This window comes from Malus domestica, chromosome 15 (genome assembly GCF_042453785.1).
Source record: "Malus domestica chromosome 15, GDT2T_hap1".
NCBI classification, from domain to species: Eukaryota; Viridiplantae; Streptophyta; class Magnoliopsida; order Rosales; family Rosaceae; genus Malus; species Malus domestica.
In genome coordinates, this window is record NC_091675.1 from 23,313,367 (window position 1) to 23,457,545 (window position 144,179).

The following is a 144,179-nucleotide window of genomic DNA, read 5'->3' on the forward strand; positions in this document are numbered from 1 at the left end:
TCCTTAGGCAAACCAGCTAAACCAACAATCATTAAGTCATTATCAGACACAGACTCTTCAGCATCAATGAATTGATCTCTTATATTTTTCAGTTTCAACAGGTACTTATCAATAGTATTAGTACATTTCTTAATAGTGTGTAATTTAGTCTTTAAGTGCTTAACTCTAGACTTGGAAACAGATGCATATTAATCAACAAGATTAGACCATGTCTCATTTGCAATTCTACATCCAAGAACATACTCTATTGCCTCATCAGTCAAAGTGGCAAGTAATAAACTCAAAAGAGCCATATTTGTGGTTTCTCACTCAGTGTAAGTAACAATTACTTCTTTTGTTTCCATGTTTCTGGATTAATAACAAATCTCGGTGGACACACAGTTGTGCCATCAAAATACCCAAACAGCTTCTGTCCTTCAAGAACAAATTGAAACTGAAATGCCCATTTGGCAAAATTATCATCTCTTAGTTTTATAGTTAACATTCCCAACAAATTTTCAACTTTAAATGGAGAAGCCATTTCTATCAAGTCAATGTATATAAAGAAAGTATGGAAAAATCAGCAAGAATCACAAACCACCTAAGGAGAATAACACTCCACAATAGAAATATCTTCCTAGAAAGAATGACACTTTCGAAATCTTCTCATAGATTGACACTTTTGAAATCTTGAAGGAGATTGATACTCTTGACCTTGAACAACCAAAATTGAACTATTTCTTAAGAAAGAATGACACTTTATTAGTCCAGAAAGATTGATACTTTCTTGAAAGATGTATACATTGATTTAACAGAATGTAACATATGCTTCAACAAAGATCCCAAATTGCTGAATAAAGAAAACTATTTGAACACACTCACAGATTGCATATTTCAACAAACCCATAACATAGGTAAAAGTTACAAATCACCTGATTGTTCATCACCATTTTGATCACCAATTCTTCAGGAAAACAACCCCAAGTACAAATCCAATCTTCAATATTCACAGCTCCATAGACGCAAAAATCAGAAATCCCCAAATGTAGAAGCGGAAATCGAGTACACTAAGTACTTTTAGAAGATCACCAGAGTAGTGGAAGATCACCAGAATCGATGGCAACAAGCCAAGGAATGTGATGATACCATATTAACAGTAGCAAAACAAAGAAAGCTTTGCAGAAAATCGAAGAACATCAATGGAAGAAGAGAGAGAATTGTATTTCTTAGGGAGTTTTAACGAAAAGCCTGCGGTACTGTTCACTTTAATGAAAAACCACATTTTTACATTAAAAAGTCAAACTTGGTATTATTCACTTTACCCTTTATTTTGTCCTTATCGTTAAAACTCAAAGTTTTCAAGCAATTTTCATTAGTTTTCCTTATTTCTTAAGAGAGAAATTATTACACAATGATACACCTTATGACACCAATTACATCCACTATATATCCTCCAATACACTCTCAATTACACTAATAACTCTCTAACTAATTTCATCCAATGTAACTAACTCACTCAACTAACAATTGCCACATGGCATTTCTGTTATTACTGTTATTAACGTGGCTTGAGCTCATTTAAGTGTACCGCATGCTTGGCGTGACTCATACTATAATATTAATGTATTAATATCATAATATAGCTTGACATGGTAGATATGGACTGGGCATCTAATAAACTATTATTTTATTGACATGGCATGATCATAAATCGACATATTCTTTATTTCATAATTTATGCATGGATGAACCCAAAACCCGACTATGGCCGAATAGCAACTCGTATGTAAACAAACACATTTCAAGCAGAACTCAAAGCAATAATAGCGCTGATCCTCTTACCTACATAGCCATTCTTGTAGATCTGGGCGTTGAAACACGATTGGACTTGTAAGTGACATTTTTTGACCCCAACACCGTTTAAATCGTTGTTTATTTATATTATAACACATAATTAGGAACATATATTCAAAAACTTTTCCGACATTAGGCTGTAATAAATTTGATATGACCCAAATGTTGCACTGGTATTTTAAAATAAAACTTAGGTCTAGATCTTCACTAAGTTTAGGTTGTTGAGTAAAGAGCTAATGTTATTTTCAAATTTGTACTTTAGTCAAGGGCTCAGTATAACAACTTAATTACCGACTGAAAAGAGAGAGAACCTCAAAATTTTCACCAAAAGGACCTAGTCTTTTTGACCCAAAAAACACAACTCATGGCTCAAACGCTCTTTTGACCATAATGGCAGTGGTGTTTTCCATGTGTAGTCCATAAACTTGAACACTCACAGGTTAAATTGATAACAATATCACTGATATATGAAACCTAATAACACATGGCATGCGTACGTATGTACTACAAGCAACAAACCATTTTTGGTTCTGGTGCCAATATACTTAGGCCTGGTTTGGTACTGAGGTGATTATGAAAAATGCTGGTATAAAAAAAAGCTTTGGTAAACATTTAGCTTCAGCTTTTTTTCACAATTTTGGGTGAAAAAAGCCAAAAACAAGAAGCTGCAAAATCCAGCTTTAAAAAACCGGCTTTTTCACATCTATTTTACATAATAGTTTACCAAATATTATAATACTGTTTTTTTTTTTCAAAAGCACTTTTACAAAAAAATTTACCAAATACTTTACAACTTTATTTTACAACCGTTTATTCTCACAACACAATAGAATCAGTTTTTTTTTCAAAGCACAACAATATCAAACCAACGCAAGTACAGCATATGGATATAAGGCCTACTGTTATGTCCAGCAGTATGTCGATATGGGTTTAAAATTTGAACTGAATTTCTTTATAATATGAAATTCCTAAAAATCGACGTACAATTAAGTACAAGACTAACGCCAAAATGTCAAGTACATAATTTTCATCCCATAAAGTAGCCTTTATTGTACTTGAGATTAGCCTTAAAATTAGTTGTAGCTGTATTTCTCTACTACGTCAAATCAAACACATCCACTAGCTAGTACTGTAACGCAATGTCACTGTCAAAAGTTGCAATTTGAAATGAAATATATAAAAGATGGCGGATGATATCTTTTTCTAGGAAAAAAAATAGCGATACTCTGTAGTTGCGATGTGAATGAATATAATTATATTCAAGTAATGTATAGAAGGTTGCAATCTATGATAGATAAGTTAGGAATTAGAAACTAAAGCATGTATGTATCAGCATACACTGTCGGCAGGAAGTCTTGTATCAAATTATGCACATTTTTAGTTCAATAGTTTCAGATGAAACGGTGATTTTTTTATTAATCAAGTTTTGACTTATGACTTGTTTGGACTTCTACATGTTTAGAGTTGACATATAATATACAATAATTAATCATATAAAAAAAAGATTCTGCTAGGAAAATCACACTACATTGATATATTATTTGATATGGTAAGTGATGTGGATATATCATGCTAATTAAAGAGTTTATTTCATTAGATGTTAGTTGTATACATGCATAACTTGCTACGCGCTACACCATATAATATGCTAAATAATGTAAATATGTGGTCTCACTAGCATTACTCTATAGAAAATGATTCATTGCATATATATGCGCACCCTCGCTATATATACACCACTGGCGAGATGATTACAACACAATATTAAATCAGTGTTCCCAAATGATCATATGATTTAAGTATAAGGATAATACTTGCATTTCCTCTCTTGGGGATGCACATATTCCTCTATTTTCGAATATCATACAAAAAATCATTTGACGAGCACCCGTACAAAAAATCATTTCTATCGGAGATCATTTAGTCATTCAAATATATAGAACACATCGATGGTATAGGTACTAAGTAGTATATTCATGATGTACCGTCCATTTATTTGATGATGTTGATGCACAAAATGAGCGGGGACTTTGGTACAACAGAAAGTGTTAAGTTTGTGACCTTCGCTAGATTGCTCCGATCACTAGTGTGGATAACTATGTAAATGGATAGGGACAGGGAAGCAGATACAAGATGTACGTGGTTCACCTAGATTGGCTACGTCCACGAAGTAGAGGAGTTCTCATTAATTGTGAAGGGTTTACACAAGTACATACGTTCAAGCTCTCCTTTTGTAAGTACTAGTGAATGGTGAGGGAAGCTCCTCGGTTGGGGACTTGCAAGATCCAAGCCGTTGAGTAATCACGAAACTTCTAAGTACCGAAGTGTGGTATCGTCTTCACTTGCCTTATCTGCCTCATAAGTAGATGTGACATCTTCTCTGGAAGTACTCTTCCTCCATCCAGGGGGTATATTTAACCGGTGGAGATTCACAAGGTAATGTATCAATTTCACTTGAAGCTTACTTGTAGTTTCAGGCTCGGTCAGGTGCGATACAAACCATGTAGTAGGAGTCCCCCAAGTCGCCGAGCTAAGAGATTTGCCGAATGAGGTAACAGACAAGGTAAGCAATCAGACTTCCAAGCAAGCAACCTGGATCGGAGGTTCGACTTCGGCTCCCGGTTCATTGTTCTCCCTCTCCTTGTGTCGTAAACAACAACAAGGATAAGGAGAAGCAAATGGAGAAGAGATGATATGAGATACTTTTGCTTTTGAAGAAGTAACTTTCCACAGGCTTATTCTTGAACTAGGCTGTAGGGTTTTCTGGTTTCCTCCAGTATAAGGCTGACTCAAGAATTTAAGGGTCAAAACAAGTCCATCAAATTAAGAGTGCGTTCGACCTTGATGATATGTGATACTTTTGTTGTTGACGAAGTAATATATGAATCGACACGTGTTCTATTGTGCTTGTCTCCACATGTTTCCTTATATCCTTTTCACTTGCCCTATCTGTTTCTCAGACAGATGTGGTATCTTTTCTGAAAGCATAAGATGTTGAAGATGAGTACTCAAGAGCAATGCCAGGTAAGTAATCAGGCAAAGGGTTCCAGGCAGTCAGTTCCTGACTAAAAGCTTGATTCCAAGTGCTGACTGATTGCTCTCTTTCTTCTTGTCTTGCAGGTAAAAACAAGGGCAAATGAAAAGATAGGGAAAAAACATGATATAAGATACTCTTACTTTTGATCCTGATGATATGAGATACTCTTGCTCTAGTGTGGCTGGTTTGCATAGGTATTATTGGGGGGGAAGAAAGCTGAGTATTTAGAGAGGCTTCGTTGGGAATGCCCTCTCAGATATGAAGAAGGGTTGAGCATTTTTGTAGGTCTGCCTGTCCGTGGAGGATGGAAGTCAACATATATAGGAGTCTCCCTAACAACAAGTAGTAATACTATTCATTTACCCTTCTTGGTCGTAGCAATGTAGTTGGAGCTGCAAGCTTCACGTGTTTTAACTTTGTCAGAGCACTTTGAAAAAGTGGTATGTGGTATCTGGAAAGCTGATGTTGCGTGTGAAGATTGTAGATAAGCTTTATCTAAGGAAATCTGGCTCTCGAAGTTCGGAGAGCGATGCCTCTTCGATTTTCAAACAAGCAATCCTGTCGGGGATCTGGCTCTCGAGATTCAGAAAATGGTGCCTCTTCGATTTTTGAGAAAGTAATCCTGTTGGGAGTCTGGCTCTTGAGATTCGGAGGGCGGTGCTGCTTCAATTTTTGAGAAAGCAATCATGTTGAGAGTCTGGTTCTTGAGATTCGAAAAGCTGTGCCTCTTCGATTTTTGAGCAAGTAATCCTGTTAGGAGTCTGGCTCTCGAGATTCGGAGAGCGGTGCATCTTCGATATTTTAGCAAGCAATCTTGTTGGGAGTGTTTTCTCGAATATGAGTAAAGGTTGGGCATTTTTGCCAGTCTGCCTTGCCACGGAGCACGAAGGTTGACACACATAGGGACTTTTCAGTTATCAAGTAGTGGTGCTGTTCCTTTACCCTTGTGGGTAATAGTAAGGTAGCTAAACCTTCAAAATTTATGTGTCTAAACTTTGTCAGAGATCTTTGGCAAAGTTGTATGTGGTACCCGATGAGCTGATGCTGCGTGTGAAGAGTGGTGCCTCTTCGAAATCTGAAGAGTGGTGCCTCTTCGATTTTTGAACCAACGGCCCTGTTGCCCTTTCTTTTATAAGGGCACCAATTGTGTGCAAGAAGTACATTCAGAGAGTTATTGCTTGTAGGAATTTTTCCCTTATTTTTTTACTTAAGAGATTTATTGCACCTCATTTCTTTTTCATCATTTCTGAGAATGTCTGGCCCATTCGATTGTCGTTTTGACTTGAACTTTGGTGAAGAGGCAGCCATGCCTTCTCAAGACAAGATATGGCGCCCATCCTTTTTATCCCCTACTGGTCTTCTTACTGTTGGGGACTCTGTGATGAAGAATGATATGACCGCTGCGGTGGTGGCTAGGAACCTTCTCACTCCTAAAGATAACAGACTACTTTCCAAACGGTCTGATGAGTTTCCTGTTAAGGATTCTCTGGCTCTCAGTGTTCAGTGTGCAGGTTCTGTGTCTAATATGGCCCAGCGCTTATTTGCTCGAACCCGCCAAGTTGAATCATTGGCGGCTGAAGTGATAAGTCTCAAACAGGAGATCAGAGGGCTCAAGCATAAGAATAAACAGTTGCACAGGCTCGCACATGACTATGCTACAAACATGAAAAGGAAGCTTGACCAGCTGCAGGAATCTGATGGTCAGATTTTACTTGATCATCAGAGGTTTGTGGGTTTGTTCCAAAGGCATTTATTGCCTTCGTCTTCTGAGGCTATACCGCGAAATGAAGCTCCAAATGATCAACATTCGGTGCCTCCTCCTTCTGGGGTTCTGCCTAGTACTGAGGCTCCGAATAATCACCCTTTGGTGCCTCTTCTTTCTAGGGCTCTGCCGACTGCTGAGACTTCTCATGAGCAACCTTTGTGAAGGCCTCCCTCTTATTTGTTTATTTTGATTGATGTATATGTACATATTTGTAACTTATCGGAGATATCAATAAACAAACTTTGCTTCATTTCAACGTATTATGTTAAATACACCAAGGCCTTCTTCACTAAGTTCTTTGAATTTTTTCTTTTGTTGAAACTTGTATGTTGAAGCTTTGAGAGTGACGCATGTATGTTGAGGTAGTGCTCCCTTAATTTCCCAAATGAGGAAAACTTCTTGGTTGGAGACTTGAAAAATCCAAGTCATTGAGTGGTCGTGAGACTTCCGAGTATCAAGGTGCAGTAGCATATGGTAGGAGTCCCCCAAGTCTCCGGTCGAGGGACTTGACGAATGAGGCATTTCCTTTCTAAGTGGTAGCCTAAAACTCATTCTTCATATATATTTGTTATGAAAGTTATTAGGCTCAAAGAAAATGAGGCCTAGGCAATATTTTTTTTTTTTGAATTTTTTTGAATTTTTTTTTTTTTTTGAATTTTTTTTTCAAATTTTTTTTCAAATTTTCAAATTTTCGAATTTTCGAAAAATATATATATATATATATATTTAAGCTTTGTAGGTGAAATTTTGGTGTTGAAGCTTTGTAGGTGAAACTTTAAGGTTAAAGTTTTGTTGGGTATCATGAATTGATTTTGCTTCACACTATCTTGATCAAGATAGTGTGAAGCTTTTGTAGGTGAAGCTTTTGTGTTGAAGCTTTGTAGGTGAAGCTTTTGTGGGTGAAGCTTTTGTGGTGGGTGAAGCTTTTGTTGGTGAAGCTTTTATGGGTGAAGCTTTTGTAGGTGAAGCTTTTGTGATGGGTGAAGCTTTTGTTGGTGAAGCTTTTATGGGTGAAGCTTTTGTAGGTGAAGTTTTTGTGGTGGGTGAAGCTTTTGTGGGTGAAGCTTTTATGGGTGAAGCTTTTGTAGGTGAAGCTTTTGTGATGGGTGAAGTTGTTGTGGGTGAAGCTCTTGTTGGTGAAGCTTTTATGGGTGAAGCTTTTGTAGGTGAAGTTTTTGTGGTGGGTGAAGCTTTTGTGGTGGGTGAAGCTTTTGTGGGTGAAGCTTTTGTTGGTGAAGCTTTTATGGGTGAAGCTTTTGTGGGTGAAGTTTTTGTGTTGAAGCTTTGTAGGTGAAGCTTTTGTAGGTGAAGCTTTGGAGTTGAAGCTTTTGTTGGGTACCATGAATTGATTTTGCTTCACACTATCTTGATCAAGATAGTGTGAAGCTTTTGAGAATTTGTAGTTGTCCTCCATTGATGAAGCTTTTGTAGGTGAAGCTATTTTGGGTGAAGCTTTTGTAGGTGAAGCTTTGGAGTTGAAGCTTTGTAGGTGAAGTTTTGGAGTTGAAGCTTTTGTTGGGTACCATGAATTGATTTTGCTTCACACTATATTGATCAAGATAGTGTGAAGCTTAGTGTGAAGCTTTTGAGAATTTGTAGTTGTCCTCCATTAATGAAGCTTTTGTTGGTGAAGCTTTTGTTGGGTGAAGCTATTGTGGGTGAAGTTTTTGTAGGTGAAGCTTTGGAGTTGAAGCTTTGTAGGTGAAGCTTTGGAGTTGAAGCTTTGTAGGTGAAGCTTTGGAGTTGAAGCTGCTTTTGAGAATTTGTAGTTGTCCTCCATTGATGAAGCTTTTGTTGGTGAAGCTTTTATGGGTGAAGCTTTTGTGGGTGAAGCTATTGTAGGTGAAGCTTTTGTAGGTGAAACTTTGGAGTTGAAGCTTTGTAGGTGAAACTTTGGAGTTGAAGCTTTGTAGGTGAAGCTTTGAAGTTGAAGCTTTTGTTGAGTACCATGAATTGATTTTGCTTCACACTATCTTGATTTTGCTTTGTTGAATTTCCTTTTTTTTTTGGGGGGGGGGGAACTAAAAATTTGAAAATGTGGGAGAGACAACATATACAAATTTTGCTTCCACACTGTTGAGCAAGAGATTGTGATGCAAGCCACACCTTGTAGTAGTCAAAGGTTTGGATGAACCATATAAATTGAATTTGCTTCGAACAGTCTTGAATTTGCTTCGAATGTTTGAGAATTGTAGTTGCCCTCCATTGATGAAGCTTTTGTTGGCACCATAAATTGGTTTTGCTTCACACTGTCTTGATCAAGAGTGTGTGAAACTTTTGAAAATTGTGGTTGCCCTCCATTGATGAAGCTCTTGTTGGCACCATAAATTGGTTTTGCTTCACACTGTTTTGATTAAGAGTGTGTGAAGCTTTTGAGAATTGTGGTTGAACTCATTTGATAAAGTTTTTGTTGGCACCATAAATTGGTTTTGCTTCACATTGTTTTGATCAAGAGTGTGTGAAGCTTTTGAGAATTATGGTTGCCCTCCATTGATGAAGCTCTTGTTGGCACCATAAATTGGTTTTGCTTCACACTGTCTTGATCAAGAATGTGTGAAGCTTTTGAGAATTGTGGTTGAACTCCTTTGATGAAGCTTTTGTTGGCACCATAAATTGGTTTTGCTTCACATTGTCTTGATCAAGAGTGTGTGAAGCTTTTGCGAATTGTGGTTGAACTTCTTTGATGAAGCTTTTGTTGGTACCATAAATTGGTTTTGCTTCACACTGTCTTGATCAAGAGTGTGTGAAGCTTTTGAGAATTATGGTTGAACTCCTTTGATGAAGCTCTTGTTGGCACCATAATTTGGTTTTGCTTCACACTGTCTTGATCAAGAGTGTGTGAAGCTTTTGAGAATTGTGGTTGAACTCCTTTGATGAAGCTTTTGTTGGCACCATAAATTGGTTTTGCTTTACACTGTCTTGATCAAGAGTGTGTGAAGCTTTCGAGAATTGTGGTTGCCCTCCATTGATGAAGCTCTTGTTGACACCATAAATTGGTTTTGCTTCACACTGTCTTAATCAAGAGTGTGTGAAGCTTTTGAGAATTGTGGTTGCTCTCCATTGATGAAGCTCTTGTTGGCACCATAAATTGGTTTTGCTTCACACCGTCTTCATCGAGAATGTGTGAAACTTTCTACGAGTTGTAGTGTTTGCATTATTACAAAGGAGAAATGTCTGAAGCAAATGCAAGAGGGCTAAATAGCTTGATCTTCGTATGCCATGCACTGAAGTTGTTGTTGGCTTGCAATAAGACTTTGTTGATGACTATAACTCTTGTTGGGCATAAGTTCTCCCCTAGTTGAGTTGTAAAACTTGAGGGTTTTTTATTATTTGTGAATGCTAGGAGTTCACATGTACAAGTTGTACCACTCATTTTCTGGTTGGTGGAATGAATAGTGAGTTGCTTTCATCACTTTGTTGGTGGTACGAAGGTGAGTTTCTTCATCACCTTTCATCACATTTCATCACCTGGTTGGTGGCACGGAGACGAGTTTCTTCTTCACCTGGTTGGTGGCATGAGTGGTAAGTTGCCAAATGATATAAGAGTACGGGTTGTACATTTCATTACCTGGTTAGTGGCACGAAGATGAGTTCCTTCTTCACCTGGTTGGTAGCATGAGTGGCAAGTTGCCAAATGATATTAGAGTACGGGTTGTATATTTCATCACCTGGTTGGTGGCATGAAGGACAGTACGGGTTGTATATTTCATCACCTGGTTAGTGGCACGAAGATGAGTTCCTTCTTCACCTGGTTGGTAGCATAAGTGGCAAGTTGCCAAATGATATTGGAGTACGGGTTGTACATTTCATCACCTGGTTGGTGGCATGAAGAAGAGTACGGGTTGTACATTTCATCACCTGGTTGGTGGCATGAAGATGAGTTTCTTCTTCACCTGGTTGGTGGCATGAGTGTCAAGTTGCCAAATGATATTAGAGTTCAGGTTGTACATTTCATCACCTGGTTGGTGGTATGAAGGAGAGTACGGGTTGTACATTTCATCACCTGGTTGGTGGCACGAAGATGAGTTCATTCTTCACCTGGTTGGTGACATGAGTGGTAAGTTGCCCAATGATATTAGAGTACGGGTTGTACTTTTCATCACCTGGTTGGTGGCATGAAGGAGAGTACGGGTTGTACATTTCATCACCTGGTTAGTGGCATGAACATGAGTTCCTTCTTCACCTGGCTGGTGGTATGAATGGCAAGTTGCCAAATGATGTTAGAGTACAGGTTATACATTTCATCACCTGGTTGGTGGCATAAAGATGAATTTCTTCTTCACCTGGTTGGTGGCATGAGTGGCAAGTTGCCAAATGATATTAGAGTACGGGTTGTACATTTCATCATCTGGTTGGTGGCATGAAGGAAAGTACGGGTTGTACATTTCATCACCTGGTTGGTCGCATGAAGATGAGTTCCTTCTTCATAGTTCATCACCTGGTTGGTGAGAATAAGGGCAAGGTGTCGTGGCACATTGTAGCAAGTGTCGAAGACACAAAGTATGTTGAACCATTTCGAATCACAGTTGGCTTATGCATGGATGTGTTGGAATGTATGATGTTTATGTATGAATGTGTTGGAATGTATGATGTTTATGTTGATTGATATGAGTGATGCTTATGAATGTTTTGCTATGCATGAAGGGATCCATGCTTTTGATATGTGAACCATGTTGGTTGCAACACTTAGTATCACATACTTTGTGTCAAAGTACGCATGTTAAAACTCTGAGTTAGAGTCTAAGGGTAGGTCAATGTAGACCAAGTGTTCCAGTGCTAGGAACACAAAAGACTCAGAAGAAGTTGTCTGAATTCCCTTTTCTTTAAATATTTTCCGAATGGCTTGTGTGACAAAAGATCTCAAGCGGTTGAGAGTCAAAACATTTGTAATGTGTATGCCTTCTTATAATAGCATTTCCTTCAGTACCTAGTCCTTTACTTTGAAAGAGTGAGGTTTGGCCCTATAGTCATAATAGTTGACGGTACGTTCACCCCTGGTTGTCTTGATATGAACTTTTATTCCTCTTGTTGTAATGGGCTTGTTGAGAGTAAAAATCCTTCCTCTTACCAAAAGACAGATACGTTTGGTGACTTAGCGAGTAGCTAAATGAGGCAGGAGATGATGCAATAGGTGTCTGAATGGCCAATATCTCCTTACTTGGTAGAACTTGACTTCCACTTCCCACTTGTTGATAGGGGTTAACCATATGGGGGTTCCCTTGGTATGTCCTTGCTTCGTCGGATGCGTGGTTGTAAGCATGTGCCATCACCTCAGAGTAAATCTTCCAGGTGTTGGCATTGATCATGTACTTGAAGAAACAATCACGTAGGCCTGCCGTGAAGGCCTTGAGGGTTGTCTTATCATCTGCCTTAATGCAGCGAGAATATTCATGGCTGAAGCGACCGGCATACTCTCGTAGTGATTCGTCTGGCTTCTGGCGAATAGTGTACAAGTCATCTGCAGAATGTAAGCGATCGATCTGGAAGATGTGTTGAGAGATAAACAGTTTCCTCAGTTCCTCAAATGAGTCTACTGTCTCATGTGGAAGACGGCAATACCAGTTTAGAGCTCCGCCAGAGAGGGTGGAGGGGAAGAGAAGACATCGCTCTTGGTCGGTGTGCATCCGATATGCCATGGTGGACTCAAAGAGGTTAAGGTGTTCAATTGGGTCTTCCCTTCCAGTATAGAGTTGTAAACCAAGCTTTTGTTTTGTCTTCGTTTGAATGGGGGTGCCGAGGATCCTTCTTGTGAGAGGGCCAGGCCTGGGTTGGTTCCATTCAGGTATCTCGACCTGACGTTCAGCCTTCAGCTTGTTTACTTCCCCAATGAGCTGTAGGACAAGGGGTACCTGAGTGGAGTCATGTACCACTGGAATTTTCTTTCGTAATTCTCCATCGCCTCTTGGAAGTAGGAAAGTTTGAGCAATGGCGTGTGGTTTTTTCTTGAACTCGCCGTACTGACTTCTAGGGTGAGTCTGTCAGAATATCTTAGAGTCCCCTGTACCTTCATGTTCTTCTGGACCTGTCGTTCCTTCCCTAGATTGGCAGCTGGCCTAGGTCGTGGGAGGGGATCGAGTCTTTCAGAAACCCTTAGGTCATTGATCTTCGAGCATATGTGGAGAGGATTCTCTCGACGTTGCTTTAAGAAGTCTTGGCAGTCACGATAAACGGCTTTCGATCCTTCCAACCCTTCTGCAAGGAGGTGTCTTCCTTAACTTCTTCTGCTTTGGATCGAAGCATCTGGGTTGAGAGAAGTCTCATGTTGATCAATGTTTTGATGATTAGCTCGCTCCTCATCTGGGATACTTATGTCGAAGGGAGGTGACCCTCCGTATTGGGGGGCACCCGGATGATGGTTGATGTCCACAGGGGCAACGAGCTCGCATGTTTGAGTACACCTAGTTTCGTGGAGCGCCTCAAAGAGTTTCTCATACTGCTCCTGGATGACCTCATTCTTCATTGTTATCTTGTTGTTCTGAGCTTCTAGCTCATCGACTTTAGCTTGAAGAACAACCCTCTTTCCTTCATTCTTTCGTTGCTTCGCACTAGGTGCAAGAGGGGTGTCATTCTGTGTGCTGTGGCTTCCTTCGCTCCCCATGTTAGAGAGGGATACCTGGTCAAAAGAGAGTGTACAAATGATGGAAACCAGCTTGGCAAAGCTGAAGAAAGTGGGAATAAGTGTTGTTCCCACAGACGACGCCAAATGTTGATGCACAAAATCAGCGGGGACTTTGGTACAACAGAAAGTGTTAAGTTTGTGACCTTCGCTAGATTGGTCCAATCACCAGTGTGGATAAGTATGTAAATGGATAGGGACAGGGAAGCAGATACAAGATGTACGTGGTTCACCCAGATTGGCTACGTTCACGGAGTAGGGGAGTTCTCATTAATTGTGAAGGTTTACACAAGTACATAGGTTCAAACTCTCCTTTTGTGAGTACTAGTGAATGATTTAGTACAAATGACATTCGGAAATATTATGAGAGAATGATCTCTATTTATAGAAGAGAGTTTCTAGTTTCATTCTGACATTGACACGTGTCGTGTTGTGATTGTCTTCTGATGTTGACACGTGTCACGCTATGATTGGCTTCTGATGTCGACACGTGTCACGTTGTGATTGGCCTCCTGGTTGGAGGGAAACTCTTCTGGGTCCTTGACGGTATAACGTTGACCGATGCTCAGTAGTTTCAGGATTGATCAAGTGTGGTACAAACAGATGTGTTTGAATGATTAAAGAATCTCGAATTTAAATGAAGTTTTGTAGGAGTAATCTTCAAATGAAGATTAATAAATTAAACGGTTCCAATTATTGATTTTATTCGGTTAAGATACAATATTGGCAAATAAAGGGATGTGCATCCTGACAATGGGAGATGCAAGTATTATCCAAGTAGAATTACAATCGTCAGATTTCTTAATGTGATGAAAAATCCCATTTAAAATGACCAGACACATTGATCAAACTTTCTTAGTTTATCATGGTGCCGAACAATAAATATGTGAATGTAGAGAGTTGTTGCCCATCCTCTCATATAAAGTTTCATTTTAGAGCCAGTCAAAAACAATCAATCTGAATCACACTGCTCACCTTGCGTTAAGTATATATCAAGATATTGCAATAATTTAACACATGAATTATGGCTAGACAGGCTAGTTAATGTGATCGACAAATTAAATCTTGCAATAAAAAAATTAGAAAATATGAGTAACGCAAATTCTGAACTTTCACATTTGTTTGTTACATTATACATATTGATGTGTAAGGTCCGAATGATCAACTTTGTAATTAGTTGTTATAATCAATAGGTCTATTCATTTTTGTACATAGAGAAGGACTACCCTTTTTGTACCTAGAGAAGGACAACATAGAAAAAAAGGCTTCGCATTCTCCAAGTGGTTGATCTTAGTGTGCCAGCCGCTGCTTCATTTCGTATAATGATAACACTTTCCCTTTCTTCGCGCTCCGCCCCCCTGTATAGTAAGGGGAATTTAGGTTGCACGACTTTTTCTTATTGATCTATTTTCTCTGACTTGACTCAGCTTGACCTACTTGACTCAGCAATTAGAGTATCGCTTTCATACGGCAAAAGCCATTAGTTCGAATCTAATAGTAGGTAAAACCAGCCGAAACCCCTGTTTTTGCCAGCATGACAGCAATGAGTCAACTAAATGAACAAAGCATCGGTTGCTTCTACTTGTGGCCTTCTTCAATCGCCTTACTTAGCACGTTGTTAAGAATGAATCTCACATTGATGGGAGGAGGGACCTTGCATGGGCTTATAAGAGATTAGGCTACTCCCCATATGGCCAATAGGTTTTACGGTGGAACCTTAACTTTCTTCATGGTATCAGGGTAGGTTGTCCCACTTGTGAAGCCAAACAGCCACACGCGCTCCACGTCACCTGCTGTGTTGTTCACATGTTAAGCTTGAAAATTTGCTACACGTGAGAGGCGTGTTAAGAATGAATCTCACATTGATGGGATGAGGGGCCTTGCATAGGTTTATAAGAAGTCGGACTACTTCCCATATTGCTAATAATTTTAAAGTGGAACCCCAACTTTCTTTGTGGTAATGATCACCTATGTAAGTGATGAATATATACACACACACACACACACACACACACACACACACACACACATATATACATACACATATATATGCAGGCCCTTTAACAAGAGGGATCCCCATTTTTTAAAAAAAATGGGGACACCCTCTTGACCGTTGAATTGGCTTTAATGAAATTATGTGGTTGAGATTAAATCACAAGCCACACAATCTCAACCACACAATTTCATTAAAGTCAAATCCAAAGGTCAAGAGGGTGTTCCCATTTTTTAAGAAAAATGGGGATCCCTCTTGTTAAAGGATACCATATATATATATATATACACACACACATACACACATGATGGTGAACTTGTGGGTATATATGTTTTAGAGAGAATGTGCTTTAAGAGAAAATGCACACACATCATATAAATGGTCTCTTTATAATTAAGTAGCTCCAAGGTTTAATTGGAGAAGCTGGTAGAGTGTAGTTGGAGGAGCTCTGTCAAACGATGCTGGCTTTTCTCCATCATGTAAACCAATATTAGGTGCTTGATGTTATCTGGTTAGAGTGTGCTTGTTGTGGGAAATTTTTAGGTTGTTGCTTGAAATGAAATCGAAACAAAGCTAACCAGCTAAAGCCAAACAAAAAATGTATATTTCTCTTGCACAAGGCATTAGTTACTAATCATTCGCTTATTATGAAGATAATATAGTAATATTTCTTATTTTACAAACGGGCTGGCTAGCTTGTAACTTAATATATTTTTTATAGGGTAAAAGACTGTTTACTACACTCATGTTTCATGGTTTTCAACATTTAGTACATCAAGTTTTTTTCGTCTCAGATTCATACCTAAAGTGTAAATTTTGGGACAGTCTCATACATCCGTTAGTCAAACTGTTAAGTCTCCCGTTAACTGTGACGTGGCGCACTGACTGGGCACCACGTGTCATTCACGTTTTTTTTTCTTTTCTTTTCTTCTTCTTCCTCTGACTGCAACTTCTTTTTTTCTTCCTCCTTCTCCTTCTTCCTTCTTCCTTCCCCTTCCTCCCCTTCTTCCTTCTTCTTCCTTCTCCTTCTTCTTCTTCTTCCTCCGAATCTAGGGAATTTTTTTTTTTTCTTCTCCTTCTTCCTTCTTCCTTCCTTCCTCTTCTTCTTCTTCTTCTTCCTTCGAATCTGCCCAGATTCAGTTTTTTTTTTTCTTCTTCCTCCTTCTTCCTTCCTCTTCTACCTCTTCTTCTTCCTCCGAATCTGCCCAGATTCAGTTTCTTTTTTTTTCTTCTTTCTTCTTTCTTCTTCTTCCTCTTCTTCCTCCGATTGCAACTTTTTTTTTCTTCCTCCTTCTCCTTCTTCCTTCCTCCTTCTTCCTTCCCCTTTTTCCTTCTTCTTCTTACCCCGAATCTAGGGAAGATGAAGAGCTTTTTTTTTTTTTTTTTTGAGGAAGAAGGAGAAGGAGGAAGGAAAAAAAAAGTTGCAGTCGGAGGAAAAAGAAGAAGAAAAAAAAAGAAAAAAAAACTGAATCTGGTCAGAAGAAGAAGAAGAAAATTCCCCAGATTCGGAGGAAGAAGAAGAAGAAGAAGAAGGAGAAGGAAGAAGAAGGAAGAAGGGGAAGAAGGGGAAGGAGGAAGGAGGAAGGAAGGAGGAGGAAGAAAAAAAAAAGTTGCAGTCGGAGGAAGAAGAAGAAGGAAGAAGAAAGAAGAAGGAAAGAAAAAAAAAGAAAAAAAAACGTGGATAACACGTGGCGCCCAGTCAGTGAGCTACGTCACAGTTAACGGGAAACTTAACAGTTTGACTAACGGATGTATGAGATTGTCCCAAAATTTACACTTTAGGTATGAATCTGAGACGAAAAAAAACTTGATGTATTAAATGTTGAAAACCACGAAACATGAGGATGGTAAATAGTTTTTTACCCTTTTTTTATATATAACACTAAACTATTTTGAGGAGTGCAAGGATTAATCATGTACGCGCAAGTAAAAAAATGTGAAAGGACAAGTCCCACATCAGGCAAACTCTAACCAGATAACATAAGGAGTTGAGCCACTCTCCATATTGCTAATTGGTTTTTATGGAGAAACCTCAACTTCCTTCATAGTATCAGAGCACATGTTGACCCACGTATGAAGCTCAATGGCCACATGTTCTCCACATAACCCAATTTGGGTTGTCCAGGTGTTTCACTTGAAATTTCACCCCAAGTGAGATGGCGTGTGAGAATGTGAATAGAAATAGTCCCACATCCTTGACCTTGCAAGGGTTTATAAGGAGTTGAACCATTCCTTATGTTGCTAATTGATTTTATGATAAAACCTTAACTTCCATCAAAATCATCTTGGCTATTCCTATTTTGTAAGTTCCACAAATATATATGGAATTAGCTTCACAATTTAATCAATTTCCAATAATTTTTTAATTCAATGGTTGTTGTCGACCTAAAGTTTATAATTGATGTTGTAATGTTTTACAGTCGAATAATTGATATTATTGTAGGTTCAAATATAATCAAAGCCATGTCATAATATAATCGAAGTTATGTCACAAAATTAGACAAACATATCTCATAAGTTGTGGCGAATTCTAAATTCTCTGCATGCACTCGCTTAGGAATATCCGTAACGCATGAGATGCTTTTTCTTATGTTATGTAGCTAATGGTGATCACAAGATTCTTGCTATTCGTACTTGGAATTCTTCCTTTTTCTTTTCAATTGTCAACAAACTCTTTTACGATTCAGTGTGGTTGTTGGGTGGCTTAGAGGGTTTGCGGTTGAGATTGTTTTTCATGTAAAACAAAATCAAAGCCAAAAATAAAGCCAGAACCATAACCACCCAAGCCTTAACCTTCCACAACCACCTACGCAAAGGGGTGGCTTCTATTCTCTCTCGTCTTCCTCTTTACCCTTTACCACATGAACGTGAACTTAAAAGAACAAAGCAAAGAGAGGACAAAAGTGGTGTTTTTAGGTATGGCAACCGGCAAGTTGCATGCAACTAAAACATAAACATCTAGGATTTAAAATGATATGTAAGTATATATTAAAGTACATGTACACGTGCATAGCCGACTTTGGCACGTGACTTGATGAATAATTGGGGTCTTTTTCTATTGATGAGGAAGTAGGGCTAGGGTATCAACTAATGTATACAATATATCAAGTGTGTGAGGGACTAGGTGGGTGAGGGAAGGTGGATTCACGTGACATCACCCCAAGAGACGACAGGTGGGAGAAGAATCTAGTTGGGATGTCAATTATCAATCCGGTTCGCAGTTGGAAAAGAACATTTTAATTTTCTACTTAATGAGTGTTAAGTAAAAGTAGTATAAATTTTGGTAGTAAGAAATTCAGAGAACATTTCCGACGTTTTCCATTGTTTTGATTTAAATACAAGCTACTTGCATTTGAAGGAACAAGAAACAAGTTTTAGTGGATGAAACTAAATTAATACAATTAAAAACGTCCAAAAACTAGAGAGAAATTGTTTAAGCCGATTAAAATGACAATCTAAATAATTGATCAAGTAGCTTAAAATATCCCAACTTTGAAGTTCTCAAATATTTTGGACTAATTAATCCAATCAAACTAAAACTTCTGTGTTCCCTGAGTTTAATTTATGAACTTTGTTTGAGAGTTGATATGACTTTTTTTTTTCAATGAAAATTTAAAATTATCAAAATCTAATGAGTAAAAACACTCTCAAATAAGCCTTCCGAAAGTATCTCTTTAGATTTTGTACTTGTACAACTTAAAAACAACGGATGAGGATCCTCTTTGGTCTTCTTTGTAAGAATCCTAAGAATCCTCACATCCTATTCATTTATCGTACATCGTGCGGTCAGTTTTTGTTAGGTACTGTTTATGTTTAATTTTAAATAAAAAATTTAAAATGATTTCTAATCACACAATATACGATGAACGAATAGAATGTAAGGATCCCTAAGATCCTCACAAAGAGAATCCGGATGAAATACAACAACTTTGATTTCAAAATCTATGTACTTCTAGCTGCTTCATTTTATTGCCAAAATGAAGTCCAATGAATGCAGGCTGTACATCTTATTTATAAAAATAAAAAAATAAAAAATAAAATCGTGATAAGTGCAGTGTTTCAAAAATAAAATTTAGCTAGCTATGGTACTAGCTTTGGCGCTCTTGGGCCTGAGTGTAGGTACGTATCTGTCTAGGTTAAAGTTTACTTATCACTTTGAGCATGAAATGACTAAGCATATGCATGAAAAATCATTGGGAACAGAACTCCCAGGATAAAGGAAACAAAGATTTTGGATTTGGGATTGTAATAAGGATTTGGTCAGTAAATAGATATGTTACCCGAAATACACACGTTTTGGATGGCAACATCAGACGAAAAGCATCCTCACATCACATGATAAATTGAAACCGCATGCTTTGCTGAGTTGCTACCGAAAGAAATCCATAACTTATTGCTTTTGGCACCAACATGCAAACGTCTTCAAAATGATCCTGTAAAACATCTCTCTATCAAACAGTTTTAGTTTTTTTTTCACTAAATACATGCCAAAAGAAGGTCACCACATATAGGACCCCAAAAAAAAATATTCTATGGAGTTGTTTATTGAATCTGGAAGTTGTAAAGAAAATTATTGTAGCTATTTATTTTTGTCTCTAATTTACTGAAGGCATCCCCTTGCTTAAGACTCATTACTGTTGTAATAATATTTATTATATGGTTGTTCACTTTTATGTTAATATGTAATATGTAATTAGTAAATACCTTTTTTATATATAAATTCTAAGCCTATAAATAAGCACTTTAATGAGAAGGAAGACACCTAGATTTTCTCCTCCGAATCACTCTTTCTTTTATCTCTATTATCTCTTATTCTCTTTGTCTATATATTTTTTTTCTAATACACATTACCAACACACTCTTTTTCTTTTTCTTTTTTTTTTTTTTTTTTGAGCTAGAGCCATCACGTGATTTAGAGTTTTCTTATACTCAACCATTGGACTTTACCATGTTCTAAGTTCTAAGTTGTTCGTTCTTCTTTCATACAAATTTTTTTTTTTTAAGTGTTTATATAACATTTGAGATTTTACAGCACTTTCATATTGGAAAAGAAAAACATGTATCTTGCATAAAAGTAAACTTTTATGCCAATTTGTTTGTTTTTGGATGTATGCATGTTATAGTTTGATTCGATTTGAGGATTGTAGGCTGCAAACTCTTGGATAACTCTAATGCAGTGAGTCAGCCAATTTGTGCACCTCTACTTGTTGATTTCCGTTTGTTGCAGTTAGCAATCTTTTCTTGTTTAATGTACAAATGGAACCTATTCTTTCACAATACATGAGTTTGTATCTTTTTTTTTTTCTTTTTTTTCGTTTTCTTTCTACCGTATTACTGCATGGGCATGGCATAATCGGTTAGCATAAAGAAATCAATTGTTTTTATTGCTATCCAATTGCTCAATCATATGAACCATATACCGATGCCAATATTGTGTTCTTTTAAATTTCTAGTCATAATCGTCAGAATTCAGTTTTCATTGCGATCAGTTTAGTGTTTGACATCATGCATCTTAATACACCTAATTAATATGAATTTTATTTTTCAATTTGCGGATTGTACGTGTCATTTACGCATTCTTCTATACAAATTGCTTCATCGAAATTGTATTATTTTGCTTCTTTATATTGCCTCCATCAATATATACAATTCATGTGCAACTAAAGGGATTTTTTTGTTGTTGCCATTTCTCTTCCATTATAATGTGCTTATATAATACAAGAGACCAGGACCAGAGAAGCTTATTGATACTCGATTCGGCCTTCGGTCCGCTGATCTATAATTTTTTTATCTGATGATGATACTATTGAACTAAACATGGTAAATACTAATATTAAACTAAACATGGTAAATACCAAAAATATATATGACAATATTTAGGAATTTCTTATATATTCATTAATCTCTAAAGTGGAGTATATATAGGAGTTACAATTGGTATTACATATGTACTTCACCAATGTGGGACAATAAACTACTATTTACACTCTAACTAATATATAACTCACAACAGATACGAGGGCTTGTAGTCCCATTTATATAAGAGGCAAAATTCATATTCAAGCAATTGGAAGCATCTCTCATTGCATCTATAATCATGATGGAAACCTTTAGTATTTTTTTTCGACGTTCATGAAAAATTATTTTTGTCCCTTTTCTAGGGAATGAACTTGTACATCCCAGATGACATATTATTGGAATGAATCGGAACCTAGAGTTTATTGATGCAAAAAAATTGAGGGCCTAAAGTTCCTCGAGTTTGAATTGTATAACCAAACCCAACGAAATTTTTTGTGAATGTACTTACGCTATTCCACTGCAGCATACAAACAAAAAATTTGATGTATTTACAAAAGTCTTGATTTAAGACAAATGAAAAATGGTTAAGACAAATTGACATTTCTCCCATGAACTTTGAATTTGGTGGATATCACCCACTTTGAGATTCAGACTTGTTATTTGATACAAATGGAAAACCATTTTATTCCATTATTAGTGGTTGAGTTTATCTCCTACCTTGAGTTTACACGCAATTAGTGGTTGAGTTATCTCCCAATAGCTTGACTCTTCATTTTTATTTTATTTAGCATTTTTATTATGGTGTTTTCAGTTTTGTTTATTTCGATTTTCTTATGCGACTGTAAATTTGCTAATTGAATTTATTATTATATCGAATTTGTATATCGTTCAATTTATTTTTTCAAAGAAGCTCCAACATTTTCTTATGAAATGTATTGCACAATCATGGAAGTAATGTACACTAGTTATGAACCAGAAGTTCAATACCAAATAATGGCATGATTAACATGGCAATTCATGATCCACAATGATGTGTCAGATAATTACAAATCTGTAAGGACGTATTTTGAAGCCTCAGCATAGTGCATTGTGCACATTCTTGCAAGGATTGCTCACACGAAAAATTGGTCATTAGACCATCTAAGCAAAAATTGACCTTGGATCCCCATTTTCTTCTTGAGAATTTAAAAGTGTATTTATGAGCTTAATCAACATCTAATGGTGGACTACTTGACCAATGACCTAGATGTATCTACAAGACGATCATAATATTATTCGATTGCTATTATAAGCGTAATTCCTAGTTTTGTAGGTTATTTCATGCCATTTGGGATTACTTTTGAGCACAAAATTTTTCATGGCTTACCACAAGCTTGCATCTTGATCACATGCATCATCATGATCATTTCGGTTGACGTTTATGTTCCAACCAACAAGTAATTGTGTACACACACAAGATGGTACAATTCATAAAAATTGGTGACACACCCCGACCCGGAATGTCCACTTGGACTCCAAATCGAGCTATGATGGCTGACACTGGGAGGGTGACGAAGCCATAAAATGTAGTGATGTGGAAAATATGAGTAAATGTAAATCTAAAAGTGACTAAATGCAAGAGTGTACATGTGAATGGGATTGAACCCAATTCACACATGATGTCAGAGCATAAGTAAAATACAGTAAAAGTAGGATAAGGATTATACCATCAAAGGTAATCTCTTATACCAAGATTTTCCAAGAATCCTCATCGATGCGAGAGCTTAGCTACTAAAACCTGGAGGGGCGAAAAATAAGATTGAGTGGGCCTAAAAATAAAGCTTTGTAAAACCTTTTCGAAAACATAATAACCCCTCGCCATAAAACAAGTAGAGTTTCCAAATATAACATACTACGTATAGTATGAAAACACTTACCGCAAAATAGCAATATTTCAGAAGTACAATAAATCATAATATTTAACCTATAAAACATGTAACAGTCGGTAATCATAATATCTCACATAAACGAACATATAATATCGGGTGCTCATTGACATATGCTAACACACGAGTTCATGCAAAGTTATTCTGACATGAACAAGACTAGGTGTAATAATGATGCTTTACTACTACACTCACGTGAAGACTTGCGCTATGTGCATCACATACGAGTCCTAATTGCCTATAGCAATCTAGGACATGACTGGCACCTACAATGGATCTAAAGTGAGCGTACGGTGCGATGTGAACATACACGTGAAGCCTGGCCCTGACCCGAGTGAGTACTGACACCAGTGTAACACATGATGAGCAGATAATGCAAATACAATCATGCAATAGTAAATTGATAATTCATGTCGACATAATACTATTTAATAAAATATTAATCATGACCATAATTAAATAAAGCATTCTTGAGCATCCCGTATGATTTAGGATAATTTCGTAAATTCCGTCATTTCACTAATTCTGTAAACGTTAGTCTAATCTAGGTATACATAGAAAATTCTTTATTAACTATATAAATGGAAACTAAATAAATATATAATATTTAAAAGCAAAGACCCACTCACAGTTACTTGCAATGTCACATCTTTCAAGCTAGGAAAACTGGAGTCTCCAATAGTAATCACACCTAAGTATAATATTGGTACTCATTAGGAAAACGGAGTCTCCAATAGTAATCACACCTAAGTACATTTGGAAAACGGAGAGCGACTTTAGAATCAGAGCGTCGAAATATGCTAAGAGGTCTCCGGCAAAATTTATAAAAAGTCAACGGTCAACCAAAAAGTCAATTGAGCTGCTAAAGCGGTTAACTACGTTAAGACTTTGAAATTTCACTAAATGGGTGTCAAAAATGGACTTGAGGCATCAAATTAACCTAGGAGAGTTTCCTAGAAAATTTCAAAAAAATCAATAAAAGTCAACGAACGATCAACAGTTAACTTTAACGGAATATTCCAAGGGAATTCCCTCCAAAATCTGAAATGGATCTTAGTCGAATCCGGATTAGGGTAAACGGGTTTTTTTTTTCGGGTCGAGTTGACCCGGTTTGAATTGCAGTCGCCCGATTGAAGAAGAAGAAAGCCAAAATCACATAGGGCTGCGTTCATCCTCAATACTCAACCAAAATCAATGTTCTACTTGTCAAAATAAAGGAAGAATAAGGAACGAGATTATACCAAAATCACATCAAAGCAAGGTCGAATGACGACTTGAAAATGGTCTGAAAACTCTTCAGTTCTTCGCCGAAAAATGGTAGATCTCCATAACTTCGAATCTGCACCCAACATTGCCAAAACATAAATGCAAGGTCATTAACATCTCCAAAACAAAAGGAACAGATTACTCACACTCTTGCAACATACCTTGGTTGAACTCGAGAACTCTCCAGGAAACATGGCATCGACGATAACGCTCATGTTTTGTTTCTGCACAGCGTGCACAAACGGTGAGAAAATAGAAAACAAACGATGGAGAGAGAGACATGGCGCTGCGATGGCCCGAGAACTCGCCCAAATGGCGACGGTGATGTATGGCTCGGTGGTGGTTCGATGTTGTCGCACCCTTTAAGTGTTTGCTGAGGAAAAAGGGAGAGAGATGAGAATTTGAGAGATGAAAGTGGGGTGAGGTGGCAAAAGATGAGAGGTCCAAGAGATTTGAAAGGGGACATGAAAACAAGGGAAAAGTGGCCCCACGTGACTCACAAAACAAGACACAAAATATCTCTAAACATGAAATTACCAATTTGCCCTAGGTATTCGATGATTAGTAAAATTTTAACCGTAACTCCGATTTTTATTTTTCTTGCACCCATGAATTCGTACCATTGAGAACTACAAGACATCGGTAAAATAATAGCTCATATGTGTCACAAAATGATGGTCAACGAAAGTCAACAATCTCGCTTCAAGGGCATTTTGGTCAATTCACACTTTAAAAATTAATAAAGCCGTAAAATTAGGGACGGGTTGTTACAATTGGGATTCAAGTTTATCTTTCTTTTTCATTGTGCTCATATTTGCCGCATTTTTAGCGGCTTGTGACTTTTGATGAGACAATTCTTCACGTCGTTATGGAGAAGAAATGACAATTTCAAGAACATCGTGAATCAACATTGATACATCAACTCTTGTCTTATAAGTGATGTAGATTAATTTGCTGCATGCCTAAAGCGTGACATATATATACACACACATATAGATTTTAAACTTTGAACTCTCTATAAGTGAAGATTAATAAAGTTCAACCCCTAATGGAAAATAACTTTCCATAGGAGGGTATGATCCAATTCTCTAAGTAATTCATCTTAAGATGTTTGACCTGAATGTGACAATGGAAGATAAGCATTGCACCCAAGTAATGAAATACTTAAAAATTAAGCCTAGGCATGTGGATGAAATTGTCCGATCACAAACTGATGATACTTGATAATTTTTATTATAGTAGCTACTCACATTATCAAGGCCTATTCAAGCATATTTTACCATTAATATCGGCAAAGTAAAGGGATGGCCAAATTGGAAAGAGGCAAATTTCATTTTTAAAACCATTGAAAAATATGGAACAAGGGAACCGATAATTTAAACCCCAAAAGTTATTCTTGAGTGTATGCGATGAAGTCAAATAAAATCACCATGGTATAACGCTTCTTGGTAGAGATAGTCTACTATTGTAAGCACAACCATATTTCTATAAGTAAAATGTTATTTTAAACTTGGGACTCATAGCATGTGGAGATTGCATACTACTTGAGATTTTAAAATTTCTACATCTCTCTCGAAGCAATTTCATAAAGAATAGAAAATGCCAAGAATTTCTTATTTATAGATTTCAATTTATGAGCATAAAGCTCAAAATATGTACTCAATACCTATTCTAGATAAGTTTGGTATAAATTACCTCAACGACTACTTTTGTTTGTTCTAACTAAAATTATATTGTAGCAACATACTTTTGAAAGAGTTAAAGAGTTATGGTAAAACTATTGGAAAGTCTATAAAGTTATTTGTGTATATGGCGTGTATTCGCCATGAAGTTTAATAAAATGCTTGTATATTTCAATGTGTCTATTCCTTTGGTATTTATCTAATCTTTGCAAGAATATAAAAAGACTATTGTCATTCAATCTCGATAACTTCCATACTTCCCAAAATCAAGTCTAATTATTTTCAAATTTGTGAATGATGATCAGCCGAACATAGGCTTACCATCATTAGGAGGAGACAATTAAAGTTATTCATCATGGGGAGTCTTCAACAATATGCTACAATGGACATATAAGCGTGTTGTGCTCTTTTCCCTTCGACCAGATTATTAATCCACTGGATTTTTCCTGTCAAGGTTTTAGTAAGGAAACATTGTGTTCGTCCAACACTTTATCAATGTTTTCTAAATTGTGTTCGATTTTTCTCCTTCACTTTGATTTTGTCCCACTGGATTTTCCAAGTAAGATTTTATCGAGGCAACTACCATTGATTGATGAACATCCAAGGGGGAGTGTTATAGATGATATTTCTTATGTGGTTGTTCACTTCCGGTCGATATGTAATATGAAATTAGTTAAGACCTTTTCTATGTAAATCTTAAGCCTATAAATAGACACTCTAATGAAAAGGAAGACATTTGGATTTTCTCCTTCTAATCACTCTTTCGTTTCTCTCTTATTCCCTTTGTCTATATTATTGCCAACAATTAAATATTTTTAAATTCATGTATTAATTAAAAGGGTGTAATTATGCACGGAACTTACTCAAAATGTCATTAGTAATTATCCATCAATCGTTGAAAAATAGATTCACGGGTTTTCCTTAGCTTGTTGTTGAGGCCCAAAACACATGCAAAGGTGCATAATCAAGAAAGAAAAATTTACAATCATGCCACACTATAGTTATTAAGTCGGACATTTATATAAATCACGCCATGCCCATGCAAATCCATGCATATTTATCACACCACGTCTTATCATGCTAATCACTATTCACGCTAAAGTAAGCCCAAGGCACACGCCCGAGGCTTGTTAAGTGAATTGTGGTGTGGATGGTTAAGGAAGATTGTTGGGCCTTCATGGAACCAAGATTATAGAAGACTTTGGGTTGCTTGGGAGCCCAAAGATCCAAGTTCATAACCCTTGTAATCCACGTGGGCAAGCCTGAGAGAAAATCAAATTTAGTGTTGATTATTTATTTTATTTTCTTAAAGATTCAAAACTTTATTTATTATTATTTTAAATAAAAAATATGAAGAGTCATATTCATTAGAGAAGTCATGTCTTTTATTAAGGGGTATGTAGAGTTTTATAAATAGCGAACTCCTCAAACAGAACAAAAACGTTTGCATAGATTCAAAAGTCTTCCTTCTCTCCCTACTATAGTTCTCATATATAATCCTTATTATCTTCCTACTCATCTTGATCATCAATGGGCAATTGATCACTACATGGCATCCCGTCTACCGTAATCGTGCTTATGGATTAGACACTTTGTGAGATTCGAGGGTTGTATCTTGGAGTTGTATATAGCCGTTATAACCGGCACGTAGGGAGGCGTCTACGGCTTTAGGACAGTGACAACACGCCTCTCTTGATATCACAGGCCATATCATTCTTTACCTTTTCCTCTTTTACTGCTTTATTTATTGATATATGTGTTTGATGCATTTGGGTATTATCTAATTGATTGAATTTACATGTGCATTATGATCATAATCATTTATATTATCCTACATTAAGTTTCCCTTTTCCCTAGAAAACTAACCTAACTTGGTTAGGAATGAACCAAGCCCTAATCCTTAAAGTTAAATGAAAGCCTAGCAAACAGGCATTTAATGAAGTGAGAAGCTGATTTTCCCTTCCTAGCTCACGTAGAAAACCAACGCACGAAAGCTAAGAGGCGCATTACCAAAAGTAACGCATGTGGAAGGCTAACCCCGGAAAGCAGTGCCTTGTGAAGAAAGCATGATACGGGTTTCAAGAGGTAGTAGCACCTAGCTATCTTGCACCAAAATGGAAGTGGTAGAAGAACTAGGGAGAAAAGGGAGAGAAGACCAAGCCACAATTAGAGATTCCTTAGGAATCCTAGAACGGAATCATTCAACTACAAATATAGGTCATAACCCTTAGAGAAAGGGATTCATGAGAACACAAAGCCTCAAAGCCTATAGAGCATCACACCTGTAACCATGGAGTTTTTTCATGGTTTTCCTCTGTATATCCCAGCATCAGAAGCCTTGTTACCACCCCAGGAAACCCAAATTATCCAATCTAGAACACTACACTACACAACCAAGCAAACTCTCTCTCTCATGCTAAACTAATAAACTTCTAGCTTCCACAACATGTCTCATTTGCGCAAACCATTATTTGCTTAATCATGCTATCTTCGAGTCATTGATCCAACCGGTATATTTCTTAAGCCATACTAATTCTTTCGAGATATTCCGGGACTTGGTACGAAACCGAACCAAGGAAGACAAGCGGACATTCTCAAAGCCCAAGTCCACTTTGACCTAAGAGTCGCAATTTCAACTCTAATGATATCTTAACTGTCATCATTGATCATGGAGGGGATTTTACTGGTTTTCCTTTGCTCATGAACTCATCCTCAAACTCGTGATTTCTCATCCATGATCAATGATGACATTTAAGATAACGGTGGAGCTGAAATCTCACGATGGTCTACAGTAATGGTGCTGCTTATACTATTCAATTTGTGTTCAGTGGAAAGCTTCCCAAATCAAAATAATAATAAGGCTGAATCTTAAAAATGTAATGGAATTTGCCTTTTGACATTTGATATTGGTTATGAAGTCGAAATAATGAAGTAAGAGTATATTTACATATATGAAATCAAAATAAGGGACAACCTCGTTGTAAAGAATTAGAGTGAGGAAGTAGGGGAATGCATATTTCCTTTAAAGTGTGTACCATTTTTTTCAGAAATCAGAATAATAAACAAGGCTAAACTCCAACAAAGTGTTTAAATGAAATTAGAACTAATAAGATTATTGAATGCCCTTGCACAAAACAAATTTGACTTTTCATCTTTAAAAATGAGAGGCCCGTTTTGGTTGGTTGTAAAAATTGAAGTTGATTTCGATTCACCCTTTTCTATTTCCTACCTCCTCCTACGAATAAGTAATGGCATTCCCTACCTAGGTCACGAAATCCGCAACTTGCAGAGTGTATTAATCTAGTGCACAAACTAATGTTTTACTCAAATTTTGCTTTTAGTAATTCAGATTAATAATTTGACAACATAAAATATAAAATATAGTACATCAGATAATACTACTCTTTAGTTTTTACACCAAAAAGGATAAAGCACAGATAACGTCTGTGAAGATCAAAGGTCACGCCAAAAGAGTAGTGGAAATTGCCATCTTGACATTGTCAATCCCATAAAGCGGTTAAGTGTGATTTTCAGACCCAAAATTACCCAACTTCCCTTGATCCCAACCTCTCGCACGTGCCAGCCATCCTTTGCGTGCACGCTTGCCTTATTTATTATTATTTTATTTTATTTATAACAATAGCATTAGTAAGTTAAATTGTTAATTATTAGAGAGGAGAATATCGGTGGGGATCGAACCTGCATTAGGATGTATAAACATCATTGCTTTCCTTATTAATAAACACAATATATTTCTCTCTTCCTTGGAATAACAACTTATATAATACGAATTCGTCGTTACGGTGACATCTCGTACTAATAACACAAGAACACTAAAAAAAATAATACATTTCCTTTGCCTTGTGTGCGTCCATGCCATACAAGTTCTTCTCCGACTTTCTTCTTCATCTTCTTCTTCCCTCTGCCTTGTGCGCATCCATCTCTCTCTCTCTCTCTCTCTCTCTCTCTCTTACTATGGCTGGGTTATTAATGCATTGGTCTCACTCAAAGTGACCAAAATGCTCCTGCCAAACGAATGAGCTTTGCCTACGCAACATAATGATTGGCATGGGTATCACGGTCATTTGGACAATCAAAGGATGGTGGTAGTTTCGATCATTGAGATGACTTTCTACTCACCTTATCTTATTTTATTCCGTAGTTTGCGTTGGTTTCCAAAAGGACCCCCATAAAATGACAATAGTAGCCGACATCTGAAAAGGGTATATTGTCATTTCACAATGCAAAAATAACATAATATTTTCCTTTTTAAGTGGAGAAATTTTAATTACTAAAACGAAAAGAAAAAAATGATTCAAACGTGAGTTCAATAGAACATATTATCTTAACAAATTGCCTTACTCTACAGATTTGTCTACGATACTTATATTTATTTTGTGCAATAACCATCTTAATTGTATTAAATACATATATTCACATAAATAATATTAAATACATGAAAATATTATAATCATTTCCTAATATACATTAAAAATATTAAAAATATAACTAAGTTTTAAAGAAATAATCAAATTTCATATACCAATGACATAACAATCAAATATTGCATATATATTAATAAGATATTAAGGATATAAAGATCAGATATTGGCTACAAAATAATCATATTTTGACAAAGGGGTTCAAATATCAATAATATTTTGAAAAGTTAATTATCTCAGTTTTTTTTTAGGCTAACAAAAAAAAACTGAGATAATTAATTTTTCAAAATATTATTGATATTTGAGCCCTTTTGTCAAAATTGAATTTGAAAAATAATTATTTTGACCAATTTCTCGAATTTTAGCACACTCATGAGGCCATGACTTCCATTTTTTTATTGGACGAAAGTAGCCTCAACCATTACATTTCAAATGGAGGACATTAGGGTCATTGGAAACAAAAGTCTATAAATTAAGTTTCATCCTTTTTCCAAATTTGTTTGATATGTAATGATATTCTTTTAATGATTTTAAAAAGTTTTAGGCGAATAGAAGCATAAATAAATATATATAATACTGGTGTGGAAAAGAATAGGAGCTGATGAAGTAGAAGAATAGCGACCGCTTCTCTTTCTCTTTTTGTTTGTTGCTCTCCCAAAGAAAGCCACCATTTTATTTTTATATTTGCAGACAAAACACTCCCTCTCTTGCTACCGCCTCTTTTTTTCGGAAGGGTTGAAGGTGATTGCAAAAACACTCGCTGCAAAGAGCAAAAAAGGAGAAAGAGAAAGACAGACGACAGACAGAGCGACAACACAAACAAGTGTGAGAGGGAGAGAGGAATTCAAGAAGCTTTCAATACCACAGAAGGGAAAACGATGTCTCTGAGAGCTTTACATCCTTTCATACTCTGCAACTCCTAGAGGTATATATATATTATATATGTGCATATAAATATACTAGATGATGATGATGGTGATGAACACAACAACAACAACAACAACAAAGCCTTTTCCCACTAAGTGGGGTCGGCTATATGAATCCTAGAACGCCATTGCGCTCGGTTTTGTGTCATGTCCTCTGTTCGATCCAAGTACTCTAAGTCTTTTCTTAGAGTCTCTTCTAAAGTTTTCCTAGGTCTTCCTCTACCCCTTCGGCCCTGAACCTCTGTCCCGTAGTCACATCTTCGAACCGGAGCGTCAGTCGGCCTTCTTTGCCCATGTCCAAATCACCGGAACCGATTTTCTCTCATCTTTCCTTCAATTTCGGCTACTCCTACTTTACCTCGGATATCCTCATGCCCAATCTTATCCTTTCTCGTGTGCCCACACATCCCACGAAGCATCCTCATCTCCGCTACACCCATTTTGTGTACGTGTTGATGCTTCACCGTCCAACATTCTGTGCCATACAACATCGTTGGCCTTATTGTCGTCCTATAAAATTTTTCCTTGAGCTTCAGTGGCCTACGACGGTCACATAACACGCCGGATGCACTCTTACACTTCATCCGTCCAGGTCGTATTCTATGGTTGAGATCTCCATCTAATTCTCCGTTCTCTTGCAAGATAGATCCTAGGCAGCAAAAACGGTCGCTTTTTGTGATCTTCGCTAGATTGCTCCGGTCATTAGTGTGGATAAGTATATAAATGAATAGAGATAGGAAAGCAAACACAAGATGTACGTGGTTCACCCAGATTGGCTACGTCCACGGAATAGAAGAGTTCTCATTAATTGTGAAGGGTTTACACAAGTACATAGGTTCAAGCTCTCCTTTAGTGAGTACAAGTGAATGATTTAGTACAAATGACATTAGGAAAAATTGTGCGAGAATGATCTCGTAATCACGAAACTTCTAAGTATCGGAGTGTGGTATCGTCTTGACTTGCCTTATCTGTCTCATAGGTAGATGTGGCATCTTCTCTGGAAGTACTCTTCCTCCATCCAGGGGTGGTATCTTTAACTAGTGGAGATGCACAAGGTAATGTATCAATTTCACTTGAAGCTTACTTGTAGTTTCAGGCTTGGTCAAGCGCGATACAAACCATGTAGTAGGAGTCTCCCAAGTCGCCGAGCTAGAGGATCTGCTGAAAGAGGTGACAGACAAGGTAAGCAATCAGAGCTCCGGCTGATTGTTCACCTTCTCCCCATCTTGCAGCAGCATGAAGGATAAAGAGAAGAAAGATGAGAAGAGATGATATGGGATACTTTTGCTTTTGAAGAAGTAACTTTCCACAGGCTTATTCTTGAACTGAGCTGGAGGGTTTTCTGGTTTCCTCCAGAGCCGACTGAAGAATTTGAGGGTCAAAACAAGTCCATCAAATCTAGAGTACGTTCGACCCTGCTGATATGGGATACTTTTGCTTTTGACAGAGTAATGGATGTATCGGCACGTGTGCTGTTACGCTTGTCTCCACATGCTTCCTTGTATCCTTCGCACTTGCCCTATCTGTTCCTCAAGCAGATGCGGTATCTTCCCTGGAAACATAAGATGTTGAAGATGAGTACTCGAGAGCAATGCCAGGTAAGTAATCAGGTAAGGGGTTCCAGGCAGTCAGTTCCTGGCTGGAAGCTTGATTCCAAGTGCTGACTGATTGCTCTCTTTCTCCTTGTCTTGCAGGTAACAACAAGGCCAAAGGAAAAGACAGGGAAAAAGCATGATATGGGATACTCTTGCTTTTAACCCTGATGATATGAGATATTCTTGCTCTAGTATAGCTTGTTTGCAAAGGTATTATCGGGGGGAAAGAAAGCTGAATATTTCGAAAGGCTTCGTTGAGAGTGCCCTCTCAAATATGAGGAAGGGTTGAACATTTTTGCAGGTCTGCCTGTCCGTTGGGGATGGAGGTCGACATATATAGGAGTCTCCCTAACAACAAGTAGTAATGCTATTCCTTTACCCTGCTTGGTCATAGCACGGTAGTGGGAGCTGCCAGCTTCACATGTTTTAACTCTGTCAGAGCACTTTGAAAAAGTGGTCTGTGCTCTCGAGAAGTCTTCGACAGAATGCCCATAATTTCCGCAAAGCTGAGTGTGCGTGTGACAGGTGCTGACAAGGCTAGAAAAGTAGGTGCCTCTTCGATTTCTGAGATCGGCCCTCGTGGTCTCTGAGCAGCCCAGCTTTTGAGAAAGCGAGCGTCTCTTCGATTGATTCGGAGAACGATGCATCTTCGATTTTTAAGAAAGCAATCATGATGGGGGTCTGGCTCTCGAGATTCGGGGAGCAGTATCACTTCGATTTTTGAGAAAGTAATCATGTTGGGAGTCTGGCTCTCGAGATTCGGAGGGCGGTGCCTCTTCGATTTTGGAGCAAGCAATCTTGTTGGGACTGTTTTCTCGAATGTGAGTAAAGGTTGGGCATGTTTGCTAGTCTACCTTGCCACGAAGCACAGAGGTTGACACACAAGGATTTTCCAATTATCCAGCAATGGTACTGTTCCTTTACCCTCTCTTCGATTTTTGAGAAAGTAGTCATGTTGGGAGTCTGGCTCTCGAGATTCGGAGGACGGTGCCTCTTCGATTTTGGAGCAAGCAATCTTATTGGTAGTGTTTTCTCGAGTGTGAGTAAAGGTTGGGCATGTTTACTAGTCTACCTTGCCACGAAGCACAGAGGTTGACACACAGGGACTTTCCAATTATCCAGCAGTGGTACTGTTCCTTTACCCTTGTGGGTAATAATATGGTAGCTAGACCTTCAAAATTTATGGGTCTAAACTTTGTTAGTGCTGTTTCTTTGCTATTCTTTTACCTTTCTTGGTCAGAGCGATGTAGTGGGAGCTGCAAGCTTTACGTGCTCAATTTTGGCAGAGAACTTTGGCAAAGTTATCTGTGGTACCCATGAGCTAGTGTTGCGTGTGGGAAGTGGGTGATTGAACAGTAAGATTCATGTGTTTTCTACTTCCTCAGAAGTCTTCGACAGAATGCCCATAATTTCCGCAAAGCTGAGTGTGCGTGTGACAGGTGCTGACAAGGCTGGAAAAGTAGGTGCCTCTTCGATTTCTGAGATCGGCCCTCGTGGTCTCTGAGCAGCCCAGCTTTTGAGAAAGCGAGCGCCTCTTCGATTTCTGAGATCGGCCTTCGTGGTCTTTGAGCAGCCTAACTTTTGAGAAAGCAAACGCCTCTTCGATTTCTGAGATCAACCCTCGTGGTCTCTAAGCAGCCCAGCTTTTGAGAAAGCAAACGCCTCTTCGATTTCTGAGCAGGCGCCTCTTCGATTTCTGAAGATCCGTCGAGTGCAGATTTTTATAGGGGCTGGCATTAAGTTCCAAAGCACACTTGAATCTCCACCAGTAGAAGCTCCATTCTTGCACTTCTAAGATCTTGATTTGTCCAACCTCTTCTCTCTTCAACACCTTTGAAAATGTCTGGCCCCTCCGACCGTCGTTTTGACTTGAACCTTGTTGAAGAGGCAGCCCCGCCTTCTCCAGACAACATATGGCGCCCATCCTTCGTCTCCCCTACTGGTCCTCTTACCGTTGGGGATTCCGTGATGAAGAATGATATGACTGCTGCGGTGGTGGCCAGGAACCTTCTCACTCCCAAAGATAACAGACTACTTTCCAAACGGTCTGATGAGTTAGCTGTTAAGGATTCGCTGGCTCTCAGTGTTCAGTGTGCAGGTTCTGTGTCTAATATGGCCCAACGCCTATTTGCTCGAACCCGCCAAGTTGAATCATTGGCGGCTGAGGTGATGAGTCTCAAACAGGAGATTAGAGGGCTCAAGCATGAGAATAAACAGTTGCACCGGCTCGCACATGACTATGCTACAAACATGAAGAGGAAGCTTGACCAGATGAAGGAAACTGATGGTCAGGTTTTACTTGATCATCAGAGATTTGTGGGTTTGTTCCAAAGGCATTTATTGCCTTCGTCTTCTGGGGCTGTACCGCGTAATGAAGCTCCAAATAATCAACCTCTGATGCCTCCTCCTTCTAGGGTTCTGTCCAGTACTGAGGTTCCGAATGATCCCCCTCCGGTGCCTTCTCTTTCTGGGGCTCTACCGACTGCTGAGACTTCTCCTAAGCAACCCTTGTGAAGGCTCCCTCTTGTTTGTTTATTTTGACTCATGTATATGTACACATTTGTAGCTTATCGGGGATATCAATAAATAAGTTTTCCTTCATTTCAACGTATTGTGTTAAATACACCAAAACCTTCTTCGCTAAGTTCTTTGAATTTTCTTTTGTTGAAGCTTGTATGTTGAAGCTTTCTGAGTGGAGCATGTAGGTTGGGGTAGTGTTCCCTTAATTTCCCGAGTGAGGAAAACTTCTCGATTGGAGACTTGGAAAATCCAAGTCACTGAGTGGGATCGGCTATATGAATCTTAGAACGCCATTGTGCTCGGTCCTGTGTCATGTCCTTCGTTAGATCCAAGTACTCTAAGTCTTTTCTTAGAGTCTCTTCCAAAGTTTTCCTAGGTCTTCCTCTACCCCTTCGGCCCTGAACCTCTGTCCCATAGTCGCATCTTCTAATCGGAGCGTCAGTAGGCCTTCGTTGCACATGTCCAAACCACCGTAACCGATTTTCTCTCATCTTGCCTTCAATTTCGGCTACTCCTACTTTACCCCGGATATCCTCATTCTTAATCTTATCCTTTCTCGTGTGCCCACACATCCAACGAAGCATCCTCATCTCCGCTACACCCATTTTGTGTATGTGTTGATGCTTCACCGCCCAACATTCTGTGCCATACAGCATCGCTGGCCTTATTGCCGTCCTATAAAATTTTCCCTTGAGCTTCAGTGGCATACGGCGGTCACACAACACGCCGGATGCACTCTTCCACTTCATCCATCCAGCTTGTATTCTATGGTTGAGATCTCCATCTAATTCTCCGTTCTTTTGCAAGATAGATCCTAGGTAACGAAAACGGTCGCTCTTTGGTATTTCTTGATCTCCGATCCTCACCCCTAACTCGTTTTGGCCTCCATTTGCACTGAACTTGCACTCCATATATTCTGTCTTTGATCGGCTTAGGCGAAGACCTTTAGATTCCAACACTTCTCTCCAAAGGTTAAGCTTTGCATTTACCCCTTCCTGAGTTTCATCTATCAACACTATATCGTCTGCGAAAAGCATACACCAAGGAATATCATCTTGAATATGTCCTGTTAACTCATCCATTACCAACGCAAAAAGGTAAGGACTTAAGGATGAGCCTTGATGTAATCCTACAGTTATGGGAAAGCTTTCGGTTTGTCCTTCATTAGTTCTTACGGCAGTCTTTGCTCCTTCATACATATCCTTTATAGCTTGGATATATGCTACTCGTACTCCTTTCTTCTCTAAAATCCTCCAAAGAATGTCTCTTGGGACCCTATCATACGCTTTTTCCAAATCTATAAAGACCATGTGTAAATCCTTTTTCCCATCTCTATATCTTTCCATCAATCTTCGTAAGAGATAGATTGCCTCCATGGTTGAGCGCCCTGGCATGAACCCGAATTGGTTGTCCGAAACCCGTGTCTCTTGCCTCAATCTATGCTCAATGACTCTCTCCCAGAGCTTCATTGTATGACTCATTAGCTTAATACCCCTATAGTTCATGCAATTTTGTACGTCACCCTTATTCTTGTAGATCGGCACCAAAGTGCTCGTTCGCCACTCATTTGGCATCTTCTTCGTTTTCAAAATCCTATTGAAAAGGTCAGTGAGCCATGTTATACCTGTCTCTCCCAAAACTTTCCACACTTCGATTGGTATATCGTCTGGGCCTACTGCTTTTCTATGCTTCATCTTCTTCAAAGCTACAACCACTTCTTCCTTCCGGATTCTACGATAAAAAGAGTAGTTTCTACACTCTTCTGAGTTACTCAACTCCCCTAAAGAAGCACTCCTTTCATGTCCTTCATTGAAAAGATTATGAAAATAACCTTTCCATCTGTCTTTAACCGCGTTCTCTGTAGCAAGAACCTTTCCATCCTCATCCTTGATGCACCTCACTTGGTTTAGGTCCTTTGTCTTCTTTTCCCTTGCTCTAGCTAATTTATAGATATCCAACTCTCCTTCTTTGGTATCTAGTCGCTTATACATATCGTCATAAGCCGCTAACTTAGCTTCTCTCACAGCTTTCTTCGCTTCTTGCTTCGCTTTTCTATACCTTTCACCATTTTCATCGGTCCTATCCTTGTATAAGGCTTTACAACATTCCTTCTTAGCCTTCACCTTTGTTTGTACCTCCTCATTCCACCACCAAGATTCCTTTTGGTGTGGGGCAAAACCTTTGGACTCTCCTAATACCTCTTTTGCTACTTTTCGAATACAACTAGCCATGGAATCCCACATTTGGCTAGCTTCCCTCTCTCTATCCCACACACACTGGGTGATTACTTTCTCTTTGAAAATGACTTGTTTTTCTTCTTTTAGATTCCACCATCTAGTCCTTGGGCACTTCCAAGTCTTGTTCTTTTGTCTCACTCTTTTGATATGTACATCCATCACCAACAAGCGATGTTGATTAGCCACGCTCTCTCCTGGTATAACTTTGCAATCCTTACAAGTTATACGATCTCCTTTCCTCATTAGGAGAAAATCTATTTGTGTTTTTGACGACCCACTCTTGTAGGTGATCACATGTTCTTCTCTCTTCTTAAAGAAGGTGTTGGCTAAGAAGAGATCATATGCCATTGCAAAATCCAAGATAGCTTCCCCATCCTCGTTTCTCTCCCCAAAACCATGGCCACCATGGAAACCTCCATAGTTGCCTGTCTCCCTGCCCACGTGTCCATTTAAATCTCCTCCTATAAATAACTTCTCCGTCTGAGCAATTCCTTGCACCAAGTCTCCAAGGTCTTCCCAAAATTTCTCCTTCGAACTCTTATCCAACCCTACTTGAGGTGCGTACGCACTAATCACATTGATAAGTTCTTGTCCTATTACAATCTTGATTGCCATGATTCTATCTCCTACCCTCTTGACATCTACAACATCTTGTGTCAAGGTCTTGTCCACGATGATGCCAACACCGTTTCTCGTTCTATTTGTGCCCGAATACCAAAGTTTAAACCCTGAGTTTTCTAGATCCTTTGCCTTACTACCAACCCACTTAGTTTCTTGTAGGCACATAATATTTATCCTTCTCCTCACCATAACTTCCACTACTTCCATAGATTTTCCCGTTAAGGTTCCTATATTCCACGTTCCTAAACGCATTTTGCTCTCTTGAACTCTACCCTTCTGTCCTAGCTTCTTCACCCTCCCCCGTCTAATAGGATCAAAGTACTTCTTTTGTGTGTCCCGTGTAAAGTTGATAGGAGCATATGCTCCCAAACAACTTTGAGTGGAGTCGTTCGAAAAGAAGTTTCTATGGCCCCCTTGCTCATTTAACACTGCATCCGGGTGCCGATGGAGATACAGCGACCCTTGCTCATTTATCACTGTGCTCGGGCCACACAGCGCGCCACTTACGGGTGACGCCCTAGCTTTAGCGCGATTTTGTTCTGGATTCATTTTCATAAGGATTCGACGTGATCATGGAGTGCCGGCTGTCGACTACCTGACGCCCTCCCCCTCCTCCTTTATCCGGGCTTGGGACCGGCAATGTAAGATACATAGGCGGAGTTGATGATGGTGATGAACAAATCCGAAAATGATAAAAGTACAGATGAAAAGAGAAAACAAAAACTAAAGAACACCACCAACAAAGAGTAGTAGTAGTACTAACCATTTCATCATTCCCTTCTACTCTCTCTCTCTCTCTATTACTATATATATTGTTTATAATAATTCTTCTCTTATTTCTATATTTAATCAGCTTCATGAATTAATGAGTACTCAAAGTACTCTTCCATGACGGGTATTGTTTGTTTTTTGCGTGTGTCTCACCGATCCATTCTGAATTGAACAGTAAATCAAGTGTGAAAAGAGAGGGAAGTGAGTACGAAGGCAACAAGGTGAAGAAGAGAGAGAGAGAGAGAAATATGATGAGGAAGAAGATCAGTACTAGTTTTATAATATGGGCATAGCAACTTTACCGCCACTCCCACCACCGCCATCAAAGGCAAATCTTCATCACCACCACCACTCAATTGATTCAGAAAACTACTACAATCCTCTTAATTCTATGTCCCAAGACTACCACCAAGGCATCTTTACCTTCTCCAATGGCTTCGAGAGATCTGCTATGACAAGCCACCAAGAACAACAGCGGCAGCAACAACACCACTTGGCACAGCAGATCCGGAGGGAAAAGCTGAGGGTGCAAGGCTTCGAAACCCCTGCCCCGTCGCCACTTGTTGGCCTAGACGAGGAAGAATCCAGTGGCCTCCCAGCATATGAAACCGCCGGCATGTTGTCTGAGATGTTCAATTACCCTCCAGGCAGCGGCCCTGCTGGGGCTGCCGAACTACTAGGGCATCCAATGTCAACCAACTATCGGATGATGCCTCAGCCGCAACAGACTGCTGCCGTGTCTGCTGCGGCCGACTGGTACGGAAGAGTGGGTGGTGGTGGGCTGGGACCATTGGGAGATTCAAAAAATCAGCACCATCCCCAGATTTCAACAATTAATGCAGACTCAGCGGCAGCCATGCAGCTTTTCCTAATGAACCCATCACAACCAAGATCGCCTTCTCGTCCTCCTTCTCACACCACTTCTTCCACCCTTCACATGTTGCTTCCAAATCCATCCACCACCACCACCAATTCACTCCAAGGGTTTGCCGCCGCGTCCGGAGGAGCGGCTTTTGGTCAATTCACTTGGGTTCCTGAGAGTCATCAAGGCCATGAAGAAGGAGGCAATACCGCTGGCGGCGGTGGTGAAATTGGTGGGGTTGTGGAAGGCCAAGGACTTTCATTGTCTCTATCAACTTCTTTGCAGCACTTGGAGGCAGCAAAAGCTAACGAATTCGGGATGGGATCAGAGAGTGCTAGTAGCTTATTGTATTACAATAATCAAGGAGATCATCAACATCAAGGGTCTAATACTCAATACAAGAATTTGGTTTCCTACCATCATCAGGCATTGCATAGTTTGCAGCAAGGTGGCGTTGTAGGCGGTCATCATGTCGGTTTCGGGTCGTCGTCATCATCGTTCGGAGTTGTGAACGTGTTGAGGAACTCCAAGTATGTGAAGGCTGCCCAAGAATTGTTGGAAGAGTTTTGCAGTGTAGGGAGGGGTCAGCTCAAGAAGAGCAAGTTTGGTGGTAGTACTAGTGGTAGGCATAACACCACCACAAACCCTAGTTCCAATCCAGCTGACACTAGTGGCAGCGGCGGTGGTACCTCTTCATCTTTATCAAAGGATGTGCCTCCGTTATCAGCCGCTGATAGGATTGAACATCAACGAAGGAAAGTCAAACTACTGTCCATGCTTGATGAGGCATGTAATCTCTCTCTCTCTTCAAAGACTTCTCCTTTTTTATTGAAGACCTCATTGTTTTTTTTTTTTCCTCCCGAGTCAGCGGGACAAACACAGAAAATTCCGGCCACTTACAATTATTTATTAAAATGATAATATATTACACTGGTCAAAATGGGATTGGTGCTAGCTTTATGCTAGTGTACATTTTGGATTTATGTTTAATTAGGATCGAGGAAAAAGTGAAAAACTACTACTTATAGGTAAGTATGTGCCTAGCAATAACCAACATTATTTTGATCGGGCAGACCATTAATCAATCAATCAATCATATGGTTTATACTTAGCTTCATATCATCATATTACGTATAGGAAGATATTTATGTATGTGAGTGCCTCTCTGGGTTATGATCATACCGTACATAGTAATTTTTCGAGGAAGCCATTGGTATTATAACTTAATTAATTAATTGACCCTGTTTTTTTTTTTTTTATATCAAAAAGTGTGTAAGTTTTGTATATGTAAATAATATTTTTATAGTTGGAATTAACAATCATTTTTTTGCCGTACCACTAATTTGATATATGCATTTGCTCTCTTCTTTAATCAAGATAAAAAAACATCCTTCTCAAAAAAAAAAAAATTGTAGCTTAATTATAATACTCTGAAAATAAGAAGACCAACTCTCTCTCTCTCTCTCTCATTTGATATGACTGTTACACTCTCATTTCTTATGTTTTAATTTTCTCGTACTCAACTTTTCTTGTTTTAGTCACCTTCTTGTTTTCTTTTGTTACACTTTGTAACTACCTTCTCTAATCTAACATGATCTAGACTTCTTATCTGCTTCTAAAGTTGCTTAGTTACTATCAACATGCATGTTGCCTTCTTTTGTCAAAACCTTTTGTTGGTTGAGGAGGAAGATTAATTAACCATGAAAATTGATCTTTAAATTAAGTCGCATATTATACATGATTTAATTTATTTCTGTTTGTTTTTGTTTTTGTTTATGTTTATTTCAAGCCATCAAGTCACTCCAACTTCTTAAAAATGTGAACATTTAAGGCCTCAAGAGATTGTGACTTGCTAGTAACTCCGACATTTGCATTTAATACTTACATGTATAGTTAATGTCGATTACATGTGCATGGTTGCAGGTGGATCGAAGGTACAATCACTACTGCGAACAAATGCAGATGGTGGTAAACGCATTCGATCTGGTGATGGGTTTCGGAGCGGCGGTGCCGTACACAGCCTTAGCTCAAAAGGCCATGTCAAGACATTTTCGGTGCCTAAAGGACACGGTCACGGCACAGTTGAAGCACAGCTGTGAGCTACTTGGAGAGAAAGATGGTGCGGGAACCTCAGGAATAACCAAAGGAGAGACCCCAAGGCTGAAGCTTCTAGAGCAAAGCCTAAGACAGCAAAGAGCATTTCATCAAATGGGCATGATGGAACAAGAAGCTTGGAGGCCCCAACGGGGCCTGCCGGAACGCTCAGTCAGCATCTTGAGAGCCTGGCTTTTTGAGCATTTTCTTCACCCGTGCGTTGCCTTTCACCATACTCTTTTAGCTTTACTTGCTTATTATGATATATAGTTTATGAAAATGACCGTCATCAACTATTACTTAGGAAACTCTTATTTCAAAGCACACTATCAAGTTAACAGTCTATCAAAGTTAAAAATGATATTTAAGCACACGCAAAATGACTACAATTGTTGATATATATGTTTTAAAATAGAGGTGTGCGCTCTCATCATGTGTGTGGGACATGTCTGTATTAGATTTTGTGCTAGCAATGTAATTAGTATATGTGTCTAGTTATCGACACTCTCTATATATGATAAGACAATGCTTTGCATAGTAAATTTTTTAGCTGTCATTTAGACTATTGATCATGTTGATTTTTACTTATAATTACGTAACATAAATGTCTAGGTGAAAACATAAATATAGTAATGAAACATTACTTAAATTAGTCTAAGTAGTGTTTTGTTTTGGTCGAAATTAGTCCAAGTAACGTAAGTCTTTTATTTATGATAGGTACTGATATCATTAACTAGTTAACTAATTAAGTCAAGCTACGTACAAGTCTGTTCTGATTAGTGCTAAAAGTGCGTCGTAATTACTTGGGATGTTGTGTAGTCAGCCAAAAGCTGTGGAAAAGAAAATGCATTAATTCACTAAAGCTTCATCATGTCTTTCTCTCTCTCTTAGAAAAATACGAGAGAGAAAGAGAGGAGATTGTACAGTCGAAGATAGCTACTCTGTTAGGTCTAGTTGTTGTGGTGGCACAGGTCAAGCGCTGATGAGCTGAGCTAGGTAGCGATCGATCGGGACTGATATCTTCTTGTCTTAGATTCTCACGCCCATGCAGAGGGAAAAAAAAGAAATATTTTTTAATCTCATGTAGGCTTAGGGGTACAGAATGAGAAAGCAGACTATCTCTTTATACGGTTCAGGCAAGGACACTGATGTCATTTTCTTTTCTGGTCTCTTTCTCAGGTATCCAAGCGATGCTGATAAGCATCTGTTGGCTCGACAGACTGGACTATCCCGAAATCAGGTAATTATTTTAGTTTTGGCTTCATCTTGTGTGCGCGCGCGCATATATATATATATATATAGGAAATTATTATTGATATTTTAAAAATCTCAATTAACATTTTAAATTTTTTATAATTAGAAAGAGAGATAGACTTATAAGGAGTATAGAATAATATTTTTAGAATGCTAATAACAATTCCCTATATAAGTTAATACATACTACGGTAAATGAACATTTAGGGACTATGTATTCACTATCCAAAACTCTTATATGGTTCATTGTTTCATTCATTTTTTTCTTCAGTATCTGAGGGTCCTATACGTTAAATGCATTGTCCCTCTGGGATATTTACCATTTCGTTTTTGCTACTGTATAAAGGAAATCTTGCTAAGAAAGGGCTCCTGTGTTTGCATGAAGTTAAAGTCTATAATATATAGACTGTCGAGTTAACGAAAAAGAAGGAAATGATAGGTAGCTAGATAGAAAGACGAGATGGGATCATGGGAGGGAAGGGACCAGCAGTAGGTTCAGAAGAACTTACATGGGTTTGGATTTTATTTCTCTGGGTTTCTAATTAAGCTTTTCTGTTGAAGAAAGCCAATGTGTTTTCTCTGCCCCTTTCTTTCTTCTTTTAACTTTTTTATTTGTTAAATTTCTTTCTTCTTTAACTTTGGATTCTTTTAGCTCCTTGACATAAAATCTGATAAGAGTGAAAACCAACCCCACACCTACAGACAATAAAAAAGAGTTGTGCGATGCAGGTACATAACAGATGAGACATGAGAGTTTGCAACTTTGATTCTCTCTCTCTCTCTCTCACTCACACACACTCACATCAAATGACACCTTCCCTACCACATCTTATCATTCAAGAACCTTAAGTTAAAAGACAAAATAAATGCTCCCACTTCAATGGGTCATAGCAAATCAAATCTATTCATAATATCTTTAATTAACTATGGCAAGTTCATCTATTGTTTCATCATTAGGTCTTTAAACATAGTAAGCTTTAGCAATGTTACTAAGTAGTGTCTTTTGCATTGATTATGTTTTTTCTTCACTTCAATGTGGTTTATTTGACAAAAAAAAATGTGGTTTTCATTGTTTGCTTGAAAAGCCAAAACATATTAGTTACAAAAATCTTAAAACATGTCATAATTTGGAGGTAGTTTTTATCTCACCTTTATAGAGAAAAACGATGATAACATGTGAAAATTTAGCACGTGATGAATAAATTTTTTTTGCCCAGATAGTCTATCAAAATAATTATTTTTTATTGCCAGATTGTCCATCAAACTTTGTGTTGTAATTTTACATGCTTGCTAAGTAACTAACCTAGATGCTTGGCCTTTAATCAAATCTTTTTCTTTAAAATAAAATTATTATTACTAAGGTGAGGGAGGTTCGAAACTATGACAATAAGTTAGAGGAGGTGGAGTTTCGAATTTATGATGCATGAGTGAAAACCCAACACTCTATCTCCTAAGACATTGGACCACATGCAGCCTTTAATCAAATCTTACTACAACGTACAACAATACTTGTTATAATAAAATATGCATTTTTGGCATCATATATAGTGATCAATCAGTATTGGTAGTAGAACAACTTATATGAAATTAGTTCATTGCCATGTGACATCATGATTTAATAATACAATAATATGTGTTGAAAAACTTACACATGTCAATTTATTGAAACGGAACTGGACGTTGATAAACCCATCGTTTGACTTATAAAATCGAGAGACTGATTAATTGCATTAATAACGTTGATGCATGACCTTAATAATAAAGTGATTTGGTTTTGAAAGCAGGTCTCAAATTGGTTCATAAATGCTAGGGTTCGATTGTGGAAACCCATGGTGGAAGAGATGTACCAGCAAGAAGCCAATGAAGAAGAAGAAGAAGTAGGAGGAGGAGGAGGAGGAGGAGGAGGAGGAGGAGGAGCTGTTAGTGCAACAGCAGATCAAGAGAGAGAACGTAACGACAATGCTGGCTTCTCTGCACAAACTCCAACGCCTACAATGACAACTGCCACGACACCACCACCAACAACAAATTCGCCAACAGGCAAAAGATCCGATATCAATGCCTCTGAAAACGACTCTTCACTCATAGCAATCAATAGGCATCAGCAACAGCAGCAGCACCACCCCATGATGGCCACCACCACCTCCTCTGCGGTGGCGCCGCCTGCTTCCCAGTGCTTCACCGCCGCGGCTGCCGACGACACGTGTCGCAGCTATGGGACCACCTCGGGTAATGCAAATATTGCAGCTCATCATGATCATCCAAATAGTAGTAATATCGGTTCTTCTACGCTTACAAGCTTCGGGACCACCACGGCAGCTGGTGACGTGTCACTCACTCTAGGGCTCCGCCATGCTGGTGGTGGTGGTGGAAGCAATATGCCCGACAAGAATTCTTCTTCTTTCTCCATTAGGGACTTCGGGGGCTGTTAAGCAATTAATCAGCCACTTCTCTTCATTGAGTAATATATCAAACTTCTATAGACAACAGTAAAAAGAAAAGAAAAAACATCTTTAATTAGTTTCTTTATCTTTTTTTCAATATTCTTTTAATTTCATCTCTCTCTCTCTCTCTCTCTCTCTCTATATATATATATATATATATATATATATTATAATTATATATCTATACACCTTCCATTCTATGAAGAAAGATACACGGTGAGAAAAGTAGCATTAAGTAATTAGTTGGGGTCTATTGTAATTGTATTGTAGATGGTTTTGGAATTTTTGTTTCTTCTTTTTAAACTCTATGTACTTTAATTTGGTCAGGTACCTTGATAGGAGGTATGTACTAGAATAATATCATGAAATTAAATCATATTTTGAGAAGGGGAAGGAGAGTTACTTTGCACTATATATTCATCATATAAATTGGCTAATGAAGGGATAACTATTATGATCATACATATTTTCGCATACTCCTATTCTCCCTCTACACAATTTTATTTATTTCTGATTTTTTAATCAAATAAATTAAAGGAGAATCAATGAACAAAAATAGATAGGAGCATGTAGAAGGGGGAAATAAGTGCGAAATTATTTCCCTTAATCCATCCTCCATGATTGAGTATTCAACAACAAACAATAAATTTATGATTGATTTGTAAATGTTATAGCTAGCCAAAAATCTAAATACTAGCACTACCAGAAATTACTATTGCCTACAAAATTTTGCCTGACGAACCCAAATTCGTTGGGTCAAGTTGTTTTACTCAACAAAAATTTAAGTTGGTCGAGCAAACATGGTCAACATTTAGGGTTTTGTCAAGGGTTTTGCTTGACAGAGACATTTGGTCGGGCAAGAGTCCTTAATTTCGTCAGGCAAACATTTGGCGCAAAGGGAAAAAATGGCGTGTAGTGCGTGAAATCTTGCCTAACGAACCATAAAAGGTTCTATCACGCAAAGGCTTAATTAGTTTTAGGGTTCTGTTTTGGGTAAGTGGATATATAAAGTGAGAGACATGTTTGGCATATTAAATTCCTTCGATGAATTTCGCATTCTAAAACTAGTTTCCACAATCCAACCATCAAACTTATTTGTATATACTTCGAGATCAGATACGCTAAAAATCACTAAAAACAAACATTCAGATTAGGTAATGAGAGAAGAAGTTGTACCTTCATCACTCAAATTCTCAACTCTTATCTTACTGGGCCGAGGAATGGCGAATGAGTGGTTTGCATTTGCCGGAAGTGGAGGTTTGGGGGGTTACGCATGCCAATTATGGCAACTAGGTTGAAGACGACATTTATGTAAAGTGTTTCGTTCTACGTTTTAGATTTAAATTTCATTACAATAAACAATGTTTAAATTATGATCGATAATATAAATTGGATTCTCTCAGTTTTTCTTGTAGACTTCTATGACATAGAAGAAGGACAAGTACCTAGCCAACCTCTCCTAGCAGCAACCAGATAACCTAATGGAAGATCTGACACCTGATCCAAATGTGTCTTACAATTGTTGTTGGACGGGGTTGGGTGACAGAAAAACAAAGAAGTCCACAGCTTATAAATGGGTCAGTTTTGGGACCTTGAAGATCTTCTCATTCATCTAGCTCTCATCCTCCAACCGAGACGTCTTCTAGATTGTACCAGGTGGAGATAGAGCTAATGCGCTGATGAGAATAAGTTGAGCGCCAAAAAGAAAAAGAGGCGCACCTAAGAGAAAAAGGTGCTCGTCAACGAGAAAATGTGCTCTATCGTAACGAATATATCAGACAGTACATTGCTCGAATAACCAAAGCAATCTCAACTTTTGTCATTCGCATTCATGAGCCCTCAAGTGACCTTCAGGCACCATTCCTCTACGACCTTAGCAACCACACAAGTAGTTTAGGTTCTCGTTTAGTTTTTTTCTTTACATAATTGTAAGAAAAATTTTTATTTTGAACAAATGACATTATCTTCACTAAGGGGAGGGGATGGACTTAGCATCACAATGGGCTGACAATAATCTGGTTCAAATTTCACATTTGGCAAGAATCGAACCTAAGACCTCTCACTTACAAGTGAAAAAGAATACCACTAGACCTTAGTACTAAGTGGCAAGAACAATTTTATTTTGAATGTAATTAAATATTGTTTTAAAGTTTCCATTAATTTAGTATTTTAGATTGATATAATTAGAATTAAATAAATTATTTACATTAAATATTGTTTTAATACCGAATATATTCACAAAAAAAATAATAAAAAGGTTAGCTTGACGAATATTTGTTGAGCAAATTTTTATTTTCTTTTATTTTTTGGTTTAAAACAGTTATCCGATGAAAATGTCATCAGGTCAAAATTTTAAGAGTATTTAATTTGGTGTAAGGCGACGAAACGACGTTGTCGAGTAAGATATTTTCATCAGATTAAGGCGGTCAATACACCATTACCCAATGACTTCTTTCATCAGGCAAACTCAATTTTCTCGGCAAATAACTTCTTTTCGTCGGGTAAGAGTTCAAGTGATGGCTTTTGCGCAACCAACATTTCCCAACGGCCTAAAGTTTTAGACAACGAAAACCCATTTGACCTAATAACAAAAAATTTATGTCTGACAAGGTTTTTATTTTTTTTTATTTTTGTAGTGTTGTATAGAACCACATGGTGTGAGAACTGCACGTAGACGTGAAGTTGAGTTTAAATCATGTCGATATATTGTCAACTTGAGTAGATGTGTAAGGTACTGTATGTGGAGTATCTTAGTGTGGCTCCAAGTTTCAAGAGGCTTTCCTTGATTGATTTCCCCTTTAAGAGGAGGTTAAGTACGTTTGTCTAAATTTACCTTCTCATGCATAGATAGAGATACCATTGACGGTTGAATACTTGGATTGGTCTATGATTGGTAAAAGGAAGTGAACTGAGTTTTCTAAACACATATTATATATTGAGATGCAATTATGGGAGGTTTTGCATTTCAAATTAATTTCAGAGTAAATGGCTATGGATATTGACTTATTTTCCATCATTGTTCATTTCGAGCTAGGGTCGCTTAATCTTGTTCCATACAACATCGACGTTACTATATCTTTGACCTGAATTGGCTATCAAGGTGGATTCTAAATACATTTCATCGACGTTACTATGTTTTCAGTGAGGTATTCGTAGCTAGATTCCATATCCATCATGAACTTCCGGTACTTTGATATGTTACATTGTCATTATTTGATTGATATTATCAGAACATCGTCAAAACAAACTGCATCTTTTTCTCTTTCTCCATTGGTAACTAATCCTTAAGCGGTTACCTAGTGGCATTGGTGCAGAAATGGTGTTCAACAAAGAAAATCCTTCAACTACAAATTGAAAATCAAAGTTGTATAGATGTGGTGTCCAAATTAATCATTAAGCAGCTACGTACCTAGGGAAACCAAAATTTTAAACCAAATTTGCAAACCAACACTAGTACAAAATCTGTTTTGCGTGATGGAAACTTGTGCGACGAAGCAAATTCAGTCGCGCAAAGTATGTTTGTGCGATGGCGACAACAAAACGTCACACAAAGAAATTTTGCGTGACAGAACTTTGCGTGACGAAGCATAACGTCGCGCAAAACAATTTTGTGTGACGGAGATGTACGTGCGTCACCCAAAAATTTTGTGCGCAAACAAAACTGTTTTGCTTGACTTTATGCTTCGTCGCGCAAAACGTTTTGCACGACGTACATAGACCTTCGTCACGCAATGTTTGGAAAAAAAACGGTAAACATCCTTGGTTTCGCGCCAAAATATTGTAGGAAGCAAAATTGCGTCGCACAAATGACCTTTGTGTGACGAATGTCTCATTCGCCACGCAAACCTATTTTGCGTGACGTCACATTCGTCGCGCAAAGTGGACGACTTTTAAACCAGTTTCAAACCTTCTAGCTAGCTTATTGCATACATTACAGAGGCACTTGTGTTAATTTTGTTTGGATTTGATCTATGTGCGAATGCATACAATGATTTCCTTTCACTGCTTTAATGGGTATAGGTGTCAAAATATTATTTTCTTCTCGAAGTGGCGTGCAAGACTTTGTATTGTAATTAAGTATTTACTTTGTTCTATGTTTTTGTAGAAGTCATGAAGGGGTTAATAAGTTTCTGATTTCATCATCTTGTAGGAATCATTCCAAAGATTGTTGCACAAGCAAGATGGAACTAGAGCTGAGTGGGAATATCCATTTGCTGTAGCTGGCATCAATATTTCCTTTGTCTTGGCACAAATGTTGGATCTTCAATCAGGTACTGAAATGTTCAAGTGAGAGGATGGAAAATCTTATACTGTCAGATAACTATTCGATGAGAAAGCATCACCTTAGCATGTTCATCTGAAGAGTTCTTTTATTCCTCCACCAAATTTTGAATTATGATGTTGTGTTTATAATTTTTAGGTGTTTAATTTGATTTCATGTTCATTAAATCTTTGCTTACCAAGTTTAAAGGATGTTAATTCATTGGAGGAAGCAATTCCAATTTTAAAGGGTATAATGTATTGCCCTGCATTCTAGTGGATTTGTCCACATTTTGGGTTGTTCCAGGTTCTCCATTACTCAAGAATTTAGAACCATAATGTATTGCCTTGCATATATATTCGCTTATGGACAAACGAGCAGTGGGAAGACATACACAATGAGAGGGATAACAGAGAAAGCTGTCATTGATATCTACAATCATATAATCAATGTAAGTTTAATCATCACAAACTAATAACAATTATGAAAGTTATAGTGAAGATTGTTGCTTTGAAACTAATGTACTCAGATTGTTTGGTTGCAGACTCCGGAGAGAGACTTTACAATAAAAATCTCTGGACTTGAAATATACAACGAGAATGTGAGGGAATGTGGAAAGGTACCATGGTTGAGAAGATGGTGGAGGAAATTGCAAGCAATGATCAGCATTTAAGACATTTAATCAGCATTTGTTTCCTTAAATGTTGTGCTGCTGCATTATTTAAATGTTGTCCTGCACAAAAACTCTTAATTTAAAAGTTTGAAGTCTATACTCTCTCTCTATAAATATATAGGAGAAACCAAAAGCAGAGCTGAAAAAGCAGAAAGTGACAAAACAAAGATAAATTTTGATTCTCATTTCAATCAACCACAAGTTCATTTTTGGAATTTGGAAGAATTGAAAAGAAAATCAGAGGGGTTAGGTTTGGATTTTGGATGTTATTTGGTTTTTAAAAATATAACTTTGCGAGACGTACCAGCGAATACGTCACGCAAGGCTGCTTGCGCGACGTGCAGCCAATGCGTCACGCAAATACTATTTGCGCGACGTACCGGCGAATGCGTCACGCAAAGGCTGTTTGCGTGACATGTAGACAATGTGTCACGTAAAGATTGTTTGCGCAAAGTACAAGTCAATGCATCACGTAAAGGCATTTTGCGCGACTTACTAGTGAATGCGTCACGCAAAGTGTTTTTATTACTTTCATCAAGTAAGATTTTGTGGTATCAACTAGCGTAAATATTTTAAATTGACAATCAAATTCGTTCATTGTATTCATATAGGATCAAGGAGTGTAGCTGTAAAAAAATCACCAAAATCGGAGTTAAAACTACCGTTGAATCGTGATTTTTCGTTTATAACCGTCCAAATGTTTTGTCCCGTTACTTGATATCTAAACGTTTGTTTTTTGTGATGTTTTGCGTATACGATCTCGATGCATATACAAATAAGTTTGACGGTTCGATCGTTGAAATTAGTTTTGTACAATCCGTATCCCATTAAAACGATAGATTTACTAACACTTTTGGAATTTATTTATACTTTCATTAAGTATAACAAAAGATTTTGTGGTATCCACTAGCGTAAATATTTTAAATTGACGATCAAATTAGTTCATTGTATTCATATAGGATCAAGGAGTGTAGCTGTAAAAAATCACCAAAATTGGAGTTAAAACTACCGTTGAATCGTGATTTTTCGTTTATAACCGTCCAAATGTTTTGTCCCGTTACTTGATATCCGAACGTTTGTTTTTTGTGATTTTTTTGCGTATACGGTCTCGATGCATATACAAACAAGTTTGACAGTTCGATCGTTGAAATTAGTTTCATACAATCCGTATCCCATCAAAATGATAGATTTACTAACACTTTTGGAATTTATTTATACTTTCATTAAGTTTAACAAAAGATTTTGTGGTATCCACTAGCGTAAATATTTTAAATTGATGATCAAATTAGTTCATTGTATTCATATAGGATCAAAGAGTGTAGCTGTAAAAAAATCACCAAAATCGGAGTTAAAACTACCGTTGAATCGTGATTTTTCGTTTATAACCGTCCAAATGTTTTATCCTATTACTTGATCTCCGAACGTTTGTTTTTTGTGATTTTTTACGCATACGATCTCGACGCATATACAAACAAGTTTGACGGTTCGATCGTTGAAATTAGTTTCGTATAATCCGTATTCCATCAAGTTCAATGGTATATATATTTATTAAGTATATTTAAATTTATTTATTTTGTATGTATAACACTTAAGAAATTGAATGATATATATATATATATATATATATATATATTTATTAAGTAGCTTTAAATTTATTATTGTAGTTCTGGTCGAGTTTTTGTTAGAAAAATATATTATTGTGGGTTTTATGTAAAAAAAAATTGATTTTAAAAGGAATAAAGTCATTTAATCAGTAATTTTTATAATAATTTTTTTTTAAAAAATACCTTGCGCGACGCCTTAATATAGTCGTCGCACAAAAATAATTTGCGTGACGTCAACTTGAATACCTACGTCACGCAATTTGTTATAATGTTGGCGTGCAATTGTAAAAATTAGGCAGTTTTTTTGAAATTTCCAAGTTCGGACATGCGCCCTTTCTTTTACCCAGACTCCCTATCACTAGGTCTTTCTCCCGTAGCCTTCCTCATCATCTCGCCCTTTCTCTCCCTCTCTCTCCCGTAGCCTTCCTCATCATCTTCTTTATTTTGAACTCAAACCTCTCTTTTGAACCCAGATCTATCTCCCTCTCATTGTAAACAACGGGCAGCCACCACCCCTTCGTCATGCTTGTCTCTCTCCTTGAAGGTAAGTCTAATTACAAATTATGAAATTGTGAAATTAAAGATTTTGATTGTGAATTGAGATGAATTTTAGAATTTAGGGTTTTAATTTGGGATAAATTACTAAGGCATGTGATGGATTTCAGGGTTTAAAAATTTGTAAATGGGATTTAGGGTTTTAAGTTTGAAATGGGGATTGAATCAGGGTTTTTATTTGGGATAATTTATTACGAAATGGGCTGAATTTTAGGGTTTAAGAATTTCATTTTTGTTGTTTCTTGTTTGCAGTTTGAAGATATTTTGGTATAGATTTTCAATTCTCAGCCAACTAGCAGGTATTGACCCAGATTTTCAATTCCCTCATCTGTGTTAAGCAACACGCTGCCTGTAGTCCCTTGTACATCTGAATTCTTTTTGAATTGCATGCTGGAATTCTTTTTGTGTTTTCATGTGCTTAAGTTTGAGTTTTTATATGCTTGTTGTCTTCTGGGTTTTTGTTGTTGTTATTGTTCTTGTTCTTGTGTTTCTTACTAGAGTGTTTACTAGGCATGCCTCAGCCAATGCATATTCATCACTGGATTATCTTCTTAGTGGTAAATACTTGAATTCTAGCAACAGTGGCAAAAAAGAAGTTATCTTACTTTCATTTCTTATGTGTCAATTTTAAACCTGTTAGCTGGTAACTATTTTGTTTTAATCTCAATCAACATATTACTATTAATGCATTGTTATCTGTATCCTTGATGGGTTGTGCAGATTCAAATTGGGATCCGCCATTTAATTTTGATAAGTTGATTGAAATCAGTTTACACAAAATCATCAACACTGGTCAGCTTCTATTGATTCTGTGGAGCACAAAATCATCAACACCAGTCAGCTTCTATCTTTAAGATTGCGGAATCTTCGTTCCTAATTGATTCTGTGGAGCATTAAATTTTTTTGCTAATTTGCTAACTATTGTTTACTGGGCATGACTAGAAATGGACTGTTGTGTCATCCTAATTTAATATGATAATCTTGATAGGTGAACATGTAATTCTTTATTTTGTTTTCCCTAGGCTCCTGATCCCTAAAATTACTTTTGGAGAGGATTAATCTTTTTTATTTTCACATTTCATAATATCAGATAATCTTTACAATGTCTGCTGACTAGAGTGTTTACTAGGTGTTCACCATGTTTTAGTTCATACTGATATAATGAAGTTTTGGTACCATTGATTGATTACAATGTCTGCTTACTAGAGTGTTTGTAGCTGAGGGCCAAGAGCGAGCAGATGAAGGCCTAGGGCGAGCAGATGAAGACCCAGATTAGGACCCAGGGCGACCAGATGAGTATGATTCTACAGGCCTTAGCGATGTCCGGTCTTAAAATCCAGCTGCCAGCACCTAATCTTCCCCCACCTTCGACCTCCTAGCCACTTCGTCTAGCTGATACCTAGTAGTTTGATGTATCAAACCTAGAAGACTACTTATTGTAGTTTTTTCTTTTTTCGTTCGTACATCTTGTATGTACATTTTCATATAGTTTACAATTAAATACTTTTTATTGGTTATTATTGTTTAGAATTGAATTACAATATTTATTAAAAATTAAATCAAAAATATTTTTGTCCCAAAAAAAAAAAAAAGTTTGCCTGACGAAGAAGTTGCATAGGTCACGCAAAGTGTCTTTGCGTGACATAGGGAAATGCGTCACGCAAAGTGGGTTTGCATGACCAATAATCCTACGTCGCACAAAGTGGGTTTGTGTGACATAGGATTGTGCGTCACGCAAACCCACTTTGCGTGACATACATTATTTCTTCGTCGCTCAAACCCTGCTTTCACAGGCTTGGCACGTGACGAAGGTTCGTCGCACAAATTTTTGCACGACGATAGTTTGACTTTGCGCGACGAAGGACCTACGTCACACAAAGTGTTTTCTGTACTAGTGCAATTGATGTGTCACCAATAAGAAACAAGCACATTAATCGATACTTAATGAATAATCCAATCATCTATAACCACATTATTTGGTTTGCAAATTTTGATTTAAAAAATTTGGGCTCCCTAGCATTACCCATATGGTAATTGATGCTTTGGTTGTTTCAGAACCATACGTGCAGTGTAGCTAGAAAGTAGTTTGAAACCCCACAACCTATATAGTGCAACATTGTTATACATCGCAATAGCTTGCCAATATACTCTGTCTCGAATAATGCTTGTAGATGTGATAGATTGGTAGGTTTTGTTATTTACCTAATAACAAGGTTCCTTGAATCCCGAACAAGAATTTTCAAAAGCAACAAGTACACTTCACCTAATGTGTTGCTTTTTCTTTGATAAACAATACATAACAAACTGCAAGCAATACGACCTTCAGTTTTATTTTCTATGTTGTTGTGCTGCAACGATCATGTGATGTAGTTATTGTAGTCAACAAGAATTAAATTAGAATTAACATTTGGTGATCATTGTGTGGTATGAAAGGGGAAAAACCCTGTTAAGCAACTTATCGGTGTTTCGCTTTAAAATTTCTTGGTACTAGAATTTCAGATGTCAAAAAAGATGCTCATGAATAGAAATGCTAACGTAGTCGGTTATGTAAATAATTGATAGTTGATAATTAGACATTGATGGGTGTAGTGTTACCATATATAAATTACACACCCCTTTGGTGTAGTTTAATTACAGTCATGTAGGCGCACATGGTTGAACTAACTATATAATAACATATTTATCCTCGAGAAGTTTATGTTGAAGAATGTAAAATTCGACAGTAAATCAAGGGATACTTTGGATGCGATCCTAATCACTAGTGTACATTGATTGAAACCCTATTAGTTTTTAGATTTTGATCGAAGTCCTTAGACTTTGTACACATCATCATATTAGCATTAATCAATATCCATATCAACTATTTTATATTTTAAATTAAACATTATATTTAATATTGTAATATAGACATCCTATAAAGCAATTTTTTTTGTCCGAACATTTAAAGCAATTAAATAAAATAAGTTACCACATTTATGGGATATGAAGTCCTATAAGATTTGAAATTTAACGTTTATGGGATTAAACAACAAACTCCACCCTTAGAAAACCTTAAACCAATTAAAAATTGGTGATTTAAATGTGGAAAATAAGTGATGAAAAAAAATGTTTCTCTATTGAATGTCATGATAAAAGATAAATCTTCCCATAAGAATGTACCCATGTACAATAATAGTACACAAGAATGTACCATATACAATTTCAACATTAAAACCCACATGTGACAACAAAAAAAAAAAAACAATGTACCCATATAAAGTCTTAATGTAAAAAATGATTAAAGGATAGAAAAAGGAAGCAAACCATAAGACCAAATTACTTAAGGGTCCATACTATATAAATCTTATAGGAAAAAGTACCCATGGACAATTATAGTAATTCACAAGAATGTACCCATATACAATTTCAACATTAAAACCCATATGTGACAACAACAAAAACAAACAATGTACCCATATAAATTCCTATTGTAAAAAATGATTAAATGATAGAAAAATGGAAGCAAACCATAAGACCAAATTACCTAAGGGTACATAATACATAAATCTTATAAGAAAAAGTTATACATATATGGGTACAAAAAAATTTAGAAGAAAAAGTTACAATGGTAGTATATAGAATAAAATTTGGGTACATGGATTAAGGAACAAGAGAAGAGAATGTACCCAATGAAATTAAAATTGCATTCATAACAATACAATGGTCATTTGTTATCATTTTGCAATATGATGGTCATGGAGAAAAAAAAAAGTTAGAAAATTTTTTGGCGAAATTTAAATTTGAAGATACATATTCAATATAATAATGTTGAATTTGAATATAAACATAAATTTGAGTGAGAGAATTTTGGGATTTTCAGTTACAAACGTGATAATGTGGGAGAAATTATAAATTAAAATTTGTTGTAAAAATAAATAAAAAGATGGCATGGAAGTATTTTAATAGTAAAATGTTGAGGTGTACAAAGCTAAGAGACTTTCATAAAAAACTGAAAACCAATAAAGTTTCAATCTATGAATATTGGTGACTAAGGGACTGGATCCTAGTTTTTTCTTTAAATCAAACTCAGTTTATATTGAATGGTCCAACTACAAATTGCATGGAGGTCTTTTGTATAAAACCCCACATGCACATGTTGAACTGCTAAGTTAATGTTGACAGTCACTAAAACACCGACAATTGCAACAAATAGATAACCCATCATTCACCTTAACTTACTAGCAAGATAGTTGTCCAAATCAAACAGTGGTTCTGCTAGCACCTGAATGAGAATACACCAGAACGAATCCTCTGAGGGTTACTGAAATCTAAAACTTCGCAATTGATATGGGACTGAAAAAGTATGATGAATGTTCTGGATCAAACGTTCATTCAAATTAAAGCTTTTTTTTTTTAACCTCGATTTCTTGAATGCATGCATGACGCATGCAGTATAAACTGTAAAGGTTGCTTTCTGGTAGGGGTCCTCCGCGCCTGTGAAACTGTTCATTAGCACCTGGACCGACAGCAGAAAGCGAGAGAGAAAGAGAGAAGCTTTTAAAAGGCCTACCACACTTCAACTATACTAGCACTCTTTAATTAATAGGGTTTGCAATTTCAGAATATAGTTTCTTTGTCTTGTTTGGTCACATAATTAAATTGCAAATTTAATGTGAAGCAACAAACAGACGAAAGTTGTATGCAGGGCTCTTAATTTTTCTTTTTCTTCGTTTCTCAATAAATTAAAAGGCTCCATTTGCGTTCCATATGAGTACAGCTGCAATACTGCATTTTGCAGGACGTCAATGGGTGGACCTAACCCTAACCATATATCTATCTTATAGAAAGGTAACCCCTTTGGATGTATATGAATCTAAGAAGGACTGCCCACCAACCAAAAACTAGGATGTGAGCACCTTCTCGTTGGGAAATTGAGAGATGGGACACAGAATTAAGTTTAATTTGGGATTGGATCCATTATAGTACCTTTGTGTGCATGGATTTAATAACCAATAGGAAAATGGTAATCATACTCTCTTTATATCCTATACACTTCTTTTTATTTTTTATCACAAATTGAATAAATCAAATGAAAACATTGTACATGATTAATTAATGGTGTGTAAAAAGATTGTGTGACTACCATTCCACTAACAAAAATAGACAAGTGTTTTGTTAGCCTATTTTGTTGTCATACTGTGAATCCAGACCAATAATCTTATTGATTATTGACTAAATGCTTGGTTTAGTTTCATTGAACCTAGAATTAATGAAATTCGGGGAAAAAACATGAAACGGTCCTTATACTTGGAGTGAGACATGATGTGACTTCAGATTCAAGTACCAGTGATAGGATTAAAGGAACGGGAGAAATGACTAGTAAAGCGCATGCTAATACAATCGAGCCAACCAAAAGAAGCAAGACTTAGATTACCAAATCTTAGACACAGTTTTCCTCTTTATAACCTCTCCTTCTTTCTTGTTTACCTAGCTTTTGTCTTAGTGGCTCATCCTCTTTCTAGGTTTTGATTGTTAAAAAGGTGATTGAAAATTCTAATATTAGTTTAACAAGAGAACATTATTGAAAAAAAAATACTCTTGAAACATATATGAGTGAACTTGAAATTTTGTGTTACTCCCCCAGCCCACAGGAGTGCAAATTAATTTGATTGTTAGAGACATTATGGTTGTGAATGGGTTTGTTTTAAACTTGAATGATATGGTGGCCTGGAACTGAAATCACTGGAGAACATTCAATCCTGATGCAGCAGCACTATAGGACCACTGCCATTGCTATGGTGCAATAATACCGTTTTTGTTATTTGGTCACAACTAGATGATAAGGAAACGAATGGGATTTTTCTTGTACTACCTCGGTGAATCCAGATGAGACAATTTTCTTATTTAAAGCCAGATAATATCCTAAGATCCCCGTAATTATTGAGGAAATTGAAATGAGTTGTTCTTTTTTTTATTTTTTGGCAAAACTACAAATCAACATGAGTATGTAGAAGAGAAAAACGGTATGTGGAAATCATGCTCGGGTTTGACTCTTTAGTATTGACCAGCTAGTTTGTTTGCAAGTCATACGTCGAATACATAGATGTTGAACTTAATAAGTTGATCGATACAAAGGGAAAACTAAAGTTCGATGGTTCATGATTCATCGTTCATGCAGTTTCATATCACTACTTGCAAAATACAAGAAGTACTGGAGCGCTAGCCCCAAGTGGTCCTAGAGATTGGTAGTCTCTTAGTTGGAAATTTATTGCATTACCTGGAATAGTCAATTCTGCATGCATGTAAACCTGCGGACAAACGCACAGCTACTGCCAGCAAAAAATACAAAAGCTTTGGGGACTGAAATGTTCAATGATAAAAAGTGGACTTAATTTCGCATGACCGAATCATGACAAAAGTTTGGCTCTCGCATTTCCTTTTTTTGAATTTTTTTTTTTCGAAGCAAAACACGAAAGCAAAGAAAACCTATCAAAAAAATTGAGCACTGGTTGAGAATTGTGAATCTGTGACGAAGTTTGGTGACAAATGACTAGCATAGTAGCATGTTTGCGGAGGACATGATCAATAAAATGGACCACTTTCTGCTAGGGTTGGAAAAAAATTCATAAAATCCTGATCCTAAATCAAAATTTCCGAAATTTTCGAGATGACATACCAAACTGATTTTGAAATTTCGGTACAGGAATTGATATTGTCTCCTTAATAGTTCGGTAATCCCATACTGAACAGAAAATAAATATTATATATACATATATATTATTTTTTAATTATAGTTAGAATTATTTCAACCGTTCGATTGTTTGAAATCGATTTGTGTCGTCCATTCGTTTTTAGGGTTCTCCAGCCCACCCTTCCTTCTCTCCTCATTTCATTTCCATCTTCGAATCCCAGCCTCCCTCAGCCAGACAGCCATCGAGCCCTCTCCTTTTTTTGCCCAGTACCATAGTGCTGAGCAGAAATGTGTGAGATAATTGGTTGGGTGTTTAGAGAAGCATGTCGGATAGAGTGGGGGAGATTCCCGGTGTTTGCACCGCTTGTAAAGGTACGCGGGTTTAGGGTTTAGGGTTTAGATTTCGTGATGTAAGTAACAGTCAGTGCATAGTGAATGTGAGTTGAAGATAACATCTGTGGCAATGACAGTGTGTTTTGTTACTGTGAATGTGTTTGTTTTGGGTTATATTTTCTCATTATTTATGGCGATGGAAGCGGAAGAGGAAATCGTTTTTAATTGCCTGCCACGCACTGTTAATGTGGCAGAAAGTGTGTTTTGTTACTGCGGATGTGGTATGATGAGGCGGAGGATTCTCTCCGCTCCTAATCTCTCTCATTTTCTCCTCTTTTATTTGAACAGTTACGGTTTAGCTACGTCAATATTTTATTTTATTTTTTTATAAAGACAATAAAACAGAAAATAATATGTGAGAGGAATGAAGGAAAAGGGATGAAAATAGGAATGAAGAGAATCCTACTATGTAATGATGAAGCTTTGCCATGTCTCTGATGGTGCCTGAACAAAAAACTGTGACTTGTACTGATATTTGTTTTTAATTGCCTGCCACGCACTGTTGAATTTTCAGCATATCTATACTGTTTAATTGATTTGTTTTTTTGTTTGAATTTTATTAATTTCCTTATCATTCGGACTTGAATATTTTTTCAAGCCGACTACTAACCCTTGTGTACCCATTAAAAAAAAAGTAATACTTTAGTATTGTAAATTACTAATACCAAATAACGTTGCTGATTTTCTTTATGTACTCTAACATGTTATTTCTAATTGGACTAAAAAGTTTAGTAAGGGCGAGGGCGATTGGAGAAGCATTTCAAGAAATTTTTAGGCTGTGAAATTTGTTACTTATTTTATTTTGGTTGCATGCATGTTGATGTTGAATTTAAGTAGTTTGATAGTAGATTATATTAGAAATAGTATGAAATTAAGTAATTTGGAACTTTGGATCACAAATTTGACTTGCTATAAAAAAAATTAAAAAATAAAAATAAAAACACCAGTCTAACTTGGTATGAATGAATTGATATTTCAATTAGACATATTTTTAGAGTTATTGCTTTATGGAATTAGAATAGTGGGCTATTTGCTTGTGGCTAGAAAGTGGGGGAGTCCTTGACATAGACTGACCTTTGGGCTACTCGAAGAGAATAGCGCAAAATCAGGTGTATAAACAAAATGGGCCACTCCAGAAGATGCTATAAAGAGCACTCCCAAACCCAATTATATATGTTTAGTGCGTTGAGAGGCTACGTGACGTAACGTTAAAATTGAGAGAAAATTGGATCATTGGTCATTGAAACTTTGACTTAAATAAAACTTAGTTTTTGGTACTAAAAGTCCGTGAATCTGTTGTTAGACTTGTCACAATGTAAAACAATGGTCCCTTTTTAGTAATATCATCAGAACTTACATCTAAACTAAAAGATTTTAGAGAAAATAGATGACTTGCTCCACATCGTGATAAATTCAAAGACCAATGCTCATGAATTCTTTAGCTCATGGACCAATGCGCAATTTCCTCTAAAAATGAAATGCAGAAGAAGTGGTTTGATCGTACAGTGTATCAATTGATTTAATATCATCAATTTTGAAAATTATTATTAACGCAAAGTCGTTTAAGACCCATTAAAATAATATAAGTTGTTTTGGGCCCAATACATGGGCATGAAATGAACCCACTGAAGGATGAGAAGATCATAACATTAGGCTTGAAAGCCAACCCAAGGAATCAAGATAACAAAACACCACCAAGAGAACGAAAGACAACCACCATCAATGACCACTCATAGCTTTGGATTGTCTACCGACAAGAGGAGACAAGCGCGTAACTTAAACTTTATGACCGCTCAAGTTAGTGACGCCAACTCTTAGGCACACATTGGCCATAAACAGGAAAGAAGTCTATGAAGATACATAAATGTCGTCAGGCCTCGTGCTAGGGTAAAGTGCTTTTCAACCACTCTCTACCGAGTAATGTGCTCGAGACATGTTGACCGGGGAAGTCATGCAAGTAACTCTGTATAAGTGTCACTTCCTCTCCACGTGTCGAGTGGATAATGAAAGAGTAACTTATAGGTCGTATCTACGTATTCAGCCCATTAAATGATAGGACGGTGAGAAAATTAAGAGCCAAGGACTTTTGAGGCTCACTTAGGGCCTATATAAAGGTGCCGAATACCCCTATAAGCAATCGGATCCAAGAGATTAAAACTACACTACACTATTTAGAGAGCTATTATAATCCATGTCAAGTATATATTAAACCACTACAATGGACATAGCCCCTTTTTTTAAGGTGAACCACTTAAATTTTGACATGAAATAATCAACCCACATCACATCATCGATACAAAAGCAGTTTCTTACATCACATAAAGCATTTCACTTCCAGAAATTTCTCCGAAGTTCTCAGTACTTCACTCTTTTGACCTCATACACAAATCTGTCATGTTAGCCTTCAGAAAATGAGAAATATTCCAAGACTTTTTCTGTTCTTCCACATGCTATGGAGCACACCACTAATTTTACATACAAACATTACTCTCACTGGTTACGGTATTTCTGTAATCTTTACGTCTACTATGAGGTCAATGAGCTATCTGACTGGACGGAGCTACCTTGTCCTTCCACGTATGGTCTAACAAAAGTTCTCCGCCACCACACTTCAAACGCCCTCTGGAGATTCGGGCAGCTATCACCAGCCTTGAGAAAACTTCCCAACCACGAAAGCATAATACTTTGCTGGTCCTCTAGCGGCAGAGTGAGGATTGTCCTACCAATTCCTTCTTCCACAACTTTACGGTCAAACGACCGGCACCCATGTTGCAGCCAGTTGTAGTCGTTGATCAACGGCTGTAGCCAGGTTTGTAGCAACAGCTGACGGGTATCCTTAGATGGCAGTAGCTCCCCTCTACCAATGCCAACAAACAGCCTTGCCGTGATACGGCTAACATAGTAACGAGACACAATAGGCAGCTTCGTATGCAAGGCTGCCAATTCTTGCTGGCTAGCCCACATTACTGCAAATTCGTCTGCTGCCTGCTTGTCAGCCAAAATCTCAAGCAACCATGAGAGGTTATCAGCTGCCAAATCTATTTGCTTCACCACAGGTTCTTTGTTGTCGAAAGTTTTATCAGAAGACTCGGGCTCTGCAGCCTGCTTGAACAGGGACAGCAGCAAGTTCAAACAGCTTCTGCAGGAGTTATATAGTGTTTCATTGCAGACGTTAGCTGAACCTTGAGAGCTTGAGGCACCGTTGTTCTCCTTAAGAAGCTTCAGCACTATGGATTTCATTTCACGCCTGCCTCTCTCCTCATTGCTTGCGAGAACAAGTCCAATTATATGGGAAAGTGTGTCCTTTTGGGGTTTAGAAATGCCGGATGAGACTCGTTTCAGTACAGGAGTGACCCCAATACCCTCACTTTGGAGTCGTAAGACTGACGAGACAACTTTTTCTTCTTCTTCATCCCCAACCCACGGGACTGCTTCCAAGTACTCTAAACACGACTGCATGCACGAGTTGAAGCCAAGCAGTTCTGCAATCTGAATGAAGGTGCCATTAAGATTCAGGTTAGGTTGTGATGTCTGTCAGATTAATTTAAGACGTAGCTGGTATATTAGGAGCCAAGATGAAAAATGAAAACAGTGGTAAAATGACGAGATATACAAAACCTACTGAGTGATAGTATATCTATGGAATTATAATTCTCTGCTTATAAGAGTGCATTTAACCACTTTTCTAAGTCATTTTTAGCAACAATCAAATCTGATGGCCAAGATTTTGTAACCCCATTAGCATGAGTGATAAGAACTTAAAATTCCCCACGTACCCCATTGGCTAAAGTGAATTGAAATATGGAAATATGCGCACTCCAAAACATGGGAGAGTTCAACCCCTATCAACGAACTTAATGCAGCCAAACTTTCTAGCTAATGATATACAATGAAGAGGGGCCATTCAGATCAAACAATCAATCCACATCTCAAAGGGGATATAGCCTAAAGGGTGCTGAAAGCTTCAATGAAATGGAACATGCTTCAATGAGATGGAACATGCCAAAATCATAGGCAAAGAAAATATCACACAATATTCATCAACCACATTTTAGTTTTGATATAACCAAACAGTTTGCAAAGAGCGCTTACAAATCTAACAGTTACAACCAATTTGACATACACACACATAATCCAAGGAAAAACAATTCTAGTACATGGAAAATTATGCAGATAGATATCTGTAAAATTATACTAAATTTAAAGACAAAAGCAGCCTCATGAGTGTTTATCCATTAGCCTTCTCAGGGAAGGTCATGTTTATTAGAATTGAACAAATATATGCAGCTTTGAATGAGGTGCATATGTACACAGCTGAAAAAAAGGAATGCAATAAATATGTTTTGTAACCCTAATGAATTAATTTCAGTTTGCATTCTGCTTAGTTTTTTTGTTCAAAATATTTGTTAATCAGAAGGATATTCGTGTTAAGAGAATAGAAAATTGACCTGCCAATATCCAAAAGTGACGGAAAAAAACAACAGGAAAAGGGCATCATGAAATGAATCGATAATTGGAAGCATTAATAAACGGTGAGAAAGTTTTCTATAACGGTTAAATGATAAGCTACACTATAGTGCAATATAGCTTACACAAATTACATGTTCATTGCATACATACTCCGTAATTACTCAAATTCTATGCAAAACGAGAACTTGTAACAAGTATATGCCAAAACAGGAGGGATTTTGTGATTCCATTCAATGGCTATAGCTTCTAAAAAGTTATGTCTGAACTACTATAATACTCACAAGAGCATGAAAAGTATAACCAATGCTAAATATACTTCATAATAATCAGTCATAGAAAAGTTAAGTGTTTTGTGGTCTCGACATTAAAGCTTAACCAACAACAAAAACAGCATTACTGCAATTCAAGAGATATGAGATAACTAATGCATTACACAGTTCTGCATATTACCTTTAGAATGCGGAGTACACACGAGACACTTTGTTTCATCAGCCGTTGCCTCATGTCCTTGCAATACATCAATCCAACGGTTTCAACATATATTTCAACATCATCGCAATCTTCGATGTTAAGACAAGTTGAACCAGTTTGTTGTTCAGAAAGTTTATCAGCAAAAAAGTTGCTATGCTCCACTAGAACATTCTTGTGAACGCTCAACTTTACACAAAATCCCTTCTTTCCAAGTAAAACCACCTTCATATCACTAGTTCCAGGCTCACCAAACTCAATTGCTACCTTCCTTGGCAAATTTTCAACTTTGGGCTTAGGCATTCTCTCCGGAACTATAGATGCACTAACCACCGGTGCATCAGGTGCCTCAGGACCAACACCCCGTAGACCATCAGAAATACTTGCTGACCTCGAAGGGGTAAAGGCTAGCTTTTTTTCACTCAGTGGGGTTTGTTTTCTCTGAGCTGCTTCCTTGGGTGGTGGTGGTGATGAGGGCTTGGGTTTGTGCATGGAATTTTGAGCTTTAAGGGTTTTCTGAAACACAACAGGAGAAGGGCAACACCAGAAACCTTCCGGCGTCACGGCAATTGGGACATTTCTAATCTTTGTTTTGCCTTGTTCTACCCTAGTAAGCCTAATTTCAGCCATATTTCACAAGAATTTCAAGCAATTACAGTTGAAACAATTCTGTAAATCCCCAGTACCAAGTTTTGGAACCAAAACTCTCGTCCTCCTCAAAAGGGTCTAATTACAATGTAAACTCACAAGCATGAAAGGTACAAAGGTCAGAAATCACTCACTCCGCAGGAAGAATTGCATTTTACTGAAATTGAACCGACCAGCTAGCAATTTCTCTGAAAACGAAAAGATGCAATCTTTGTAAGAATTAAAAAGCAGAAAAGTAAGAACAAGTTTGAAGGCACTAAAGGCATTCAAAAGCACATAAACCACAGATCAACTCCAACACAAAAAACTACAAAAAATCACAAACAAATAACACACAACAGAATTAAAAAAAAAAAAAAACAGAAGATGTTTTTTGCCCAACTTCATTAGAATTTAAAACCCAAAAGAGAGGAAAACTCACCAAGAACCGGGTAATCTGAGAGCCCTCTGAATCTTTATCCCATAAGTGCCTTAAAAATGATTGAAAGGGAGCTCTCGGTGTCAAGCATCAAGGGAACCAGTGAACAGATAAGAAAGCCCACAGCCCATAAAAGAAGCAAAAAAAGAGAAAAAAAATTAGAAAGAAAAAGTGGAAAAATCACAGAGATTGATGGCTCATGGGCTGTGTTTTTCTACATCAACAGTTTATGTCTGCCTAGCTATTCTTTTAATGATGATTATCTCTCTGCAAAATGCAAATGTTCTATCTCTCTCTCTCTCTAGAAAACACTTTCTCAGTAACCAAACAGGCACGTTTTACACTTGTCTCTCATCATTTTTATATTACTTTTTTCTGTGTTCTTTATTTTGTTGGCTGGAACCTTTCCTGTGTTCTATATTATGTTCTTTGTGCTGGCGTTGTTGGAACTTTGCTAGATTTTCTAGGCTTTTCAAAATAGATGTCCAAAATAAACTAAAACTTCTACTCTGTTATGTCCTTTTTTTTTTTGTTTTGTGTACCCTTGAATCCAGAATCTATTATTTTCTTAATCTTTGTTTTACTATCGCTAGAATTAAAGCTTCCGAGTATTTTTCATATTGTATTGGATCATATTCCAAATTTCTAATTTTTATGTGAAATTAAATAATTCTTATTACAATTGATTATGTATACTATTATTACGAGAACCCTCATTGTCAACTTTTTATTTCCTATTTTACCCTTACTTTTGACACACACACTATTGACATAAAAAGAGCAAAATAGTAATTTTGTGCTTTTTGACAAAATGACAACCATATCCTTATTTTTCCTATTTTACCCTATTTTTTATACTTATTTTTCTAATTTTACCCTCACTTTTGATACACAATATTTACATAAAGAGGATAAAACAGTAATTATGTAATATTAAAAAAAATGCACTTATTAAGAGAAATTATTCACACACACAAAATGTGTGTTATCTGCTAGTATTTTCTAATAAATGATGTTTATATGTCCAGCACTTTTATTCTTGTCAGGAGCATCGCTTTCCTGTTGAGTTGATGTGTATGTTACATTGATCCAATAGGACGGAAGTGGATCTTTGTAGTTTGTGTTTGCCAAATTGAGCTTATTGAATGAAGGAGCACGTTTTTGCCAAATGTTACATAAAATGATGAAAAGTTTAATGATTGCAAACTTGAGTCTATTCTTAGAATAGTGTATTCTGTTTACAATTAATTTTTTGGAAAATTTTCAAACAAACATTTTCAATGAAATCTTTTAATTTATTATTTTACTACGTTCAACTCTATATATTCCTCTATTCATAACAGTGTATGTTGTTCCTATTAATAATTGTTGTTCATTTACTCAAGTTTGTATTTGTTTGGGCCCAAAATATTAGTTTGGGCCGAGTATAGGATCATTCTCGGCCCGGAAGGTCTTACGACAAGGGTACCATGGATCGTTTAGTGCGTGGGCCTCCAAACCTAGGTCGTTTAGGTCATGCTGCAAGACAAGTCGAGTTCCGGCGCAATAAGGAGTTTCGGCAGGGTTAATAACCCGGAAACGAATCCGGCTCGATAAAGGACTAGGTTCACAATTATAGTGAAAATAAGACTGGTCGAGTTGGTGTTTGATTAGGAGAAGAAGACCTAGTCCGAGTAGGGTTAACTCGGCTTTAAAGGTATCCAATGCTATAAATAGAGGAGGATGTGCATCATTCAAAGCCCCCTCCAATTCAACACACAACTGCCCTGCGCAAACTCTCTCAACAACTTTGAGATTTTTATTTTCTCTTTTCGCTGACACATCTTCCGTTGGCATCAACAGCACTGTGAAAGCAACCGATGATATCTTAAGTCGGCATAGATAGCTCTGTCGCCGTAGAATCAGCCGATCTCGCAGCATCTTCCGTTGGCATCAATAGCACTGCGGCGAGGACGGTTGGTTACCTATTAAAGTCTCGGTCGAGAAGGATTTCCGAATCCTTATTGATTGAAGTCATCTCATTAGCCTTCTCGACGAAGTGAGGTGTTACAGTTTACTGAGCTCGGCGCATTGCACACCGAGTTATTTTATGATTGGATACTCTTAAGTGGGATTTAGAGTTCGGCATTCAGACGGCCGAACCACGTTCACTATCAAGACTTATATTCGCTTTGAGTATTTGTGCCCTTACACTTTGGTGTCGATTCGGCGTGAGTTTACTCTGACGAATAACATCACTGTGACCGAATCCGACGACGGTGATTCGTGAACTTCGTAAGAATAGTAACCTTGTCTTCAGGTTCAAGAGCCCAAGAGGCCGAGACGTGTTCCTTTCTCGGCCGCAATCGCAAGACGCAGAAGTCAGCCGTGTACCCAACGCAACATCAACAAATTTACTCCTCGGCCGAGCTCAGCCGACGAGTTGGCACGCCCTGCATTCACCGAATGACGTAGTTAACTTATAGATTATTCGGCCTACGCGCCACGTAGGCTTGGTAGTTTTTAGGGTCAACAGTATTGAACACGGGGTCTTAAGTACAAGAGTATATACTCTTAACCAATTGATTTACAAGCCTCTTTAGAAGAACTTTTAGGATATTATTATTAGTAATCTAAAGTTCTTATTGTATACTCCTCGTAAGTGCACAATGAGATTTTTAGAGTGTCATTAAGAGCATTCTCACCAGTGGATGGAAGGCAAGGCAAACACAATAATGTTGGCCTCAAGCCTAAAAAACACCTCTAGTAGTCCAAATAAGCAAGGGCAAGTGGGGGGCCAACCACTGTCAGCCTAAGTACCTAGCCTTCTCAAGCTCGGCCTATTAACTCTGTGCAAGCTAACGTCAATGCACTTTTTTTTATTTTTTCTGTCAGGCACATATGTACACACGCACGACTTAGGGAGAGTGGTGACAAGGCTACAGTTGTGGGCCTCGCTGCAGTGGTGCACTCATATCTTTTCCATCTGTAGGGATACATGGTTCCATTTAAAGCTGATGGATTTCCAACAACCAGATAATCTGGACCACTAAAAATCCAACGGTAAAAAAAAAATTGAAAATATCATCGTTGCGACACGTGGCAAAATATGGTTCGTCCGATTTTAGATTAGTTTGAGAATGAGTGGCTACTGTTAATTCAACAATAAAAAATTAAAAAAAAATTAGTAAAAATTATAATTTTTTTATATTGTTGTTCTATAAATACCTAACCATCTTCTTAATTATGTTTGTTGTAATGCTATCCTTTTGCCTTGTATTTGAAATAATTTGTTAAATTAAACAATTGATTTATTTTCGAAGCATAAAATTAAAATTAAAAAATATTAACTTGCCCTTACCCTTACCCTAGCCCTTGCCCTTGCCCTTGCCCTTGCCCTTTTTTCAAACTGAAGGAGCTGTACAAGGCAAGTACTATTCATAGTAAATAGTAAAGGCAACTTAATTACATGCCATTTCCCTGCATTGTTCTTACCTTTACCAACAGGTGAAAGTGCTCTAACATTACCTATTTTTTTAGTGTCATAGGCAAATTCATATTAAATACCAATTTTAATAAATATTATAAGGAAAAGTAGCAACCTTAAGAACAACTATCAATCCATTCTCTTTCTATTTAGATTAAGCCACAAATTGTGGGCAAATACACTTATCAACCTAGCATTGTTTATATTTTTTGTCCACATTGCACATGACTTACAAGCCACCGATGCCAGTACTAGAAATTGTCGTCGCCCACCGTTATTGTACAACAAAAACAATAAAGTCTTATCCCACTAAGTGGTGTTGGCTATATGAATCTTAAAATGTCACTATGCTCGGTTTTGTGTCAAGCCTATGACACTGTATCCTAGAACGCCGCTGAGCTCGATTTTTTTTGCCATGATCATTGCAGCGAAAAAAAAAATCCGTCGTCGCAAAATCAAATCACTATTCACCAGTGACAAAAAAATTAATATGGACAACCTTTTCATCTTCAACTATAATTTGTGTGAGTTTATTGCTTTTTTTTTTCATGTATATTGTACAAAATTAGAGAACTTATGAAAAAAATTCATTACTAAACATGTTTTTCGAAAGGGCACTGTTGGAAAGTAATATTGAGAATGAAAATTTTGATTGGCCGGTCGCCGAAAAAATTGATCAACTGGTTGCAGGAAAAGGTTGGGTGGTTGAAAAACGTGGTTGGACTAAGCGACAATCATGTAATTATTTTGACTTAGTAATATTCATAGAATTGTTTTGGTTGACTTTTTTCATTGATACTTAAACTAAAACATGATAGTGTTAGCTAAATTTTTTCTTAGAAAAATCTTAGGTCGGATTTAACTTTGCTGTTGAAGAATCAGCAGCCAAGTCTAGTTCGTTCAATTATTGTAAAAAGCGAATTTGAATCATTTTACTATGACTAGCCTATTACGAGGTTTAGCCTACTTTTCCACCTCCTTATCTAAATAATATTGTTTGTTAAAAAAAAAAAAATTTCAATTCCATATGCCAAGTTGCCAACACATAAACCATCATAAAGATTCCAGAACCATCTTTGTCTCTCATTAATGGTTTTTTCTTTGTTACAAGCAAATATTATGGTGGGGGGAATCTAACTCGAGGCGTCAAATGCATAAATGAAGGACCTTTTAGGAATAAGATCACTATTATTTTGGTTGATCAACTAAAACAATATTATGTTAAGTTTATCTCCACATGACTCTGTATTATTAAACTGAAACGTTACAATAAATCAAGTGAATTTGTTGATATAAGTTGTTCTCTAGTTTATGAAATAAATGATCTTAATAAACTGAGCTACAAACTCGTTAAAATGTCTCTTTAGTGGATTGATTTGCCTCTCTAAAATCAAATCCAACTTTATTCTCGCCTCTCAGTACTACTGTGTGGTACTATTCCTCTTCGCTTAGAAGTGAGAGGTTTTAGATTCGAATCTCATAAATAGTGAATTTGATATCAAACTAGGTTGCCTATTATGTGACTTAACTAAACTTCCCATCTTCCTAGTGTAAACACATCGATGTACTAAAAAATCCAACTTTATTCTCGACCAAAACTTCTGGTGGCCCATTTTTTGTTATATTTATGGAAATGAAGGACCATAATTCCAATGTGTCCCATGGGAATTTACTTTTCTTCCTGATGTTCCATAAATAAGTAGCTAGATTACTTTTCTTCTTTGCTTTTATGATGTTGGTATTTACTTTAAAAAAAGTCTGGGATATAGATCATCATTAGAATCACAATCAAGTGACACAATTTCACATAAGAAAGAATTGGCAAGAAGCATCCCAAATATCCAAACAAAATTGAAAATCTTTGTACTTAATTTTGACCTTTTTATATTCTTTAAGAAATGCTAAGGATACTTTTTATATACTATCCTTTGTCTTATATTTTGACACAATATTTTATAATATTGGTATGGAAATTGTGCCAAAAAGATGAGATGTCAGAGAGTTCATAAAGAGTCTCACTTTTAAGAGAATCTCTTTAGAATTTCTCTATTTCGTTTAGTTTCTTTGAATTATAAAACAGAAAATATTATAAAGTGTTTGTGTCAACTGTGCATTGTAGTATATATGCTCTGTGAGTATGTATATATTATAATATATATATATATATAGGAAATCTTTAAGGAAAGGGATTTTTATTTTATTTTTATAAAAATTGGGATTAGTTGTGGGGTCCACACTACATCGAACTTTAACGATCTGAATTGTCTATTTTTCAAGTTGCACCTCATAGATCATCCTTGCAAAATATTAGCCAAATCAGAAATGTTTAAGATATCTAATTGGGTTCAAATAAATTAACGAAAACTTTGTTATATAAGAAACAATGCAATTTTATCTTGATAATTAAATAGGCACATGGTTTCGAATTGAATTGAATTTTTTCAAGAATGATTTATGAATCGAGACTTACAAAATAGATGGTTCGGATCGTTGAAGTTTGATGTGTAGTGAGCCCTACACCTAATCCCATTTTTTTTTCCTTTTGCATAAAGGGCCTATATATAGGGATAGGATTAGGGGACAAATATTTTTACACTCTTTTTAAGCCTTTTGATTACATGACATCCATGGTTCTTATTTATTCATTAAATGACATAGATACTTATGTGGATTTTAACTAATATTAAAGATAAAATAAAACTGAAAAAAAAAACTTAGAATCTGGAAAATTAAAACTAAAATTAAAAAAGGAAGAAACCCTAGTTGTACGCAGTCCTCCATCTCCCCCTTTGCAGATGTGGTTTTGCAACTTATGTCTTGGAAACGGTAGTTGTCATGGAAACGGCACTTTGTTCCTTGGAGCACAACTTGGCAAGACCGAAATATGAGATTTTTGGGTTGAAGTTGTCATTTAATAGTACATTGTGAGGTTTGATATCGAAATGAAGGATTCGTTGGTCACATCCGTGGTGAACTTACTCAATTCCTTTGGCTATTCTGAGAGTAATATGTTGCAGTTTCTCCCAACCAAGAAAATGGTTCTTGCTGTCTGCTAATGATATGAGTTTTGCAGTGAACTATTTGGTGCAAATTCATAAACTAAGGCTCGTCTAAATCCATCAGTGCAACAACCAACCAAGCGAACCACGTTAATATGGTGGATCCGACCTACTGTTAACACTTCATTGATAAACTCTTCTTCATTTCCTTTGGAATTGTTGAGCCTCTTTACATCAACAGACATCTCACTCCAGAGCTTTCCTTTGAACACTGTTCCAAATGTTCCTTGTCCCAACTTGTCTCTAGATTTATTTGTAATCCGCTTGATATTAGCATATGAGTACCTCGTAGGCTTGATGGCTCTGTAGTTTTCCAAAAATTCTTCGATCGTGGTTTACCGCTCCTTTTCTATTCGATCAATAACACTGTTCTAAAAATCCTCGCCTAGCGTCACCTAGGTGCTAGGCGTCTGGCCACCGCCCCTATTAATGCCTAGGCGTTTGAAAATTAAGAAAATGCGCCTAAACCAGCTGAGACACCCGCCTAGATCGCCTAGGCACCCGCCTAAACAGCCCAGGCACTCGCCTAACCAGCCCAAACCCGCCTAGGCACCTACCTAGGTTGCAACTCACTTAGACAGAAAATATATGACTTTCAATTTGCATTTAATTTTTTTCAATAAATTGTAAGAGACTTGTTGAATACTTAAATGAGCACACACTATATGTTTGTTCCCCATGTTTTCATCATGTTTCAATACTTCATAATACATAAGTCATTCTATTTTGTCGTTTATGATGAAATTATATATATATATATATATATATATATTAAGTATAAACAGACACTTATTTACACGAAATATAATGTATTTACTTAAATCCGCCTAGTCCGCCTAGGCGCTAGGCCCTATCCCACTGTCCGACTAGCGCTTAGTGTCTTTTAGAATCTTGGTCAATAAGCATGTACACGATGGAGCCTGACAAGTATCAGCACAAGTGAAAATGAACCAAGGACTGCACCTGCATAGTTTACGTTCAATTAAGAACCTCTACACTAAACTTCAAATTTTCAAAAGGAAAAAAAAAAAAATCTTTCATGGTGAATGCATATAGAACGAACTTGTAACAACTAATTTTTTCGTGGTGCCTGTAGAAAAATTTCAATCCCATTAGTTCTTCATTTGCACCAAATCATTAAATCATTGCATATTTGTTTACAGAACATTCTCAAGTTCTTGATTATGAATGGAACATTTGATAACTATGGAGCATGAGGGTCTCTGCTTGTAGGTTGAGCAGTGGGGGTAATTGCGATTTCTGGAGAGGGGGAGACGGAGGACTACGTACAACTAGGGTTTCTTCCTTTTTTTAATTTTAGTTTTAATTTTTCAGATTTTATGTTTTTTTTAATCTTTAATATTAGTTAACATCCACATAAGTATGCATGTCATTTAATGAATAAATAATAACCATTGGATGTCATGTAATCAAAAGACTTAAAAAGAATGTAAAAATATTTATAAAAGTATTTGTCCCTTGATCCTATAATATATCCTGCATGCAATAATAGAGTTTACAAATGATGCAAAACTGGAAGAAAGTGAGCACGTTTTCATGACCAATGGTGGGTACCAAAAAGAATTCCATGGAAGATGGCCTTGCTGTAAATTGGGCCCACCATGGAATGGCTAATCATGTGGTGGGTTTTTCATCCTTCTCGAGCTGTAAATTGACTAAATTGATCACCAAGCTAAGAAGTAAGATATTTCTGTGAGATGAGAGTCTTATACCTAATACCTACTCAGGGAAAAAGTCCAGCTGCATGCATGCAGCTGACGATGATAAGTTAACATACAAAGCAAAAATTATCTTAAGTTTTTTGGGTTGGTGATCAAGGAATAGGGTTTTTTTATGCCTATGAATTGGAAGCACTGGTGTTTGAACGACAAAATTTGAAGTTATCAAAATTTAAATATGTTAATTCAACTGTACACAATACACTGGTGCATGTGTATGGTAGATCGTTATTAGTTATAGGGCTCCAACATGACTAGTTTAGAAGATGAATTGCTTGATCTTGGCAATATTATAATGTTGAGGAGTGCAAGATAGTTATTTTGACGCGTCAATAATATTTGCCAAAACTAGTTTAACAACCAATAATCAAGATCACATGGATGAATCATAACTACGTGATTTTTTTCTTTAAGAAATAGCTAACCATTTAAGAACTCTTATTTTCTTCATGTGCACTACGAAGCAATGGGCTAAAATAAGAGCGTTATAAAGAAACCTTAATTGGTATCATCAAAGTTAAAACCGCATAGTGAATAGTTTTTTTTTTTTTTTTTTTGCTTTGATCACTGGTAACACATTCAAATGAAGGAGTATGAACTTAATTATTATAAATAATAAAATATGGAAATATGAATTCCTCGAAGGCGTTGACTAATATAGTTAAATACCATTCTAGTTGCATCTTATCCTCCTTGGAAGATCTGAAACAAAGCAAAAGTAAATGGCTGCAATCACCAAGTTATACACCTTGTGCTCTCTTCTAATGGCATCACTATTTGCTTATTCTGCATCTGTGCAGCTAAATGACCCTGGTAACGCTCTAATCTTTTCTCTCCATTCTTATGGAAATTTTCGTAAAAAATCCAACCTAATTTCTCTCAATTTTTACTTCTTTAGATTGGTACTTTTGGTTTCCCCTCTACTTTGGTGCTTGTTTTGTTAATCTGGTGATTTGGGCTGTCTCATCCAAAGCAATCAAACAAGTTGCTGAGGCTGCACTATGGCTTGGAATATTTTTGTTCATCAAAGTCACAGCTGAAAGTGCTTCTCTGAAAGGTGCTTCTGGGTTCTTGTCTCTGGATTTAAGTGAGAGAGTTATTAGGGAAAAAGTAGGAAGTGGGTTGGTAATAATCTCCATGCTTTTGCAATTGGCAGCATCAAAATCTTCATTAGCAAAAGCTCTCCTACAACAAAGTTATTATCCAACATATGTTAAATATGGTAAAACCCATTTATCTGCCTCATTTATCGTATTTATTATTAGGAATTTCCATCATATTTTCCGTCTTTTTTTTATTTGGACACTTAATAGTAAAATGCTAGAGAGACCACATTGTTGTTCCGTAGTACACTATCTGTATATGATAAATAATGTGTAAATGTCACGTCAATTAACGAATTTATGTTATTGTATTACTCAGGTTAATAATAATGAAATGATTTTTTAAATGCATATTAATGAAATGATTTGGTTTATCAATTTGTAATTTAAACAGGAATGGCAGTTTTGGTGGGATTCAGTTTTGGACTTCCTTTTGTCTTCTTTGTGGTCCAAAAAGGTGAAATGAAGTTGTGATAGAACAGACAGAAACAATGCATCAAAGCGTGAAACTACATGGAATCTCTGCTGATGATTTTGTCTGGTTTTTGTTTGTTCAAGAAAGTAGTTAATGCCATATTTTTGCCTGTTTTTCGTAGCAGAAGCCATAACCGTGGCGAAGTCTAACATGTAACCGAATGTATAAGATATAGTTCAAATAATTTTTTACATAGTTGGCATTAATGTTTTAAGGATTTGTTTGAGATTGCTTCTTAAAGGCTTTCTAACGTCAAATCATATTTGACAACATTTGGCAAAAAATTAAGCGCTTAGGCCATCTCCAACCAAATGGTCTAGAGGGCCAGAGGGCTGAAAATAACCCGAAAACCATTTCCAACGGAGGGCTAGGCCAAAGGGCTCGTGGACCTCACGGGACAAAAAAGGGTCAAAGGGCCAATTGGCTAGCCCAACCTAACCAGCCAGCCCCGGGCCGGGCCACAAATTCAAATATAACGGTTAGCTGACGTCAGCGTGACATCAGCTAGCCGTTATATTTGATTTTTTATTTAAATTTAAAAATTCTATTTTTTTCTATAACTTCCTAAGCCATTAAACAACATTAAGTAACATTAAACAATGTTAAACAACATCAAATAACATTAAACAACATAAAAATTATACAACATAAAAAAAAAACATGTAACAGCATGAAACTTAAGCACCATTTTTAAAAACATTTAACAACCTTCTCATTTTTTCCTATAAATTTAAGTTGTAGTTTTTAAATTTAATTTGTAGTTTTTGAATTTAAGTTGTAGTTTTTTAATTTAAGTTGTAGTTTTTAAATTTAAACAATAAATTATGTTTGGCCATTTGACCCTCGGTTAAAGATGGTTTTTTATCACAGGGCTATGTTTGGCCTTATGACCCTTTGGCCCTCGGTTGGAGATGGTAAAAAATATAACCATGCATTGTTCATTAAAATATTAATTTCTTAGAAAGTTCGAGTGCTAAAACGAGCCATATGGCCCTGCTTTGGTTGGAGATGACCTTATGACATATAGGCGGCCTTGTAAGCACATGCTCAGATGCTTTTTCAAAATGCACTTGAATTTTTAACAAAAATTTCAAGTGTAGACTAGCACTTTCAGTAAAAGCGCTGAAGAAAAAAGATGCTTTTTTGAAAAGCAGTCCCAAACAAGCCAAAAACTTTCAATCAGAACTGCAGCTATAGCTAACAAAAGTGAGAAGGAAATTTCCAAATCATATTCTTATATATTGTCGCATGAGGACAACACATTATGCAACTGCAGTAAAGGAACTAATAACACTGAGAGAGAGCATAATCGAAGAAGCTGGGATCGTTGAGCAAAAGTAGAAAAACCATAATTTCAACAAATAGGAAATATATACATGAATTGGCCATTTAAGCATTCCATCACTACAAAAACCTAAGAACTTCTACCAGAAAAAAAAAAAACCATCTACAGTTGGCTAATCCAAAGCGGCTACGGGATCAACGAAAGTAAACAAAAAAACTGAAACAAAGGAAAACGGTGAAGTTTGTCATCCTCATTTCTTTAACTTACTCCTAAAGAAAAAACATTGGTACAATCTACCTGCGGACAAGATCATACACGGTTATGGAGCAGATTGAAAGCTGAATAAACCCTTGTGTCACTGCTACGACTCCGTCAATTTTATTTTCAGCTGGATCTGAGATCCGTTTTATTATCAACGGATGGATCATAAATGGCAATGACTTGAGAACTCACCACTGGGTGATGCGGAGATAATTTGCTCTTCACAATCTGCCTTTTCATTATTGAAGCGCGGGCAAGTGTATGCTGAGATTGCAGGAGCACAGTGTTCATTCAAGGTTTAATAGAGTCGCCCCCGGCACGCGGAAGCTCCACAATGGCATGGATGTCCTTCTCCAGGAAGACGTTTATACCGATAGTCATACGTTATTTCTTCCCCCAAAGCTATCTGCTCACATACAGTAGAATTATCAAGAATAACGTTAGTCACTTTAAGCATTGTAATGCATATCAGTTGTAACGAGCCGTCATCAATTGTACATCACAACAGGGTAAGTTGGGAATCTTAATTTTCCAAGATAATAATTACTAATGCATCATGCACAAATAAAATCATTCTATGAGAAGAAATGAGACTGCTTACATCGCGATTTGCATAGAGACCAACATGTGCACACAGACTATCCATGCTTTCCACAAGAACTTGGTGATTCACAAGATTAGGCAAGCAGCTACAAAAGAATAGCATACGTCAAGTATATCACAAGGCACTTGAATTGCCTAAGAAATTAAAAAAAAAAAACAAAAAAATTTTATATATATATATAATATAATTCAGCAACGTCTTTCATTACCTATGATTGATGAATCTTGAAACATTTCCATAGTTAGTTGAGTCAATTACATGATGGGCCTGTCCTTCGACCAATCTACTCATATCGTTAACATGAGCATCAATTTCATATAAGTAACTGTCTTTTCCATACCTGATCATTCATAAGGTACCATTCAAATATGGCACAAAAACTAGAGTAGAGTAAAAACAATAGCTGTATCTATCAGAACAAAACTGAAACCTGTTGCGCCTCTCATTTGCTTCATGCTCATCTAAAACCTCGCCTATGTACTCACAAACAAATGTGCCGCGGAGGATTACTTCACCTGCCCTGACTCCCCATCCCTGCAATTGGGTACCGAAGTCAATCCAACTCTTGAAAAATACCAAAAACTGAAATTTAACCCTTCAACTCTTCTTTATAACTCTAGAGGGACAAAAAAGAAGGAAAGAAAGGCTACCTTTTTCTCTGTTTTGAAGACTTCCAATTTCACTCTTACTCCATTCTGCAAAACCCTATTAGGACAAGATCTAGTGCAGCTGCACATCTGATTGCATTCGTAAACGAGGTACCCTTCCTGCACAATTTCAAAAGAGCAATAAATCAACCCCATGTTCCCTCCAATAAAAAACTGGAGAACGAAAATTATGTGAAAATAAAGCATGGTATGAATCTCTTCGTGCTTTTGTAAATAAAGATTCTGTGGGGACAGGTCAATGGCACTACCCTCCCCAGAACCTGTGCCACTTTCAAATCAAGAATATATCTAACGTATACATGTATATAGATTGAGAGAGAATACAATGATCTAAGTGGGAACTATCTCAGGCAATTTTTCTCTCTAGCATATGGTTAAGAAAGAAAAAAAAATCTTCGATATAGAAAAACCCTGTTTTTTATGTGCTTGTCTGCAACACGACCAACAACACAGCAAATTTACTGCTTTCCAGGGTATAAATGGTTATCAAACAAAACGCAAAAGAAGTTAAAGACTTCCAACAATGGAGAACATACCACCATAATATATGATCAAAGGCAACACTTAAAAAACATGTACTGCAATTAGAGAGATGAGACTGGTGGTTGGTGGTAGATTTTGATTGGCATACCTCCAATATAATTCGACCTCTCTCATCATATGGGAATCTGCAACGCATGGATTTCCCGTAGATGTCTTTTGCATCATCATAGTCATTATCAAAAAGGTAAACATGATCACATGTTTCAGGACGGCATGTAGAATGCGTGCATGAACACCCCAATTGCAAACTCTGCAATGAAAATGATGAAAAAAACATGTGAAATCTCGACAAAAATTGGAAAACAAAATTACAAAAACATTAACGTGTTGAATCTATCTTTTCATCTTGAAGTCATAGTAAATGCATACTATTAGAGAACAAAAGTATATTGTGATTAGGATCCAAGTGGGCTCGAACATTTGGCCCCAGGTTTGTTTAGGGATGTAATCTAGTATTCTAAATTAAGTTATTTGGTTATCTTTTAGATTTCTGTAATGAGGGTAATGATTTTTTTATCTCATTCTCCCTATTTTCTTGACATGGTAACAATGCAAGATCTAGTCTTCTTAAAGAAAATCGTTCTCTGTCAGATAGCTTCATAGAAAATGTTGTCATATTGTTCGCCAAACGTTTTTTTTTTCTTTTCTTTTTTTTCGTTTTACCTGCTCGTTGTATCCAAAGTTTTGGTCAAAAATCTTCAAAATGTACTTGCACATTTACTACAATTTATGGTGGTCCAGTTGAGAGTGATTCATATTAAACATGTGGCATACATGCATTACTGATATAAAATCAGTAACTGAAAGAAATTAAGAACAAAGATTGAAAAGTAATCTATATATATATATATATATATATTAATTATATTATTATATATATATATACATACATACATACACACATAGTATATATACCTCTATATCGAGTCCAGGGGATTGATGAAGCAAGGGCTTCATAATATAGGTAAAGCTCTCCCATGGCAAGGAAATGCCAGCATTAGAACCACCTGCAAGGGCAGGATAAGAATCCAATTGGTCTTCATCTGCAACACAAACCACTGGAACCAATTCCTGTCCAAAACTTATATCATCACACAAGACAAGAGCCTTCTGGAAGGATCTTTGGCTCAAGTGATGTGCATCAATAAGATAGTGGCTCTCATCCACATTCCATTTATCATCACAAGGATCTGATGAAGGTGGAGATCTATGCTCCATAGCACCAATTGGAAGAGGCATCACCGGAGACACAAAGCATTCCCTGAATTCCTTGCATCCTTTAGGGCAAATAAATCCATCTTGATGCCAATCTATCTGAATATTATGCTCGCTGCAGAGCTTGGCTGCCCTAAGATACAAACTTTCTGGCAAGACCCCATATTGTCCCTCCAGCATGGCTTTGAGACTGACCCTGCAGCAAGCAGAGCGAGCAACAGATAAAATATCTAGGTTACTTGGCCTACATTTTGTTTTCTGCATCTCAGAAAAAAGAATCCTTGCTACTGCTGAACAATGTGAGTCCCCTAATCTAGAAAGACTTGCTGCCTCAGTTGCAAGATGCTGTACATTTATTCCTCCAGTGCCAAGCGACTTCGATGATTGAATACGTTTCTTCATTGTAACATTTGCCCTATTCCTGATCCTATATGATGCTGCCGCCAAACTTTTTCTCAATCTAGGACGACTAAGTCTCCCAGATTTTAATTTATAAGCATAATAACGTATCCCCTTCTTTGAAGGCCGAGAACTGGCTAAACTTGGCCCCATGTGAGCAGCTTGATGGTGACGACCAAGATCGGGAAGCAAATCAAACCTCAACCCACAAAACCTGCAAACAAACTTTCGTTGACCACTTACATTCTCAGTGTTATTCTCCACAGAAGCTGAATTGTATAACTCAAACTTCCTTGGAGAATCGTCACCAATAGACTGGACAGGCTGAGGAGTTTTTGAGAGCCTGAAATTATCAGGATGAACTGCAAGCACATGCAACCATAACTCATCTGTATTACCAAAGTGGCTTCCACAAGGAATACACTGGAAAAGCATGCATTGTTCGACAAATTGCACACAGTGTCTCTCCTGAACATGACTTTCCAAGACTTTCTTATTAGTAAAAGAATCCAGGCAGATGGCACATGCATAACCTCTAAACAGCCATTGTGCTTCCTTTTTATGATTTTCCATCCAGTGAGTTCCAAGTTCTTGGTTGTCTGAAAACTCCTGCGAACAAACTTTGCACCTAATGACTTGTTCATTGTCATGGTTATCATCCACAGTCCATGACAACAGAGCCTGTTCTTCCATTGCAGACGATGAAACATGTTCACCTTCATCACCATTAAAGCCCCAAATCCTTCTGAGTCTCTCCTTTTCAGTGCAAACCAACTTTGAGAATATTTCCCCAACACCAAGATTTTTAGAAGCTTCAGATAGGGCCCACTGAAACTGTACATCCTTAGGAACAGGATTTCTTAAAGATAAGATACTTTTAAAGAGCTTGTAAAAGAGCTCACATGCTTGATGCAAATTAAACTTTTGCTCCTCTGAGTGACAATCCCTCAAAAGATCTACAAAGACTTCTTTTGATATTATCCTACTCTTACCATTTCTTGCACGTTTGAGCCAGCTTGGGAGGTGCTTTTCGCAATATAATGAATGCCTCTTTGGACTTTCCAAACAAGGGTTGCTGTCATCTCGCAAACAAAAGCCAATGCAGCGCTGCTCTCCTGTGATATTACAAGCTTTGGCAGGGGACTCGGACTTCTCAAATAAGCTCCCTCTTTCACAGAAGGCATTACCAGGCACATATGAGACAGGATCCACCTGTAGAGGACTTTCAACATCTCTGACCAATACCATCTCTCTGCATTTTGTGGTCTCTAAATTAGAAATGTTCTCCTCAAACTTTCTCTTAAGTGTATTCTCTGGAAAATTTGAGATAGTTTTCAAATCATTCTTTGGTCTGTGCTTCTTACAAAATGAAGAGCCTTGTAAAGACCGATGCTTACATTTAGTTCCAAGGACAGTTGTGCCTTCACACAGTGGTTGATCACTAGAGTGAGACCCTTCAGCTTTTGTAGAGCTTCCCATGAAGCGAGAGGACAGATGCACACAACAGTAAACATCACCATCATTTGCCCACCTCACACATTGCCTTCCCTTGGCTTCTATATAAGCAATGCACTGTCGATTTTTACTTCCAGGCTCAGAAGTTCTTATGGCAGCTACTTCATTGACTGGTGTCATTTCCACACCTTTGGTTTGGATGAGCTTAGAATTACCAGCTTCAAGTAATACTCCGTCCCATTTATCAGCAACTCGCCCGGGTGTGTCTGTTGGTGCAGGTAAATCTTTCATATCTTCTTCTTTATAGGGCTCTGATGCTAACATAGCAGCATTTGCAGTGTCTCGATTATTAAAGAATTCAGAGTCAATTTCAATGGCTATAGCTTCATCTGATCCCCTAGTTTCCACCTGGGAAGCATTTGCCTCCGCACGACGAACTTCAAGCTTTGGCCTTTTCCTGCCAACTTGGGGATTTGGAGATAAGGGACCATCACTACTCTGCTTCTGCATGTCTACACTATTCGATATGGGATGAGACGTTGAAAACCATTTCATAACTTCATGCTTCCAGGTTTTCCACTCAGAACCAAGTGTAGGCTGCAATGGTGCATTCTGGAGAGACTGGACTTCATTCCAGAGAATAGAGTCAACTAGTTCCTGAACCAGAAAGGAAAGCATAAAACCAAAAGCTTGACCAAATGACTTTTAACAGCAAAAATTATTTCGAAACAAAATCCAATGTAACAGACACCGGAAGTGAGTTGGAATGGTCTTTGCTCATGCCTATCATGATGAAATAAATAACCATAACAACTCCATTTACAGTAAGCAGAATGATATTCGCTCAGGTGTATCATGATGAAATAATTAGCTATAACAACTCCATTTACAGTGAGCACACCCAAACTCCATGGAATGGGAACAATATTCCAATACAAAGTTACAAATGGCTATGCAATTTTTCTTGCACAAACAGTCCACCTCTCAATTAAAATTGATCAACTGCCAAGCATATATATACCAAGCACTGCACATAATTTTTTTTTTAACTGAATGGTTAAAAACTTAATACCAAAGAAGGAGAGTTGGTTATCTATAAACTAGCTAGAGCAAGGGAAAAGAAGACAAGGGACCTAAACCAAGTGAGGTGCATCAAGGATGACAATGGAAAGGTTCTTGCTACAGAGAACGTGGTCAAAGACAGATGGAGAGGTTATTTTCATAATCTTTTCAATGAAGGACATGAAAGGAGTACTTATTTGGGGGAGTTGAGTAACTTAGAAGAGTGTAGAAACTACTCCTTTTACCACCGAATCAGGAAGGAAGAAGTGGTTGTAGCTTTGAAAAAGATGAAGCATAAAAAAGCAGTGGACCCAAATGATATACAGATCGAAGTGTGGAAAGTCTTGGGAGAGACGGGTATAGCATGGCTCACAAACCTTTTCAATAGGATTTTGAAAACGAAGAAGATGCCAAATGAGTGGTGAAAGAGCACTTTGGTGCCTATCTACAAGAATAAGGGCAACGTACAAAATTGCATAAACTATAGGGGTATAAAGCTAATGAGTACAATGAAGCTCTGGGAGACAGTCATTAAGCATAGATTGAGGCAAGAGACATGGGTTTCGGACAACCAATTCGGATTCATGCCAGGACGCTCAACCATGGAGGCAATCTATTTCTTACGAAGATTGATGGTAAGATATAGAGATAAGAAAAAGAATTTACACATGGTCTTTATAGATTTGGAAAAAGCGTATGATAGGGTCCCAAGAGACATTCTTTGAAGGATTTTAGAGAAGAAAGAAGTACGAGTCGCATATATCCAAGCTATAAAGGATATGTATGGTGGAGCAAAGACTACCGTAAGAATTCATGAAGGACAAACCGAAAGCTTCCCCATAACTGTAGGGTTACATCAAGGCTCATCCTTAAGTCCTTACCTTTTTGCATTGGTAATGGATGAGTTAACGGGACAAATGATATTCCTTGGTGTATGCTTTTCGCAGACGATATAGTGTTGATAGATGGAACTCAGGAAGGGGTAAATGCGAAGCTTAACCTTTGGAGAGAAGTGTTGGAATCTAAAGGTCTTCGCCTAAGCCGATCAAAGACAAAATATACGAAGTGCAAGTTCAGTGCAAATAGAGGCCCAAATGAGTTAGGGGTGAGGATCGAAGATTAGGAAGTACCAAAGATCGACCGCTTTCGATACCTAGGATCTATATTGCAAAAGAACGGAGAATTAGTGGGAGACCTCAACCATAGAATACAAGCTGGATGAATGAAGTGGAAGAGTGCATCCGACGTGTTATGTGACCGTCGTATACCACTGAAGCTCAAGAGAAAATTTTATAGGACAGCAATAAGGTCGGCGATGCTGTATGGCACGGAATGTTTGGCGGTGAAGCATTAACACGTACATAAAATGGGTGTAGCGGAGATGAGGATGCTTCGTTGAATGTATGGGCACACGAGAAAGGATAAGATTAGGAATGAGGATATCCGAGGCAAAGTAGGAGTAGCCGAAATTGAAGGAAAGTTGAGAGAAAATCGGTTACGGTGGTTTGAGTATGTGCAAAGAAGGCCTACTGACGCTCCAGTTAGAAGATGCGACTACGGGACAGAGGCCAGGGCCGAAAGGGTAGAGGAAGACCTAGGAAAACTTTGGAAGAGACTCTAAGAAAAGACTTAAGAGTACTTGGATCTAACGGAGGACATGACACAGAACCGAGCACAATGGCATTCCAGGATTCATATAGCCGACCCCACTTAGTGGGAAAAGGCTTTGTTGTTGTTGTTGTTGGTTAAAAACTAAATCGCGAGCAAAGAAGCAACTCACTTTAGCTTCATTTACTGGGAACCTTACAGGTTGTATGGAAACAAATTACTAAAAGGTAAAAGCACTCCTAACAAAAATTATGCAGTATATACCAGCACAACATGGAAGGAAACAATATAAGGTTGAATTCATAGACAACCTATTCTCTGAAACTATAGCTACCTGATGCATGACAACTTTTAATACCACAGCACAACCAGTGAACATGGAACATAAATGAGCAGCAAAATTATATTATACCTCCTTCAGTACTTCAATGGTTGCAGCATTACACGCATTCTGACACTGCTGAACCCAAAAGTTATATGAACGTTCTAACCATTCCGAATTTAGGTAGGTCTGTGATATCATCTGTAAACGAAAATAAAATGGAATTTCTTAATAACTAATCAGAAGAAAAACAAAATATGAGATAAATTAGGGCTTGTTTGGAAGTGCTTTAAACTAACTGAAAGCGCTTTTGGTGAAAGTGTTAAAATTTTTTAAAAAGAGTTAAATTTTTTGTTAATCTGAAAAACATAGTTCAATCATATACACCTCACATGGTAAGAACACGAAAACTCTACAGTATATACAAAACACAAGCATGAAAAATAAACACAATTGTGCACATAGAATCAATAGATAAATATGTTCCAAGCTTAAAGTAGTGACAAGTAAAACATGAATGACGATGAGATCTGCGGAAACATGATAAAACAATTTCCAAAGGGGTGCTTCTACACCGACTTTAAAGCTAATTGATTTTCTTCACAAAAGTTATGGATACAAAACACAAGCATGAAAAATAAACACAATTGTGCACATAGAATCAATAGATAAATATGTTCCGAGCTTAAAGTAGTGACAAGTAAAACATGAATGACGATGAGATCTGCAGAAACATGATAAAACAATTTCCAAAGGGGTGCTTCTACACCAACTTTAAAGCTAATTGATTTTCTTCACAAAAGTTATGGATAAAGGACAACTAAAAGAAGAAATACAATTTGACACAAAAAAGAAGTCCAAAGAACCTCATATATACTTATTAGAGGATGAATTGGTCTTCTTTCACCATCAATATTTGACATTTAAGGAAATAAAAAACTTAAACAAACAGTTAAATTCCATTACAGTACATGAAGACAATGCCTTAGCTCATACTGGAAAAGACAAAAGAAACAGTTTCTGCCCCTATTATTAAAAGTCACAGTATCAACAGATAAAGATGTTTACACTTTGCAGCTTCAGAAGCATCTTTCCAAGATCAGAATAGCCACTGCAACGAGAAGCCTCCATAGCAAACTCCTTCCAGACGGCCACATCACGAGCATTCTCTATCAAAGCCTACACAAGTTGACATATCTTTAGAATGACATGAAAGCAGAAGAGGATACTAAAGACACATTAAATTGGTTGCTCTGTCTAGGGAAAAAGAAAGTTTTGAGAGAGCATGAGAATCTCACATAAAATCACGTACCTCAGTATGAAATTGGTCAACAATATTCAGCATTCCAACAGCTAACTTTTGCATAATAAACCGACGTGCTATGGTTAAATCTTTAACCACTTTTAATCCAACTTTGTGCGTTTTATATGCAATAGGGTGTGGAAATTCATTGATCGAGCGAACAAGTAGCGTGTCTGCCCAAGAATAATTCCTTGTGTGTGGAAAAAATATCACAAAATATTTTTTCCTATCATGAGTTGGTTTTGCTCTCAAAGTCGATAATGGGCAGTCTGCTCGTGCACATCGTATTCCTGTCTGCCACTTCCCTCTCCACTATACTTGGAAAAAAAGAGAGGTACGAAAATAAAATGCAATCAGCAATGTTATTTATTCGACCAGTTTCATTCTTTATAGTTTTGGCTAAGGTCAGCAAAGGAAAATGGGGAAGAGTATCAGGATCTATACATATATAAGCAAGTATTATCCTACATATTCCAATAACAACAAAAAGTATTACATAACATAACAAGAAGTTTAATTTATCAAAGTATCCAACACAAAAGCTCAAATTAGGACTCTCTACATTTCCAGAAAGCCCAATACTGGAAGATTGCAATAATAAAGATTTAAACTCAGGACCTCCCACTTTGCCATGATGAAGTATCTAACCAAAAGCTTACATTGACATGATGTGATCCTGGAAAATGTTATATTTGAACGTATTTGAACACTAAGAGTGAAAAAATGAGTAGCCAGTTGGGGACATCCTAGAACCTGTAAGCCTATGGGTAAAACTAATGAGACTAACCAACTTGATATGCATTAGGCATGAGAAATTACATAAGAAAAGGTTTAAGTTATGTCGAAACTGAAGAAACAAAAGTCACCTTGACCCACAGTGCCACAGATTCATCACTTTCTAGCCATGTGGACTCTGAAAGAGATGACTCTCCTTCCCTACTGTTGTTTGGCAATGCATTTTCGTTGCTATCTACAATTAGATGACTATTGTCAGAGGTCACACAGGGCTCACTGTAATTCTGTGCATTTATATCATCATCATCAAAATCTTGCGAACCACTGGATGTCTTTTGACCCTCCAATTGATAACAATCAAGAACTGAAACTCCATTTTGACATCCTTCAGAAGTTTGCAATTCATCAACTGCCTCTGGAACTTCACCTTGTCTTCCTAAACGAGGCCCTTCCACATTTGGCAATAAGTCATCTGCAGCTTGCACTTCCTTTCCATGTTCAAGGCAATTGGATTCCCCGTCACAGACAGAAGTGGTTGCTGAACTCTGTTGAGGGCAATCAGATTGTCCAACACGAATGGTAGAACAAGGGAGCACTTCCATGATCCTACACTAAATATACTGGTGCCATATGATGCGTATGTTATCACTGATTATTTGCCTACCCACCTCTCTGTTCAAACAAAGTCCAGTTGACAAAAAGGGTCAGAGGAATATATTCGATGACGTACCAAATTGAGAAAACACAAATCCAAAATATACTTCTAATGAACTGGTGAAAGTAAAAAAAGCTGCATCGGCCACAATGAGGATATGTGTGCATACATGCGTTTAGGCTTGTCTCTACATATACATGATTGGAGGAAAAACCTAAAGGCAATCTTGATAAACCACAACGGCCTTACTTGGTCTGACAATAATAGTATAAGGAATAGTTTTATATCAGCATTCCATTGAATGACCATGTCAATCATGTCACGATCAAGAAATTAAGGAGAGACATGAGGTAGGAAGGCAGAAGAAAGAATATTTTGTATTCCATTTAAATGGCAAATGCAATGATATGAAATTGACCTTCTTTGAGGAGTTAACCTAAGCAATACATTTCAACTTATTCATAACAAAGGACTGCTAGAACAGCAAACTGCACCCTCGGTTTGAACCATATTATTAGGCAACTGACTAATTTAATCCATATCGGCTCAAAGGTATAATTTAAAAAAGAACTACATAAACTTCCTGATATATCAATGCATGCAAAAGATTCCATGTATAGAACACCTAGGACGTTGAATCAATAAACTGAAGATAATTTTATTTTGATATTAAGGATTACCTATAGAAGACCTAGTCGCATGCTCTGTTATAAGGCAAATTACTTGACAAACAAACTCATATTACTAAGAAAAAATGTTTAAACAATGCATATTAAAGATTGAATATATTTGAGGATTGGCATTATGCAAATGATCATAACCACTAGAAAACAAAAATACCAAACTATGATAATACCCCGCAAGGAGCTTGTAGCTCAAGTGGTTAAGAGCATTTAACCCAACACCCGAGGTCCTGTTTTTGAATCCTCCCTCCCCCCCTTGTTGTTTATAAACAAAGAAAACTATGGTTATACCTCCTATCATTGCAAAGTTCTAAAATATAGAAATAGAATACGGTTTGGAAAACAACATCACTTCCATAGGCATTCATTTTTTATTTAGAAGTTGTTTAATTCAACTAGCAAAGCCATTTCCAGAAACTAAACCCTGTTCTTAATTTAAAAAACAAAAGCAAGAAAAGTAAATTACTTGTTATATATAGAAAAATGAAACTAATACCAATTACCTGTCATATTGTGCACACTAACATATTTACTCCTATTCTTCTTTTAAGAAAAGAAAAAAATCATGAGATCACCTCACCCCACAAAGAAGGAAATTAGTAAAACAATTTTGCAACTTCATGTGCTAGTTCAAATAAATATATGATTCTGCAAAAGCAACGGAATTGGACATCGAAAAAGCTCCAGTTGTCTTAAAATATATATCTGCAGCAGAAGTATATTATACAGATACAGAAACAACTTTCAAATATCCAATTATTATTACTGAAATGATGTTGTCAAAATAAAAATCAAATCATTAAATACACATAAACCCTTCTACTTGTAGAAATACACACAGCAAAATGTACTAAACAATGGCAACCCATATATTATAACCAAAAGGCATTGTAATGGCGCTCCCAAGTGAGAAACTATGTGACATAAAACCAACAGCTAATGAAGCCCTACACATCTAAAATACCTTAATTTCTCAACAACAAAAATACCCCAAAATCCATCTGCAAGACTCGCCTAGAAAAAAAGCTGCATCACACCTTAATTTACAACCAAAGAGCTCACCATGTGAAATTGGCGAACAAACCCTAATTCACTAAACCCAGTAATTAAATTTGGTAAAAGCCAGAGACTTCCCAATTGGTAACATTGTGATGGAAAAACCCTAGAAAAATCCGCAACGGATAACCCGATGTACGGATCGTGAACATGCACAAGTGGCTACAGATCAAAAAAAGGAAACATAAATTATGTTGCAAAAACATAACACATACATACCCTTTGAAAATAAGATATAAAAACCCCAAGAAATGGTTCAAGTTCGTGCCCTTACATTTTACCTACCATGTTAAAATGGTGGTATCAAAACCTTAGGGCATAGGGTTTGGGGTATTGGGTTTGTGGTAGGGTGAGATATAATCATATAATTAGTCAGCAAAAAAATTGACTGCAAAACAAAAGAAAAATAAATGTGACATACATAGAGATGGGATGGCCAAAATTACAGAGGAGAGAGAGAGAGAGAGAGAGAGAGTAATGTAGCTCACCTTTAAAGAAGGGGGAAGTTATGGAGGAAGATCACCATTTTCCCATTTGGGTTGGGTGAGATTTTGGGTGAAAATTTGGGGAAATTTTGAGTCTTTTTGTTAAAATTGATTTGGGTTGATGGGTTTTTGGGTAAAAGCCACAATCTTTTCTATTTCCTTCTGAGTCTGGCAAATCTTTGGCTAGTGAGTGAAAGGGGGCTATAGATGTTGCAGGTCCCCGTGGCCTAAAATATGGAGAGAAAAAAAGAAAAAGAAAATACCATAAAAATACCAAGATATAGATATCAAGCGATTAGAGAAACAGAGACGTGTGGGGTACAAAAAAAAGAAGCCCTACCCTTTTATCAAAAAAGAAGACCGAGACCGACTGAGACTGTTACCGGGTTGTGGGTTTTTGGGGCTTGCTTCTAAGAGCAACTCCACGAGCCCTCCCAATTTTTTGTTTGCGCGTATATGTTTAGAGAGAGAAAAAAAATTGTCGGTTTTTTCGTATTTGGGAAGAGAGATTGGGGAGACTCGGCGGGGGAGGGGGTTTTTTTGAGGTCTGTGGTGAGGGAGCGCGCTTCTATAGGTGTTTTCGTAACGCTCGCCTGATGTTTCTTCGTTTTGCTCTCCCTTCTTTCTCAACAGAACCAAAACAAATAGAATTTTTACCATTTTATTTTTATTTTTATTTTTTGGGTTTTTGGGGTCACTGCAGTGCCAGAGTAATTGCTATGAATATTATCTGGATTCGAAATTTTGCAGATTTTTTTTTCTATTTCTCTTAACTTTTTCTGTTTTAGTTTTCACCTTTTTTTTTTCCTTGTATTCTGTTTTGGTAAAGGGGTAATTTTGTTTCCAAAATTTGGATGTCTGATAAGATCTTCCTGTGTGATTTGTTTGGTCGACCCTCACATCTTTGATTAAAATGAAAAATTACAAGTGGGTCAAATTTACACTACGAAAAAAAGAAAGCTCTAAATGTGGAATGAAATATCTGAATCTGAAACTTAAGAAGTTGAAAACAAAATTTATATCTACAGTCCAATTCACCGCATACTTTTCTTTTTTCTTTTTTCTTTTTCTAATAAACCACATACTTTTCTTTACTATTGGTAAAAGGTCCTTATCTTATTTATTTTTTTGTGGTCTTCCTTCCCATTTGACTCTTTTTGCACTAAAATATTGAAGGTTTTTTTTTTGCTTATTTAAAAAATGTAGAACTTATTTTAATGTATTTTTAAAATGACTGAAAATGTTTTTTATAAAGATATTTTTAGAAACAATTCTTAATAAAAATGCTAGTTAATCCTAAAAAAAAACACTTCAAGTGTTTTTTGGAAAAAATACATAACTGATACTTCTTATAGAAAGCACTTCAAGTGCTCTTCGAACCCAAAAACATTTTCTCTAAAAGCACTTTCATTAATTTTCTCTAATCTTCCATTTGTACTTTTATTTTGGAAAAAAAAAAAGGAAAATTAGTTGGGGGCATTTAACCACGATTGACTCTTGGAACATGCACATCTGCCATATGAGAACTTAATGAACATTTCTATCCTATTTTCCCTTCACAGAAAACGCATGTGATGCTAACGCATGAAGTAACTAACTGGCCTGGACAGTTTATAACTTCTTTCTTTTATATTGACTTTTTTTTTTTTTTAACAATATGAAGTAATATATTCGAACTTAAGATTTTTTTCAACAAATAAATGCGAAATACTACTTGACTAGAGTTAGTTGATTATTTTATTATGCATTTTGAGAATGATTAAATGAAGGATAATCTACGATCTTGTAAGAAGTTAAAAATTAACATATTCATCTTCCACGATCTTATAAGAAGTTAAAAATTAACATATTCATTCACATCCTTCCATAAATAATACACCGAAAGAGTATTAAAATCCCGTCTGTAGGAGCAAATATCTGTCGCAGATTGAATTGACAAAAACCTACACACAAAGAAAAGAGACAAACGCACTTAGACTGACACCGGTGTAAGTTACCCAAAGGACCTCCAATACTAAGTCAAAAAGACTGTAGGAAGTAATACGAGTATGGTGGCGATCGTGTCATGTTTACCGTGTTTGCGTCATTTCGTGACATACCCGATACATTAACTGATCATGTTGTGTCAAACCCGTTAAAATGAACGGTTAATATGACTCAATCCGAAATATGACCTCACTCGTTACCCGTTAAAGAAAATATATTTTACTTCAATAAATAATTAATGAAAAAACATCACGCTAAATTAGTATATACGTACCACGCTGCTACTAAATTAGTATCTACATACCATAAACCCTAAAAATTCAAACGACAATGTAACTATTGTCAAAGCATAGAGGATGCGATCATGAGTGTTGGCATAATTTATTTACAACTTTCGCAATTGTATATTAATCATTATAAATTATTACACATGTTCAACTCCACCTAAAAATAATGTTCACAAGGGTTTGAAGGGTTTTAAAACGTAATATATATATACAAACGCTCGTATTGACAAGCTCTACAACTTTCATAAAGGGGTCAACTTCGAAATTCGTTACCATAATCCATAAAACCTAGATTTATATTTAACTGTCGATTGTCGTTTACTTTTACGCTCCATTCTTCTCACCGGATTTCGTTTTTTGAGATTTTCTTTTTTCAAAATATGATCATTTAGCGAATGCAAAAAATAAACGATCTGGATCGTTGATATCATGCTTAAATTTTTACAATTAGTGAAAATATTGCTTGAATTTTATACAGTCTCTAGAAGCTATATAACATCAATTCATATTTCAATTAATCGTAAATATCAAAATGTAAGATCAACGATCAGGAATCGTTCATCTATCTTTTTGAAGTGAAGAAGAGTAAATGGGAGAAATGAAGACCAGCAACTTGCTGCTGGTTCTGCATGAACCATTCATCTTTATGCATCCACTAGAAAATAATGTTTTCAAAAAAGAAAATCTCAAAAACAAAAAAAGAAATCCGGTGAGAAGAATGGAGTGTAAACGTAATCAACAATCGACGGTTAAGTATAAATCTAGGGTTTATGGATTATGGTGTCAAATTTTGGAGTTGACCCTTTTACGAAAGTTTTAGAGCTTGTCATTACTAGGGTTTATATATATACATACACACACATATGTGTGTGTGTGTGTGTATTTACATTTTCACCTGTACATTAATTATTATTAATTTTGCGGCTTTTTAGCCAAATTGGTCACTGAGATTTGCATAACTTCTCACTTTGGTCCTTGAGATTTCAAATCAATAAAAGTGGTCCCTGAGATTGTCCATCATTCATCATTTTGGTTTTTCCGTTAAAAGCTCTGTTAAGTGTCCCGAAGCTTTTGGAGGGAAGTTTCGGCAATATTCAAAGCTTCGCAACTCAATCATTTCTTAACTAAATTCGACTCATAATATATTAAAATGAAGATATGAAAGTGTAGAATAAGATTATACCTATTTGGAAGCCCAATGGTTGTCAGAGATGGTCAGAAAATAGCCTCAAAGTTGACTGGTAAACTTTAAACTCGCTAGAAACTGGGTAAACTTTAAACGTTCATAACTTCTTCAATACTTAGCGAAATCAAGTGATTCAAAACGAAAATCATATTTCTCAACGAGACAAAGAGAATGGTACATTTTCTGACGGCTAACTCGTCGTGGTTTGGCCGAAAAACGGCTCGAAAGTGGCTAACTCGAGAACAAGACAGCCACTTTCAAGCAGTTTTCCAGTCAAACCACTACGAGTTAGCTAAAAAAGGTACTATTCTCTTCGTCTCATCGAGAAGTATAATTTTCATTTTTGAATCACTTTATTTCATTGAGTATTGAAGAAGTTATGAACGTTTAAAGTTTACCCAATTTTCGACGAGTTTTCCAATTTTCCCTCGGACCAGTCAACTTTGAGGCTATTTTCCGACCATCTCTGGCAACCATTAGGCTTCCAAATAGGTATAATCTTATTCTACATTTTCCTATCTTCATTTTGATATATTATGGGTTGAATTTGGTTAAAAAACAATTGAGTTACGAAGCTTTGAAAATTGCCCAAACTTCCGGCCAAGAGCTCCAGGACACTTAACGGAGTTTTTAACGGAAGGACCAAAATGATGGATGGTGGACATTCTCAGGGACCACTTCTATTGATTTGAAATCTCAGGAACCAAAGTGAGGAGTTATGCAAATCTCAGGGACCATTTTGGCTAAAAAGCCTTAATTTTGCACTCAAACAAAAAACATTATTCATGAGGTTTGGAGGGTTTTGAAAATCCAAATGATGATATAATCATCGTTCAAGCGTAGAGGATGTAATCATGAGTGTTTGTATATTTCTTTTTTTACATTTTTCACACTTGTATATTAATTATCATTAATTTTTATTTATTTTGAACTCCTCTAAAAACATTATCCTCGAGAGTTTGGATGTTGTTAAAAATCTAAACAACGATGTACACATCATCAAAGTGTAGAGGATGCGGTCCTGAGAGTTTGCCAGGTCTAGTGGTGAGAGTTATTGATTACTGGAATAAAGTGGTTGGCATTGGTTATTTATAGAGAACAGAGAAGTAACCCTAGGGAACAAGTTCATTGAACCTATTAGTAGAGTGTTACCTAGCTTGCACACTGATGGAGGAATGTTCCTCTGAGATTCCTAAATATGTTTCAGAGAATCTTGCCATGTTAAGAAACTGATAGGCAGTCACTTAGTATTAAGGTTTAATAGTATTCCTCTTCATTTGTAAGTGAGAGGTCTTAGGTTTAATTCTCACTAAAAGCGAATTTGAACCACATTATTGCTAGCTCATTATGAGGCTCAAGCCCACCGCTCCTCCTTAGTGTGGATAATATTGTTTATTAAAAAAAAGACTGATAGGCAAGCCCATTACATATTAGGGTAATCTACGCATGTCACATGGCGATCGACTTGAACCCTTTGAGATGAATTGGGCCTGGGGTCTATCGATTGTGGGATCCTAGGGCCCTTGTAGAGAATGTAGTTCGTTAGCCGTTAGGGTTTGACTATTGTTCTACGTATTCCGTCGAGGGCAATAGTCATATTTGATAAACTGTACACATCACGTGTTCTTATTTATTGTGGCGTCTACGCGTTTGAACTTAAAAAATATATTAAATGAAGTGTTATATGTAAAACGAATATCAACTAATTCTTTCGGGTAATGTTGACATTTCGTGTTATGATCATGTGAATGTACAATTTCTTTTTATCATAATCATAGCTTTCATTAACTTGAGAAGATATTTCATCAACAGAAAGAGAGAAAACAACCAAGACAAAGCGTCAAAATTTTGAACAACTGAGAACATTTCCAAAGGAGATACCAAAGTGTCAAAATCATCACTAACAGTAAAAAAGGCAGCAACAATACTTTCCTATTTTACCCATGCTTATTTTGTATTATTACAGGTCTTCCATGTCTGCTCGGTTTGGTCTACCTGCCGTTGCTTCAGTTCGAGACGTTCGCATGCTCTCTCTCTAAACCGGATGTTCCTCTTCCTTCTCTTCATCCTCCCCTAACTTCCTCCACGATAACGTTTGGATTAAATTCCCCATTTATGTTGCTACAAACATGAGGATGCAGCCCAAATTTCTTGCACCTTATTCTACCACTATTGTGATATTTTCCACCCCAAGTTTGCGTTGATTTGTTTTTCTAGGTTTTGGCAAAAAAGTGGTAATTGTAGATTTTGATATTGAAGGGTTAATCGTTTGGAAAAATGATAAAAAGGGCGAAAAGATATTTTTATAGTGATTGGGGGTTTTGTGTGACTGTATTATTGTTCAGTTGAATCCCCAAGAGACCAACAGGGGATTAGTGATGTTCTATTTGAATTGCAGTTCATTAGGGACATTTTTATTAAAGTAGAAGAAGGAATAGCTTATAAGGTTAGACAATTTTACATTCAACTGAACACTAAACCCAACCTAAACCGCTGAATATATATGCATTCTTATCATTTGTTTCCATAGTTTTTCCTTTTTATTCTTCCCTACTATTGTAATAATTTCATTGTCCCAGGATTGTGTTAAATTTTTCAGTGCAACTTTGTATGATTTCTGATCATTTCATGTCTTAGATTCAAAATTTGTAAGGATGTTGGACCCAAAGAAGAAGATAGCCATCAGTTGATAAGGAAAAGGTGAAATACCTTTATGTAATGAATTTATTTATTTATTTATACTCCTTCCAACATATAAAAAACATCAACTGTGTGTGTCATACTTTTTTTATTTAGCTTTGAGTTATCATTTATGATACTGTAATGGATTTGTTCTCATAATTCATGTCAAGGCATTTGACTCTACTGGTTCCATGTTTAAGTCAAAAAAATTCATATGTTGCTTTTGCAGTTTGATTAGCAGTTGCTAATTAGAATTGGCTAATTCTTCTTCATGTAAGTATATCAATTGTATGATGAGGCTAATTAGAATTAGTCAGCTGATGGATTTGTTAAGATGTTTAAGTAGTAGTAATTAAATCCAAAAGTTGTTTGGCAATGAAGAAGAAAGAAGAGTGAAATACTGAGGAACAAGTGAAAAGTTGGGACATGAAAAACAACATATTTTCCTATTTTTATGTGTATTATATCCATATAAACATCTTAATTCCAAACTTTTGCTATCTAATATATTCTACAAGCACCTATCTTTTGTTCCTTATTTAACATAAGGATGTAAATAGATTTTTATAATTTCACACATTTAAAACAATTTTAAAACTGCAGCATCGAGCGGGCATGCGTTGCTAGTTAATTACTAAATGCATCTTATTAATTTTATTATTGTTTTTTTTCACATTTATTATAATAGGTTAATGCAATAAAATAATAGTTTAATTGGACATATCGTGTGGAGAGCAAAACTTTAAAAGATGTCAAAGTGTCACATAGGCTATCAAATTTAAAATTTATGTTAAAAATTTGACATCTTAAAAGATGCCCTAATAGCACAATAAGTTAAATAAAGTCGCCAGTGACAAACATTTTGCCTTAAACAACCTTTGCAAAACTCATATTCCGACTAAATCACAATGTAGTCCTTAGCATTCGTCATCTAAACCACGACTTCCCAACATTTTTGTTAGGTATAACTCTAATGTTGCAAATGTACTCAAACTTTAAGGGTAATAATGAGATTTCTATGGGATTTTTCTAGTAACTAGCATGCATATAAAATTCTAAATTTATATACATAAGCAACGGAAGCATATTATCACATATTATCAAAGCTAGTCATGCAAATCCCCTTTAAGAAGTATAGGTTCATTTATGATGCATCAAACAAAATATTGAAGAACAAAGTGAAGGTTGAGTTTTATACCTCTTGATCTAAACTTTATACCAAGGATGGACCACCTCCAAGGTCTTTGTTCTTGGAACTCCTTGAGTTTAGCCTCCCTCCTTGTTTCCTCCGCCTTGATAGATTTGGAACTCCTTTGATTCTCATGTAGTCTCTAAAGTAGAAGACCTCTAAAGATCCACTCACTAGTGTAGTGAGATGGATGTTGGAATAACCAAAGGGAGAAGAGATGATTAGCTATATCCCCTCTTGGTGGCCGGCTATGTATGTGTGGAGAGAGAGAAACTTGTTTTTCTCTAGTTGAAAAAGAACACACAAAAGTCCTAATGAAACTTTTTTCATTCAACTCTCTTTATAAAGGTAAAAGAAGTAAGTCAACTAATTGACTATTTCTCTCTCTTCTTACCTCATCTTTTGCCGGGCCTTAGTGTAGGTTTGGACTTTGGGTTTTTATCATTTCAAGTCATCCTATGCTTGAATAAAAAGCCAATGGGTGGTTTGGGCTGATAGGCCTGAATGAACCCAAACTTTTCTTTAAGCCCAAAACGATCTTTCATCCCTTCTATGTTTTCTTTAGACTTTCTAATTAGTCATAGCACTTAATTAATCCAATTAATTAATTTCGTCATCATTTAGTTGTCTTACCACAAGAGTGTATCGGTATACAATCATTTTAGGTTCTAATTAGCGAGGCAATGAGGTGATTGGTACCAATCCAATTGATTAGTATTTATCCAATAACTCAATGAATTAAAGCTTACTTTTAATTCTCCATCATCTTTGATGACTACTTATTTAATTATCTAGAAGAACCCACAAGACATGAGTAACATCTAACCATATATCATGGCTACCCAAGCTAATGTAGAATTTGGTCGGATAACCTATTAAGTTGGAATTACAATGTAATTTGATCATTCTCTAATACTGACACCGAATTTGGACCCGTCTAATTATCATGGTGCATTCATCATATTTAATTTAAAGATGGTTTGTATTTTCATTTAAGTTCATGATTAGTCTTACATTAAGTTTATGCTTAGTAACCTCTTCATGGAAGGTAGAAGGTTGTTCCATGCCTAGCTAATTAAAACCACTACTCATGTATGGAAATCATCCAAAACTTAAGAATTACTTTTTAAATTTGGTTTAGTGAAGAGTGTTTTTCTTCCTATCCATAAACTCTTATCTCTTTGGTGGATTCCTTAGAGTGACGAGTTGTTTATCTTTGAGCGTTCACTTGTTGTTTCTCTTTGATCTCCATTATCCAGTGTCAAATTGGTAATCAGAGCTCTACTCGATCATGGTTGGGAGGTGTGGGCGTTATGGAGACTGAAAAACTCGGCATGACTCACCACATCGTGAGAAAGATCTACGTGACATTAAGATGGACGACCTAAGGAGGCAACCGCAGCAGCTCTAGCTGTGTCTTGAGCGTTACGAACCTCTGGAACATGATGATCCCCGTCATGAAACAGGGAATGATAAATTCAAAGAAAATCTTTTTGTAGGTGACAAATTTCTAAATCTTAATCTTCCTCTAAAGTTTGATCTTTGTCTAAGCAGTTCCTGTGAAATTTGTTGTGGTATATGTCGATATAATTTTGTCTATGATGATGGTGAAGATGAGCATGCAATTGATGTGGTTGACCAAGACATTTTTCAGTCTCTGTTAGTTTTTATTTATTATAATGGTGATGAAGATGTGATTACAATGGTTAAAGAATTCCAGAAACAGCTATATAATGAGGCATAAGTTGTTGGTATCCGTAGAATGCGTGATGATTTTTGGGAAGATTTCATTGTTCGAGATATGAGAAGGAAACCATGGAATAGAAGTTTTCAGTATGATTTGAATTATTTATACTCAATCCCAAGTTATCAATATGAAGTGATTTAGAAGCACTTTCCCAAGGTGATTGTTTTTAGGGGAAATAAATTAGTACGTGCATGGTTTGGAAGAATGTGGAAAATCAAAAGTTCTCTGTATTGTTTTGTTTCTTGGAATTTTTCAAGGTTTTCAAATTTATTGGTGTTAAATTGGATGAAGTGGAAACTGTTAATTAGGCATCAGAAAGATCGAGGAAGACTAAACAAAACTCTAGGGCGAAGCGTATGACACTGAATTTGGACCTGTCTAATTATCATGGTGCATTCATCATATTTAATTTAAAGATGGTTCATATTTTCATTTAAGTTCATGATTAGTCTTTACATTAAGTTTATGCTTAGTAACCTCTTCATGGAAGGTAGAATGTTGTTCCATGCCTAGCTATTTAAAACCGCTACTCATGTATGGAAATCATCCAGAAATTAAGAATTACTTTTAAACTTGGCTTAGTGAAGAGTGTTTTTCTTCCTATCCATAAACTCTTATCTCTTTGGTGGATTCCTTGGAGTGGTGAGTTGTTTATCTTTGAGCGTTCACTTGTTGTTTCTCTTAATGTCAAACCCCTAATGTGATTATACCAATTTATATGATTCAATTGAGTCATATAGGAACGTCTTCCATCATTACGCTCGATACTTCGGCCAAAGATTCCCAAATCATATCTAAGAATGTTCTTCCTCTCATAACGAGGATTAGAGATCCCTTATTGATCATTCACATGCCTCTGAGAATAAATCACTGACCCAAAAAATTCATAGAACACATCCAAGATGAGATGTAGTCATGTCTCATTATCAAATGATCAACAACGTATCCCCAAGATAACTATAATGTCTCGAGTCAAAGGATTACTTACATTATTCCAACTAGTAGAGTTACTTGCTTGACATGTGAGTAGACCTCCATGCAAGTACTCTCGTTTGATTGTGTTCAGTGAACTCATTCCCTTAATGAGCACTTACATACCTGTCTTAGTGTCACTACATGAATGGCTTGAGACTTTCCATCCTTCCCATTTGAAGGGGACATAGTATGTACTGGTCTATGTATTGTCAGTGTCCTTCTAACAATCCTATGACTATGAACCTTTTGGACATTATGGTTATGTGAAGAAGGTTTATGCAGTCTAACATCATTAGATTACTTCTTCCATCGATCCATTGTTCATAGATTCACTATTTTGGACATATATTGTTTATTGAGATAGTCCTAATGAGTGACTTTGCCCTTTTGCTGTATTAGAGTTATCTACATATACAGACATGATCTTGAAAGGTTTCTTCCAAAGATTGACTTTCAGGGCATATTTCCAACAAAACTTTATCCTATAGTGTAGTGAGGCGTGGTGAGTTTTGAAATGACTTGAAAATTTCGTAGCTAAGGTCATATCGTGGACCTCCAAGATATTTCGGTGTTCCCTTAAGGTAAAGACAAAACCATTTTGGAATGTAACTTGTGCATATTAGACAGATAGTCCCAGTCAACGAATCTCATAATGTAGGCATCTTTTCAAGAACCAATGGGGTATGATTCATTCTAAGATTCATAAGGATAGAGTAAGCCCAATTATGTAGTAAAGGAAAACGCCATTAACACCAATATGGTGGTGGCATGTAGGCGTAGTGCTGCTTTATGCCAAAAGATTATCAACACTTATATATCTGGTCTAGTGCTTTGAACTAAGTACAATAAACACCAATTGCACTTAGATATGAAACGTTAGACTCTATAACCTTCGCCAAGGTCTCATTTGCATCTAGTGTACAATCAAAAGTATACTCGAAAGCAACATTTTCTGAGTGTAGTTCGACTGGTGGACCATAATATTGTAAGAACTATGCTTAACACTTCAGGTCGAGGTAATGTCGAGTTTTCCCAAGATCATTTATCTCAAAGTTCGACTTTAGATGCGAGTCAGTTTTCTCAAGTTCTTTTGAAATCTTAGTGATATTCATGTTATTGACATAAACTACAACTTTAGCAATTTCAGATTTTGTATACGCAGGGGCATATATCCCTAACTAATCAAATATTCACTTAGTCAGGTATACCACATCCGTCCAGATTGTTCCGCATCTTTAAAGTGAAAACCTCATATGAATTAAGAGAGTGTTATGTGGTTTAAAACTATTTGAATTAGTACATGTAAGTCATTAGGAAACTTCCATGTAGATTTAGTATCATGATCTCAAGATACATTACAACCACGTCTGTAATGATGCAATCAATCACATGACATATAAGAGAAGCGTTGTGCCATACGACATCATTATATTGCATTATTTCATTCATCTCATTTGACATAGATTGTGTTTCTTTCTAATTGATCAATCAATTCTAAGTTGTCACTAATCAATATAACGCGGTTTGATATCATTATATTTCATTTATGTCTGTAAGTACCATATAAGTGAAAACATCATTGATAATAATCTTAATTTAATTCCATATCTTATCTAAACCAGTATACTTAACCAAGAACTTCAGGTCTCGAGAATCTGGATTAATCTTATGAGATGGAAATGATTGAGACAGTGATCAAGGAAGGGATTTGTTTGTACTATATTCATTCACTTATGTGGATGCGAATCATTCAAACCAAGTGATTTGTCATGCTTCCGGCGAAGGGTTTATTAATTACCCTGTTTCATTTAATTTACTTATGATATTTGATTTAGTTTTCTTTCTTTGATATCAGGTACTAAAGAAGTAAGACATGGCAATTGCTAATCTTCAAGCTAAAATGGCAAATCTTACTTCTCAATTGTCACAGTACATCGAAAAGACCACAATACAAAGCACCCCTACATTCGATGTGTCATATACACAAGGATATCAAGCAAATCAATGTCCACAGACAGATTGGAATAATCATTTAAACTCTATGTGGTGGGAATCTCAACAAGTTCAACATGAAGGACATTGGCAGCCATATAAGGAGTTTGATTCACGACCTGCGCAGCCACCACAACCTTATATACAATATGCCCAACCAAACTCAGGTTCGTCAATAGATTATGATCAAATTCTTGATTAATTAAATTGTTTGGCGCATGGCTCACAAAATCAAGCTAAGGAGGCTCAACAAGGAAAATTTTGGTGCCATTGCCGGGGATTGCTAATCCCTTGTTGTTTTTTTTTATTTATTTTCGTGTGTTTTTGTTTCTAGTTTTTTACCTTGTTTTGTTTTCTTGTTTTTAGGTACTAGTTTATGACTCAGAGTTCTCAACCGGTTCGTGAGCATATCTTTGACTTTAATGACGATTTCGAGCGGACTTTGAGAAGGAAGAGGAATCAACAAGAATCCAATCCACCTAGCCTTAACCCCATGCTTGAAGAAGAAGAAGTAGTAGTAGAAGAAGAGCCCATGGCTCAGAATTTTAAGAAAGCACAAGTCATGCTAGTGGACAATCGAACAATCAAGGAACTTTCCGCTTTGGGATGGGACAATGCCATGCCCCTATGCATCCAATACCCTATGACTGCTCAAGGGAAAACTGAAGAGTTCGAGTTGAAGTCCAGTTTGCTACATCACATTCCAAAGTACCATGGGCTGTCCATGGAGGATCCAAACAAGCATTTAAAGGAATTTGAAGTGGTTTGCTCAAGCATGACTCCAGTCAACGTCGATGGAAGCATATTGAAGATGAAAGCTTTTCCATTCTCTCTAATGGATAAGGCTAAAGATTGGTTGTATGAATTAGCTCCCGGAACTATCACATCTTGGGAGAGCATGAAAAGAGCATTCTTGGAGAAGTTCTTTCCAACATCCAGAATCATTTTTTTTGAGGAAGTGGATTGGTGGTATTTAACAAAATCAAGAAGAATCCTTTCCGGCATACTATGAACGTTTCAAAGCTCTTGTTGCATCATGTCCCCAACATCAAATGAAAGAAGAGCTTATCATTCAATATTTCTACGAATGACTTCTTCCTATTGAAAGATAAATGTTAGACGCTTCAGCGGGATGTGCTTTGGTGGACAAAACACCTATAGCTGCCAAGACCCTAATTGCCAACCGAGCCCTAAATGCACAACAATATGAAGGTGTTGGACAATGGGAGACCCTACGACAACAACACCAAGTTAATGACGTAAGTGCAATTTCTGAAATTCAATCTCAATTAGCTAACCTCACTACCCTTGTGTCACAGGTTGTGGCTGGATCTAAAACACACAAAATGTAGCCATATATGGAGTGTGTTCGATGCAAGGACATCTTAATGACCAATCCTATCAATTGATTGAAAATGGAGGATGGGAAACTGCCCATGCTGTGGGCTATCAAGGACCAAATCAGCCACGAAATGATCCATACTCCAACACTTACAATCCGGGGTGGAAAGATCATCCAAATTTCAGATGGAGAGAGCCACAACAACCTACCCAACAAGGAGGATTTCGACAACCACCCTCTGGTGTTTCCAAGACCATATGCATTACCACAACCTTCAACACAATCTGCCCAAACCAATTCAGGTTCATCTTTGGATAATGATACACTCCTTAAATTACTAACTTCATTGACTCAGGGCCAACAAAATCAAGCCAATGAGATGAATGAAGTCAAAAAGCAAATTGGGCAGATGGCGGAGTTTATGGGGCAGTTTAGAGAAGAAGGAAAACTACCTAGCTTCACCATTGTCAATCCAAAAGGGGGCTTTGAATCTGCTAAAGCAATCACATTGAGAAGTGGAAAAGAAGTAGGAACTGATCCCCAACCATCTAAATATGCCCAAAAGAGGACGAAAAGTTGCAAATCGAAGAGGAAGAACAAAGCAAGGCCACGGCAAGGAATGAAGCAACCTTGTCGTAGTCTCCTACATTCCCTAATCCATCCAATCTGTCCACCACAGGTAAGAAAGGTTCAAATTCTATTAATTCTTACCCTATTCCACCCAATGTACCCTTCCCTCGCAGATTCATGCAAACAAAAAAGGAAGAAAGTGACAAAGATATTCTTGAGACATTTAGGAAGGTACAAGTCAATATTCCACTCTTGGATACAATCAAACAAGTCCTTAAGTATGCCAAGTTCTTGAAAGAACTTTGCACCACCAGAAAGAGGATTTCAAACAAGGAGGTGGTAAGGTGAGAATGTTTCAGCCATCTTGCAACGTAAAATGCCCCCTAAATGCAAAGATCTGGGTAGTTTTACAATTCCTTGTGTTATAGGCAATACTCGCTTTGAACATGCCATGTTAGACTTAGGTGCATCTATTAATATCATGCCCTATTCAATTTATGCATCTATGAACTTAGGTGAGCTGAAAAATGATGGGGTAATTATTCAATTAGTCGATAGATCTAATGTCTATCCAAAAGAAGTTTTGGAGGATGTTTTAGTGTAGGTTAATCACTTGATATTTCCTGCTGATTTCTATGTGCTTGAGATGGAAGATTCAGCTCATTCTTCCTCATTGCCTATTCTACTTGGAAGGTCATTCATGAAAACAGCCCGCACCAAGATAAATGTGTTCAAGGGGATATTATCCATGGAATTTGATGCGGAAATTATTGATTTCAATCTTTCTGAAACTATAAAGTATCTTAGTGATGATCATTCTTGTTGACAACTGTAGTATGGATAAGTAGGGATCATTCTAAACTGCGGATTATGAGGGGTTGCTAATCTACTCTAAACTGACTCAAAAACTCAAAAACAAACTTAAAAACACTTAACTAGACTCTAATGATTCGAAACAAACTTAGGGGGCGTTTGTTGCACCGGACTGTCTCGGACTGGACTAGCTGCAAGAACTAAGCTGGACTGACTTAGATTAGACTAAGCTGGACTAGCTTAGTGAAGCGTTTGGTGCAGTGTCGGACTAAGAAGCAGATAATTAACAAACTATACTATTATATTATTTAATACATATTATAATATATTTTTTATTATTGATTTAACATTTTTCTTTTTTTCTTTTCTTAAAAACTCTACTCTTTCTGGAAACTTCTCACTTCTCCTTATTGGCTCTGTCCCAATCCCTCCTTATCACTCTCTTTCTCCCTATTTTTCTCTATATCTCTCTTGTCCCCAAACTTGTTTTCTCCATCAAAATTGTTTGCAGAGATGACTGGAGCAAAGGATTGCCATTGCAAGTCTACAACAATGTTTCATAACTCTGTTACTGTGCTGTCAATCATTTCACTGATTCAATAGCAAGTTAGCAACGAAAGATGTTATATTTGTCTATTCAATTAGCCAGATTCGAAGTGAGAACTTTATGCCAAGCTATTAGAACTTCATTCATTTGTGCTATATGGGCAGTAGTTAATAAAAAAAAATTTCTTTCAATTTTGGTGGTTGGAGTTTGAGATTAGGCAGTGGGTGTGTCCGCGCGGTTGTGAGTTGCAGTTGTCCCCTTGGCTCGAGCCACGGAAGAGCAAGCGTCGCCGACTGTATGGCCACGGTGATAGTGCTGTAGAAGAAAGAATGGAAAGCCCAGGGAATGGAACGGGATTTAGAAAGGGGAAGCTCGAGTCTTGTTGTCATCCTCGTCTTCATTTTAGTCCTGCTTAATACCTTGCAAAAGCTCGGGACTCGTTAACGAGGTTTAGCGAAGCGGAGACTGCCTCCTAGTCGAGGCGAGTCTCATTTACTTTAGTCCAGACCCTTACCAAATGTAGGATTATAATTCTACTTAAGCCAATCCAAGCTAGTCCCACTTAAGGAGGTGTAACAAACGCCCTCTTAAAAGACTCAAAACAGCTTAAAACAACTACATAGACTCTACTAGACACTAGGAATGACTTTGGATGAAAATTGATTTTAACTTGACTCAAAACACTTAAAAACACAAACTAAGACAGATTCTAACTAATTTGACACACTAACGTAAAAGGGATTGGTTTTTGGACAAAATTAAAGTGAATTAAAGACTTAAACAAAGTTTGACGAATTTGGTGAATTAAATGGATGATGGGCTAGCTAGAGGGTCATTCTCCACACATGACACACTTGCATACAAATCAATCTCTAGTTACTTTTTCGATAAACCATGACTGACAATGCCCCAGATTAACCATGCCATCACTAATTAACCCTCAAATTTTCCTTAAGTCATTGAATTGGATGGGATACGCATCATCAACCCAAATCATTCTTCAATAGTCCCCTACATGCATATTATAATAGAAATACAATCAAAGATCATTAAGCTCTATGAAAATCATAAGCATTGACAAAACATTTGTAACTATGACATCATGATACTCATGTTAGGAATTTAACTTAAAGCGATCATGACCAGCGACCTTCACTACTTGTGAATATAAGTTTGTAACGATTATGTGAAACTCCCTTATATTCTAGCATCAGATTCAAGTATACAAACTAAGTAGGCCTCCTTAATCAACATTCAAGAATAAGTTTTGAATAAAGCAGTTAAGCAAATTGCGTTCACACTTTATGAAATCACAACTAGAATTAGTCAATTCATACTGCTAATATGATCATGGTTTCAAAATTCCCCCTAGCTATAAGGGGTTTAGCTGCTCATGTTCACAAAACAAAGATAATTAAACTTAAACATTGAAAACAAAGAATGAAAACACCTAAAAACGCTCGAACAATCCAATCTTGAATGGCAAGCACGTCCAAGGGTCCTCCTTCTTCTTCTTTGCTGCAGCACAAGGTGTAGGATGATGGATGAGTGGTGAATTGTGGTGGTGGATGGATGTAGGTGAGTTATGGTGAAGGATGGATTGATGGGATCTTTTTGCGGCAAAGAAAGAGATTTTATATTTATAGGGTGAATGGACATGGCTTGGTTTAAGAAAGAATTAAAACTTAGCTATTATAGTTCCACAATCAAAAGCGATAAGTAACAATCTGAAATTAATAGGAAATAGGAAAAGGATGTGCGGTAGAGAAAGGGAAAGAAAGGGGAAGGTTATCCCTTGTGCGGCAAGGAAAGGGAAAGGGAAAGGGGAGGTGTGGCATCCCTCTTTGACTGGGATTAATCTTCCAAAATCTTGTAATTAAATGTCCTACTATCTTTAGGAAGCCTCCTTGTGGCTGGGACCTTGGTAGATTAGGATTGGGATTTGACTAAGTCAAAATAAGGTAGTTTGACTAGTCAATCCTTTTTATTGCTGGATTCCTTGTCCTCCTTTGTCTTGAATTTATTTTCTTCTTTTCTTTGGCACATTCCTTTGGTCTTCAATTTCGTCCAACCACTTTGCTCGAAGCATATGCTATCCATTCCATGCCCAAAACTACTCCAAAAGGCACCGAAATGCACTTTCTTACCACTTTAGCTCTTTGGACCTGAAAACACATGAAAATAGCTTAAAAGACTAAAATAACTAGGAACTAACAACACAAATGCACGAAAACAAGCTAACTACGTCGCATAAATATGCTCCATCAAATTGGACATATTGATTGGCTAGCCGCTTATGTACTCAAATCGACTACTAGGTGCAGCCACCTACCTAGCAACGTCCCATACTTTTTTGGACAACAACATCCGTTAGATTATTTTATCCTTGCAACCATGTTTGCAGTGCGTATATGCAATCTAGTCACGTTTGCTAGATCAAAGAAAACGTCTGGTAACACTATGATGTTCTAAAATAGGGATCGAGATGAGACATAGTGGGGACGTCCATGATAATTCTTTTGGAATGTTGACGTTCTTATCTCCCACTAACGGTGGGAAGACTGTCTCATTGAAGTGATAATTTGCTTAGCTATACAGTAAAAAGATCATGTGCAGGGGCTTAGGAGAACCATAATCGACATTGATTCACATGCTTTTTGTGAGCACCTATAATGGTACATTGCAGTGGCGCAATTTGCACATAAAGTGTACACCTAAAACACACGCAAGTAAGAAACTTCAAAATTGTACCTAGTTGCCAACTGTAAAGCTAAAAATAGGATTAGGTGGCATGGGCCTCAGGCGGACGAACAGAACTAACATAGCCCTGTGCAGAAAACCAAAAGCTTGGTGAGCTCACTACTAAGTGTTCGTACGATCATATAAAGGCGTTTAATGATCGCTTTCTACGAGACTGTTTGAGTGTGATCATAGGGAATCGATCTGTTCAACTTATGCACCCAAGGGAAAATGTAATAATCATCGAATTGATCGATGTGAAGTTTTCGACATTATCTAGACTTCTAGACTCTGTAGATAATTAGGGTGGTGAGTCCGCAACCTAATAATAGGTGCTCAGAGTCTAGCGAAGCAGTATTGGATATGCAAACATATGACCAATGTGTCGATAAGTCAACCAAAACCATAAATATTTTACTAGTCCGCATTTTGGTTGGATTAGTCCACAATTAATCTCTTGAATCCATTATAGAAAGGATGGAGGATCCGTGAAGATGTTATAGTATATAGCCGAGTAATTGGCTTGCCTATTAATGATCTTAGTAATTGGGTCATAGTTTGCCCAATGAAGTTTGGTGAGCATGCTTGGTAAGGTACTCTTTTAGGTACGATGTCCTTACTTTTAGTAAGGGGATGCCCTATACGGTGCATCACAGATCATCCTAGGATGTCCCAAACGTTCATGCCATAACGAAAATTCCTTTGGAATCCCAGATTTATGGCTGGCCACATAGTGGGCGAGAATAGTTGTAATTCATTCAGTAGACGTTCCATCTTCTCTAGAATACACTTTTGGTTATATTCCTAGGAGGTACTAAGGAATTTTACTCCATTTTCTACATTGGTTATAATATGGTAATAGTTTTCTCAAATATCTTTAAAGTGCAAAAGCATTCTTCTGGAATATAGTGAGTATAAGGCTTTCCTTATGGTGAAAAAAATATTAGTATTATTGGACAATATGGTATGGGTAATGCCATGCCCCACAATCAGTTTGGATAAGCGTGAAAAGGTTGTCAGGGGTGATTAGGTATGAAGTTAACACGTATAACCAGACATCTAACATCCCCACAAAATATACCTAAGCATGAGTTAATTGGATTCGTCACAAGTATTAACTTCATCAATTAAATCATATTCGAGAATAATGTTATCCAAACACCAAACTTAAATTCGGGAACATAGAAATAGTTCACAAATTAAACCAAATCTACTAGGGGGTTCGGCCAATGTGGGATTTTATGTCAAAATTTCGCTCTTCCAAACGTGTTAGGTGGAACAAAATTAGTCTCACTAATTATGTGAAATCTCGTTCTTGGATTTCACTATTGCAAACTACGTATGTGTATTAAGGAGTTATTATATTATTTTTGGAATTTATATTAATTGTAGAGTGTTGAGATTGTGTATTCAAAAGATATCAAGGTGAAAAAGCTACAATTAAAAGTTGCCTCTAATTAATTAAGGAGGAAAGGTGGGAGAGAAAAAAATTAGAGACTGTCGAATGGCAGCAACAAAAATGAGGGAGAGTTTCAAGAGGAAAAAGGAGGGGAGATGGTGGCGAATCGGGAGAGGAGAGAGGAAGAAAAATGGCCAATCGGGGGGGGGGGGAACAAGGAGAGAAAGGAGAGGGGTGAGGAGCACCCAAGCTGGACCCATGCACCACACACCCGACCTGGTTTCGAATAGGTGAAATTCCGGCCAACTTCCACCATTTTTCAGGCGATTTTCACCCATCCATCACCTGCAAACTACTTCCACAACCTCCCCTCTTCCAATTCCGCCCAAAAACAAAAGGAATTTGATTGTAGTTTGGTGAAGAAACACCCATGGTTGTTGCAGGGAACCTTGCTCAAAATCCACCAATTGTGAAACGTTTTCCTCCAATTACTACCACCATTAGACTTTCCTTGATGCCTAGAAAAAAGCCCAAACAACTATAGGGACGGTGGAGCACCAGAGGTGACAGATCGAAGCATACCCATTCTAGGGTTGTACCCATGTTTATATACACACACACTATAGTATATTTATATTTATTATTTTTAATCCCACAAATTATGGTTTTTTATTTAAAATCTCATTTATATAAAAAAACTAAAATTTCTAATTTTTAATTTAAAAAATATAGTAACATACATAAAAAGAAATTATCACATTAATTTCAGAGACCTCGATAAAAAATTAAAAACCAACAAGGTTTCAATCAAAGAAAATTCATGGCTAAGGACCACATTCAAAGTCTCCCTTTATATTATAACTAATAAGGAAAACATGCCATTTTGTACTACGGTCTAGTGATATTCCTCTTCACTTGTAATGGAGAGGTTTTAGGTTCGATTCTCGCCAAATGCGAATTTGAACCACATAATTGCTAGCCCTTTGTGAGACTTAGGCCACCCCCTTAGTGTAGATAATATATTTTGTTTTAAAAAAAAACACTATAAAAAGAAATATATAATAGAATTGAATTGAAAAATCAAATAGAAAAAAAAGGTAAATTATATTTTACCACCTTAATCTTGGATCACGTAACAATTTCATACATCATCTTTTAATTATTACAATATCTTTTAATTATTACAATATCATACATCAACTTATGAATTCGTTACAATATTATATCTCTATTACATATTCAGCCAATTTGCCCGTTAATTGATAGACGTGGCAGGTGCTAGCCCCACTACTTCTTACGACTAAATTAGGATATTAATTAAATAATAACTAATGAAAGATTTTTTTTTATTTTTAACAAAATTAAATTAAGAAAAAATCTCTCTCCCTTCACCGTCCAATCCATCTCTCCCCACCCATATTCCCATGCATCTCTCCCCACCCATCTTCTCCGACGACCTCGTGAATAAGCTACAGTCACAAAGACGCGCAAGCTGGGCAAATCAGACAGAAATGTCGCCGTCGAGTGGCTTGCAGGTTTCCCAATTTCAAAAACGGAAGAAAGAAGCATCTTTCCCACGTTCTCTGCAATTTCTAGGTTTAGGGTACCTCCATATCGCTTCCATAGCCGCATCGTTCTCTGCAATTTTGTTGGAGTATGAGAGAATGGCTTGGCAGAGTTTTTTTGAGTCGCGTCGCAGAAAATGGGCGTGGGGAAGTCGCGGGTCCGGGTCCAGCAGACGGGGTAGGAGCGGGGGATTGGGGAGTATGACTTGGATGCGAGTGGGTTGAAAAAAGAGTTGAAGTTGGGGCTTTTTTGCAGCGTATCCAGGAGAGCTTGCTGCCGGTCGAGGACCATGGTGACTTTCTGCGGTTGCGAGCCGACAAAGCATAAGATGGCGGTGGGAACAGAGGGGGAGATGTGGATGAGGTTTTGATGGTTGGGTTGATGGCGTGGAGGAAGGGCGGCATGTAAGAACGAAGAAAAAGATGTGGAAGAAGATGTGGACGGGAGTTGCAGAGAGGTGAGGGGTAAGGATAGGGATGCGGGTTGGTTTTATTTTTTTATTTTTTTATAATTTTTAATAAAATATTAAATGAATTGAATAATCTTTAGTAATTAAATATTTTTAATTAGTTGTTTGCCCATGTGGCAAAGTTGGGTGACACATCGGCACAAATCTGAAATTTATTGTTGCCACGTCATTACTTAAAGACTAACTTAATAGATTTTTTTAATGGAGGTTTGACAACGAATTCGTAAGTTGATTGCTAACATTGCAATGTTTAAAAGATAAGATATGAGATTGTAGTGTAACGTAAAATTAAGGTAATTTATTATAATTACTCACAAGAAGAAAAAAAAAAAAAAAAACTAAATTCTGATACAAAAAAGTTGAGACCCACCATGAAGAACACCTAAATCATAAATTTTCGTTCTTAGATCTTAGGTCCACAGGGTTAAGCTATGGAGGTGACAAAGTGATTGAGTCGCTAGTCCTGGACTAGGACACTTAGGCCATCTCCAACCGATGGCTGGCCAGATGGCTCGTTTTAGCCCTCTGGCCCTCCAAGATTCTCCAAGATATTAATATTTTAATGAACAGTACAGGGCCATATTTGCCTCCGTCTCCAACCGAGGGCCAGAGGGCCAGAGGGCTCGTTTTAGCCCTGTCACAAAAAACCGTCTCCAACCGAGGGCCAAAGGGCCATAGGGCCAAACATAATTTATTATTTAAAAACTACAATTTAATGTTGTATAAATGGCCTAGGAAGTTATACGAAAAAAATAGAATTGAAAAAAAATATGAAACAAATTTTGTGAAATAGAAGTTATAGGAAAAAAAATATGAAACAAAATTTGATTCATATGAAAAGGAAAAAAAAAGGGAAAAAAAGAAGTTTAAATTCATTAAAAAAAAAACAAAAAAAAGGCCTAATAATCCAACGGCTACTAGCCGTTATATTCAAAAGCATTTCAAACTATTAGTGTCGGTTATAACCGACACTAATAGTAGAACTATTAAAAAAAAAGAATACCTTTAATGCTGTCGGTTATAACCGACAGCAATAGGAAATCATTAAAAAAAAATAGCCAGCCCGGGGCTGGCTGGCTGGCCGAAAGCAGCCAGCCCTCCAGCCCTCCAGCCCTCTCCGATCCCGTGGGGCCCTCCCAGATTCCAGAGCCCTCTGGCCTAGCCCTTGGTTGGAGACGGTTTTAGGGCTATTTTCGGCCCTCTGGCCCTTTGGACCCTTCGGTTGGAGATGGCCTTAACCCTTCTCAAAACAAAACCCTACTTCCTGTTTCTCAAGGCAAAACTCTTTCTTTGCCTAGTATCATGGTTTATTATTCATTAGGGTTCATAATTGATAAAGGCAAGAAGAGTTTCCATCGATCCTTTAACAAAAAAAGAAAAGAAAAGGAAGAAGTGTTTTGTTTTTAAATTAAAAAGATCGAGTTTTGCAGATCTCATCAGCAAACAAAGAAGAAGATGAAGGTTAAATTATTTTCAGGGTATTCTTTTGTTTTCAAAATAAAAATTCAATAAGATTTTATTATATTTTTCTTTGTAATTAGTATTTTTCTAATTAGCTATTGTGGATGCAAATTTCTTCCTCCTTGATCTTGGACAAAATTGCACCAACAAAACAATTAACACCTTAGGGTCAAGGCCAAGAGCCTCACGTGCCCACGATGAATTGGGGGGGCTTTGGCCGAATAACCTCCGATGCCAAAATTAGAATTTAGAGAAAAAAGTGTTTGGAGAGTATTGGGAACTTTGCAAGTGTGTTGGAATGATCTTTTGGTGAAAATGGGAGCCTATTTATAGGGATAGGGTGACCGGTCCCCTTTGGATATTTTTTAGGGTGTAACTTATGATTTAATGTGTGATTTAATGGATTAATTAGGCAATTAATCCATTAATTGGTTAATCAATACATTTTTGGAATAAATATTTTAGGGGTTATGTAATTTATATGGGATGTTTTGAAGGTTATGAAATAATTACCTTGTGGAAAATATAAGATGAGGATGGATGAAATAACTTTGAATTTGTTACCTATTTTGGGCACTTTTCTTAGGGTCAAGGCCAAGAGCCTCACGCACCCACGATGAATGGGGGGCTTTGGCCAAAGAACCTCCGATGCCAAAGTTAAAATTTAGAGAGAAAAGTGTTTTGAGAGTATTGGGAACTTTGCAAGTGTGTTGGAATTATCTTTTGGTGAAAATGGGAGCCTATTTATAGGCATAGGGTGGCCGGTCCCCTTTGGATGTTTTTTAGGGTGTAACTTATGGTTTAATGTGTGATTTAATGGATTAATTAGGCAATTAATCCATTAATTGATTAATCAACACATTTTTGGAATAAATATTTTGAGGGTTATGAAATTTATATGGGATGTTTTGAAGGTTATGAAATAATTACCTTGTGGAAGATATAGGATGAGGATGGATGAAATAACTTTGAATTTGTTACCTATTTTTGACACTCTTGATTTGGTTGAAGGATGATTGCCCGCTACTCGCACGTAGGAATCCCGTTGTACCTCAAGGGTATTTTTGCCCTCTTTTGTCCAAAAATCCATGTGTCGCCTTGTGATTATTTTTGGCTCCACAACTATTATTCACATCATCATTCAAGTCATTTCATGTTTAAAAATCATCACATAAATCTTTACCAACACTATTAGATGTTATAAGATCTAAAGGCTACCAATGAGCATAAAAATGTTTGTCAAAGTGCTAGTCATTTGATCATATCCCACATATATATAGACCCTTTAAGGGAAGGGGATTCCCATTCTTTTTTTTTATTAAATTGAGGATTAATTGTGGGATCCACTCCACATCGAATTTGAATTATCTGAATCGTCTATTTTGTAAGTATTGATTCATAGATCATCCTTGCAAAATTTTAATTCAATCCTAAACTGTTTGCCTATTTAATTATCACGTTGAAAATTCAATATTTCATAGAGAACAAAGTGTTTGTCAATTTCTTTGAACTCAATTAGATGCCTCAAATATTTCTAATTTGGCTAATATTTTGTAAGAAGGGTCTATGAGTTGCAACTTGAAAAATAGACAGTTCATATCGTTAAAGCTCAATGCGGTGTGGACCCAACAACTAATTCCCATTTTTATAAAAAATGTGTGGATCCCTTACCTTAAGGGTGCGTTTGGTACGTGGGACGGGACGGGACGGAACGGGACGAGGCGTTCCGTCCCGCGTTTGGTGCGCCAAAAATGGGTGGAACGGGCTGTTCCACGGGACAGATTTTGAGTGTTTTTGCGTTCCACCTCCCCCCCTGGAACGGGTTTGTTCCACGTTTGTGGAACGCAATGTTTTACCATTTTAAGACAAATATACCCCATGTCTTTTTCAAAAATTACACCTTCGTTCCGTCCCGTCTCGTCCCGTTCCGTCCCGTCCCGTTCCGTCCCGTCCCGTCCCATTCCGTTCCGTTCCGTCTGCGTACCAAACGCACTTCCTCTCTCTCTCTCTCTCTCTCTCTCTCTCTCTCTCTCTCTCTCTCTATATATATATATATATATATATATATATTAGGGTTAACTAACCTAATTTGTATATGATGTATAATATTGACAGAGATGGCACTAATGGCTGTTGAGGGTAGGCAAGACCGTGATAGTTAGAAGGCAAAGCTTGAGAGTAAGACTAACAATAATAACTATAATAAGTATGTTCCAAATGAGGTCCAGAGTCATTGCATTTACGATACTAATAGCGCCGGCAATTGTCGTGAGTTGTGCATGTCTTCCGGCTTCTCCGATGCTGAATGTATTGATGGTAAATGCAAGTGCGTTAAGGAAATTTGCGATACTAAGAAGCAAGACCGTGATAGTCATGAGGCAAAAAAGAAGCTTCATGAGATGAAACAGAGCGAGACTGCTAAGAATCATGAGGCAAAGCATGAGAGTAAGACTAACAAGCATAAATGTAAGAAGTATGTTCCGTGTGAGGAACAGAGTCATTGCATTTACGATACTAATAGTGCCGGCGATTGTCGTGAATTTTGCATGTCTTCTGGCTTCTCCGATGCTGAATGTATTGATGGTAAATGGATGTGCGTTAAGGAAATTTGTTAGTGATTATCATTGAGATCTCTACGTGCATGCCTGGTATCTCATCTGCAATCTAGCCACCTGTGCGGGAATTTTAAACACTGGTCAAATTACCAATTTGGGGGGCCAGTACTTGTTTATAATAGGTGGGTTTGTGCCTTAATTTTTTGTTCTTTCTTTCCTCGTGTATGAACCGAGAGAGTTTACTTATTTTGTGATATCATGTATAGAAGTGTATAATAAACGGTTTCCGCCCTAATTTTTTTTTCTATATTTTTTAATAATTTTTTTTTAAATCTTCATTTATGATTTTTTTTTTTAACAAACGATATTATCTATACTAAAAAGAAGGGGATGTGCCTAGCCTCACAATGGGCTAGCAATAATGTGGTTCAAATTCGCCTTTGGAGAGCATCGAACCTAAGACCTCTCACTTACAAATAAAGAGGAATACCACTAGACCGTAGTACTAAGTGACCATTTATGAATTATTAGTAACTTTTTTGTTAACTAATATTTTTACAAGTAACTTAGATGGAGACGTTCATGATGTTGATTTGAGTTTTAGTTGTGAATATTCTTGGAGTCCTATTTTAGGTAGGATTATTGATTTGTAATCTCTTGTATTTAATTTCCGTGTCCTTGTAAATATATTCCTTGTAGAGTAAGACATATGCACCTACATATTGTAAAGTAAACCTCAGAGGATGAATAAAGTAACAAAATACTTTTTATGTATTTCTTCTCAGGATACATGCATACATCAATAATGTGATAAAACTTTCAAATTTAATGTAAAAAATGTATAATTACGTAATTAATTTATTATGTTAGATCTAGGGATGGCAACGGGGCGGATTGGGTTTGGATGTGCCATCCCCATAACCGAATCCGTTTGTTTTCCCCGTACCCAAAACCAAAAAAAAACCCGAACGGGTATTCCCCGTAACCAAACCTGTCAGGTAATGGATTCCCTATTGGGTAACGGTTTTCCCAGTTTGTTTTCCCATGATGTTCCAATTCCTCCCTCACGAGTCACGACCATCTTCACATCCCTCCCCTCGTCGGAAAACTGAACTGGTTCAGCGGCTTCATCCCCCCCCCCCCCCGGTGCTCTGTTTCTACTGATGCGTAGCAGAGCTGCTTTTTTTTTAAGCTTTGCCAATCAGAGCAAAGCTGCTTTTGCTCAATCTCTCTTTACTAAATTCTTTTCTTTTTCAAGCTTTCTCAATCAAAGAGCAAAGCTACTTTTGCTCTCCCTCCTCCAAATCTCAATCTCAATCTCAACGGAACGGAAAACCTGGCAGAGATGGTGTGGGGTCTGGAGGGTGTGGTTTGAGGGCTCGCTAGAGACGGTGGGGCAGGGCCTGCCCTGAGTATTGAGGGGTCCTGTGCAAAACTTAGATAGAGGCCCTTCAATTTTTTTAATGTTATATTTCTTTATTATTATTATTTTTTAATTTTTTCATCTATAAAACTAAAATATTGCAAGTTACTGCAACAAAAATAAGTTGTTTGCACTAGAACCACAGATAAATTGTCTTTTGCATCTAATTATTTTATATGCATTTGTATACATGTAATGAAAATTTAGGGGCCCTTCCAAATTGGGGGCCCTGTGCGGTGGCACCTGTTGCACACCCTCAAGGCCGGCTCTGCAGTGGGGTGGTGTGGGTGGTGGTGCCGTGTGTACGTAGCTCGGAAGAGGTGAGAACTGAGGAGAGTGTAATGAGGAGAGCGAGAAAGAGAGTTGCAGAGAAGAAGTGAGGTGAGGGAGAGAACACAGGAAGAAGAGAAAGGTGAGGGATGAGGGAGAGAAGATGGTGGTGTGGTCCTTGTTTTGCATGTGTGTACGCGTGTGTGTGGTGCTCGGGGAAAAGATAGGCATAGAGCACAAAAATTGGAGGAATGTGGAGAGAGAGTGAGGTGTGTTCTTTTATAAAAACATATATATAATAAATATTTATATTTTTTTTATTAAAGAATGAAAACGGGGTGGTACTAATTCGGATCAGATACCCCTATAACCATAACCAAACCCGAAACCGAACAATTTATCCAACGGTTACCCGAAACCGTAAAAAACCTGAAATTTGCTACCCGAAACCTAATTGTTCGGGCCAATTAACTGCGAGTATCGGGTTTCATGAATTAAATTGCCATCCCTAGTTAGATCATATACTTGGTTGTCGTTCTGTAGATTAAGAAATTGAATAGTTTTGATTTTACGGTAAAGGTACATTATCGCAAAGTGAGGTATGTGCGTTCTCTTTATGGAGACTGCACCTATTATCTGTGTTAAAAATCAACAGGGGAGAGGGAGGTCAAACGTGGATCTTCTTCTAATATCTATATATATAGAGAAAAAATGCCACTAAAATTGGATCATTAAACTCTTTTAAAAAAAACTTCAATCGTATACGGAATGCACAATGGGGACGATGGTTGCACTTTTTTTTTTTTTTTTTGGCAAGCATCACATTATATTATGATGGTAAATCAATGATTTTAGCACATTATTTATATGCGTATGCACACTCATAGAAATTCTTGTTCCTTGATTCGTCTCTAATTTGTAATTCAAAAACAAAAAATAAACAATAGTGTGCATAAAAGGTAAAAAGGTGTGTAGAAATTAAGAGTCTAATGCCATCTCCAACCAAAAGAGTTAAACATAGCCTCGTAGAATTATAGCCCTACAAAAAATTATTTTTAAATGAACAATGACATGCTATATTTATATACAATTACCAACCGCAATGGGCTATGTTTTAACCCCTCAATAATTTATTATTTTTAAGTTTGTTCTTTAACTTATTGGTTAATTGAATTAAATTACCATATTAAAATAAGGTTATTTAGACATATATTTGAATGTCATTTGTCGCTAAATAAATAAGCATCTAGATTCTTATTTTTATATAATCTCAATAATTTTTTGGATAGGATTTCGAGTAATATGTGTTACTAAATGAGTAACTCTCCATATTTCTTATCTTTATGTAATCTTAATAATTTTCGGATAGGACTTTCGAGTGACACGTGTTGAGATGTAAATGGTTACGCAATTTTCAGATATGATTCTTATCTACATGACACTTCTTATCCTTAGTTTTCAATGTTAATAAATTGGTTGGATATTAGGATAGAATTCTCACACCTTCATTTTTGCCATCTCCAATATCTCGTCATTGTCTAAAATTTGTCATTTCAATTCAAGTTTCAATGAATTCCAACTTTGGATCATCTTCGCATTCCAACTGGGAGTCCTTAACCAGTTCCAAATTGGAAGATAAATGGGCAGAGCGAAGACGAGAAAATGAGGAGTCCGATGAAGAATATGAGGCATGGCGCAACACAACATTTATGGTGACAATGGCGTGTGAGGAAACTCAACAACAACCTCAATGGGATGACCCTGTTGTTGTTTGCTCTTACAAACCACGACAAAGAGAGATTGCGTATGAAACTTTGATGAACAACTACCTTAACACCAACACGGTGTACCCAGAAGAGGATTTCAGACGTCGCTTCCGAATGAGGGGTCGTGCCTTCGAGCATTTGCTTCATAATGTCCAACATGTCAATCCATACTTTTGGCAGAAGATTGATAGAGCATGCTGTCCTGGTTTCTCACATCACCAAAAGATTACTGTTGCACTCCAAATGATGTTATATGCCTCCCCAGCTGATGTGATAGATGACAGATGGTATGTTTGAGTCTACATGCCTTGAGAATCTTGCTCACTTTTGTCACACAATTGTTCAAATTTACAAAAAGACATACCTCCGTGAACCAAATCAAGGAGATCTTGTTCAGCTCCTTTGCAAAGCTGAAGAACATGGCTTTCTGGGCATGATAGGGTCATTATATTGCATACATTGGTAGTGGAAAAACTGTACCATTAGATAAAAAGAAGATTTAGCGGAAGATTGAGAAAGCCAACTATTGTGTTAGAGGCGGTTGCCTCGTAACACATGGATCTGACATGCTTTCTTTGGAGCCCCAGATCCCAAATTGACATTACAGTACTTGGGCGTTCACCCCTCTTTACTAACCTGACAAAGGGTAAATCACCTCAACTAAACTATTACATCAATGGGCGCCACAAAGGGTAAATCACCTCAACTAAACTATTACATCAATGGGCGCCAGTACAATATGAGGTATTGCCTAGCAGATGACATCTACCTGAGGTGAACGACACTTGTCCAAGCAATTGCAAACCATGCCGATGACTTCGAAATGTGGTTTACATTATACCAAGAGGCGTACCAAAAAGATGTTGAGTGATAATATGATGACTATATTAATAGATAATATGATGACTATATTGATGGATAATATGATGACGACCAAGATGATCCAAATCAATCAAGGGGGCTCGTGCGAGAATATATGATGGGCTTAATTTGCCTTTGGATCCAAGAAATGGTACCATCTCTTGGAATGAATACATGAGGCATTATAGGATGATACGTTGGCGTACCACAAACAAGTACCTATAATAAGATCTTGTTGCAAATATTTGGGCCAAAAGAACAATGAAGTAGGCCTAACTAACCAAATGCTGTTTAAGTTTCAATAACTCCCCGGAGTAGTACTAGGGCAGAGATTGCGTTGTTTGTTAAATGTATGCTTGGTACACCATTTGGAGAGATTTTTCAGTGTAACCGGTACACGGGGTGGTACACCACGTGTCACTATACAAATGGTAAGATATGTGAGCTAAAAAGTTAATAACTTGAAAAATAAAATTTCCCAGCACTCTTATTAAAACAAATGTTGTACTAATTGTGTTCTCGTTACAAGTAAAATTTTTTCCACAATTTGGAAGCAATTAACTGCCTTTTGCAAAAATCAATGTACAAAAGCCCAGTGCCTTTGCCATTACCAACTACCAAATATTTGAATGGTGGTAGAAACTAAAAATGTTAGGAATTTTCTATTCTCTCTGTCATGCTATAAGCCATTCTCTGTTAAGCAACAAAACCACTATAACAAAACATAAGGATCCTTTAGGAGTTACTGTTTGTATTGACATGTTAGTGGGCCAGTATTAATGCACCTGAAAACTCTTACAACCAAAAACATTTTGAAGATCAGCTTAGTTTTGTTACATGTTATTGCATCAGGATCAAGCAGTCAAACTCCACCCCCATTAACCTTCTGGTGTTGGACCATCCACCTTATGACAGAGATAAAGAGGGCGAGGGACAAAAACTAAGAGGTAGAAAGAGGGATGCCTTTTGCTGGTTATGATTGGCATTGACTCCCTTGTCCAAATGTCTTTGGAAAGTTCTAATTTCTCTGTCCCACTAATGGGATTCTTCTTCACGTTCCCCAACCCAAAACAAATTTATTTCAACCCAAAAAGATAAAAACATTTAAGCATCTTCCCCTTTTCCCACTACTACACACAATTGGTTTTTTCTCTCACGCCAAAAATTCTTAAATATGAATGTTCATGTCACATTATTTTGTATGCTAAAGACACATTTTCTTCATGTGCATACATCAAAATGGACGGATTAGTGACGTGATAGGAGTGTTGTGCCCAATAATTTGTCCTCTCATACCCCCTCATAGCTAGGTATTTGTAGCTAAAGGACGTTTAGTTTTTGCCAACTCAAGGCAACTCGGTGACCAGTTCCCATTCGTGATAGAGATGGTGCTTCAGCATCAGCTTCAGATCAAGAAGGCATGGATTCTTTCTTCACGTTTGGCTATGTGATTTGGGTACTGCATCTTTTTAACAGTAAATACCACATCTGAGAAGTCCTTTTCTTGTTTCAGATTACCCATTTTTCTGTTAGTTTATAAGACCAAGCATAAAATCAAAGATACATTTACTAAGAATTTCCCATGTGTATCATTGCATTATTCGTTCTTTAAATGCAGACCCCATTTTGGTATCAATAATATCAAAAAAAGTGGAATTGAATCATTGTTGAATGATTAACTTAACGAAAACAGACATTTCCCATCAGTCAAGAATTTGCCCGACATATATGGAGGCAGATTGTCTGCGCTTCTGTTTGGGTGCCTTTCTCATCCCCTCCTATTATGTGCGGTCACAGTTAAGCCACATCAACATTTTATATTGATTTTTTTTATAGAGATAATTAGATAAAAAACAATAAGAATATAAAATGTTGACATGGCTTAACCGTGACCGCACAAATAGGAGAGGATGAGCAGGGCATCCAAACAGGAGGGCAGACAATCTGCCTCCGACATATATTTGTTTGATAAAAAACACCTGATGAAGTTCTTGTATTTTTCTATATGTTATGGATTTTATTTAACATTTTCATATTAAAAAATAGGAAAATATAGTGAAAGAAAAAGGCCACCCTGACTCGGAAGCTGCAGTTTCTCTCCTCCTAATTCTTTTGAATTTCAAATTTCACAATTCACATACACTTCTAATTTGTCTTGTTTTACCATTCAAGTTGCATTTCATTGCATGGTTGACATCTTGGTTAGCGTATATTGCAGGTAACTGTTGTTTATGTCCCCTAATTAAGTTGTTAAAATAAACTTAATTAGCTATAGGACAGACATTAGATTCATTAAAAATCAATGGCAAATTGTTTTGTTTAACCTAATTCTTTGGAAAACTAACAACTTTCTGTGAGAAATCTCAGTAACATGGAACTCTGAACCCTACACTCTTTGGTCCTTGTAGTAAGGATGTCATTTTTCGCGGTCCACAAACTAAAGAATATTATTAATGCAACTTATAAATCCAAATTTCCATGGAGGATGTCTGTCAGTTTTGATTTGAAAATTAAAGATTCTCCTACTCTTGAATTGAATACATGTATTTTTTTCTTGGTATTAATCTAATATTTTTGGCATTGAGAAACCATCCAACTGACTTGCATAAACAGTTGATAATAAGATAAAATAGAAGTTTCATCTGTTTCTTTATTGGAAACAAAATCTTTAACTTGTACTGGAGATTAAAATGGCAGATGGATCCAAAGGGAAATTAACCATATTTTCTGTCTCTACCCTCAATGCCCAATGAAGGATCCCCACGCAAAGACCATATTATTGAAAAGACTCTGATGCTAAACAAACCAACCATAAGGCAGCTAAGAATAAAGAGAAGTGAATCATGATTTATATATATTTGTGTTCCTTGATTTATTCAATTTAAATGCTAGAAATAAACATATAACCAGAGGGAAAGAAAATGAATGTGCAAAAGTTACTCTCCATAACACGAGAGTCCTTTTCATTTCAACTGATGCGTCTATTATTTTACCAACAAAGGTCAATCATAGGAAGTGTTTTGTGGATTCAAACAAATGTTGGTCTAGCACACGCTAAACACCACAAATCAAAGCAACTACCATCCATAGATTGATATAAGTACATGGTGAAATGTTAGACCACATGGATAGTGAAGAAGAAATCAACATCCAAAAATCTCAAAATCTCTTGAGAGCCTCCATTTCAATTTTCTAAAGGGATCCCAAATATCAGGACCAGCTTTAAGTACACATTCATAATTGCTAAGGCCTCGTTTGGCAGCTCGGACTGTACTGATTATTTCTGTCGGATAGGATAAATAGTCATCGGATAGTACTGACTAATTAGTCGGGCGTTTGGTGCTTTCCCGGATAAATCTGTACATCGGATAATATATCGGATTACAATAAATTTCTAAAAAAAAATTCACCGAATAACTGATGTTAAAATGGAAAAAAGGAAGAAAACCAAAGAAAAAAAAGAATTAATCCTCATTGCACCGACAAAATTAAAAAACAAAACATAAAAAAGGAAGGAAAGAAACCCAGGTTTCTCTTACAGTTGTGTTATCCTTTCTTCATCATCATCCCCGCGCATCAAATCTCACTCTCTCTGCCAAACCCATTTCCTTATTTCTTAATCTCCCAAAACCCATATGGATTCTCCGCACCAAAATCAATTTGTAAGAAATAGACAAATCAACCAATTTCATAAGAGAGGGAATAGAGAGCAAACAGAGAAAAGGAGCGGAAAAAAGGAAGAAGAAGAATGAAGGATAGCAGATGAATTCGAGAGGAGGAAGAAGAACAAAGAACAACATATGGAGTTCGTTCTGGATAGAGAAGAGAACGGAGAAGGCACAAATTTATTTGAGAGTGAAGAGACAACGCGATTAAATTTTCCTGGGTTTTTGAGTTTTGAACCTGCTAAATTATCCTTAGCTTTTGGAGTGTATTATTTAGCAGGTGTGAGCCGGACTAAAAAGTGGGCCCGGGATATATAATCGGCCGGCTAATTAATTCAAAACTGCACCAAACATCTGTCTCGCACTATTAATCCTATCCGGAGTCTAATACGGTATACCAAACGAGGCCTAAGTGTACATTGACGATCGAAAGAAGCACTTCAGAATGCTGATAACTTTGGATTTTTCCTTCATTTTCAAATTTTTATTTTCCTTTTCACCTTTCTTATGTCTTGATTTTTGGCTTTTTGGACTAATCAAATCCATATTTTCAGTCTGAAATAAACAAGTGCTGATCCTAGCTAGGGTCTATAATATACTTTCTACACTCATGCAGGTGCCCTAGGGTTTTGGTTTCTGCAATCTCACTATAAAAGGCACCCAGTAAACAATTCACAGAATTTTTTTTACTAAAACAACCCTTCCTCTCACTTTCTTCTCACTTTTCTCTCACTTTTCTCTCATTGCTCAGACCAAATTAAAGAGCATCTCTCATTGCAGTGAAAAACGAAACTTTTTCTTATTCTTTTTCCCAATTAGGTGAATATCACGACAAAAGGAGAGACTGGCCACCCCACCGCACTGGCCATTTCATCTTTTTCTTTTGTATTGGTATTGGAAAAATTGGAAAAGGTCAAGCCCTAATAATATTAAGCATTATTTTATGTGCGGATTCTGTGACAAACGTTAGTTTCCTTGACGCTGAAGGACAGTTAGGGCATCCACCTGTGTTTTTTCTCAAAAGAGAGTTTTTTTGGGAAATTTCTCAAAAGAGATTTAGACAAAGAGAAAACTCTCAAATCCTTCTTCCTTTTCCAGCATCCTATGTCTTCTTTATCCTTCACCTTTCATCACTTTTGATGGAGGCTCCTCTTTAATTTGATTTTCTTCAAAAACAAAAAAAAACTTGCCACCCAGTCGTTATTGGACACAACCCATTTTTGGCTTTTGCTCTCAATTGGCTTGGTTCACATGGACTTACTCATTGGCCTTCTGAGCCATGGTAAAAATTCATTTCTCAAGCAATTCCTTAGTTGTATATCTAAAATTCCAAGTTACGTGGACTTAGAACCACTGCAACCCTAAAATAACATGCAACTAACTTTTCTTGAAAACTTGGTTTATATTCACGAATCAACTTGAGTGCCATTTAACGAACTAGTATACATTATCATTCCTAAGAATAACGTTCCATCTTCGATACACAATGTAAACAAATTAATGTTTCATTGAATGTAAGTGACAAAATATAACCATTTGATGTGACTTTAGCAATAGGAAAGTAAATTTGAATATAACTCAAGGATAAATGATTTTCACCCATTCATCTTTTCCTTCTCCATTATTTTTGTTATTTAATTCTCTTTTGCTTTATTCAATTTAACGACCTAGATAAAGGCATGTCTAGGGGAAGAAAATAGAGTGGGAAAACCATTGCATATAAAACTATAAATTTAATATGTGCCCGAAATTCTTTGTTTTGTTCCCCTTCTTCCCAATATCACATGTATTTGAGAGTAAATTATGGAGACGGAAAATTCTTATAACTCAAAGTGATTAGAGTATTACACTCAAATTCTTAGGTCGATTTCTCCCTCTAATTATCACTCATATCAACTAAGAAAAAGTAAAAACTAGATGCTGGTATAATAAATAATTATAAGTATTGTCATGTGTATTTTCCCTTTCTAATACAAGGCAATGGTATATATGCAATGAATTGAGATCCTCTTTGGATTTATGTATTCGGAGTCGATGGATTAGGAGTTCAGACCACTCATTTTAAATCTTGCAATCTCTATTAGTCCGTCTTACTGACCCACCTCACATAAATTAAGGATCCGGATCTCTTTTTTCAATGACCTGAATTTTCTACCCTTATACTCCAAGCACATAGATTCGAAGAGAATCTCAATTAGAATGCATTGCTACATATGTAGGTCATACTAGAGTCTTGGGCCAGTGACCATAGATCAATCAGCATGGGACAAGGTGGAGGGACGGTCACCAACTCCCACTTGCTTCACAACAAGAGAAGAGAACGTTGAAATTTTGATGATGTTATTTAACTTACGTTTATGACACAAAAAAATTAATTAAAACTTTCTGTAATGATATGTTTACACTAAAGAATATCCGAGTAAATTGATCCATAACTCATTACTTAACCACTAACAATCTCACTTAAAAATGAAAATAAATACCTTTAGATCATAAAATAAGTGACAAACAATTAATAAAATATAAATCATGACTAACGCACACTATACATCCAGAGTCAGTCACAGCCGCTATTTATCACCCTCCCATTTGTCCTCTGGCTGAGTGAAAGAGAAAGAAAGAAAATTGTCCACTTTTGCAACCCTTTGACATTCAGGGGTATTCCGTTAATACCACAACAAGTCCATGCCAGCTTTTCTTCTCCCGCTAAACCCCCCACGACCTTGTTTTTCCTTCTTTTGAACGTAAAGCCAAAGCTAAAGCCAGCTCCCCCCCCCGGGGCAGAAAAGCTCAAAAAAACAGTCATATCTTCACAGAGAAGCTCCCCGGTCAAAAGTGTCCTCTTTTCTGAGTCGTTTTTTGTGGGTTTTGGGCACCAATTCAGCTCTGCAATTTTCACCAGCAAGTGTCACTTTGTGGGTTTTTTTTTTTTTTTTTCGGGAAGGTGAAAAATGCAAGTGAGAAAGTTAAAGTTTTGGACTTTGGAGTCTGATTAGAGGCGTTTGAGAAATTTGCCCTCACTTCTGGGTTCGTGGGTAAGTGGTAAATTTTATTTCCCGTGTTTCTCTGTGTTGGAATCTTTTTGTTTTTTGCCTCAGTAAAATATTTACCGTTCTGTTTTGGGATGATTTTTGCAGAGATTAAGGCGGTTTGGAGGGATGAGCGGTGGTGAAGGTAAAATGCTGGGATTAAGTGTGAAACAACACAAGCGTTCAAAAAGGTAGCTTTTTAAATTTTTTTTTTTTTATTTTATACAAACGATAGCTGAGTTAAATTGTTAAATGTTAATATCGTTTGTTAAAAGAAATTGTTAAATGTTAGAGGGAAGGAGGATGGGTGGGGATCGAACCGCCTGGGGTACCGTGATTTCCGTCACTTACTAAGTATATTTTTCGGTGATAACTCATGAATTTATGTTTTTTTGTTAGCTAGCTGTCACTGTTCTTACACTTTTGCGTTATTTTAGTATGCATACTTGTTGAAATTCTTGAACTGGAAGAATTTGTGGGGTGGATTATTTGGGACAAATGGGAATCTGAGCTTTCACAGCTGCAAGGAATTTTTCTTCAAGTGACAACACTGAATTTCTACTAACCGGCATTTATTGGATTCAGACAAAAAACAAAACCTCCACTTTGGCCTGTTACAAATTTGCTGCTCAATTATTCCTCATGGATGGAAGCCTCAGTTATTTTTAATTGATACGATTCAGAGCCTAAGAGAGAGAAAAACTTGAGAGTTCTTTGATTCATTGAGACCCTTCGATTTCAGGTGTTTTTTGTTTGGAATTTCGGGTTTTATCCATGAATTTTTTTTTTTTTTTTTTCATTTCTCTTCTGAAAATTTATAGCTTTTCCTCCCAAAGTCTTTTGTATTTTCATGAGCAGTTGAGGGTACTGAATTTTTTTTTCTCTTCTGTGCGAAAATTATATTTTCTAAATATTAATTTCGCTTTCTCTAAATCTTTCCCAACTTTGTTTTCCTCTTAAAGTTTGTAATCATGAGTAGTACAGGATATTGAACCCGAATTTTTTTTGTTCCTCTTGTTTGAGAAGAAAACGTTGAGGTTTTGCTTGTAAATGGACAAATCATATATGCAGTGGCCTACTTGTGGAAAGAAAGACGGCAAATGCCCTCTTCTTCAATCAATATCAGTTAATTCATTTTGTTTACACTTACGCATTGCTAGCTTTCCTGAGAAGAAAAGAGTGGAGGAAGATGATTTGGATGGTTCCGGTGAAGCATCAGACCTTGTAAAGCTGGTATGATCACTACTACATTTTACATGTTTGCCTATATTACTTCATAATCATTATCTTATAAAGAAGGTTATATATCTTAGAGCTAGTGATCTTAGTAGCTTATTGTTTGTTTGACTACCTATTACAATAAGAGCTAAATTAACGATCTTAAGCTTAGTGCCAGGCTGCCAGCTCGAACAGTACATATTGGCCCCTCTAATTTTCCTTCTTTTCCAGATATTTAATCTTAACTACAAGTTCATATAATGTTAAATAAGTTATAGAGTTGTTATGTCTTAAAAATTATACCTATTGCCATAGATGGGATATATTCTTTATTGAAGCAAGTTGAATAAACTGTAATTATTTTGATTATTCACGCATTAAAATTCTGAACTCTGGCATCGAAAAATAACTTTAAATCTGACTTATGGATTGGATCTAAAACCAGGATATGGGACAATTCAAGGGCCATGTTACGACCAAGAAGAAACAATCTCCTACCGTGGAAGTACACAACTCTTTAAAGCAAGAGGTATACCAAAATTGTATATCTTTATATTCAGGTTCGGGAGATTCTGGATTATTATATCCAACCCATTATGCTCAAGCGTGCTCCAGCTTTAACTTTGCTTACTGATGTTAGAGGTGTTAGATATTTTGTACACAGATTCTACAGCTTGAGAAAAGATTACAAGATCAATTCAAGGTCCGTCATGCTTTAGAAAACTCATTGGGTTATAGGTCTTCCATCCATCATAATACAAATGCAAGTGTGATGCCTAAGGTAGCTTTTCTGCCTTCATATTAAATTTTCTTTTTATTTTTAATATATATGAATATTTAACAGGGATAATTACATACCTGCATAGTACATACATGCTCTATTTCTGTCATATTCTGTTGCAAATTGCAATGTAAATTTTATCTGACATCTTGACACTGCTTTTATGTAACTCCAGCCAGCCACAGAATTGATTAAGGAGATTGCTGTGTTAGAATTAGAAGTTGCGCATTTGGAACAATATCTTCTCTCATTGTATAGGAGAGCATTTGATGGGAAATTTTCCTCTGTTTCCCCATCTAAGAAGGATGAACGACTAAAACCAACTCTAACAAGCCCAAGAATCAGATTCCTGGAAGTTTCTGAACCTGATATGCCATTGGAGGGGGAAAACTTGGCAGTTCAATCCAGTGGTCAGTCACTTGAAAATTCACAGAAGGAATTCAATGCAATTGGAGGAGAAGAGAAACTATTAGATTCCAGTGTTCACCGTTGCCACTCCTCACTTTCGCAACGCTCTGCATTCTTAAGTAGAACTTCTCCAGAAGAGTCTTTGGCAAACACTTTGCGTTCCTGTCATTCTCAACCGTTGTCTATGATGGAGGTAACTTCCATGCATTGTTTTAATAATTTTCTTGTTAAAGTCTGTTCCCTAAAAATGCTTGTTATTTTCTATCACCACACATCATGGCATAAGCTGCTTTACTTCACCATTTTTAATGAATAAGATCCTTATGTGTGGTGATATTCTTGTAATAGTGACAATTATGGGAAACCTAACTTTAGAGGGTTTAACTTCTTGTCGTGATATGTACGGATATTTGGAGGTTTTTTTCTGGATTATGACTGTCAATTGTTTTTCCAGTATGCTCAGAATACTTCGTCAAATTTAATTAGTCTGGCAGAGCATCTTGGTACACGCATTGCTGATCATATTCCAGAGACACCTAACAGGCTTTCAGAGGACATGATCAAGTGCATGTCCACCATATATTGCAAGCTTTCCGAAACACTCTTGTCACATAATGGCCTTTCATCTCCCAATTCATCTTTGTCATCAACAAGTGCATTTTCACCACGAGATCAGAGTGACATGTGGAGTCCACGATGTAGGAATAATTCATCTTTTGATGTACGATTGGATAATCCTTTTCATATTGAAGGACTTAAAGAGTTTAGTGGGCCATACAGCACAATGGTTGAAGTGCCATGGATTTATAGAGATAGTAAAAAACTAGGCGATATCGAGCACTTGCTACAACATTTCAGGTGAGCCTTTATGTACCCATCTGAAGTAAATTCCATATGCTCTTGACATAATCATTATGCTTATGGAGCTATCCTGTTACAGGTCACTTATCTGTCGGTTAGAGGAAGTAGATCCAAGAAAGTTGGAAAATGATGAGAAGTTAGCGTTCTGGATTAATGTACACAATACATTGGTTATGCATGTAAGGTTCACCACCTTTAATATACTGGTTTACATTGCGATCTTCTTTGGATGTTTGTTACCGGATTGTAATCAATATTCTGTGTCTGACAGGCGTATTTGGCTTATGGGGTTCCTCAAAACAATGTAAAGAGAGTATTTTTGCTTTTGAAGGTAAGAATAGTTCCACGGGCTTTACTTAGGGGAAAACATTGAGTACCGGCTTTGATTTACTTGGTTTCTTTTACTATCCAGGCTGCTTATAACATTGGGGGTCACACAATCAGCGCAGACACAATGCAAAGCTCTATCCTTGGATGCCGGATGTCTTGCCCGGGACAGGTAGGTCATAAGACACACATGCACGTGCACTCTGAAGCATTATGAAACGCTTGTTTTTACTTAATATTTGTATGGAATTCAAACATACAACAGTATATCTCTGCTTGCAGTGGCTTCGTTTGTTACTTACTCCAAGGACGAAGTTCAAGACTGGAGATGAACGGCAAGCATATGCAATTGACCATCCGGAACCCCTTCTACACTTTGCACTGTGTTCAGGAAGCCATTCTGATCCTGCGGTACTTATGAACTTCATTTTTCTTTTATTAAGTTTATGTCTAGCATTAATTCATGAATGCTAAAGCTTTGCTGCCTCAGAATTACAGTTTTCTTACTCTTTCAAACTAACACTAGTTTTTTCTGTTAAGGTTTGATTCCCTTGCACGGTAACCAAACAAAAACAAAAATTTCTTTGAGGTTTACTTTTCCACATTACACCAAAAAGGAAAATGATAATAAAGTCAACAAGTATGTTTGAATACCTTGATCTGCTCTTAGCTTTTTATGTTTTTACTTGTGAGGAATTGTATGAACCGTCCATGATCTTTTTCAGGTTCGTGTATACACACCCAAGAGGGTATATCAGGATCTGGAAGCTGCAAAGGACGAGTACATTCGAGCTACCTTTGGAGTGCGCAAGGACCACAAAATTCTTCTACCGAAGATTGTTGAGGCATTTGCAAAAAGTTCGGGTTTGTGTCCAGTTGGTGTTTTAGAGATGATCCAACAGACTTTGCCTGAATCATTGAGGAAGAGTGTCAAGAAATGCCAGCTTGGGAAACACCGCAAGAGCATCGAGTATATTCCTCACAACTTCACATTTCGGTATTTAATTTCTAAAGAGCTGGTGAAGTGAACGGTTGCATGGGGTCCCATAAATTCATGTAATCTGCATTGTTGTCAAGGTTTTTATGGTAAGGAATTCGTCTCTCTTCTGTACAAAGTAGAATATGAACCCGGAAAAATCAAAGTAGAAAGAAGTGATGGCTAGAGAATAGAAGGGCGTAACCCTGCAGCATTTTGTATCTGCAATGTCGTGAAGGAATTCAGATTGTGCATTTTAGCACTGTAAATATATCTTTTGTTTCCCTGAAACCATCATTATTAATAGTAAAATCGATTGCAATTTCATGTGTCAATGAACTCTGCACGTGAGAGTCACGTGTTTATTAGCAGTTTTCTGTGTCGGTGGAAATTGAATTCTTCTTATGTAATGTACAGTGTGCCCATTTTTTGGATCACAAGAATCATCCAAATTCCACATTTTGGTTTTTGCATCATATATTTCTTGGATCTCTCAAATCCATTTTCTTACTGTATAATCACAGAAATGCAACTGTATTCTGCAACCCAAAAAACACAAAACAAATCACAAACACAGAGAGAAAGGAGATCTGAAGAACCATAGTGATTACATTATATATTTAGCAGCAAAAGACCCTTATACATTTGCCTAATTTACTTCAAACACCCTAAGTGCAACACATTATTGCTAATTAACCCCTCAACATCATAGATCCCAACACTTGCAAAAACTACACCCAAATTAGCTTCAACTTCAACTTCAATAAGTTCGAGAAAACTTACCTACACCTGGAATGCCACCATGACAGGTAGCGTGATTGGCTTAAGATTTCGCCACTGTAACATCCTGGTGCAAGGAAGTTCTTTTCTTCCTTTAGTACGGGCTCTCCCCTACAACATTCCCAGGAGGATTATAAAAACAAATACTCAAGCTGCTCTGTTCTTTGACACATGTAGCCTGAGCACACCCAAGCTCCAAAGACTTCCTCCACACCACCTGGGTGTACACACCACACCAGTGATTTGGCACACAAGAGTTCCCACTGTGGTTGTAGAAGTCCTTCTCTTTGACCCAAGTGTCCACAACCATGGTTGGACTCACTGACTGCCCACTTGCCCACAGCTGATTGGCTCCATACTTGCTGCCACTGGTGATGTTAGCAAAGTTGCAGGCTTGGTTGTTTCTTTGGTACCTCACTAGCCTGCTTGTTGCATTGGCCAATGACTCACTCCACTTGAGCGGCTCAACACCCACTGCGGCTCTGGCTTGGTTGTGAGCTTGGAGGTACTCTCTGGCTGAAGGGTTGGAGCTTGGCGCCTGAGCCGCTGCAACATGGACTGAGCTGATGGCTAGAGCCAGGGCTGCTAGGACTAGCAAGGGATGATGATGAGCCATTTGATCTTTGATCTGGTGTTTGATGTGATCAAATATTTAGTTCTTGTGTCTAGTTATTTATAGAGAAAGACTCTGTTGGTGAAGGGATATGCAGTGGAGGTACTAACTTACTAGTTTGCCCTTCTTTGTGAGAGTACTGTTGAAAGTATATAACTGTATTAATTGATCACATAACTTCTTATTGATGTGCTAATTGGTAGGTCATCATAATAATTGGTAGTAATTGTTGGACAATCATTAACCAAGTTGGAGTATTTTGTACGTGATGGGATCATTGGTTGTTCTTGATCTTGATAACTCCACAAATTCCATGTATATTTGTATGTATATTGTATTTGACCCTACAAACAGCTAAGGCAAATTAAATCACCTCTTCCTCCTACTTCTATTTTCCTTATCATATTTGTCTTCATTTCCTCTCTTGTATGAAATACTTTAATTGAAAAGTCTTGGCAGTCTTCAACATTACTCCACTGTATATCTTGCATCCACCCATAATAAGCCTCTACAAATAATAGTAGTTGACGACATATGTTGACATAAACTTTCGGCACATGTTGACATATGCTCAACGTAATGACCCAATGAAACTTTTTGGTTCATATTATGACCCCATTACTTGAAAGTTTAAAGTGCTGACTACGCCACTGTGTAGAAATGATGCTACTCAACTTTCACACTGAATTTTACAAATAAACCACATGGAGAAGGAGAATTGAACTTCTCAAATTAATGAGACAAACATAGGCAACCAACAAAGAACTCAGGATTGGACTTAAGAGGACTTGCAAAAAAGATTCTGATCTCATGTTAAAAAATCATTACCCCCTAAAATCCTAAAGCGTGAGAGGCGACGGGCCAAATAATATAAATCAAGCTTATAGGAATGAGTACATATTAATTATCGCATCAGAGGCTAGAATCAGAAGATTTGGCATCCAACTTTAACTTTATTTAATTAGTGGCACATGAGGCCCTAATATCGGACTATCTGTGACACATAACCTAACCCCTCCTGGCTCCTGCTAACAGGGGATTTGCCCTTGTTAAGTTCGCTGGAGGATTATAAAAACAAAAAGACTTAAACTAGTTTACCCCTTGACACACGTTGCCTCAGCACACCCCAACTCCGAAGAATTTCTCCACACAACCTGCGTATACGAACGACTCATGATTCGGCGCACAGGAGTTGTTGTCGTGGTTATAGTACTTCTTCTCCGCCACCCAGGATTCCACAGCCAATTAGGGTTTGGTGCTCGGGCAGCACTAAATTATTTCAATTCAATTGGATTGAAATTAATGTCATGTTTGTTGTTTTGTTAACTTATAATTGTTGATTCTAAACCAGTTAAATTGGATAACAATCCAACTTACAAGTCTCATCTAGAGCGGTAAGACTTCATAGGACTAACTTGTGCTTAACTTCAATCTTATCCAGTTTTACCACCTAGTAATACGGTCTAGTGATATTTCTCTTCACTTGTAAGTGAGAGATCTTAAGTTCGATTTTCACCAGATGTGAATTTGACCACATTATTGCTAGCCCTTATGATGCTTAACCTACCTCATATCCGTTAATGTACAAATAATATTGTTTGTTAAAAAAAAAAAAAAAAAAATCTTATCCAGTCTCGCCGACGAGCAAGTCATGGTATATTCCTTCTAATCAAAATTCAAAAGGAGTATTGATTGTTCATCCAAGAAAATCCCAGCGATGGAGTTGGTTAATGGTTGAATAGTAAATTGATTTAAGAGTCGGTGTAGCATGTACGTTCCCTAATTCACCAAATTTACATAAATTTCCCACGTCAATGCACGTGTGCACGTTGACTGCTATCTGTGGCTACTGGCTATAGAAGTTGTCAGCCTCTTGGAACTGTGACCTCAATTTATAGCTTCGGCGTTACAACCTACACGACAACCACCTTGTGATGGTGGTCGCTTTTAAAACCCCCGCAGATGCATGAATTTGTATTGACGCATAAGAGATGAATAAATGACGTAGAAGAGACGTTGCGCTCTTATTGAATTATGACACGTTCTTTAAAATGCGTCATGTCTTTAAGAAAAAATGAAAGTTTTGCACAATCTGTTTTTTATTGTTCTAATGGTTAGGGGTTTCATTTTCTAATAACTGCGTCTCGAGTTCAAACCCTTCCTCCTATTCTTAGTGTAGAATATCAAATGTACTAAAAAAATAAAAGTCTTGTATAATACATTTTTGCTCACCACCCCTTCGATTAATATTAGATTAATATGATTTTAAACGAGTTTGATTTAATCTACTATTACACAAATTTCAAATTTAAATTCATCTAATAATTATCAATAGAATTAGAAGCATCACTACCACTTAATTGCTATGTACAAAAATATTTCAGAACTAGAGAACATTATTTTTGCAGAGACCTTATCTATCAATGTAAAGTTCGGGCCTAATTTAGTATGGCTTAGGCCCAAATAACTCAACTGTGTTGGGCCTGTGCCCACATGCACTGCCTCCCCCTTGCCCAATAATGCCTGCCTTATAAAGCCTGCCTCAGTAAAACACTAGTCCTCCCCTTTTCCCAATTTTTTTTAGGGAAGTTTAACAAAAAACACCAGGTACTGTTCACTTTAATAAAAAACCACATTTTTACACTAAAAAATCAATCATGGTACTATTTACTTTACTCTTTATTTTATCCTTATCATTAAAACTCAAAGTTTTCAAAACCTTCTCATTAATTTTTTTTTTTTCTTTCGGGTAGTCCTACTTTCTTGCATACACAGGCGGCTTTTGATACCGGAAAAATAGAAAAATGGTCCCCAATTTTCTCATCGCAAAATATCAAAATGTGTTTCACTACATCACTGCATTCGATCACAAAAATAAATAAAAAACTTATTATCCAAAAAATAAAAATTCAGGGAAAATTGAGCTTTGAAGTTAGGCGACCACCGTCTCTGGCCATCGCAGAGCTGGCCTTGATGGCCAGATCGCAGAGGTCCGGCAGAGAGAGGGGCTTCTGGGTCTGACGCAGTGGCAGCAGGAAGTAAATTTGGCCCGGCTGGAGCTCCTCCTCGTCGGGCACGTGGGTCAAGCACGTGCCGATGGACATGGTTTCGGAGTTGCAGAGGAAATGATTGGGATTCTGGGAAGTGATGTGCTTTGATTGGGTTGGTCGCTTCAACTCTTGCATCCGACCGTCCGCGTCGATCACTATGCTGCTTGTCGGCCGTCCGATCGCATCTGGTCGCGGTGCTCCTCCTCCTCTGCTTTTTGTGCTGGTCGGAGTGGAAGCACAGACGCCCATAATTTTGGGATTTTCACTGGGAGATGGGGGGAGAGACGGAGTGGCAGAGAAAGAAAGGCTGCTTCTTTTTAACTTAGTTCGTTGGTTTTACTTTACTTTTTAACATGGACTGATTAATGTGTTTGTATGACCACTAGGCCAAGATGAATTAAGAATTAAGGAATTTCTGTAATTTTTACAACAATATATTTATATTAAGAGGTAAAAGATTGAGCTACCATCATATAATATTTCTGTCATAATAATTTATTTACAAACTAACAACGCATAAGGGTTGAACTTAAAATCTCTTATTAAGTGACTTTGTACAACGCTAAGGTATAGAACTACGTAACTTTATATACGGGCAATGTACAAGATTAGATTGGAATGAATACTAAACTATATTTTAAGGTAGGTTTATACATTTCAATTTAAAAATAGAAGATGAATTAGTTATTAAGAAAACTTATCTGTTCCAATTTCTGACATAATGAGAGGATTAAAAGAGCAAAATTTCCTTTACGTTTAATACCCTTGAAATGAAAATTCATCCACGTCTATTTTCAACAGACCTTGAATTTTATAAATTATCTATTCCTGTGAGTATCTAGAGATCAAACAAGGCCTAAAGAGTATAATGAAATACAATCTTAAGTAATAGACTACTATCTTGCATACGTATTGTTCCATCAAATAACTTATATATGGATCGAACATTTGTTTTGTTTGTATTTCTGTAATACAAAGTTAGGAGAAGAATTAGCGTTGTGATGAACATATTCCATTTGCACTATGGTGCGGGTTCGACCTTTAATGATCATCTGTCTCTTAACATTTAACAAGTTAGCTTACTAATGCTATCATTTAAAAAAAAAAAAATATATATATATATATATCACAACATATATATCACAAAGATCTTTATATGATTCTATTAATATTCAAATTAATTGTTTAATGCTCTAAAGTGCACGTCTCCAATCACCATTGTAGACGAAAAGGCTTTAAGTTTATTTCATTACACAATAATATTTTATTTAGCAACTGCAATGATAATTTTCTGACAGTTTCGAAAAAAAAAATTAAAAGGCAAGCGATAAGCTAGTTTGAATTAGAAGGAGAGAAATTCAATTCGAATGAATGGGATTGATGTGATTTAAGTGGAAACGGACTCTAAGGGGCTTGTGAATATGATCAACGGAACAATATAACCAAACGTTGTTATCGAAAATCTTTTCTTTGACATTAAGTATGTGCAAATGCAATTGAGGTCAATAGAGTTTATATGTGCTCCCCGAAGTTGTAATATAGCAGCACATCTTGACTTCGTTTGTCTCTTGTATAGGTGGTGTTCATACATGGAATTCTTTTGAACCAAAATGGTTGTTCAATACTCTAACTTCTGATGTAAACGTTGCGATTCGAGTTTAATAATACTTATCTTTTGAAAGAAAAAAAAAATAGAAGGGTGCTAGTCGCTTTTACTGTGGAATAAGTAGGGAAATAAACAAAGTATTGGTCATATGACATTGATACGGGATTTTCTTAAATAAAAATTTTACATGAGCGTTATCAAAAGCATATATGAAAAGTAGCATTTTATGGATGTGAAAGCCGGTTTGATAAATGTTGATTGGTCAAATTAATAATTTCTGTTACTGTCAATACAATACGTGTTCGGAAGACTTAAAATGAACTTAATCCATTTTTGACATAAAGTTTTTTTTTTTTTTTTTTTTGGTCAATTGGAAATCCATTTTTGACATAGAGTTATTTTCTTTTGACATAGAGTTAGAGACTCATACAGAAGTACCTGGAAGTTGCTAGGGAGTTGGAGACTCGTACCTGGAAGTAGTTCATGACCTTCTAAATAAGCACATGCCCTCCGCTTTTCAAGACAACGTTTTTATGACTTATAAACGTTTTAAAATTTATATTCAAGCTTATTAAAAGAGTTTTTGCCTATCATAAAGCGCTTTAGTTCTCTAAGAACAGTCTCAAATATATCATTAGTCATATCATGGTCAATGATAGATGTATATTGGGACTAAGGTAGTTTCAGGATTATTCGGAGTTCGAAAAAAATACATTGAAAGTCTTCAGAAGACCCTCCTAATATTTGGTATGGGTCTATTTTGTGCCTATTAAGTTGTTCATGTAATATTTGTTAGACATATCTTGATAAATTGCATCAACAACACTCGATAAAATTATCTTGATATCACTCATCATATTACTTCGACATATGTTGATATCTGTTAATATGTGCGCAAGACAATAAACTCACCAAGGGTTTGACGAAATTTCTCTGTGATAAACTGAAAATTTTCGGTTCGCGGCTCTATTTCTATCTAAAAAACTTATACTTTAACACTGAAACGCTCCAAAATTCAGATCATAAATTCGCCAGTGATCATGATAAGTAGATGCTAAAGAACTAAACATAAACTGAAGGATAAAATAGAAGAGATTATATTCACACACCCCAAATTACTTCTCTCATACCCTTTAAATTTTTTAATGCTTTTTCTATCAAGTGTTAGTAGTGTGTAGAAAATAATAAAAATTTAAAAAGGTATGAGAGAAGTAATTTGGGATGTGTGAATATAATCTCTCTAAGATAGTTGTATCACACTAATTTGTGCTTAAATGACGTGAGATATTGGTTTTGTGTCAAAAGAAAAAACGATTTGTTTATAGTTAAGCATGCGTATAAAATTGTTTAGCTACTTGGCCATATACCTCAATCTTGCTCCCTCTTCCTCATCAGAAGTGACTTGTAACATAAACGCTATATATATATCACAACATATATATCACAAAGAAATATATATATATATATATATATATCGCAACATATATATCACAAAGATCTTTATATGATTCTATTAATATTCAAATTAATTGTTTAATGCTCTAAAGTGCACATCTCCAATCACCATCGTAGACGAAAAGGCTTTAAGTTTATTTCATTACACAATAGGCTTCAATTTCAGGAAACGATCAAGATAGGTAGCTTCTCGCTCACTTTCTTTTTCTTCCTCATTTCGCTGGTTTGTTAATTGACTAGCCAAGAAAGCTTGAAATAACTCAGCCATTTGTTGTGCATTAACTTGTGGGTTTGGCTGGACGTTAGGTAGATCGACATGATGCTCTTCAGGGGCATTTGGTGGTGTGCGAGGGTTGTCTTCAGGTTGTGGCGGCATCTTGTCAACAAAATCGATAAACTGAAACAAAATGCATAACTCAAGAAAATATATATCGAAAGAAAACAAATGACTCAAGAAAACAAATGTTGCAAAAATTTTCTGGTTGCTTGTTATTTTAAAACAAGTTATAAACCATGCTCTGATACCATTTTTTCTGTCACGACCCAAAAAGTAACGCGACAGCGCCGCGAATCTTAAAAAAAACACATGAGAGTTGTATGCTTCAAACTTAGAACATGACAATTCTTATGTATCTTTAAAATACGCAAGGCCTCTAAAATTTACATCAAATATATATACCAGAGTTTAAGTGAAAACCAAAACATTCAACCCATTTCTTAAGCAACCTTTTTACAACAGAAATTCCAAAAGTTCAGTTTACAAGCCAAAGGAGTGATAGGTTTAGACATATATATACATACATATTTACAGAAGAAAAGAGGATAAACACAAACAGTTTTCACTGAAACCAGAAAATCAATATTTACATTTCAAAAGTTGCTTTTCTGGTTGGAAGCTTTTAGGTTGACAAGCTACAACCGCACACCTTAGTCCAACTCTTCCATTATTTCTCGCACAGCACCTGAAAATGTAGGGGTGAGCATCACATACAATCATTTGCCCCCCCTCGGGAGGCACCCTAGCTAGGTTTGAAAATATATATATCTTTGTACAACGTATTAAGGAAATAATTTGCACAACAAAATGCTTTGGCATGAGTTAAAATTCATTTTATGCTTATAATTAACCATAGTGGGATCCCTGCATTCTATTTGTCCTGACAACCGAACACGCGGCCAACTACCGTACCTAAAATAATTTCTCAAGTAATAACAACACAAGGTAGGGTAGCGAGAGTGTCCACTTACAACCTATACCACATAGACACAAGTACCCTTCCCTTACGGTTAATGGTACGAGTCCGTTTGTATAGGACCCTCCGGAGGTTTAGGGGATCGAAGCCCAGGGTAGTCACACAGCTCCCTTCACTCTCAGGTTGTCATGACATTTAGAACAACATAAATCATATGCTAGAAAAACCAAACTCCTTTTTCCTAACATGCAGTTCTAACCACAACAAAATTCAATGCATAGCTTGCACGCATCCATATTTACATATATAATACATATCGAAAATCACTAACCAGGGTGTGAGTCCCCCCTACCTGATATTCCAAGCTTTAGGTACTAACTCGTTCCACAAGTTGTTCACTCTTATCTCTTGGTCTTGCTTAAGCCAAGAAAGCGCCTATTCTGAAAAAGAACATATCAATATACAGTTCACATGCACCAACATAAACCAACACATCTCAATTTCATCTGCACAGTGCATTTATAACCCCAAAATAACCAATCCAATCTTTATTCATATAAACCCCAGTTTAATTCACCTTCTCCATGAAACCCATTTAGAAGCCATATATCCAATGCCAATAAACAGCCAAAGCACACTTAAATTCTAAAACTCCAGAACTAGTAAAATTTTACCTTAATCTTCTCTAATTATGTTGTTCGACCAGCTTTGAGACTTCCAGGACTCTCAATTCAACCATATAGCACTTCAAACATTAATTTTCCCAAAGTTATTAACTTGAAATCCCCAACTAAAATATAATTTCGAATCTGCAAATAAGCATTGAATTCTTACCTTCGTTCGTAGAGGTAGATTTCTTGATCACAGTGGCGAAAACGGATTCCCATTCGGATGTCCAAAGATGACCCGATGCAAATTTTTTTTCTTCCTTCGACACCCAGAGAAACCCATCTATTTCTATTCCTTTCTGCCCTTTTTTTGGAACAGGGCACCGAACCAAAGATGAAGAAATCATCTTACACATACACGTGGTCTCCACTCCTTTTGTCTCTTTTTTTATTTTTTTATTTTTTTTTTATTTTAACACACCCACTCTAACTAAACCTTTACAAGCCCAAACAACTAAATATACATTTCTGGGGTTTTACATTCCACCCCCCTTAAAATAAATTTCGTCCCCGAAATTTGCATAGTCACTCGAACAAATGGGGATACATTTGCTTCATTTCAGATTCTAACTCCCATGTAGCTTCTTCAACTCCGTGATGTTGCCACCTTACTTTGACAAGTGATACACTTCGGTTTCGAAGCTTCTTTATTTCTCGATCAAGAATACAAATTGGACCTTCAACATATGTTCTATTTGGCTCCAACGGTAAATCCACCCATGGCTTAATATGCTAAATTTCTGGAGCACTTTTCTTCAATTAGGAGACATGAAATACATTATGAATATGACCAAGTTGAGGTGGCAGCTCCAGTTTATAAGCAACATTCCTTACTCTTCCAATTATCTTGAAGGGACCAACATATCTGGGTGCCAATTTTCCTTTCACTCTAAATCGATGTATTCCTTTTTGAGGGCTTACCTTCAAAAGTACAAAATCACCAGAATGAAATTCCAATGGTCTTCTTCTCCTATCTGCATAAGACTTCTGTCTACTCTGTGCAGTCTTGAGTCGATCACGAATAAGCTTAACCTTTTCAGTTGTTTCCTTTATGATCTCTGGACCCAAAACTATTCGATCTTCTGTATCAATCCAACAAATTGGTGATCGACAAGGCCTTCCATATAGAGCCTCGTAGGGTGCCATACCAATACTACTTTGGTAACTATTATTGTAGACAAATTCAGCAAGTGGAAGATGGACACTCCATTTTCCTCCAAAATCCAAAATACAAGCTCTCAACATATCTTCCAAAATTTGGATGACCCGTTCTGATTGTCCATCAGTTTGTGGATGGTATGCCGTGCTCAAATTGAGTTCCGTACCCAATTCTTCTTGTAACTTTTCCCAAAGACGTGAAGTAAATCGAGGGTCTCGATCAGAAACTATTGTTTTAGGGATTCCATGCAATCGAATAATCCACTCAATGTAGAGCTTAGCAAAGTAGTCGATAGGTGAATTCATCTTCACGGGCAAGAAATGAGCACTCTTCGTAAGTCGGTCTACTACCACCCAAACTCCATTATGCCCTTTATTTGAGCTCGGTAGATCAGTAATAAAGTCCATGGTAATGCTCTCCCACTTCCATTCTGGAATAGCTAATTGTTGCAGCATACCAGATGGTTTTTGATGTTCGATCTTCACTTGTTGGCATATTGAGCATTGACTAACATAATTGGCTACCTCTCGCTTCATCCCTTTCCACCAATACCTTCTCTTCAGATCTTGGTACATTTTATTGCTTCCTAGATGCATTGCAAATCGAGTATTGTGAGCTTCCTTTAGTACTCGCTTTCTTACTCTCTTATCTTTAGGCACAACCATTCTTTCTTTATATCTTAGACCACCATCTTCATAAATCTCCCACTCTTCTGATGCTTCTTTGGACCTTATCTTTTGCTTCAACAACTCTATTTCTGGATCATCATTCTGTTTAGCAATCAGTTCTTGTTCTAATTGAGGCTCCAATTGAAGATTAGTCAGAACACCTTCCCCCAAAACCTCAATGTTATATGCTTCAATAGTTCCAAACATGTCATTTTCAGCCAACATTAAACTTGACAATGTACTTCTTGTTTTCCTACTCAACGCATCAGCCACTACATTTGCCTTTCCAGGATGATACAACAATTTGAAGTCATAATCTTTTATATACTCCATCCATCGCCTTTGCCTTAAGTTCAGATCATGTTGAGTAAACAAGTATTTAAGGCTTTTGTGATCTGAATAAACATAAAATTTACTACCGTATAAATAACACCTCCAAATCTTCAAGGCATGAATTATAGCAGCCAACTCCAGATCATGAGTGGGATAGTGCTTCTCATGTGTTTTCAACTGTCTTGAGGCATAAGCAACTACCCTTCCATTTTACATCAGCACAGCTCCTAATCCTTGTCCGGACGCATCTGTGAATATTTCATACGGATCCTCACCATTTGGCAACACCAATATTGGGGCAGTAGTCAACTTTGTCTTCAATTCTTTGAATGCATACTCACAATCTTCACTCCATGCAAACTTTACCCCTTTCTTTGTCAAACTTGTCAATGGAGTTACAATCTTGAAGAAGTCCTTTACAAACCTCCGATAATATCCGGCTAACCCAAGAAAGCTTCGAATCTCAAAGACATTTTTAGGTCTTTCCCAATTCAGTACTGCTTCTATTTTACTTGGATCAACTGAAACTCCTTCTCCAGAAATTACATGCCCAAGAAAACGCACTTCACTTAACCAAAAAGCACACTTTGACTTCTTTGCATAGAGTTGGTTGTCCAGTAAAGTTTGTAGAACTATCTGCAAATGAGTCTTATGTTCCTCTCGAGTCTTAGAATACACGAGAATGTCGTCGATGAAAACAATCACAAACTTATCCAAGTAGGGTCGAAACAGACGATTCATGAGGTCCATGAATGCAGCAGGTGCATTCGTCAATCCAAACGGCATAACAACAAATTCATAAAGACCATAGCGAGTGCGAAAAGCTGTTTTAGGAATATCTTCTTCTCGGACCCTTAACTGATGGTAACCAGACCTCAAGTCGATCTTTGAGAAGTACTGTGCCCCAACAAGTTGATCAAACAATTCGTCAATCCTTGGCAAAGGATACTTGTTCTTTATTGTCACCAAATTCAACCTTCGATAATCGACGCACAATCTCAAAGTCCCATCTTGTTTCCTTACAAATAGGACCGGCGCTCCCCAAGGTGAAGTACTTTCTCTTACAAATCCTTTCTGAAGTAACTCTTCTAATTGCACCTTAAGTTCCTTCAATTCCATCGGTGACATCCTATATGCTGGCAAAGAGATGTGTTAGTTTATGTTGGTGCATGTGAACTGTATATTGATATGTTCTTTTTCAGAATAGGCGCTTTCTTGGCTTAAGCAAGACCAAGAGATAAGAGTGAACAACTTGTGGAACGAGTTAGTACCTAAAGCTTGGAATATCAGGTAGGGGGGACTCACACCCTGGTTAGTGATATAATATTTTATTTAGCAACTGCTATGATAATTTTCTGACAGTTTCGCAAGAAAAAAATTAAAAGGCAAGCGATAAACTAGTTTGAATTAGGAGAGAAATTCAATTCGAATGAATGGGATTGATGTGATTTAAGTGGAAACGGACTATAACGGGCTTGTGAATATGATCAACGGAACAATATAACCAAACGTTGTTATCGAAAATCTTTTCTTTGACATTA

At 36.9% G+C, this 144,179-nt stretch overlaps 7 protein-coding genes and 2 long non-coding RNA genes across 24 annotated transcripts; 4 read left to right on the forward strand and 5 right to left on the reverse strand.

Annotated features, from left to right (window-relative positions):
- The first annotated feature begins 30,961 nt into the window (after window positions 1-30,961).
- LOC103401249 (BEL1-like homeodomain protein 4) lies at window positions 30,962-45,795 on the forward strand. The gene is made up of 5 exons (XM_029094326.2): window positions 30,962-31,283; window positions 39,204-40,676; window positions 41,814-42,199; window positions 43,164-43,224; window positions 45,023-45,795. The coding sequence occupies exons 2-5, from the start codon at window positions 39,312-39,314 to the stop codon at window positions 45,668-45,670; spliced, it is 2,460 nt and encodes an 819-aa protein (XP_028950159.2). The 5' UTR covers window positions 30,962-31,283; window positions 39,204-39,311; the 3' UTR covers window positions 45,671-45,795.
- Window positions 45,796-52,513: 6,718 nt separating this feature from the next.
- LOC108172204 (uncharacterized) lies at window positions 52,514-54,292 on the forward strand. Its single transcript, XR_003769632.2, has 3 exons — window positions 52,514-52,764; window positions 53,028-53,074; window positions 53,982-54,292. It is a non-coding gene; the product is annotated as an uncharacterized lncRNA (long non-coding RNA).
- A 7,923-nt stretch (window positions 54,293-62,215) lies between these two features.
- On the reverse strand, window positions 62,216-66,347 carry LOC103401253 (BTB/POZ domain-containing protein At3g50780-like). The gene is made up of 3 exons (XM_008339960.4): window positions 65,846-66,347; window positions 64,759-65,612; window positions 62,216-63,327 (listed from the first exon to the last, which is right to left on the reverse strand). The coding sequence occupies exons 2-3, from the start codon at window positions 65,404-65,406 to the stop codon at window positions 62,365-62,367; spliced, it is 1,611 nt and encodes a 536-aa protein (XP_008338182.3). The 5' UTR covers window positions 65,407-65,612; window positions 65,846-66,347; the 3' UTR covers window positions 62,216-62,364.
- An 8,435-nt stretch (window positions 66,348-74,782) lies between these two features.
- Window positions 74,783-75,917, forward strand: LOC103401252 (uncharacterized). 3 transcript variants are annotated; one of them, XM_070814474.1, is made up of 4 exons: window positions 74,783-74,919; window positions 75,005-75,163; window positions 75,263-75,328; window positions 75,604-75,917. In XM_070814474.1, the coding sequence occupies exons 1-4, from the start codon at window positions 74,829-74,831 to the stop codon at window positions 75,681-75,683; spliced, it is 396 nt and encodes a 131-aa protein (XP_070670575.1). In that variant the 5' UTR covers window positions 74,783-74,828; the 3' UTR covers window positions 75,684-75,917. The 3 variants fall into 3 exon arrangements, with proteins under 3 accessions (XP_070670575.1, XP_017178559.1, XP_070670576.1); XM_017323070.3 differs by having other exon boundaries at window positions 75,005-75,328; XM_070814475.1 differs by lacking the exon at window positions 75,263-75,328.
- Window positions 75,918-77,036: 1,119 nt separating this feature from the next.
- LOC103401250 (histone-lysine N-methyltransferase SUVR5) lies at window positions 77,037-90,654 on the reverse strand. 7 transcript variants are annotated; one of them, XM_070813494.1, is made up of 12 exons: window positions 90,364-90,654; window positions 87,276-87,816; window positions 86,419-86,721; window positions 86,175-86,285; window positions 85,197-85,307; window positions 79,961-82,771; window positions 79,134-79,295; window positions 78,485-78,601; window positions 78,265-78,368; window positions 78,043-78,174; window positions 77,832-77,919; window positions 77,037-77,636 (listed from the first exon to the last, which is right to left on the reverse strand). In XM_070813494.1, exons 2-12 carry the CDS (start codon window positions 87,744-87,746, stop codon window positions 77,529-77,531), a joined length of 4,518 nt encoding a protein of 1,505 aa, XP_070669595.1. In that variant the 5' UTR covers window positions 87,747-87,816; window positions 90,364-90,654; the 3' UTR covers window positions 77,037-77,528. The 7 variants fall into 7 exon arrangements, with proteins under 7 accessions (XP_070669595.1, XP_008338178.3, XP_017178669.3 ...); XM_008339956.4 differs by lacking the exon at window positions 90,364-90,654 and adding an exon at window positions 90,027-90,347; XM_017323180.3 differs by lacking the exon at window positions 90,364-90,654 and adding an exon at window positions 89,960-90,019.
- Window positions 90,655-126,215: 35,561 nt separating this feature from the next.
- Window positions 126,216-131,435, forward strand: LOC103405750 (uncharacterized). 8 transcript variants are annotated; one of them, XR_524471.4, is made up of 13 exons: window positions 126,216-126,548; window positions 126,651-126,733; window positions 127,703-127,775; window positions 128,206-128,289; window positions 128,410-128,541; window positions 128,717-129,142; window positions 129,404-129,807; window positions 129,890-129,989; window positions 130,082-130,141; window positions 130,223-130,309; window positions 130,403-130,548; window positions 130,678-130,777; window positions 130,863-130,981. XR_524471.4 is itself a non-coding variant. In XM_008344774.4 (12 exons), the coding sequence occupies exons 2-12, from the start codon at window positions 126,672-126,674 to the stop codon at window positions 131,023-131,025; spliced, it is 1,737 nt and encodes a 578-aa protein (XP_008342996.3). In that variant the 5' UTR covers window positions 126,216-126,548; window positions 126,651-126,671; the 3' UTR covers window positions 131,026-131,435. The 8 variants fall into 8 exon arrangements, 4 of the variants coding, with proteins under 4 accessions (XP_008342996.3, XP_008342994.3, XP_008342995.3 ...); XR_524472.4 differs by having other exon boundaries at window positions 130,420-130,548; XR_011575948.1 differs by lacking the exon at window positions 130,678-130,777 and adding an exon at window positions 131,360-131,435 and having other exon boundaries at window positions 126,227-126,548; window positions 128,425-128,541; window positions 130,420-130,548; window positions 130,863-131,313.
- A 269-nt stretch (window positions 131,436-131,704) lies between these two features.
- On the reverse strand, window positions 131,705-132,561 carry LOC103405751 (STS14 protein). Its single transcript, XM_008344775.4, has one exon. The coding sequence runs from the start codon at window positions 132,507-132,509 to the stop codon at window positions 131,988-131,990; it is 522 nt and encodes a 173-aa protein (XP_008342997.1). The 5' UTR covers window positions 132,510-132,561; the 3' UTR covers window positions 131,705-131,987.
- Window positions 132,562-135,415: 2,854 nt separating this feature from the next.
- Window positions 135,416-135,805, reverse strand: LOC139191787 (uncharacterized). The gene has a single exon (XM_070812806.1). It carries the CDS (start codon window positions 135,803-135,805, stop codon window positions 135,416-135,418), a length of 390 nt encoding a protein of 129 aa, XP_070668907.1.
- Window positions 135,806-138,648: 2,843 nt separating this feature from the next.
- LOC139192578 (uncharacterized) lies at window positions 138,649-140,878 on the reverse strand. Its single transcript, XR_011576781.1, has 5 exons — window positions 140,645-140,878; window positions 140,485-140,555; window positions 140,163-140,250; window positions 139,485-139,579; window positions 138,649-139,014 (listed from the first exon to the last, which is right to left on the reverse strand). It is a non-coding gene; the product is annotated as an uncharacterized lncRNA (long non-coding RNA).
- Window positions 140,879-144,179: the final 3,301 nt, after the last annotated feature.

Bases quoted from the DNA above. Each gene is read 5' to 3' on its own strand.
- LOC139191787 (XM_070812806.1), bottom strand. From the start codon at position 135,805: ATGGGCGTCTGTGCTTCCACTCCGACCAGCACAAAAAGCAGAGGAGGA.
- LOC103401250 (XM_070813494.1), bottom strand. From the start codon at position 87,746: ATGGAAGTGCTCCCTTGTTCTACCATTCGTGTTGGACAATCTGATTGC. The intron at 86,286-86,418 runs GTACGTGATTTT...CAACTTGTGTAG, and splicing joins TTGACCAATTTCATACTGAG to GCTTTGATAGAGAATGCTCG. The intron at 78,602-79,133 runs GTATGCCAATCA...GAAATTGTGCAG, and splicing joins GAGGTCGAATTATATTGGAG to GAAGGGTACCTCGTTTACGA.
- LOC103401253 (XM_008339960.4), bottom strand. From the start codon at position 65,406: ATGGCTGAAATTAGGCTTACTAGGGTAGAACAAGGCAAAACAAAGATT. The intron at 63,328-64,758 runs GTAATATGCAGA...ACCTTCATTCAG, and splicing joins GTGTACTCCGCATTCTAAAG to ATTGCAGAACTGCTTGGCTT.
- LOC103405751 (XM_008344775.4), bottom strand. From the start codon at position 132,509: ATGGCTCATCATCATCCCTTGCTAGTCCTAGCAGCCCTGGCTCTAGCC.
- LOC103401249 (XM_029094326.2), top strand. From the start codon at position 39,312: ATGGGCATAGCAACTTTACCGCCACTCCCACCACCGCCATCAAAGGCA. The intron at 42,200-43,163 runs GTGCGTTGCCTT...TCTCTTTCTCAG, and splicing joins TTTGAGCATTTTCTTCACCC to GTATCCAAGCGATGCTGATA. The intron at 43,225-45,022 runs GTAATTATTTTA...TTTTGAAAGCAG, and splicing joins CTGGACTATCCCGAAATCAG to GTCTCAAATTGGTTCATAAA.
- LOC103401252 (XM_017323070.3), top strand. From the start codon at position 74,829: ATGGCTGCAATCACCAAGTTATACACCTTGTGCTCTCTTCTAATGGCA. The intron at 74,920-75,004 runs GTAACGCTCTAA...TTACTTCTTTAG, and splicing joins TGTGCAGCTAAATGACCCTG to ATTGGTACTTTTGGTTTCCC. The intron at 75,329-75,603 runs GTAAAACCCATT...TAATTTAAACAG, and splicing joins TCCAACATATGTTAAATATG to GAATGGCAGTTTTGGTGGGA.
- LOC103405750 (XM_008344772.4), top strand. From the start codon at position 126,672: ATGAGCGGTGGTGAAGGTAAAATGCTGGGATTAAGTGTGAAACAACAC. The intron at 126,734-127,702 runs GTAGCTTTTTAA...ACGCATTGCTAG, and splicing joins CAACACAAGCGTTCAAAAAG to CTTTCCTGAGAAGAAAAGAG. The intron at 129,990-130,081 runs GTAAGGTTCACC...TGTGTCTGACAG, and splicing joins ACAATACATTGGTTATGCAT to GCGTATTTGGCTTATGGGGT.